This window comes from Hyaena hyaena, unplaced genomic scaffold (genome assembly GCF_003009895.1).
Source record: "Hyaena hyaena isolate Hyena2069 unplaced genomic scaffold, ASM300989v1 scaffold_90, whole genome shotgun sequence".
Lineage (NCBI taxonomy): Eukaryota > Metazoa > Chordata > Mammalia > Carnivora > Hyaenidae > Hyaena > Hyaena hyaena.
This window is the reverse complement of record NW_024080722.1, coordinates 2830593-2974771: the sequence shown is the minus strand read 5'-3', so window position 1 is coordinate 2974771 and position 144179 is coordinate 2830593. Positions and strand designations below refer to the sequence as shown.

At 39.4% G+C, this 144179-nt stretch overlaps 1 long non-coding RNA gene across 1 annotated transcript; it reads left to right on the top strand.

Annotated features, from left to right (window-relative positions):
* Window positions 1-32629: 32629 nt before the first annotated feature.
* On the top strand, window positions 32630-87885 carry LOC120233408. Its single transcript, XR_005528814.1, has 3 exons — window positions 32630-32693; window positions 35094-35195; window positions 87831-87885. It is a non-coding gene; the product is annotated as an uncharacterized LOC120233408 (long non-coding RNA).
* Window positions 87886-144179: the final 56294 nt, after the last annotated feature.

Here is a 144179-nt window from a genome sequence, read left to right as displayed (position 1 = left end):
CTGAAGGGAAAAGAGGAGGACACAACCACCATGATTACTGTAACAAATAAAACCACTGGGGCTAACCAGTAAGCTTTATCAAGTGCCCACTATGTGTCAGACACCAAAAAACGTATTTCAACAATGTTATCCCGATTCTCAAAACATCTTTATGATGTGGGTATTATCTACTGTATAGATGAGGACTTACACATCACTACGTGTGCAAGTACCATCTCAATGGCAATAACTACCACAACATTTGGAATTGCAAGTTGGGATTTTGGAGGCTACCATGGCAGCCTTGTTCCATTGACCTCTGAACTTTTTTTGAGAAAAAGATAACTCATTTAAACCACTGTATATTGGAATCTCTTCACTTCTGTATTAACCTAAATAATACAATGGATATTAGGGTCATGGTTCTCAGACCTGATTCCATAAGCACTTGAAAAGTCTTTACTTATCTTAACTAATCCTTCTTAATTTTACAATAAACTTGTCTTATTTTTTTAAATACATGCTACCTTTCACTTTTAAAAAAAAATGGAAGTGTTGTAAGCATACAAAGGTGAAATGTGTCCTGTTACAAAAGAGCAATGACAATAAGACCTCTTGAACTTTTTGAGCAATGGAACTAGAAAAGACTTTGAGGCCCAAACCTGTGATGTCATTGATATTCATGTTTCTAACTTTGCACAAATGGTGTAGAGGAGAGTATTGGTATCTTGATGTCAGATAAACTTAATGGCCTTTTACCATATCACCTATAACCTGTATGATTTGGTGTCTTTGTAATACTACTTTGAGACTTCTATATCTTAATTATTAAATTAGAATAAATCATAGCTGACCTGGTGTGTCATATATTTTCCTAAAGAACCAAATGAGACAGAACATAGAGAAAAGAGTTCTGTTGCTGGAAAACTTGTTGTGTTTCTGGAGCCTGGCTTTGTTCAGTGCCATGGAAGAATCCAAGAAAAAAAATTAAAAGTGATAAGGTACAGTCACTACCTTCAATTTATTATCAGCCAAGATTAATAATCATACCAATAAGTTAGAGTTTGTAATACCTTGTGAATTTTGAGACAGCAGAGAAGGCAATGATTAACTCCATTATCTATCTATCTATCTATCTATCTATATCAGAGGTGGCTTCAGATAAAATATATCATTTTGATGGGGCCAAGATTGAAGACTGAGGAAGAGCCCAGTATAGAACTGTGAGTCATCCGTGGTTAGAGGAAGAATAAAAGCAAGACATCAAGAGTGTGGACTCTCACAGAATTAGCAAAGACTCTCCTTTGCTTATGAAGATTTGATTATGATACTTGACATAATTATGGTATGACTAGAAATATGCATGATATTTTATAAATTTGAGCTTAGATTGTATTAATGAGTGACCACCTATTCATGCTAGAGTCATCATGGCCCTGGGACCTACTAATAAAGACATGGTGTTTAGAAGTTATCAAGTTGGGGTTCTCTCTCTACTCTTGCTACACTTTTTCATAGTTGGAGACAATAGTACCTTTTCTGATTGTGCTGTATCTGAGGCAGTAAGTGGCAGTGAATAGAGAAGCACTATTCTTCCTTCTAATTGTATATTCCTTTTTGTTAATGCTTCAAAGCAAATGACATGAAAAATCCTCCTTAATGGTGATGAGCGTATTTTTCCATTTGTAAATGACGACCACATGCATCGATAGAAAGACCATTCTTTATTTATGCTCAGCCGAGTTCTGCAAATAGATAAATTGGCTAATTATCTACAAATTTTCATTCTTTATCTCCATAGAATTTTAATGAACAGGAATTGCCATTTACTCATTCATATTTGTGAAGAGGGAACAACCTTTCTCTTTGGTGATTTCTCTCACACTGTAGTACTCAGACCTATAGTGTTTTGGAGAACAGAACTTCTGGCTGATCATCTTCCATCATTCACCAATCTTCTCTGTTGCCCTCCTGACCACAATCTTCTAAATCAGACTTCTTGTCCTGAATTATGAGGATGAAGTAGAGAGATTTTGAAAATTTACCTTGTTGTGTTGTCTGTGTAGACCCGCCTCTCCATGAAGACGTGGCTAGGTTTAATTGGTTTGCATTCCATGCAAAGTAATCAAATCAAATCAACAAATACCCATTGAGGACAACTATTACAAGGCAATAAGCTTGACAAAATGCCCCTTTACTAATTTCTGGCCTGAATTCTGTAGACCCTAGAAGCATTTGGCACAAGGGTACAGCTCCTCTGCTGCTAAATGATCATCATCATTAGCAATAACAAGAATTTATTATTGCCCCACATTGTCTCCTAGAGTCTGTCTACTTCTCCATTCCAACCACTGCTATTTTGAGTCAGGCCCTAGATTATCTGGCCTAGACAATACAATTACTTCTATCTGGTCTTCCTGCTCCTTTCAATCCATTCTCTCTGTCTTGGCTGCAATACTTATTTTAAAGCACAGATCTCATTTTGCCCTCTTCTCCATCACTGAAACATTGTTCAGTGGTTTATAGTTTATTAATTATAAATTAAGGTAATATGTGGTTCTCATTTAGAGAGTAAAGAATACTTTGGGGGACGACCAATAAAAGTTTCAATTATTTTCATTATAATGGCACTCAGACATAAGCCTAGACATACACTTCTTAAAATAATAGTGCTTTTGCATTTTTACCACCAAATCAAATTTATAAATGAAACAAAAACAACATATTCAAACCAAAAATACACAGGTCAATATGATCATTGTTTCTCTGAAATTGTGTTATCAATATGAGATTTACCAGTAGAAGGACACGTTTGTCTGATAATTTCTGCTTTATCATACAGATTTTGATAGAATAGATAGTTGTTTGAGTCTTTGTCATTATTGTTAGGTTTTTTTTTTCATTTTAATCCTAGTATTATTTTCTTTTTTTTTTTTTTTAATGTTTTATTTATTTCTAGGAGAGAGAGAGAGACAGCGTGAGCAGGGGAGGGTCAGAGAGAGAGGGAGACACAGACTCCGAAACAGGCTCCAGGCTCCGAGCTGGCAGTCAGCACAGAGCCCGACGCGGGGCTCGAACCCACGAACCGTGAGATGATGACCTGAGCGAAAGTCGGACGCTTAACCGACTAAGCCACCCGGGCGCCCCTATTATTTTCAATATCTATTCATACTGATTGGCCAAATCAATATAATAAAATTGCCATAAAATTTCAATACAATTAATCATCCTTAAGGAAAAAAATCTTATTTCACATTTATTTTATCACTTTTGATGAAATGCTGATACACGTAAAGAGAAGTTCTGATTATTTAGCCTTTGAAATGTAGCCATCATTCCAAGTACACCTTTCTAATTCAACATGACTACACTACCTTGCAAAATGGGATAACTCAATTTTACCTTGCCTTGTTTCTCTTTTTAAAATATCCAAAATTCCTGTTTTTCTACAGCATGCCATTTCAGCATTCACTCCTAACTTTGTAAATATTGGATGATAAAATACAAGCATTGAAATAGTGTGGTGGTCCTTCATTATAAGATGATTACATAAGTGATTCAGACTATATTTGTCATTGAATTGCACACAAGTATTTTTAAAAAGAATTCTCATATATAACTTCCATAACTTCATGAAAATAGTCACTTTCTGGTAAAGTCCCAAATCTTTAACCAACCCACATTTTTTGTCTCCTATCTAATGATTCCTAGATATGCCTTGGTATCTCTGTTTACTCTGGTTTCCCTGTCTAGAATGTCCTCCTTCACATCCCATATCCCTCTGAAGCCTCTCAAAAAGTTGGGTGGATATTCCAATCTCCATGAAAACCCTCCTATCAATATATTTCTCAGATTTTTTCATAACCACTCAATTATATATATATATATATACACATTATGTCAATTTTATCATGCCTTATTGACAATGTGGAGATGATAATGAGAAACCAGCAAGGTTGTTTTCAAGGATGAACTAAGATAATGCATGTGAACACAAGTTTAAAACTCTAAAAATGGCTACCAGTTCTTGTCACATATAGAGAAGTTTAGAATATGTCCATTACATAAACTCTCCTTAAAAAGCTGGACTAGAATCCTGGGCGTAACTTGTCTAAGCCAAATGTAATTGCTGTAATACGCAATAAAAGCATTAATGGCCTTTCCTGTGTACTCTGGCTCAATAAAACCAGCCAACTCCAGAAAGATCTCAAAACAAATCACCCCCAATTACCTAGTTATATTTGTTTCTGAAGCTCTTGTCTCCACTTTGCATGGACCTCTCCAGCCCCACTAGCTTCTGGGTGATGAATTCCACCTCTCACATCCTTATTTACAGGCTCCTGAGAGAAATCACACATGTGCCTGATGCTGTCAAGTTGGGAGCATAGTTAGAAATAGTTTTGAAACTGCTTATTCTGGAATCTCCAAATCCTGAGTGTGTGCAGGGGTTGGGAAGGTGCTGAGGTGGAGGAGAGAAAGGAAAGTGTAGAAAGACAGACTTTATTTTTAAAGACTTAACAGCTATTTTTAAAGTATCCTCCCTTTGTGCTACTTTTGTTTAATAAATGCTGCTATTAAATGAGAAGGATAGCCAGGGCTATAAAATTCCCAGGTCCTGTGTTAGACTTTAGTCCAAAATCTAGTATTGACACTTCCTGTGCATGTTCTTATACAAGTGACTTAACCCTCTAAGTAGTGGTTTCCTTAAAGCCAAAATACTCACCTCCCAGAGTTGTCATGAGGATTTAATCACACAATTTCTTACCTGCAATTATTAGAGGCTTGCATAGATTTTGAAAGCATTGTATTGCTATATGGCCAGCCTCCAGAAGTTCCTCATCTGTGCTTCTTTATTAAAATTCCATCCCTGAAGTTCCTGGCCATGAGTGTGTGTGTGTGTGTGTGTGTGTGTGTGTGTGTGTGTGTGCATCAACATGCCACTTTATTAGGAACTAAACAAATAGCTTACCATCTCCTTCCTTTGCTCCCATCAAAACAGGATAGTAAAATGATTAAGAGTTCAGACTCTGGATCTGGATAGTATGGGTTTTCAATCCTAGCTCTACTACTCACTGTATATATCATGTGGAGCAAGTTAAATAATCTCTCTGACCTCCTCTATTTATTCATGTGTAAAATGAGAACAATATTGATACCTCCACTGTAGGGTTTTTAGTAAGGATTCATTGACTTATTATCTGTAAGTGCCAGAGAAATCCCTAGCATATAGGACATCCCATGTGCATTAGTTATTACTATCAGTAATTTTATAATTTTATTGTTTAGTAACTTGTTGATTATAAAACACATCTACTATCAGTATTCCTGAATATGTCTTTAGTTCATTGATTACATATATCATGTCATTTAATCAGCAATCAAATGTGGGAGGTATTTTTCCTATTATAGAGTTGAGGGAACTAAGGCTGATAGATATAATTAACTATTACCTGGGTAATTAATAAGTGGAAGAAATGGGGATTAATCCATATCTCAGTAACCCCAAACTATACTCCAGTATCTCACTAAAGAGCATGGAAGATTGTCTATATTTACAGATCACTTGAGAAGGCTTTTTTTTTTTAATACTGTATTCCTGACTCTCCTCTAACCGTGATGGGAAAAAATTATCCATCCCTTGATGGTCCTACATATTTCCATACTTTGTTGCCTTTAACACAGTCCATGGCTCATAGTAGACTCTAAAGTGACAGATCTATAAAGGAAATACCACTCAGTAGAGCCACACTTTGTGGGGTACCTGTGACATCCTAGCCTCAGTACATAGAAGTTTACAGTCTTTCTCTCATCCATTCCACAGGATGATTCTGTAAAATGGTGCAATTATCGGATTTTAGTGGGTAAACATTCAGAGATTAGGTATTTTCCCCAGGCACTCCAGCTGATACATAGCAGAATTTGGATTTAAATAGGCCTAGTGACCTAATACTTGACTATATCTTACCCTGAAGCAATGGACAAACAATATGAAGCCTGATATTGAAACTTTAGTTCATTTTATCAGATTCAGGAGAACCTATAACACTCAACATATCAGCAGGTGGGTGATTAAACTGGGCAGCTCTCTCTGTCTCTCTCTGTCTCTGTCTCCTCTCTCTTTTCTCTCCCTTCACCCTTCTCTGTTTCCCTCTTCTCTCCTCTCATTCTCCCTCTGTTCCCACTCCCTCTTGTCTCTCCCTTCCTCCCCCCCTTTCTTTCACTGACTCCAGCTTGCCATGGACAAAATAGAAATAATTAAGTGTCAATAACTAAAGTTTATTCCTGGCAAACAGCTGATGAGTATTTTCAGAGGCTCCTGTTTTTTGACCTTTACTGCCCTAGACAATGACGGAATCTTGTTGAAAGCTCTTTAAGCTGAAATTAATTTATGCTCGACAGTGATTAAAAGAGAAAGTGAGAAGGGGATGGAAATTAACAAATCCATCTTTATTGCTGAGATCCCATTATGATTATAAGGAGAGGGAAAAATCGACGTGGCGGGTGCCAGCTGCAATCTGGTAAGGAGTTTAAACAGCCCATCCTGCATAGGAAATGTCCTTGGGTGGACAGATTTATCTGTCACTGAGGCTCTCACAGGGAGAGGTTTATTTATCAGGGATTGGAAGGCTGAGATCCTTGGACTTGCTTTTGGAATAAGTTTCAGAGTGATAGCTGCTGAAAGGACAAGCCAGGGAGCTTGACTGATGACACCTCTTGTAAAGTAGATTCTACAGGTGCTTCTAAGAACAGAGATGGCTAAATTGCCATGCTCTGGGTTCCTGTTGGGCCAGTTTCTTTGGAATGTGCCTTTAAGAGCTTATATACTTATACTTGCAATTCATCATGTATTCCCTTGTTTGGCCCTCACACCGAAGATCTTGCTTTAGACCTTTTTGGCTCCACACATAGCTCTTTGGACAGTGTTCCATAATGAGACTAAGCAAGCACTGAAGAAGACCTTACCACCACCTTCCCATTCAGTCTTCAAAAATAGTATGTGCTTAGCACCTTCTATGTACCATGCTTAGTACCAGGATTTTAAGCAACACAATACCTCTGTCCTCCTAGAGCTGACTAGAGAGAATGAGGCTCATTTTCCCTTAACATTAAAATCCAAAGTCTCCCAGGGACAATCCTAAACTCGTGCCACTTTGAGAGAATTAGTATGTGCCTAGAATTTGTTGTATGCCAAACATTTGACACGTGATGTCTCATTTAATACTGGAAACAATGAAAGTAAGTATTCTTTTCATGATTTTACAGATGAGTGAATAGAGACTCAGAGAGGTAAAGCGACTTCCCCTAGGGTGAGTCAGCAGTAAGGCTAGAGCCAGAGAACCTTGACCTAGACCTAGTATACACCAAAGTCTGGGCCCTTCTGCGCCTGCTGTCACTGCATCAAAGCCATGATGGTGAAGTAAGAGCATGAGCCTAAGAAGAAGCCTGACTGTTGGTTTTGCTCAAAATCTGACTGACTAAACATCTGACTGACCCTGGGAAAATCATTGTATCTGCCAATGGACTGATTTTCTCATCTGACGAAAAAGGGATGATCCCCTGCCCTTTCTGTTGTCCAGATTAACCTGCAGCTCAGAGGAGACAATGTATCCAAAAGTGGTTTGCAATTGTAAACTACTATCATTACATAGTCCAGCCTCTCCTAATACAAGGAACTTCTCCTTAATTGGGCATTAATCATTTATATTTGAAAAGAATGAAACTGACAATGCTATATCACCTCATGTAAAAGTGTAGCTAAAAGGACAGATGTGTAAGCTATGATTTCTCCAGTTTGCTTTAATTATCATTGGACATATACTCAGGAGGGGAAAAAAATGCTTTATTTCAAGTCAGACAAAAACATAGCAAGTTGAATATCTGGAAATGTTAACAATAAATAGAATAAAAATAAATCATATTTTCTTTGATTTTTACTGTAATCCCATGGAAATCAGTATTAATAAAAGGAGTAGAGGTGCCTCAGTCAGCTAAGCATCTGACTTCAGCTCAGGTCATGATCTCACAGTTCATGAGTTCTAGCCCCGCATTGGGCTCTCTGCTATCAGCACAGAGCCTGCTTCAGATCCTCTGTTCTCTCCTCTCTGCCCCTCCTCACTGACTCCAGCTTTCTCACTCTCCTTCAAACATAAACATTTAAATTTTTTTAAAGAAGTAAAAGGACAGCTTGCTCAGTTCCTGAGGGAGAAGTTGTGTCACTATGATCATGTACCAAGTTATAATGGTTGCCCTGGAGGAAACTGTAGGGGACCAGAGTTGGGATGATAGAGATCATCAACTCCCCTCATGCCTTTAGGGAAATCATTTTACCTCTCTGTGTCTCAACTGGGAAGTATTTTCTACTTCTATCCATTCCCCTTCCTTCAAAATGCGAATCTTGCAATTCTCTGAAATTCTTGGAATTCTTACCAGAGAGAGAGAGAGAGAGAGAGAGAGAACACTGTTGGTCTCTTGAACCAGAACTCTCTCCAGCTCTTCTAGAGTTCCTTATCATATTAGTGTAGGAAGAGACCATTTGTGTGGACTTGGAATACAAGTGAGCATCAAACAGGGCTTTGAATTCTGAATCAGACTAGCAATTCCTCTTTCCTTAGAGGGAAATTGGCAAGTTAAGAAAAGATGGTCACAGATTGAAGTTACATGCCTTAAGGAGAAGAAATATAACATTAGATTCTCTACAAGATTATGATTATTTACCATATCTGGGCAAACACTTTGAATGGGTCCACATTGGCCAGAGCAATATTCCTCATGCTGTGTTCCACAGAACTTGAATTTCATAAGATATCATAGCCATTACTTTTGAAAAAGGATTCTGTGGGGGAGGAAATGTGTTGACAAAGCACTGAGTTAAGCAGTTTACCAGATTTCTTTATTGCAGGACTTGCTATACTGGTATGCATTGAGTCCCTAAGAAGGGATGTAATATATAGAATATTCCAAATATTTAATCAAGAGAAGTCCTTTAGAGTGGGGCATTTCTGTGATGAATGTTATGGCTAATACATTTTGGAAAATGCCAGTCTAAAATACAAAGTCCCAAGCTAGGTATACTTCCTTCACCCCAACACACAAATCTCAATGGCTGACTTCTCTTTCATGAACATTCTTATTTGGTGGACTCTCCCAGGGAGGTTACCAATAGTCTGTGAGCTCAGGGAATTGAGTTCTGTTTACCCAGTGGCTCTGCCATCCCAAAGACGTTCACTTCTAACCATGTGGCTGGGAGAGAAAGTCCATAACTGGAAAAGCCCATAAGCCATCTCATGGACATATCTAGAAGGGGCACACAGGACTTCTTTCCATGTGTCATTGGCCGGAACTCAGTCATACTATTCTATGCAGACACAAAGAGGGCTGGGAAATGTGGTCTTTTTCCATCCCTGGGAGGAAAGTGGAATGTATATACCTCTGTCTCATTCATACTGGTTGCTTTGAAGCTCTCTGCTCTTTGTTCTCCAAATTACCTGACGTACTCCAAGTCAACACATTTGATGTTCTGTCAACCGCTTAATTCTTTCATTTCAGTATTGTTAATTTTGTACAATTTCACCTCTTCTGTAATTCATGTCGTTTCTATCCTTTCCTGTGTTTGAGAGGAAACCCCACCCATCCTAAAATGCTCCGTTGTAGTGTCACGTTTTCAATGATGCTCTGTCTGGTTACCCTATGGTGTCTGTTCTAGAAAGCAGTCTTCTCTCCTTTGTATATGACATCATTTATCTCTTTATTATATGGCAAATACTGATACTACAGACTCTGAACTCTACTCATATATAAGCTAGGGAGAATTGGCTTGTTATAGAAAGAAGAGTAGGGACTAGAGAGCAACAAAGATCTGAGTTCGAATCTGTGTTTTTAACTTACTAGATACATTACCTTGGACAGATAACATTGCCACTCTGTAGTACTTCCGCATCGGGAAATTACAGAGTCGGGGTGCCTGGGTGGCTCAGTGAGTTAAGCATCTGACTCTTTGATTTTGGTTTAGGCCATGATATCATGGTTGTGAGAACAAGCCCTGGTTCAGTCTCTGTGCTGGGCATGGAACCTGCTTAAGATTGTTTCTCCCTCTGCCCTTCTCTGCTTGCAGGTTCTCTCTCTCCCTCCCTTGCTCTCTCTCTCTCAAAGGAAAAGAAAACTACAGAGTTAAAATCTTTCTAAATAAGGCTGTCAGGAGATTAAAATGACATAACATGTAACACAATGTATCTGCCACATAGGAAGTTATTTATGAACGTTGATGGTTGTTGTCCTTTTTGTCGTTCCTGCTGTTGTTTGTGAAAGCCAGACAGACGTGGTTCTCAGTCCTGACCCTGTCACTTTTATTAGGGACTATTACCTCTACTTCTGAGTCTCAGCTCTTTGTTTGTAAAACAGGAAACAACTCTTCCTTTCTGAATGAATAGCAAGAAAATGCTTATCACAATGCATCACAACAAGTGTCACATAGTAGAGGCACAGGTAATGAATGAATTGAACAAAACACCACTACTCCCAATACCAGCCACAAGAACGTCATCTCACTTAATGATTCTATCTAGCTGGAAAGAAGACAGCCTCCTCCATGTAGCCTGCTTTTGTGTCTGAGGACTTGTAGCCAGGCAGTTCTTCATTAATTCCCCACTAAGTCTTCGAAGCTATAATCTAAGCCCACTTTTTCTTTTCTGATGTGAACTTGGTCACCTTCCTTCTTACACTCGCTTCTTAGGCACTTGAAAACTGTTAAGCCAGCCCCTCATCTTTCTCTTCTCCAGGCTGACTTTTTTTTTTTTTTTTATCTCTCATCCCAAGTTCCTTTTTCCACTTCTTTAATCATTTCCCATTGCACTGCCTTTCCATTTCTGAACAGTGAGGAGGCACAGGACTCAAAAAGTCCTACAGCAGTACGTGTGAATGAATAGCAAGAGCTTACACTGCAGACTGACTGGTAAAGGACAGTTAGAAACTGTCAAAACCAGGAAGTTTCACTCCACTGCCTACTTCCTGTGCAACCTCCACCATCACCTTCAGATCCAGCAGCAGCTGGTATGGTGGTTCGCACCGATCCCTTCCTCTCTGCATAAAGAAAACATTGAGCCATTTATGTCCAGGTGTTGCATTCACTCAATTCAACATTACCTGTGTACTCAGTGCCAGGAACTGTTTGATAGGCAGAGAGATTTTGGGCGCAGCCCTCTTTCCGTGAATACGAACTAAGCAAGCGAACAAGTAATGTATAATCGTTTAATGGCCATAGATCTAGATATTAGAGGAAACTGTCATGTATGGGGAAAAAAAACCATTTACTCTCAGACAGAACATGGATCTCCCATTTACTGGCTGTGGGTATTGCATGAATGAATCCCTTCTTCAACCTTTAGTTTTATTAGTTCATTTGTGGAATTAGATATTACCAACAACCCTCCAGGGTTTACTGAAAATTAAATAAACAGATACACAAAAAGCCTCTAGCTCTGTGTCTGACACTTGGCACTCAGAAAACCACTTAGTTGCTTGTCTGTGTTTTGCAAGTACAAAGAAAAAATGTCAGGTAAAGAGATTTTGGTGGCAGAAAGCCCTTTCCAACTAAAGGACTAAAGTTTGAGTTTGTTAATAAACATTTATCTATAATATTTTTCTTCTTTTTTTGAAAAACTTAAATTTTACTCTTCTAGGGGCACCCAGGTGTCTCAGGCTATTGAGCATCTGACTCTTGATTTTGGTTCACGCCATGGTCCCAGGTCATGAGATCGAGCCCTGCATTGAGCTCTGTGCTGCACGTGGAGCCTACTTGGGATTCTCTCTCTCTCTCCCTCTCTCTCTCTCCCTTCCTCCCTCCCTCCCTCCCTCCCTCCATCCCTCCCTCTGCTTTTCTACCCTGTTCATGTGTGTGCACTCTCTCTCTCTCTCTCAAATAAAATAAAAAAGTTTTAAAAAGAAATTAATTTTTAGGATCCTACCATTGGAATTGTGCAGGCCCCACACTTTAGTCGAAATATTTGTCTTCTATAGTCTCCTCTGCTGTTCTACCTTTGTTCCATGTGCTTTGTTCACAGTGCTTTGTCTCATTCACCCTCATTCATTGCTTCATTTTTTCTGAGCAGTCTATTTCCACCATGTTCCTCATTTCCTTTCTTGTCCCCTGAATTAGTTCTTCTCTCTCCAATACCAAGAGTGACCTCAAAAGAAGTAGGTAAGTGTGTTGTTAGACATGATCATGATGTAGCACTGTGGTCAGTGTCATGGGCTTTGGAGTCCAAGAGCTCTGGGTTTCAGTCAGACTCTCTCATTTTATAGCTGAATAGCTTTGTTAAAGTTACTTAACTTTCTAAGGCCCAGTTGTTGTTTTTTTTGTTTTGTTTTGTTTTTGTCATTGAGATCAGCATAATAGTAGTTCTTTCTTTACAAGGTTTTTAATTAATATTAAATAAAATTGTGTGTTTAAAGTATTCAACTATAATACACTCTCAGTAAATAGTATTTATTCCCTATACTGTATATTCAATGCAGAGGTAGTTCTGTTAAGTGCCATGCACTATGCTGGGCACTATACAGGACAGACAGATAATAAAGGCAGGATCTCTGTCTTCAAGGAGTTAAGAGCTCATCGGAGAAGCAAACATGCCTGTATAAAAACACAACAATAATGGAAAACAAAGAGCAAGATTTTCTGTCTAGTGAATGTGTTAGATGAAAAATCACAAGTAAGGTTTTGTTTCAAAAACTAACTCTAATATATCAGTTTTGGCTGCCAGGAAAGTCATACTAGGAAGAATTCAGAAGCCAATAACAGAATGAGTAGAAAATAAAATGTCATAACTGATTAACAGTGTCTGCCAATGATACAGAAGGAGAGATTGTCCATCTTGGGTACAAAGAGTGTTTTAGAAGGCATGTTGAAAGAAAGAATGAAGTTTATTTTTGAGTACTTTTATGAGAACTTTATTTTACTTGTACTGCTCAGCATGGACATTGTTAACGTTATTACAGTGGAAACTGAAACTCAGAGAAGTTTAGCATTTGGTTCAGGTCACACAGCTAGAAGTAGCTTGGCACAACTCTAAAATAAAGATCGATTTAAACACTTGTCCTTCAATTGAACAATGTTGGCAAGATGAAGAATGGATTACCTCTGCCAATGGTGGTGTAGATGAAAATGAGTATATTCTTACCAGTCCTTTTTATTTGTCTGAGCCTACAGGAAGCCTATATTTTCTATCTACCAGTGCAGTTATGTTGGGGCCATGTGTCTAATTACAGACAACAGCATATGGGGGAAATTTATATGTCACTATCTGTTATGGCCTCTGCATTTTTCCCATGAGGTTCTTGGTTCATGCATGATTTTCTTTCCTCTGTCCTGATGTCAAGGATTCAGTGGGGAACATCAAGGAGGCCCTAATGGATAGTGGAACTTTTGGAGGTAAGCTTGGAATCCTGTCATACATCCTGGTAGGGAGCTACTGCATAGAAAATTCTAGTCCATATCAGTCTGTGACATGAAAGAGAAGAAGGCTTTGTTGTGCTATGCAACAATACTGAGATTTTTGTATTACTTGCTAGAATAGACCACAGTACTTATCCTGACTAAATATTCAGTGAAGAAATGAGACTTCCACAGGGCCAGGATGGTATGCACCTGTACCTTCCAGATAGAGGATCCTTTTCTGGAGAAGCATAAGATATGCAAAGTATTCAGTGAAATTAGGTTGGAAATGCAGAAACTGGCTAAGACTAGAGCTCCAGTTTTCCATTTCTGTGGTTTTCCAGTTTGACAGGAGGAATTTAACTGGTGTTCAGGTTACTCACTGCTGTCTAAACAAACTACTCAAAGCATAATGGCTTAAAACACCCACCCTTTTATTATGTCATATATATTTGCAGGTGAGGAAATTGGTCAGGGCTCACTTGGTTGAGTTGTCTATTCTATATGGTACCAGCAGATTACTTGGTTACATTTGGTTGGCAGATGGGCTGTTATGGAAGATCCAAGATGGCTTTACTCCTATTTGAATTGTAAGTGTGAGCACAGCTAGGAACTTCAGTTAGAGTACACACACACACATACACACACACACACTCTCACACACACACACACATCAGAGACATCTGAGGTCAGGATTCTAGGAGGCAAGCTGGAAGCTACCAGTCCTCTTAAAGGCTTGTCTGGAATTAGTAGAGTATCACTTTCTCCATTCTCTGCCGGTCAAGCAAGTCATGAATACTATCAGATTCCACCTCTCAGTGAGATGAGAAGCAAAGAATTTGTACCCATCTTTAATGTTCTCAATCTGGATCTGTGGAGCCAGGACCTGGCTATATGCATCTCTGCTTCCCCGGCACTTTCTACTTATCATACTGCCTGTGGTTCAATCTTCATGCTGGTAGAATTACAATCACACCCTAAGCCCACATCAAAAGAAATGGAAAAGAGAACTAAATTTTACAGAATACCAACTCCTGCTTCAAATGTCTTACCTTAATGTATTCTCAAAATGACTCTATTTAGTGATGTAGGATTTATTTCTCCAGTATATTACTAAAGATACAACCAAGATTCAGTGAGGGGGAAAAAATTCTAAGGACAATTGCAACATTAGATTCTAACACACTGCTTCCTCCCACATGTATGCCTGAGTATCCCCTGTTCAAAATGAGACTCTGTGGTCAAGTGCTTGAACCTCACCTTGGCCCCTAGTCCACTGACAGACTGTATCAAAGCCTCTAATTTGTCTGGGCTCATTCATCTCCTCAGAACCAGAGGAGGCCTTCTTTTCAGCCTTCCCCACCATGAGATTATGAGGGATTGCTAATAAAGAAGAACCCTAAACTCCTTGCAAATATAAATGCTAAGTAATAATAAGATGAAAAATGAGGGCAATAATGTTGCTTCACATGATGTTTAAGAACCCGGGATGAAAGGCATGGTAAGAACAGCTATCATCTCTGCATTTCTAGTCTCTGTCCCTTCTCTTCTGTTTTATCCTCTGTCTGAAATGCTTGACTAAGGCTCTTTTATGCTTTATTTTACTTTCTCCTTCCCTCCCCCAGCCCACTTCGGGAAATACTTTATTATATGACTGGGGACAGTTTACCGTTTTGTTTTACTGGAAGAAAGCAGGCAATGCAGGGTTGCTTCAAAGAAGAACCAACCCAAATCCAGTGGGGATCTGGTAATGAAGAAGCCCCACTTTGTTTTCAAGCAGGGACACAAAATTACGCTGTAAATTATACAAAGCATGGGGGGTAAGGAATGAAAGATGAATGCAAGTCAAAAATATTGGTCCCGTGGCTGGTGTTAGAGGCTACAACTCAGAGATTCATGGAACGAGATGATTTTAGACTGGAAGGGACTTTACCGAACCTTTAATCCAAACCCCTACTCAACCCCCAGCATCTCTTCCATGATGGTTCTTAAATAATCCCCCATATTCACTGTCTTGGCATCAACAGGGACTGATGGTCAGCTCAGGGTGGGATGTTCATTCTTACCTTGACCTGAAGCCGTATTCTTTGCCTTTTTAATCTATGGTTATCAGTTCTTTCTTCATGGACCTCACAGAGCACTTTTGTTTCTTTTCTCAGGGATATTGAAGAATTAGATTGCTTTCCATGTTCTAACACCCATAACTCTTTCAATGGCTCCTCAAATGATTTTTGAGGAGATTAATTCAGCCTCCTGGGAACCTAAAAGAGGACAGAAGAAAGCAATTAGAGAAAAACAGAGGTGGAAAGAAATGTGATTTTCTGACCAAAGGTGATAAACATGTTAGTGGGTGGAGAATGGCTGAGTGGCTGGAGAATGGTTTCTTAGCAGCAGATCTGGCCTGGCGGTGAGCAGGAGGGAAGAGAGAGGTGGGCAGGCTTAGGGACAGTGTGGGAAGGGCCCCTAAGATTGTTATCCAGATCATGTAGGCTGAAGGTCGCTGTGCCAGAGTACAGAGGGGTGATTAACTCTGCTCCGCGGGAGGCAGGAGGGGGTGATTGCTTTAATTATGTGGGTGGAGACAGATTAGTGGAATAATAGAGAGGGAGGGAACAGGTTAGAATTACAGCTCTTTAAGAAGTTCAGGTAGAAAGATGAGGGAAAGGCAGGAGGAGAAGGTTAACGGAGAACCAAGGCAGGAAAGAGCTTTCTGTGAACCTTGGAAATTAACTTCATTATTCAAAAGCATGTGTGTGTGTTCTGTGACAGTTTCCAGGGAAATCTTCTTCCTTCCACTTTTTACTTTCTTTATTGGATGTAATTTAACTATATTTATATGAGTACCCCCCATATATATCTATATACTAATACTGCTTTTCTTTCACAACTACCTTTATTTAGCTGTGAATCCTCAAGTCTCAAAAAGGGCTATACAGCTCACAGGGGAAAAGGCTCATCTAGGGTTGTGATGGCAAATGTTTAACATTTGACTCTCCAGGAAAAAGCACTGACCATTTTCTGTGGTATAAAATACTCATTGCAATCTACCAAACACAAATGGAAGAAATGCACACCAGCATGCCTTACTGTAGTATCTGCACCATTACCACACAGATAAAATAGATATAAACAAGGTGGAGAACATAGATGACAGCAAACTGTAGAGAAAACAATTAGTTATGTGTTGAATTTTTAGGATGTATTAGCTTTTCTTTTAATATAATTTACTTAACTGCAACTTTATATAACTTTACTAATGGTTCCAGGTTTAAAAAAATTTTTTTTAACATTTATTTAATTTTGAGAGATAGAGAGATAAAGCATGAGCGGGGAAGGGCAGAGAGAGAGAGGGAGACATAGAATCTGAAGCAGGCTCCAGTCTCTGAGCTGTCAGCCTAGGGCCTGACGTGGGGCTCAAACTCACAAACCACGAGATCATGACCTGAGCAGAAGTCAGCTGCTTAACCAACTGAGCCACCCAGACACTTCCTAATGATTCCTTTTAACAACTGGCTTGCAAAATTCTGAAAAATTTGTTGATTCTATTGGTAAGCTGGTTCAAGTTGACTGTAGCACACCACTGGGTCCTTCTCCTTTGTGTGGCGGGGCTGTGTGTTAGCTGGCTAAATTGGAGGGGAAGGGGCAAAAAATAGGGACAAACTTGTAGGTAGGGGAGTCTACAAAAATAGAGAGAATCCAATTATTTTAACTCAGAGTGTTGCTGTACACACACCTATCTATGTTATGTGTATATACTAATTACAAATCATATACAGTCATAAAATAGGTACTCTAAGGCTTAGACCTTAGCAACACTTAGCTAAGTTAAAGCATCTCTTGGTATATTTCATCTGCGTGTCTGTTTACAAACCCTAGGAAAAGTATGTACATCTGTGCATGTATATAAGCTATGTAAAGCTTATACACAAATGTGTGTGTTTTCTTTATTTGGTACATAACTGTATTTTTAAAATATGTTACTATATATGAGATTTTATATAGATATAGATATATTAGCATGACACATATATACACACATTTCTTACATAAAATATACAATGTTTATTATGTTGAGGAAGTACATTACCTATAGGAAGTGGTTTGGACTATAGGCATTAGCAAAACCAAGAAATGTTTATCAACCACATCCTATGCCAGGAACCATGAAATGAGAGAAGACCCCAAATCAGAAGCAACTTGTTATTCCCTCCAAAAGCCTACAATTTAACAGAGGAAACAAAGTTTATATGAAAGAAAATCAACAAGTGTATGATAAAAGCTAATAATGGCTATCATATATTAGGGCTATCATCTGTGCCATGCATGGTCTCAGGTGACCCTCACAAGAAGCTTCCAGATAGGAACTCTTATTATTATTATTATTATTATTTAATGTTTTATTTATTTCTGAGAGAGAGAGAGAGACAGCATGAGCAGGGGAGAGTCAGAGAGAGAGGGAGACACAGAACCTGAAACAGGCTCCAGGCTCTGAGCTAGCTGTCAGCACAGAGCCCGACATGGGGCTCGAACCCACGAAGCATGAGATCATGACCTGAGCCCAAGTCGGACGCTTAACCTTCTGAGCCACCCAGGCAGCCCTATTATTTCCATCTTAAGATGGGGTCACAGGTTCTAAGAGAATTCCATTATCTTGTTTAAGATCAAATAGATAGTATATGACCAAAAGATTTCACCAAAGGTCAGACTCAAGGACTGGAATAGGATCTGTTATTTCTTTCTGTAAGTTGAGGTGTATGATTCAGACCATGAGTATTTCTGAGGCTCCAAAGAAGAAAAGCAGCTCATGATCTTCACAGAGAAATAGACATTTAGCAGTCTTGAAGTAGATTTGCAGAGATATATAAAAAGAGTAAGAGTCAACAGGAGAGACTTTGGTAACAATAAATACATATGTTGCCTCTGATAATATGTTGTACTTAGCGGAATGTTGAGGCTTACAGGAAAGTTTAAACCTGACTATAAGCTTGGCCTGTTTTAGGAAAAATTTGTGATCAATTTGGATAGAGAAGGTCTGATATAAAAAACTTGGGAAATTAAAATATTCTAATCAAATTAATTAGCCCTGTCAATAGGATTATATGAGTGTTTAGACTATCTAAGAGAACAGTAGTTTCAAGAACACTCAAGAAATTTAGATGGGCCCATTTTCATGCTAACAATTTCTAAGCTAATTGCAAATTATTCTTATCTAATCAGTGGAGCCTTAATGACCTCTCCCAGGCGACAGTTGGTTAGCCTATGTAGAGATTATATATAAATTTGATAATAATTAAGCGTTTAAAGAGAATCATTTTAAATGTTCAGTAATTTGGTAATCTTACTACAATTTTAAGGCCGTGTGTCTGAAAAAAGACAGTGAGATCAAACACATCTTATGCATATCTATAGATTGAGTTCTGAAGTGGAAATCAGTTTTTGTATTTGTAATTTAAATGAACATAATCTCATTTTTCCTTTTTAACACTTTCATATGGGTAGTGCTTAGACCAGCCCAGCACAACATAACAATAAACAACTACTTTGCACAAAGCCAAAGCTCTTGGCTTAGTCCAAATAGTGGGCAATTCCTTACATCTATAATGGTAGAACTAGCATTTATTGTTACTCTGTGCTGGGCTGTTCTAAGCACTTTACATAAATTAATATATTTGTTTGTCACTCTTACTCCATGAGAAGGCATAATTATTATCCCCATTTTACCTCTGTGAAAATTGAGGTTAAGTGACTTACCAAAAACCACACAGCTGTTAACTGGCAAAACCATATAGTGTTTCTCCAAAGTTCATGTTAGCTACTAGGGCAAAATTCCACCTTATTCAGCTGTGATATCATCATTACTGGTGGTAATAGTTGGTAACAAAAAATACTGTTCATTTGAATGCCAATCCCCGCTGACTGGTGGTAGTTAGAAAAGTAGGCTGAATGATTTGAATGTCTCTTTCTCCTAAACCCTCATGTCAATTCAGTGCCACCTTCTCTAAGAAAACTACTGTGGGTGTCTATCTTGACCTCTTATTATTATTCCCATACAGTTAAAGTCTCATCACAAATTCCTTCTCTCTTTTTTCTTCTATTCCCTTTGCCAATGGTCTCAGGATCCTCTATTCTCGATTAAGAATATCCTTATTTATGCATCCTATTTATTTTTATTTGCCTCTTTCAAATGTTAACACTACTGGGCTGTTGCAAATCTATTCCAGGCATTTTCCAAAATCTTCCATATCTTCCATTTTCCAAATCTTGCTGAAAACTCACCCCTCTTGATTTAGCTTTCCCTGTTTCATTTGGGAATCATGTATCATGTTGTATCATAAGCTTTTCATTCATGGTAAATATAGTTTAACAACATAAATTGAATTCCAACTGTATGCCAGACTCAATGTAGAACACCTAAGATACAAGGATTAAAAATACGAAACAGGACATCCTTAGCCTCAAGGAGGAGTCTCTAATTAGACTGCACATTAGAATCTTTGAGAGATTTTTAAAAATTCCTGATGCCCAGGTAGTATTCCATACAATTAAATCAGAAGCTCTGAAGGAGGGAGCCAGGCAGTAGCTTTTGGTTTTGGTTTCTAACTTTCCAGGTGATTCCAATGTGAAGCCAAGTTGGAGAATCACTATATTAAAAGATATGAGTATATAAATAAATGATTAGTAATAGAAATGTGCACAAGATGCAGAGGTAACAGAGAGAAAATAGTGATGAACTCTCCTCTGAAAGAGAGTCTCATGAGATTTCTTGGGAAAGGAGCTAAGCTTGCTTTAATGAGGAAGTGGGGAGAAAACTTCAACAACCTTAAGCATATCCATAATGCCTGAACATAAGGGAATGGAGGGTGTCAGGAGAGGAAATTGAAGAGATAGTCAAGGGACAGGTTGTGGATGCCTATCATTGCCATTTTAAAGAGCATAGGCTTGGGTTCTGGCTAATCAGTAAACTTTATGTGTTATCAAGCAAAGAGAAGAGCCAATCATGCTTAGATAGATTGGAGTTGAAGTAGCTAATGGCTGGGAAGAAGCTAGTGTAGAGGTGGGAGAACAATTAGGAAGTGTTGCAATATATCCATGGAAGTTGCAGGAGGTCTAGACAAAGATAGTAGCAACAATGGCAAAATAATAATAGTAGTAGTAGTAGTGGTAATAGTAGTCATGATAGTAGTAGTAGTAATGTAGTATATAGTAGTAATAATAATTAATAGATTCAGGATTTATTTGGAAGAGATTCCACAAAATGGGATGATAATGGATTGGATGTCAGTGGTAAGAGAGAAATAGAAAAATGAATAAAGAGACAGAGTAAGTGAGAAGGGAATAAAAATCATGGAGATTCTGTTTCTGGCTTGAGAATCCAGGTCTATATTGAACTCATTTGCCAAAAAGAGGATAGTTCAGGGAAAAAAAAAGTTTGGGGAGAAAACAGATTCCAGTTTGGAAACAGAGGAAGGAGAGTGTGTATACAGGAGAGAGTCCCTGACTATGTGAAAAGGTACTAAGGAGGATGAGGACAAAATGTATCTATTGGTTTTGCACATGGGGGTTATTGATGACTTTGACCATGTATATTCTAGCACAACAGAGATAGAAATCTAAATGGAGTGAGTTGAACAATGAATGGAAGTTGAAGAAGCTGAGCTAGCTAATGAATAATGTTGGAGGCTGGGAGAAACAAGATAGTAGCTAGAGGGGAATAGGAAATCATGAGACGATTTCTTTCATTTAATAGGTGATGCTGTAGTATGCGTACCGATGGGAGTGAGGCAGTCGATAAGGAGATACTGATGTTGCAGAAGAGAGAGAGGTGGGAGTATGTATAGGAAAAGGCCTTGAACAGATGAGGGGATAAGATCTGAACTCGTGAAGATGGGCTAGTGTTTGATAGGAGAAGATGGGTACAGAAGCAAATGAGCTGTGGACTTGATAATGAGAAATGGAGAGGTTCCTTGCCAATCTTCTATGCTGTTATTAAGCAGTAGTACTTGCCTCCTTACTGCTTCCAGAAAGAGGACTTAGGACAATTAGCAATAGACATTGGGAGACTAAAATATAGTGATATTTTACCAGTAGAACAACTACTGATGTTGCTTTTGCTATTGTCATCACCACTGGTATTTCAACTAGTGTTTATTAAATAGTGCTGTGTGCCAGCAGCTACCCCAACTTGTTGAGATTCATTTCATTTAATCCTCACATCATACCTATGAGGTACATAGTATTTCCTCACCTTTTATAAATGAGAAAAAATGAGGCATATACAGCCAAAAAGAGGATGGGATTTCTGAAGTCAAGAGGAGAGTTTCAAGCTGGGTCTGGTTAATTGTGCCAAATACTGCTGTAAGATTGAGAGAGATTTTATTTGGAACAAAATTTTCTCCAAAATCCTCAGCACAGGCTTCCGTTGAGTGAGCACCATTGTTGAACCAAAGAATGATTAGGTAAGTGTTACTCAAACCACATGTCACAATGCAGAGGGATCAATCTCTTTATCTTTGTTCTGTAAGTGATCCCAGCTGATGACCCAAGGTGCTTGGACTTGGGTGATGAATGAAGGACACAGTAAGGAAAGACAAGCTGGGTTTGCCCCTTCTTTCATCTGGTGGGAGAGTGGCAACTTGAAGTTGTTCACAGCTCCTGAAAGTTTTGCACTGAGACATGATGGTAGAAATCATTTTGAGGACTGGATACAATTCAAATAGAACAAATGCATTTATGCCCTCTTTTTACTTTTATGTGTGACCAATACAGAAGAAAGGAAGTGAGGTATGTAGGAAAAATCAAACCAAACCAAACCAAACCAAACCAAATAAATATCTGTTGAGTAAGTGCTCATTGTATTTAAGTCCTATGATAAAAACATTTTGATAGTTTTATTTTATTTGACACAGGCAAAATAGATATTATTTCTCCCATTTTTCTGGGAGAAAGAGTCCTGAAACTGGACAGTGACAGAATATCCATTGTGACATCCAGTACCTAAAGATTCTACTTTTCACTCTATCTCATTGCATTTGTAGAAAGCTAGTGCATACTTCCTCTCTTTCTGGTCACCTTTTGCATAATGATGACATGCCAGTAACTTAATCTTAATTCCAAGAGTCTTTTGGACCAAACTCTTGGCACTGAACATGAGGAATGGCTTTCCGGGAACACATTTCACTCTTTTCTCCCTTTCTGAGGAGTATTCTGTCTTCCTTCCTTCCCATCTGTGCTGAGTTCTTCCCATATTCCCCGTTCAAAATATTCCCATTCCCCATCCCTGTCTACCCCCTTCCTTGAATACAAAGCTGTCACCCTGCCAGGGCTTTTTGAGAATTCAGTGAATAAATCAATTATCATGAGGAGAAGCCATATATTTTTTCCCTTGATGTGGTTTTGACATTAAAATCACCTTTTATTTTACCTTATTGCCTTTAAAAGAAAACAAAACAAAATAAGTTCTTTATTGGATTTTTGCTCTGGGCAGGATCTTGGGCAGACATACAGAAAGAAAAGAAAAAGGAACCAGCCCATATTGAGTGGCTACAGTCTTTGGTATTATAGATATGTAACCTATTTTCTTCACAGCTCTATTGACTAGACATTACTATGCCCATTATAAAGAAGAGATTGGTGTTCAGAGTGATTCAGTAAAAAATGAGCTAGCATTTTAAGCAGGTCTGTGTAAGTCTGTGTAGGTGTTCTCTGGAGTATACTACCTTGCCTTCTTCAGAAGACTAAGAAAACATTTCTGTCTTCAGATATATTCAGAACTAGTAGTGAAGTTGACTGAAAACAACAGTCAAGGGTAATTGTGTTTTGTTTTTTAAGTTTATTTGAGAGAGGGGGAACCCGTGGGGGAGGGCTAGAGAGAGGGGAGTGAGGACAGAAGTTCCGAGGCAGACTTTGTGCTGATGACAGGGATCCCAATGTGGGGCTCGAATTCATGAATAATGAGATCATGACCTGAGCCGAACTCAGATGCTTAACCAACTGAGCCACCTAGGCATCCCAATGGTAAGTGTTAATTGTACAGGTGTTGAAGGCAAAAGGCTCAGAACGTGAATTCTGGCTCTGCCACCTTTTTGGCATATACTCAACCATTTTCTAAATGTCTCTGAGTCTCAGAGTCCTCATTTTTAGATGGAGATAAAATGTGTCTAATGTAATTATTAGGGGAATTAAATTAGAAAATTCATGTAAAATGTTTAGTTCCTTATGTTTAAGCCTTTAATTTGTTATTACTAATATTTATAGTGCAGAAAGGATGAATGTAAAGTGCTAGAGAAACAAAGAGCTCATGGCCACTGAGTTACCCTGGGGAATTGCAGGGAAATACTTTGTAAAGAAGATCATATGTGAATTAGATACGGATGAGTGAATGAAGGTTTCCAATGGAAAGGGCATACCAGGTAAAAAGGTAGAGGGCATGTGTAGTCACCATGGCCAGAAGGGCCTGGAGGGTGGCCCACACAGTAGGGCCTTAAACATCTCGCAGAAGTGTTTCGACTTTCTTGTATGGATCACCAAAGGCGACCCTCAGAAATCTTTGAGAGAGTGATGTGATGCTCTTTGTTTTAACATCACTACAGCTACCATGGTCTGGAAGCCCCATGAGTCTTCTCTTATTCTTCATTTCCTGTGCATAATCACACCCCTGGGTCCTGGACATCTCAATCTACGAAATCACATTTTGAGGGCATGGGGGTAGAGTGTGGAGAGAGAGAGAGAAAGCCAAACAACCAGAGAGGGGAAAAAAAAAAGAAAACCGGCCCCAGGAGACCCAACAGAGATGCCCTTACTGTTCTAACATGGAGAAAATGAGAAAAACAAGAAGCACATTACAAACAAGAACATGTGTCTGCATTTATTAACATTTCCAACATGGATTTAATTTTCGGTGTGCATCCCGCCTACACAGAGCCCGGTGCGTTTCATCTAACCTCTCGTTAAGTTTCGTGCAAGCCATATTTTTAACGTGTCCTCTGGGAGAATCTTCAAACAGATTCTATAATCTCGCTTATAAATGACTCTCTTTCAAATGCTGTTTATATTCATTCTTTTGCCAGCCCCACCCCCAAAGAAGCACATTATCATCTATCTGAACCCCTTGCTTTCTAGAGCAAGAAACGGATTTCCAGCACCTTGGTAGAGTTGAAGCTGAGTATGTGGGCTTTGGAATCAGGCACATCTGCTTTAGTTCCTGGCCGTACCCCTTGCTTGACAAGCTGTCTCCTTTCTGAGGCAAGAGGCTGCCATTTCTAAAACTTGGCTAATGATAGAAACTTCCTCATTTTGCTGTTGCAGGTTAAATGAGATAGTATCTGTAGAGCTCTTGGCATATCCTGGGGACATACCGAACACTCAGTGAATCATGTGGTTATTCTCAGGTCCTTCCTCATCATACTTATTATCACCAACCTCTAGAACTAAGTTTAATCACTGCTTCTACCATTTATTAACTACATTCCTTCGTGCAGCACCAATCCCAAGCAATTTACATGGTTTTTTTCCCTTTAATACTTTTAGCTACTAATGAAGTAAGCATTATTATTGTCCCCATTTTACAGATGGGAAGAATGAGGAAAAAAACAGGTGAAATAATGTGACGGGGCCACACCACTAACACCTGATTGGATTAATTTCAAACCCAGGCAGTGAGATTTCAGAGCCTATATTGACCATCCCACTTCACTTGTCCCAAGAAATAGCTTGACTGCAAGCAGATTGCATGGTTCACTGGGCTTAGCTGATTTGTCATACTAATTTCTTTCACTACTACCTTCTGATCCAGAAGACAAATAATGGTTCCTGCAGTTTGAGAAGACGAAGAGAAGGATAAAAGTCAAATTAATAAGATAATGGAAGGTGTGAATAAGATGAGTGTCATTACAATCATTACAGAACTAACAATCGGTCCCATTGTTGTTCATGGCTAGTGATAAGGAAATAAGAAGTAGGGGAAGTTAGCAGCAAGTTCTTTGCCCTCAAAGAACTTTAAATCCAGTAAAAGAAATGATGTACAATAATGATACAATTTATATTTACAGATGAAACTGAAGAGATACTCTCAACCTGTGAGAACTGATATTTATTTTCATCTGGCAACAAATGTATGATGATCACAGAACATTGTTAGAAGGGATGATTTAAACTCTACCAGAAAATATGAGTAGAATAATGTATTTCATAATATTCCTTATTCCTAACCCACTTGAAAATAAATACAAATGTTGAAAAGAGATAGTCTTAGGACAAATGTGTGCATTCACACTTTACACAGGTGGAAAAAAAATATTGTAGTTCACCCCAGGAGAGTATGCAAATAGTGCATCCATGTCAAGGTGGCCCACATCATGCTTTACGTAGATGATGAGAAACAAAATGGAAGTCAAGCCAATTGCTCATCCAACCTGAGAACTGCTCCTTGAGTCAGTTTTTTAATAAAAACATCCATCCAGAGGTTAATAGGCCACATGCAGAAGGTTAAGTATGATAGGACATGAAATTCGAGTGTTTTTATGAAGATCGGGTAAGATAAATGTTGGTGTGGTCACTTGGGAACCACATGTATTGAATTATTGGATTATTATTGCCTGTGCTACTGTCAGCCTCACTCATTCCTAACACCGGTACCTGAAGCAGTCAAGAGCTAAGACATAAGCTTGAAAAGTCCTGAAGATGTCATTGATACCACAGGCAGCTTGCTTTATTGGGTTCCAGGGGCCCATCCCTGGGCACAGAATTCTGTGAGGGCAAGCAGATGAAGCCATGGATTTGGAGCAAAGATGGCAATGCTGTCCTGGAACAGTCTCTCAGCCTCCCTGCAATCCCTGTTCCCCACAGGTACACATAAAAATCTCACCAAATGCATTAACGTCATTCGAAACTTTGAAGTAAGCACCGTACTTCTGCCATCAGAAAAGAATGATAACAACAAAATTTAACAAAGAGGCTATAAGGAAACTATTAAAATGGCAATTTAATATACTTTTTTTCAAACTGCACATACACAGACTCTCCCCCCGCTAAATACTTTCTCCCTCCCATTCTCTCTCTCTATCCCCCTCTCCCTCTCCCTTCTCCCTTTCTCCCTCTCTCCCCGTCTCCCTCACTTTTTCTCCCTTGTCTCTCACTTTCCCTCTCCATCGCTCTCCTTTTTTCTCCTTCTCCCTCTCACTCTATCTCCTTCTCTTCAGGTGGTAGGCATTTGATCCTTAAAAATCATGACCTTCTTGCTGTGTGTTAGACATGACTTGGCATAGCTTCACTGGCTATCTCTCAGCTTCTAGTGCTGCTTTTCTGAGTCATCTTTGTTTGATTTCCACTATATTTCTAGAACCTAGTACAGTTTCTGGCACACAGTAGGTACTCAGTAATGTTTGCTGAGTAAATGAAATATTGGGTGAGATATTAGGATACCCATTCAGAAGTCAGGAGAAGCAAAATGATTGAGGAGAGAAGGCTTACTTATGGCTAGTAAATAGAATAGGGCATTGTGCCAATCCTAATTCTTAACCACATGCTTTTCTCCCACTCAGCTCCGTTCTCCCTGTAATGTAATTGTCTCTGTGCATGAGGCCAGCATGGCTCTGCATAAAGCTGTATCAGTCTAACATGCCCAGTAAATGGATCTGAGTCCTGGTACTTAAGGGGAAATATGCAGCGTTGAAATAATGGCCTCCTATTTATCTTTTTGAGGGCTCCCTTTTTGGAAATGCTAACAGGAAGAAAATAAATTACTCCAACGCAACCACAGGAAGGATAAACCTTTCCTTTGTTCCAAAGAGTGGACTTTTTCCACTTCACATTTACAATTCATGTTGGGGTCTCGGCTCCAGCCCCCCTCTATGATCTTGAGTATGTTACAGCTTCTCCAGAACCCAGGCATGCACGTCTATAATATGTTTGGGCTGGACCAGATGATCTGTAAGCCCCATTTTGCTTTAACATTTTAAGTTCAGAGTGCACTTGGTACCCTCCCCCACCCTAAGATAGACATGTCTTTGGGGATGGAGAGGAAACCCACTGGATACCATTAGTGCCAGAGGAACATAAATCCAGGATCGCAGCATGGTTCTCAGATAAGTAGAAGAGAAAGCATGCAAAAATAAACCCTTTTGCGAAGTTAAAAAATAAAACATTTTAAAGAACAAAATCTGTTACCTCTTCCCTTGCAAAAGCCTGAAGATAATGTGAGCAAAAATAAATATGTGGAAAAGTTCTTGTGTTGCTGCTTCTAGCAGTTTTCTGATCTCTTTCTCTCACTTTGCACTGACTGTCAAATGGTCTATCAAGAGGTTAGTTTGTAATTAAACTCAGCTCTAATTGCTGGAACAAGTTACTAATTGTGTTCTTAAATCCTTTTATTCTATACCCTAGAAACCAGTGCATTCTAGCCTTTAAATGCTAGTGGTTTGAGAGAATCACATAAGTACAGCTTTTAGCAGAAATTTTGTTCATTTGAAGCTTTTACCCAGAGCATCAATCAAGAAAACTAAAAAACATGAAACCAATTGGTGAAGGGAATAATTCTCCCTCCACGACAATAACCAAAAATAAATTTGAGGAAATGCTCTGCCTCCTCTCCTTCTGAATTATAGATAGTGCCATGTTTAATGATTGGTTTATATACGAAGACCTATATTCAGGAATCTGTCCATTTTTAAATGGGGCTTCATATCTTTAAAGGGTCATTCGGGTGCTTTTGAGATGTCGAAAATCTTTTGAAACCGTCTGAATCCATTCTATTTGGAAAAAAGAGTGTGAGCAACCTGTCAGTTTTAATTTGTGTTTGAGTTATGCAGAGTAACCCAAGCAATGGATCTCAAAGAGTAGAACTTGGAAGAGTAACAAAGAAAAGACATTAATTGTGACATAGTAACTGCTTGGCCCATGTAATGCTGGTAGACGCTAGTGACTCAAGAATTCTTAAATTGCTGTCTTTGGACTGTGTGCTGGGTACTTTGGGTAATGTCTCAGCCTCCAAGTCCCCATTCCTTTCTCTAAGAACTCCTTGAGCTTTAGGTGGCCATGGCCCTACCTCCAGTCTACATGGCATCAGTTGACTAGACTAACCTTGTCTGCTCCTAGTCCCTGACGATAGGAATGTGATCATTGGGCCAAGGATGAGCCCTTAACCCACCCAGTTCAGGCCAATGAAGGCATTTGAAACACATTTCCATACATTCCTCTGTGTCAGCTTAGAAGTCCATGCTTTCTTCTGTTCTCCTTAAGTGTGGACACATGAAGCCCTATGGGACACAGCTATCATATTTGTCACCACCTGGAATAATTTGAAATCCTGTCTAATTTTAAGGGGATTTCTTTTAGTGTTAGCCACCTTTTTCCTAATAACTGAAAATCTTGACTGATGAAGTCTGGAATGACTGGGAACCATTTGGTTCCCATTTTGAGAAGCCAAGCATAGGATGAAGCTGATACCAAATCCATGTGGGGTTGTGGAGGAGGAGAAGGAGAGGGAAAATGTAGATTTTGGTGATTGAATAAAGTTACTTCATCAAACCTGCCTCAGATCCTATTTCCAGCCCTCTCTTAAGCTGTTTAAGTCAATAAACTCCCTGTATTGTTTTCAGAAATATTTGCCAAGTATTTATTATGTGGAAGTCAATGGTCTAGGACCAGGTATAGCATTGAAACAGAGGTCCTTACATTACAGAGTGAAGAGAAAGGGAGTAAAAGAAAGAAATAAGGAAACAAGAAGATAAGTAGATGAATAAACGTGAAGCAGAGTATATTAATTTCTTAGGGCTGCCATAATTTAATACCACCAACTAGGTATCTTAAACCACAAACATTATTGTTTCACAGTTCTGGGGGTTCAAAGACCTAGATCAGGATGTCAGTAGGGTTGATTCCTTTTGAGGCTGTGAGGGAGAATCTGTTCCAGGCCTTTCTCCTAGCTTCTGGTCATTTGCTGGGGAAATTGTTGGCATTTTTTGGCTTACAAATGTACCACCGCAATTTCTGCCTTCATCTTTACATGGCATCCTACGCTGTATCTTCACATTGTCTCTGTGTCCAAAAGTCCCCCTCTTATAAGGACACCAGTCATATTGGATAAGGGTCCATTCTAAAGACTTCATCTTAACTAATTATATTTGCAACAACTGTTTCTAAAGAAGATTGTATTCTGAGACTCTGGGGTTAGACTTCAACATATTGTCTTTTTTGGGAGGAAGAGAGTGGGGCTCGGTTCCATAACACAGAGTAATGGGACTCAGAGTTACTAGAGGTGTATCTTAGCATCTTTCTGAGGAGATACCATTTACTCTGGGAATTAAAAGGTAAATTGGAACTCAAAGACTACAGCTGATTATTTAGGGAGAAAATAAAAGTCATTTCAGACAGAGGGAAAAAGCTAGTACATAGTTCTTAGTACATGTCTTGGTAACAGACAAACAAAAAACAGACCAATAAGCAACAACAAAAAAGTCCTTTATTGCTTATAACCATTTGAGTTACATTTTCTATAATTTGAAAGTTAAAGACTTAAATAAGTAGGATCCGTTTTAGTAACTGTTTTATTTTTAACTTTTTTTAAACGTTTATTTGTTTTTGAGAGACAGAGAGACACACAGCATGAGCAGGGGAGGGGTAGAGAGAGAGGGAGATACAGAATCTGAAGCAGGCTTCAGGCTCTTCGCTCTTCGCAAGGCTCGAACCCATGAACCATGAGATCATGATCTGAGCTGAAGTTGGCCACTTAACTGGCTGAGCCACCCAGGCTTCCCCCATTTTAGTAATTCTTATTAGAATGTTACCTATTAGCTATAATTTGCTTATAAAACCCTCAGCTATTATTATTATTATTATTAATTATTATTATTATTATTTTGTTACACAACTATAGTAGCTTTTTGCTTCTTGCTTTGCTATTTGCTTGATGTTGTGATCATTGGTTTTCTTCCATGTTAAATTTCATTAGTCTGTACATTTCTAAAATGGGGATTATTTTAGCACTATTTTTTTTCCTCTGATGCAAACCATGTGCCTGACAAATATTAGGGCTACAATAAAAACTGAATTAATTAAGGGAACTCCATTCTAGTTTAGGAGCAGTGTTGTACCAGTAAGCATTTAACAAGGGGCTCTTTCCACATTAAAAAAAAAAAAAAAAAAAAAAAGCCCTGATTTTTAGCAGGTGCCAATTTCCAGGGTGTAAATACTCTCATCATTGCTGATTTCAGACTGCTGACATGACATCACTGAACTGAGGCGTACACACAGTCACATGTCATAGGCCAGTGCCAGCTGGCCCAGCACACCATGGTCCAGGGATTGCTTCAGAAATCTAGGTAAATGGTTCCTGCTTTGCTACCACACTGACTTCAACTGTTCCTCTGTTGCTAGCATTTAAAGCTGTGATATCTTCAGAAATTTATTTATCCCAAATGAGTGTCAATGCCCTCATCTATAAAATAAGAGTAATACTTGCCACAGAGGATTCTTATCAAAGTTAAAATGAATTATCACTGATAAAGCAACCAGCACGATAGGGAAGACAGGAACCAACTAATATGTGTTAGCTTTTGTTTTTAATTTGGTTATTGTTGAAATAAAATATTTCTTGTCCATTGAATTTTATCACAAAAGTGAAAATGGATGCAAACAATATAGGGCATGAAACATATCTGATGGGAAACCAACTCTTCCTACTGACTCTGAATCCGGAAGGCTTGCAAAAATGCAGTTTTGGATGGACACAGATAACTGGAAGTCGGTATTGAGCTCGCAATGCTTAATCTGTAACTGGTTTCTGGCCATGAAGACCCATGTGATATCTGCATTTGAAAAAAAATTAGGGGTTCTAAACCAAGAGGTGATTCACCTGGTCAAAAAATGAGACAAAAAGTAGGAAAATCTTTGAGGACTTGGAGTCCTATCACTCACTCTCTTAAAAACTGTTTATGTATATATTAATTTTAATCCAAGAGGAGAATCGATGGTAAGATTCCATCTGAGAAAGGCACTGCCAACACAGGGGCAAAATGTCAGGCAAATTAAAGAAAAAAGTGAAACAGACTCAGTGTGTGTGTGTGTGTGTGTGTGTGTGTGTGTGTGTGTGTGTGTGTCTATATGTGTCTGTGTCTCTGTGTATGAGAGCAAGAGAGACAGACAGACAGAAATAGAGACAGAGAGATATGAGGGAAAATGTGGCAAATTGAACTGGATGGAGGACATCTAAAGCAACTGAATTTTAAAACCTTTAATGATCACGCAAACCTAAATAAAACATACGTCCTGTGGTATGGATTCTACCCCTTGGTTCTCAGTCTGAGACCCTGATTTATGTTGAGAAGCAGGTGAAGCCTGGTGTTAGAATCCATATCAGGTCAGTTAATCAATTTAATTTGCTTTTGTCCCACTAGGTTTGCTTCCCCCCACCCCTGATTTTTATTTTTTCTAATTAAAAAAATATTAATGTTTGTTTATTTTTAAGAGAGAGTATATAAGCTGGAGAGAGAGAGAGAAAGGTAGACACAGAATCTGAAGCAGGTTTCAGGCTCTGAGCTGTCAGCACAGTGCCTGACACGGGGCCCTAAGTCATGAACCATGAGATCATGACCTGAGCCGAAGCCGGACACTCAACCTACTGAGCCACCCAGATGCCCCATTTCTGATATTTATTTTTAATAGTTCCCTTTTATCCACAATGAATATATACTCATTGCAAATAATCCAAACAAATACACCTACAAAATACCAACACAAAAGCATATGGCATAAATAGAGCGGCATCACAATCTCCCATCTCAAGGAGGACACCGGAGCGTTTTAGCGAATCCCCTCCCCTGCCTGTGCATGCACATGCACACACGTGTGCACACATAAGCTTTGTGTAATTTTGCAACTGCATTTATGCTATATATGCTGATTTTTAATGAATAATACACCAAGGATATCTATTCAATAATTTTTACCTTAGAATCCTGGTTCTATTATTTGGTAAGTTTGGGTTCAAAATAGGCATAAAGTAATTGAAATTCAGGTATCAAAGTTTCACATCTCGTCAGCTTCCACCTTGAAATAAAACATTCCTTTAGCCTCATTTCTAATAGTTAGGGGAGCAAGGGGCACCCTTGTTTTAGAAACCAGGAAGGACTATTATTAGGAATTTATCAACCTTTACTTATCTCTGGATTTTTCCCCCCTCTGTTCACACTGTGTTTTATCTTCTCTCCACTGATCTTTTTTTGCAGATGACCTTTCATCTTATTTCTCATCTGCTGGTCCCATCAACCCTAACTTTGTATCTGCTAAAACTCAGGTAATTGCTTTTAGATGGGTATAATTAAGAAGCCATTAGTGTAAAGTTTCATTTCAGTTTACGCCTTGGTCTGCATTTGAGCAGAGAAATATGAAATTAAGGTATTAGCTCCTTTCAGGAGTATGAGTCACGAGCTAATAAGTTTCAAGAGCAGTTTCTCAACTGTAATGATTGTGCTTTTCTCTTTGAATATATTCTTTGGAATTCTCATAGAGGGAATATTTTAAAAGAAAGGGGAGCAGATATACTGAGACAGATTGGGTATGTGATTCCTGAGGTCTGAGTGTCTGTGATACCCGATGAGGGTCACGTGAGGGTTTTTAAAGTAACTGACACAGGAAGGCCCAACCTGAAAGCCTGTATGTTCCCTTTCCCTATTCTGTAAGAATTTTACCTTTCTGAGGGCAACTGTGAGAGAGATTGATGACCTGGGTGGAGAAGGAGTCAAAGTCAAGATGACCTAATCGGGGGGTTAGCTGCCTAGAATGGTAGTTCTCAAATCTGGCTGTGTATTAGAATTAGTATATTAGTTTCCTGTGACTTCCATAACCAATTTCCACAAACTGGGTGTCTGAAGACAAGGAAACCCATTCCCTCACCCTTCTGAAGGCTAGAAGCTTAAGTTTGAAGGATCAGCACGGCCATACTCTTTCTAAAGATGCTAGGGTAGGACACTTCTTTGCCCCTTCCTAGCTTCTGGTGATGCTTGGCAATCCTGAGCTTTTTTGTCTTACACTGAAATGACCCTAATCTCTGCCTCTATTGTCACATAACCATCTTCCCTGCATATATATGTCTGTGTGTCCTCTCAACTTACAGAGACACCAGTCATTGGATTTAGAGCCCACCTTAATCCAATATGACCTCATCTTAACATTTACAAAGCAAACATCTTCATCTTGAATTTCCAAATGCAAAGACCTTATTTCCAAATAAGGTCACATTCTAGGATTCCAGGGGAATATTAATTTGGGGAGAACACTATTCAACTTTCTGTTCCTGGAAAGATTTTTTTAAATCCCTTTGCCCATGCTACATCCCAAATCAATTAAATTAGAATTCTGGAAAGGTACATTCTGGAATCACTTGGGAAGATTTAAAAGAAACAAATACTTGGGGATCACTCCCAGAAATTCTGAAATATATAGACATTCTAACAAGTATAATGTTGGATTATTAAGGAAAATAAATAAGATCATATGAAGTGCATAGCAGAAACCTGGCACATAATATGTGCTCAATTAATATTTTCTTATTGATTTGTTTGGCTTGATTGGTTTATAAAAATAAGGACACAGTTTCACTTATGTAAGGATACATTATTCAACAAGCACTGGTACCCTTTTTCTCCCACCTTTTTTGGGACAGAGCTGATTATCTGCTTTGTGTTTCTGGGGGCAAGGTTTTCCTTAGTATATGGTTTACTGTTACACTTACACATCCTGTTTTTCTGATAGACAAATTCTTATCATCTCTTCTGTGTTTTAGTCTAATTGCCATTGTCCTCCTATCCTTTAAATGGCCATGTTGTAAGCTCTAATCTCCTGCAGTCTGCTAAGGTGACTAATTATCCTACTTTGCTTGCGATTGAGGGATTTTTTTCCTCAGAATATAGGAATTTCAGTACTAATCTAAGACAGTCCCAGGGAAATCATTCTGGCTACTTACCCTAAGCCTGCCTCAATCAGTCATAGGTAACAGAACACGCAAGGGTCTTCAAAAGGGAATAACACATGTATAAAATATGACAGTTGCCTTCAGGTCTATGTAAGAGCTATCAGAGAGCGAAGTAATGAATAATAATGATTATAATGATGATGGTAATAATTATTGATCACTTATATTAATCAAGTGCCTTTACAAAGAGTTTTATGTGTATTATCCATTTAATACTCACAGAAACCCTATATATGAGTGGCACCATTATCATTTTCTAAATGAAGAAATTGGTGTTCAAGCAGCTTATGTGCCTTCTTCAAGTTATAACAGCTAATATGTGGTCCCAATTTTGGTCCCAATGTAATACCCAGGAGGTATGGTTTCTACACTGATAGAATGAATACCTATCCCATATTGAATGAATGTTCAAAGAATACAGAAATACAAGTCAGGGAAGGACAGAGGGATGATGTTTCGGCCTGGTGTGATTCACAAAGCCATTTCAAATAAAGGGGGAATTGAACTGGCACCAATAGCTCATAATGCACCATGACTTCCCTTAAGTGCTTCATTTAAGGAAAACATCAATTAAGTACCTAATATGTGTACAGCTCATAAAGAAATATTGAGGCAATGATAATTGCCAGAATTTTTCGAGGGAGTTACTGTGTCCCTGGCACTGTGCTAAGCCCTTGATATGATACTACCTAATGACATGGCTTTGTTATATCCAACCAACAGAATACACATCCCCATCACAGAAAAGAGAATTGAGGCTCTAAGACATGAGTCAACTTGACCCACAATCTCACAGCTACTTTGTGATAAGTTCAGAATCCAAATGTAAGTCTCTTTGTTTTTTGGTTTGTTTTATGATAGAATCCATTTTCATAACTGCCATGTTGTCCTGCTCTTCAAGATGAGAAGGACATCAGAATATTTTGGCAAGGCTTAAGTGAAAACATAGAACAGATTTATATGGTGGACACGTCATATAAAAGTTAGTTAATTCACTTGTTCAAGATTAAAATGGTGGCGTAAAACTTGCAGCAGAAGGTAGATACTGAAGGCCATGTGAGGCGAACTTGCCAGCAAGCAGAGCTGGTGGTGTGGATGCTCCTCATCTTTGGGGCACAACTAGCCCTCATCTCCGTGAAGAAAGGCAGCAGCCAAGGCTATGGGAAACACTCCTGTGACAAAATTGAGAGTACAGTTAATCAGAACTTAATTAAACAGTTTAATCTCTGACTAACGGGCAGGGAGGGTGATGGAAGATGAGGAGGGGAAAGAAAAAGCACATAAAATCCCTCCATTTAAGATGGTGAAATGTGTCTTCTCATCCATAATGCAGCACCATAATGTTCTTGTATGAATTGAAAATGCCAGGCAATCAAAGGCCATATGTGAGTGAATGCATACAGAGTGTCCATGTATTTTTAATCAAGGCTGCATCTCTGAAGTATGTTTATGCTTTCTTGGAATGAAAGATGCTCCCCTAGAATTAGCTCTGCACCCAGCTCCAGGCTGTTGTTACCTTTGGCCTTGCCAGGAGAAAGGGAGTTGGCACATCCCCCATAATGCATTACTGCGAGGTTGACACAAACTACTTAAAGGATAGTGAACATCGAGCAATCCATTATGGCTGAGGAAATGGGCTTAGGAGTCACTGAAGTCTTCACTCCCTGAAAGATCACTCTTCTCTCTCTTCACAGCCTACAGTTCATTATCCACATAGTACCCAGAGTGATCTGTTAAAAATGCAAATCCAACCTCTTCCTTTCTCCACTCAAAACCCTCTAGTAAAGAGTTTTAAAAATAAAAACCAGACTCTGCTATGGGCTACACAACACTGCATGAGTTTCTCCCCCCCCCCCCAAATACCTTCTTCATGTCATACTTCACTTTACTTTCATGATGCCCCAGTCAGTCATATTGTCCCTATTTCTATTGCTAACCACTTAGTATGCACTCTTTCATGCATTCACTGAAAAAGTGTTTGAGCTCCAGGTATGTGTCAGGAGCTCTCCCATGTGTTGAGGATGCACCAATGAACAAAACATAAGCCTTTCTGCCCTCTTGAAATTTATATTCCAGTCAGAGAAGATAGGTGACAATAAAGAAGATGAAATTATAAGTTGTAGATAGCATTGAGAAAGTGACAAATCCTTTACATAAAAGAGAGTAGAGTAGTACAAATAGGATCAAGATTAAGTGGCAAGGAATGCTAGGTTATGAAGTGGTCAGGGGAGATGTCTCTCTTCAAGACATTTTCTCTTACTGCTCCTTCTCCCAGATCCTGGGTACACACTTTACTCAGATCCTTGCCTGAGTATCTGAGAACTCAGGTCTCAACTCAAATGCCTCCTTTCAGAGAGACCTTTGTAGATCCCCCAATGTGAAGTGGTCAATTCTTGTCACTTTATCTCACTACCCTGTGATAGTGCCATCTGAGCTTACATTCTTCGTTTATTTACTTACTTTGTTTTTGTCTGCAATACTCATGGACTGTATGCTCTAAGAGGACAAGGTTTTTATCCCTTCACTGTTGGGTCTCCGGTGTCTAGATCTGTGCCTAGCATCCAATAGATACTCAACAAATGTATGTTGGAATAAAAGAATGAAGGAATGGATGAAGATAGATATCAACACATTAATTAGACAATTGAGACAAGAGACATAAGTGATATTTGACAGTGAGAAATCACTAAGAGACATGATCATCTTCTTTTTGAGTGGCATGGCATTTATTTAAGTAACATAGTCCAGGAAATACAGAATAGATCAGGAAAATACTATCAAGAGAATAATTAAAATGATTAAATAATATTCAAAATGCACTTCCTTTATATTCCTCATGTGTCCATTTATCTCCATTCTCACAGCCACCACTATGGGCCATGTGTCACTATCTCTTGTTTCACTGCTCTCATTCTTGCCGCTCTACAAAATATTTCTTCAAAGTCGAGGAAGAGCGATGCTTTAAAAATGTGTATTTGTTGTGTCTTCCATTGCTTAAACCCTTTGATTACTCCCTATTAACTATAGGATAGTATCCAAAACTCTTAAAGTGGCTCCGAGACTCCAAGTGCTGGCCATTGTCCACTTCTCCAGTTTCATCTCTTAGTACTCCTCACCAGTTATATAATTTACCTGAACTGATCTCCTGTATGTTTCCTGAATGCTCAAAGCTGCCATCTTTCCTTCAATTAGGAGATGGTTTCTCTGAGTGGAAGTGCCTCCTCTGCTCTCTATGCCTGGTTAAGTCATAGCCATCTTTTAAATCTTAGACTCCGTACCCTCTGGAAAGGACTATCTGTTCTATAAGTCTGAACTAGGTAACTCTTCTCTGTGGTCTCATACCATGTCAATTTGCCCACCACATTACTTCCTGCATAGTGAATTGCCCTTGTTTGATTTCTTTCCTGTCTCCACCACTAGACTTGAGTAATAAATGGACAAAAATAATTTCTGCCTCCTTCATTCCTATAGTTCAGGCATCTCATGTAAGACCTGGCTCATGGTAGTTCCTCAAAATATACTTGTTGAATGATTGGATAAAATGCAGTGTCAATTAAAATAGCAAGACTTTATTTCCAGATGGAACTTTGACTATTATTTCTCATTTCAAAGCTTTGCTCATGGGTCTTGCTCTTCTGTGACTAAAAACTGAGAGGAGATGGTATAAAGTTGAGGGCACACAGTTTATCTCTTGATATTGATGTCATAGAGTATAATTGGGTCCTTTAGTTCAACCACTGGTGATAGCCTCAGGGACCAAAGAATTGATCTTGCAAGACAGGCATTCTGAGTCATACTAAAAGTATTGAGCATAGTGGCTCCTGCAAAGTAGGGAATTCTGATGTCTTGCTTATAACAGTGGAAAGTACCTTAATATTAGTAGCTTTGCCTATGTCTGAAGACAAACTGCAGTGGCTGTAGAAATAAAGGATGCAAAAACTGAATGGAGTCATTGAAAGCATATTATCCAAGAAACTCAGTTCACTGATGAAGAAAGCAAGAATTCCAATGGTTGTTTAAATAACATCCTCTCTATTCTTGGAATGAATTTTTTTACTTTTCCTCCCACCCTATAGTTTCTTTCATTTGTTTTGTTCAGTTAAACTCAACATGTTTTGACAGGTTTTAATTTTTTCCTTAACCATGTGCCAGACATTAAGAATATGTCTCCCACATGAAGGCCACATGTCAGTTCTGTGACATAAGATGCAAGTGCTTTTTCATGGATCATCTTGCATCCTAGCTAAATTCAGAAGCCTATCCCTCTTTAAAATCCTTTGACTAATTCACTTGCACCAGAACTTTGGTGAGAAACACATATTTTATTTAAAAGAACATAGGAAAGAAGGGACAGGAGATTACATCACACATATCTAAGCAAGCAAATTAACATTCCTCCATGGGAATCCATTACTTTTCAAAAACCCCTTACCCCTCTTGTCACTGGGGATTCCTTTTTCCTTCTTTCAATGCATGAAAAAGACCATTCTCATTGACTTAGAGCTCTTCTCTCCAGTATTTTCCTCTAAGCATTTAAAATTCTTCTTTCCTTGATGAGCTCTTGCTTCCAGCAGTGCTCATCCAAAGTCCTAACAGTTGTTCCATGAAACAAAGGGAGAATCTTCCAATTAGCAGAACCACCAGCCTTAGAAAATGCTTCTTGGGCACACTTCATCTTTATGCTTGACCAGAAAATCCCAAGGAGCCAAATCATTGTTAACCTAAGTTCTGGGCATCTGAATCTTCATTTATAAGATGCCCCTAAAGATCCTGACCTCATGGAGTTGTTATGAGGATCACATGAACTAAGTATAAAAAAAATCAAAACAGAACTGGTACATAACCCAACACAGAATAACCTAGTAGTAGAATGGGGTATACTGGTTTCTTTATGCTCAAGCAACAGGACTTGAGGATTCATTAGTTTCACAACTTCCTATCATATTTGTGTTTAAGAGGTCTCTCAGTCTCTTAAAGCTCATCAGTATCCCTAAACTTAGCACAAAAGTGCAAAATAGTCCAGAAAAATGCAAATTAAAGAGCAAAGCTTATCATCATTTGTGCATGATGGAGACATGACTATTCTGACATCATTCCACCAAGTGTGTGTGTGTGTGTGTGTGTGTGAGTGTGAGTGTTCTAGAGAATTTACCTACTGAAACCCCTCTTTCAGAGACAATGCTATGTTCTAAAAGGCTATTGTAACATTGTTTTGTCCACAGCCCTATTTGACTCAGTATAGGCTAACCTTCCAGGTCTTAGTGGCAGATAGAGGCACCATGTGTCTTACTTTGATGTAAAACTTCATCCCTATCTAGAAATGTCATGGTTTGAAAGTCTTGAGGCAGAGAGACTTCTCTATTTATAATCTAATTCATATTCGTAGCAGATCCAGGGAATAATCAGGCTCATCACAGTGGAAATGCTCAACTGAGCATGGTTGAGCAATGCTATTGACTGGAGTCACTTTGCCATCAAACCATCAGGGATTAGTAACCTCTGAAACCCCCTGCTTCCAGCAGTTCAAGAGAGGTAGGGTCTCCTGGGCTCTGTCCATGGAACTGATAACAAAAGTACCCATGAAAGTGTAAAAAAAAAAGAGAATTTATTGAAAGAAATCACCAGAGTCCTGAACTTTGGCCTGGATTTATGATTATTGAATTATTTTTTCAATCCCTAAGATTCTAGTACCATACAAGTTACTCTGGAAAGAGCTGTGGAAATTACAGAGATGAGTAAAAATTAAGTAAATGTTTATATCATGAATATTGTATCAGCTAATCTTCATAGCAATTTCACCAGATAGACCTATTTATTTTTATTTTATAAAAGACAAAATCAAAGCTTAAGAAGATGAAGAGACTTGCCTAAGATTAACAAAATCATAGTTACACTTAAAAATCAGATATGTCTGGGGAGAAGGATCAAAACGCAGTCGTAAATGGCATCGGTAAGTGTCTTTACACATTTTCCCTTTTAACCTTCATAAGAACACTGCTTTGTCTCCATTTCATAGATGAGCAAAATGAGGTGCAGGGAAATTTGGTACTTGTTCAGAGAACTTGTACAAATATTCTACAAGAAGGACACCTGAAGTACTCTTGCATTACGGGTGTCATCAAGGGTATGGAGTTAGGTTTACTAAGATGCCCTAAATATTCCATAAGGTCTGAAAAAAAGGGAGACACTGAAGAAGAGAAAAGGGTATTGAAAAGAAAAATAGTTACATTAGCATGGAGACAAATTCTGCTTCTATTTTAGATGGCAAACCTACATTTTCTCCAAGTTATGTAAGAGAAAGCCTTCTGTTTGTGTTCAAAGGGCAAGCTTGAGGAAAAGCTCAAGACACTGCCTGCATCCTAAGTGGCCCGAGTGATGGAGGGAATGGGCCCTGTTCCAAATTGATTAGTTCTGCTACCTTCTCATTATTGTTCCGCCTGAAGTTTGGCATGCAAGCAAGGTCATTCCATGCATGGGTCTGCGTGACTTAACTGATTCCACTACAAACTCCCTCCCCTGTACACCCCCCACCCCCACCACGGCATGCCACCTGCACTAGAGAAAATTAAAAATCAGCGCATACATTTTACATGAGTTCCCGAGACCAGTGAGAAATTAATGTTATGTTGTCTTTTGATAAAGATACAGCTGTTTTTTTAAAGATGTTCATTCAATTCAGTAATAGGAAACCTTCCTCAGATTCCTCCATGGGGCCTATACCTCAGGATGAGAAGAAGAAATGCATATAGACTCAGAAGAATATGTTTGAGCACATTTTGTTTTTGCAGTACACCTTACAAAGAAATTTCAGGGTTACATATTAGGTTGCTGCCCTCCCCAAACTGACAGGTGCCTTGTTAATTTTCTATCTTCAATTTTCTATCCTCAATTTTCCTTCCTCTGAGTTTACTCCCTTGGCCTGGAATGATGCCTTCTCATATTCTCATGTTCAAATACTTGCAGTCCTTCAAGGTTGAACACAAATGACTCCATTTCCATGAAGCCATCTCATATCCTCAAATCAAGATATGATTACTCTTGTGTCACATCTTCAGTAATGCTTAGAAACATTCTCATCCCTTCTGCTCCCAAATGTGAGAATAATTACAGCGATATTTCAGCGTTGATTTAAAACTTACAGATACCATATAAGAAACAAATAATACACAGTAAATAGTATAGGTGTTGTTAGACTTACTACTGACAAAGAAATACAATGTCAAAGTTCTCTGGGCAGAATTCAAAAGTTTTACAGTCATTTTCCAGTCTTGGTTTTTAGTTTTATCCTGTCACTTTCTCTAGGGCACCTCTGTTTCCACCCCTCCAAACTCTTTATTCTATTAACTAAACTCCTCAGTGTTGTATGAATATTATGCGCTTCATCACTGAGGACCCCCATGGTTGGGGTTCTTTTTGCTTTGTTTCCTTCCACATACATAGACAGTAAGCAACAGAGGCAGAATTGAGATCCAATTTCCCATACTCATAAACAACAGTTCATCCAAGCTTCTAAAAGGCGCCAAGTAATCATTAAGAAGTGATTTGTTTGGTTATGAGCATAAGCTTTGAATTTAGACAGACTTGAGTTTGAACATTAACTGCTTGTCTGTACATTTGCAAAATAGTTCCTTCAAAACATAAGCAGTGATCTTTGTAAAAGGAAAATAACATATATGTGTGTGTGTGTCGATACATATATATGTATAAGCTTAAAGTTATTAAGGTTATTATTATACCTTATGTTCAAAATATTCATAAATTATATTCATAATTATAAGCTCATATTTAAGTAAATTTGTGATTAATCTCTATATATGTAACACACACATATATAAAATTTGATCCACATTGTGACTTTAAGATGTATGTGTGTATATTATATGATACACACAGAGAGTGTATATGTTATAGTATCTATCTATCTATCTATCTATCTATCTATAGGGCATAGTATGTATACATAGTAGTGTGTGTGTTTGTGTGTGTGTGTGTGTGTGTGTGTGTGTAAATGTTCCAAAAAGATCTACCTTTATTCTGATGCAGGAGTGAAATAGATCCAGAAGTCAGCGGGTTTAAAATAAAATATTACATTTATTACTTTTAAAGTTTTTGACCAATGTGGTTTAGATTAAGGTGAGGCTAAATGGACTTGTTAAAGTTCATTGCTAAAACCCACTCTCCTCAGGATCTGGAATCTCATCAAGAGGGCAAGTGAGGACCTTAGACAAGTAGAAAGAGATCCCCTACAGTATCACTGGGTGGAGAAGGAAGGAAGGGAACAAAATTTTGGTATTTACTAACCTGTGATAAATTGTCTCTAAATAATTGAAAACATAGACCAAGATTTGATACCCAACAGTTAATGACTCACTTATCCTTCACAAGAGTCTCAGAATAAAGGTTCTTGCAGGGAGCCAGGAGTTTTCCTGGAGTAGAGACTGCTCTACGCAGGAAGAAGTGGGAGTTCAGAAATACAGTCCCTTTCTTAAAATCTGGCAAGATTCTGATGCTCAGTAAGTGACTGATTTTATGTGGTACCTATTATTATCAGTTAATTTTTGGCTATTAAGTTTTGAATGATCAACACTGAAATGTTATTGATGATACTAAATATATCTGTGTGCTGTCTGCATATTTTTTGTACATAAAGGCAGAATGAATCTTTCAATGAAAACTGCAGTTACAGCTTCTGTTTAGCACTGCAGCTTCCCCATGCCTCTGGAAGCCCCAACACCACCAAATTTTGCTGACCTGGCTTCCTAAGTTTTAATTCAGCAATAAACCTGGTTGGACAGATGCATCCACAAGTCGGAGACTATGCAGCACTCAATCTGTCTAACTGAAATGTTGTTTCATATTTGTACTTTCTACTGGAACTGGATATGTGTCTTTCTGTCTCTGTGGAGCCCAAATGTAAGGGGATGTCCGGAAGGGACCCAGGTATGGAAGGGACAAGAAGTAAAATGGTGGCTGGGGTAACATAGAAGCTGGAGTATCGGTACTTGTTTCATCAAATAAAAAGGAGTACACGGCATCCCCTCTGTGAACCATCACAGCCGGTTTCCACTTAAAAGCAATATGAATTTAGCAGACAGTTTTGATGGCCCAGTGAGATTGTTAACTAGGGTATTGTCTATATAGGCATGTACTAACCCTGTGCATGTATACATTTTTATCGAAAGATAAATATTTGGGGGAGGGACTTCAATTAAGATAATGTATATTGGGTGACTTCAATGAGCTAGCCATTGTTCTAAAGACTTGAAATACATATTCTCTCTCTCTCTCTCTCTCTCTCTCTCTCCACCACCACCAAGCCTTCACACATAATGTTCTTTCTCAGTAAAATTCTATCCCTGTCTTCTTTACCTGATGCCTTCCTACTTAAAACCATTCTTCTTTGAACATACTTTATGAGAAGTTTCCCTGATCTCTAAACTGAGCACTGGTTCCTTGGTATATGCTCCCATCCACTCAGTGTATTTATTGCTTAATACCCAGTTTACAGGATTTAAAGCTAGATTCCTATACTCTAACTTTTCACTCCACCTCTTCTAGTATTATGACCTTGTCCAACTTAATCCAGCTGCCCTATCTGTAAGTCAGAAATAATACTAATACCTACCCTTGGATTAAGCATTAGGTATTTGAGGATTAAATGGGGAGATTTATTTAATAGGCTGAAACCAAGGTCTGTCATTGAATGTACATTAGCCATTTTTATTCTTTTCAACAAGTTTTGTCTTCAAGCTAAAATAGGGAGAGTAAGAGACTATGAAAAGCTAGCATTCCAAACCCAGAGGTTGGATTTTATCTGGTAAAAATGGAGATCTGTTGAAGGTTTTAAAGAGAGGAGAAACAGGGTCAGATATGAATTTTAGAAAGAATAAACAGAAATATAGGAGATGGACAAGTAGAGGAAGAACTCTTTAAAATATGGGTTGCCTGGGTGACTCAGTTGGTTAAGCAACTGACTTTAGCTCAGATCATGATCTCATGGTTTGTGGGTTTGAGCCTTGCATCGGGCTCTGTGCTGACTGCCAGCTCAGAGCCTGGAGCCTACTTCAGATTCTGTGTCTCCCTCTCTCTCTGACCCTCCCCTGCTCATGCTGTCACTATCTCCCTCTCAAAAATAAATAACATTAAAAAGTTTTTTTTTTTAATTAAATGTGCTTAGTATAGCCAAGTGATTCATATTTAAGCAATCACATTTAATCATCATTCCCCCAAACAAAAAGCACATTTAATTCAACAAACAAAAACAAAAGCAAAAAACAACATTTATGAAATGTTCACTGAGCGTGAGATGCTGTTCTAAAGCCTGAGAATCCAAAGCAGCAGTTTGCATACCGTAGAACAATCGAGTCTAATGTTTAAAAGCATCAGATTTACAACTACATAGACCTAGGTTCATCAAGAGCTATACTTTCCCATTTCAAGGAGATTCTTAAGTTACCTAAACCTCAGTTTCTTCAATATTAACAAGATTAATTAGAAACATTAAATGAGATATAGTATTTAAATCACCTAAAAATGCTTAGGATGTGGTATGTGTTCAATTAATGCTAGTTTTTACTATTACTATTATTATTGTTGATATTACTTTGTAGCAGTGCTCAATGGCACCTCTCTTCAACACCAAACTGTTCACAGTCTGAATAGAGAAAACAAATACGTAGGCATATAAATTATATTCTATTTGAGGTGCCGTGCTATTAAACATGGCAAATTGCTGTTGAGTGTGTATCATTTGTCAGGTATTGTTCTGAATGTTTTACATGTATAATCATATTTAATTCTTTTTTTAAAAAAAACCCTGTAAGGCAGATAATGTAATGCTAAATGGTATACAGATGAAGAAATGCAGAGTTCAAGTTAAAGAACATGTCTAAGGCTACACAGAGAGTGCCTAGCCGAGTGGTATGTGAGCCAAAGTTGTCTAACAGCTGCTATGCTTTAAACCACTAGTTTACTGTGCTTCTCTGATAAATAAGGATGTGATAATTTTGAAATTGGAGGATTTTAAGAGGACACAGCATCTGTGCTGGGCCCTGACAGCTGAGCTACTCACTTTGTCTCCAGGAAAGCTTCAACTATTCCTGATAGAAGTGTGTCCTCAAACTTTACTCAGAGTTAGAAAGCCTCTTTCCACAATCTTTCCATATTTAGCAACCAGCCACCTATGCTGGAAAATCCTTCTGTATGCTCCATATTTATATGGGAATTAGGTCCAGAATAAATGAATATCATCCCCTACCAGTAGTTTAAGGATAAATTCTAACTGTCTGTGCAAGTAAAGTTATCCCCAGAAGATTGCTGATTCTAGAAATAATTTTCTGCTGATTCATAGATGGAGAGAGTGGAATAATTTGAAGGCTGATATTAATCTCTCTTTCCATCTACTCTTTCTCTTCTCTTGTTGCTCTACAAGGTCAGTAAGTAGCAACAATGGCAATGTTACTTTGATTGAAAGCAATGATGAGTGTTAAGGTAAGTATAGCAGTTGACACAAGTAGTAGCTCATAAATATCTAAAGATATTTAAAGAGATAGAAACTCCACGAGGAATATGTAATTGATCATGCCGTCTTAAAGATGAGGACACTGAGGCATGAGATGATTTAATAGTTATTCAAAATCACACAACTACAAATGTCACAATCATGGTCATGGGCAGAAAAACCATTACTCAGATCAGTGATGTGGTTATAGATCTGTCTCAGCATCCTCATGTTAGACTGTGTTTTATGACAAGATGTGCAATTTAGAACAAGTCTCACTGCATTCTGAGCCCAAAGTTTGAGGTAGGAGTAGAGAAAAGATCTCTAGCTAGTGGCCAAATCTCACAGTCTCACCTGAACAGAGAGCCTGTACCTCTGAATAGAGTAGAAAATACATACAAAGTTTTTCAGTATTCACTGTGTCCTCAAAGATGCTGGGTCACCTTCCTACATTCTGTAGAAAAAAGCGCCTCCATCAGCAGGTCCCAGACTTTGCCCCTGTTCAGCCTGGCCAAAGTATTCCAGAGGTGAAGCAGCATTTCTTATTTTATGAAGCTAAAGTGTACCTGTGTTTCTTATCAGTTAGGACCAATTGTGCACAGCTGGCTCCCTCTCCATTCACCTGAGCAATCACAGTTAATATTTACCAACACATACATTAAAAGCATAGTTCTTTACATTTATAGGCATGAAGTCTTCTAATAATTTAGTGAACAGTCTAGTGACCCTTTAAATTGAGCATTCTTAACTGGTACATTTAGTAAAAGGGGGGATGGGGGAGAATGAATGTCCTTCATTAATATATGGTGTTGAGGCTATTGGGGGTGGTTATTAGATATGTCTTCTAATTCTTGTTCTGAAAGTCACATCCTAGTGTTGTGCTTCTTCAGTTCTATAAGGTTGGACATGGTCATGGAATGTGAAAAGAAGCATTCTCTTTTCCCCCTGGGTAGGACATTTTACAAGGTAGGCCCTCCTTTATTATGGCCACTTTCCATGTCTGCAGTAACAATAAAATTCTGTGTTCAGGTGACATCTGTAATCACCTGGGTCCCGAGAGACAGCAATGAGTAGAGAGCCCTTGCCAATCCACACTGGACTTGTGTTAAGGAATTCAGATTAAAGGGCTCTTGTCGTCATCATCATCATCACCATCCTCCTCCTCCTCCTCCTCCTCCTCCTCCTCTTGTTATATGGTACGTGATGTAGGTGCTTTTGGCAACACTTGGCAAGTTACTATAAAAAAAGAATGAGTTTGGAAAGTCACTGGCTAAATAAAAGAAAGTAGAGATGGTCAAGAAGTTTAGTGATTTGTAGGATTAAGAGAGGAAACTGTTGTTCAATACAGTCTTCACAGAAGTTATCATTGATAACATCATTGAATGTAACAAACACTGAACAAACCTTAGACTGGCAGCAAGGGTCAGATGAAAGGAATGGCCATCACAACCACTGTTAAAATGTCTTGAGTCTCTTAAGGTGTTTCAGAGGAAAGGTACAATTAAGTTTGGTATCCAGTAAGTGCATTCAATTGCAAAAAAAAAAGTGGTTCAGGGGGGAAAAAGAGAGAGAGAAATCTTGGCTTATCCATGAAATCCTTGTAAGTTGTTATAATTAAAGTGGCAGGGAGGGGAGGGAGGGGATGCAATCAAACAACAATATATCAAATCTAAGAAATACATCTGGAAAAGAAAAATGAGAGTAGTATTGGCATATATAAATGACTGGACTCAATGAGATATGAATCCTTCTAGCATTTTAAGTAAGGGGTACTGCAAGTAAACCACAGTCTATAACTCCCTGAGATTTAAAATAATACTAGGATTCTCAAACTCCTAAGCAGCAAAGAGACTGAAAGAGATGCTCAACCACGGAAAACTGTTTATTCTCTAATGTCCACTTTTCGGTGTGGCCAAGGAGGTTATTGGAAATGGAAGAATTCCATTTCTGTTCATAGAAAATGGACCATGATGACATCATGGGCCATAGAAAACAAAGGAATAGAGGCCCCACCCAGAGAACAGAATGAGACACTAATCTGAGAACCTTTGCCACTTCCAGGGGAAATCTTGTCACATGTTTCCAGTAGGATTTCAGAATTGCCATAGATCGTCAATTTTTTCTGCTCCATTTATGATTGGGAATGTTTATGGTAGTAATCCTATGCATGTTATTTTATATTATATTGGCTTATAAAATGCTTTTTCAGTTGAGTTTTTTTAGTTCAGATCTGTAACCAACAGGAACAGCCTCTAGACTTGATGGGAGGCATTCAGGGGTCTAGACTTGAAGCTGATTAGTGACTGAATGAGTTACCTTAGGTTCCTTTTTTTTTTTTTTTTAATTTTGTTTATTTTTTAGAGAGAGCAAGAGCACACAAACAGGGGAGGGTCAGAGAGGAAGAGAGAGGGAAACAGAATCAAAGTAGGCTCCAGGCTCTGAACTGTCAGCACTGAGCCTGATGCAGAGGTTGAACTCACCAACTGTGAGATCATGACCTGAGCCAAAGTTGGATGCTTAACCAACTGAGCCACTCAGTTGCCTTGAGTTTTTGAGCTGAGCTCTTGAGTTCTCTTTTCTGGTCATGTGGGAATAGAGATGTTTTATAAGCAGGAAGAAGTTATTTATTTCCTTAGAAAAACAGACTAGTATTATTAAGTCTGTTTAAAATATTCCAAATTTTCTCCCTTCTTGGCACATAGGAAAATTGTACTTCTCTACCTCTTTAGTAAGACATTGTCACATAACTGAATTTGAACCCCCAAAATGTAAACAAATATACCATGTGTCATTTTGAGGTGAAAGTATTTAATTATCAGGGCAATGTCAGACACTGCAGTGTTTGGTAATCCTGAAAGTATATGTAGGGATGTGTCCTCCACCAGCCAGGGTCCCTAATTGACTATAATGACAGAGCATTCTGCTGACCTGCATGGACATGTAGTGTGAGAAAGAAATAAACCTCTGTTATTTTCAGCCATTGAAACACAGGATGGGGGTGGTGGTGTATTGCTCACTATAACATGTCTATCCTGATTTGATCACAGGCTTGAATGTATGTTGTCTAACTTTACACATGCTTTTCCTACAACTGTAGAATGCCTTCTCCTTAAGGTACAAGGTAGGGCTCATCTGGCTGATCAGTATGATGTATCATCTGAACCTGAACTCTGGACTGGCAGCCATTCTTTGAGATGATGGCCATTCCCATCATGAAAATGAGGATTCTAATATTTATCTTATTCCTTGTCAATATGTGCAACTGACACTGCCCTTCCTTTTGAGTGATTTATATTTAATAAAGAAAAAGCCAGAGGCCAAAACTTTACCAGAATTTTATCCTATTTGGCTCCTCTATGCCCCATTTCTTTGATGAAGTGTGCACAAATTCACATCAGTACTTCTTTGTTTCCTCATTCATGAAGTGAATAATGAGCATGGACCCAACCATCCCATCATGGTGCTATTCCAAGTACCAGTCACAGATACAAACTTAGTCATAAAGCCTAAGTCCATTGGATGAAGGGACATATATCTTCATACTCATTGACGTGTATCTCAGATTTTATCTACTACTCTAAGATTGCGTGAAAGAAGTTAGCTCCTCCTCACAAAAGAAGATGTTATGAGAATATACCCAATAAGAAGTATAACTTCATCAAATAAGCTAAAATGTAAAGCCTCAATGTAAAGCTTCTTCAATGTCATGTCTTATATTTTGTGTCCCATTTAGTCAAATAAAGATAATGCACATTGCAGGCGGTCATTGTTTAATAATTCAGCTCATCGGTATGAAGGATCACTATGTAGTTGATATTGTGCTAGGGATACACAGGGAAGGCCTCTTTAGGAAAGTGACATTTAAGTGAGAGTTTATGAGTGAGGAACTTAACCAAGTGGGGAAAGAGCATTCCAAGAAAAGAGAATAGCCTGTGCAGAGCCTTGATGTGTGAAAGTTCAGTTCATTTGGGAGTTTGAAATGAAGCCAATGGGGACAATGTTGCAGGAACAAGTGTGAGAGTGGTTGGGACGAAGACACAGGCAGGGGTCTGTTTATCCTCCACATTGTAAATGTTGCCAAAAATTTTGGAGACAATGGAGAGACATTCAGGAGTTATTAACAATCTTATAGTGCTCGAGTTCCATTCTTTTAAAAATTACTGAATCTTAGAAATTAAAAGGCTGATGTCTGTGCCCCATCCTGTGTCTTATGCAATAATCTTTTCTTTAGCTGATTGGAAATCCAGAAATCTGTTTTCCAGCTTTACTGAGGGTCTTCTGCATGTCAGACACTCTGCAAAAGAGCTGAGGGTATAGATATGCCCCCTAAGTTGCAATGGTCACGTGATATACAATGAGAGCAAAAATGTTTAAAAAGGAAAAGAGAAAGAATAATCCCTGTATTTTTGTACACTCCTTAAACAATAATGTTGTTTTCATTAAGTGGGAGAAAGCAAAATTTGAATTCTAAAATTAACAAGTTAAAAACACATGTTTAATAAATAATCCATGGGAGTCAAAGGGATAAATACATTGAGCTCCTTAGAGAATGATAGAAATGGGATAGATGACAAAATAAAATAGACCTCATGATTCTACTGACAAAATTCCTTTAAAAAGCCGAAGGAGAGAGAAATAGAAGAACTGAAAGCTTGCTGCAGTTGCAGAATTTTAAGAGATTTATTTAACATTCTCCAGGCCTAGTTCTAAAATATTCATGTGTCTTGGACATAATTATGTCATTTTATTGTCCACTGTGTGTCAATGAAATGTCATTTTTTCACTGCAGCTTCTATCACTTCTCTGGCAATTGGGAAATGCAAATGATTATAAACAGAGAAGTCGTATGTGGTAGAGGATTTGTTTTATGAATCTTACACCAAAACTTTTAAATCTGAATGCTGTACTCAGGGAATGATTGAGAAGCAAATGGGCACGTTTCTCTATATAAAACACAGAGTGGTCCCTTTACAGTAGTCACATTTAAAGGAACATTGAACTAATGATTAAAGGGGTCAGGAAATATCCTAGTGTACTGACAAGCAACGAAATCGCTATTTCCAATCTAGAAATGGCTTTTGTTCTGTGTTGGTTTGGAAGATTCCATTAGTGTCAATGAGCAGAAGTTGCAAAGAAGTGGATTCTGTTCCAATTCAAGGAAACATCCTGTGGAATTCAGCTTTTTGTAGGACTTTGTTAGCCCTGGTCTAAAAGGCAGGTCAGCAGAGGGACCCTGAGAAAGACCTTTAGATCCTCTGTAGGAAGAGACACAAGAAAGCCTCCGAGGGATAGTTCGGCCTTGTGGAAATTGCCTGAGCTTTGACATCAACCAGATTGGGATTCAAATCTCAATATTCCCAACTTGCTGGCTGGCTGACTGTTAGGGTTCACTTCACTCTTTTGAGCTTCTTCTTTCTTCATCTGAAAATAGAAGATAATTGACTCAGACTTGTAGTTACAATTAAATGAGATGTTACATGTGAAATTCCTAGCAGATATCCATCAAATAACAAGTGCTTTATAAAAGTTATTGAGAAAATGGGACTCATAAGCAGGTGGGACAACACCTATTCACAGTATGTCTTCAACCAATGTTAGATGCCTCCATCTTTCCATATCCTTCCTGTTCAAGCCGCTCTAATTTCTGAAGGCTCCCACTGTCATGTTTATTTTTTGTATCTAGAACATGAATTCAGGAGAGAGTTGTTTCACTGAATTTCTGGTCTAATGTTCAAGCCCTGTCTGTTTACTCAACTGCATCTGTGCTTATTTCTATAGGTAGTGAGGCTCTCGCCAGGTCTTACATGTGCTTCTTTTTACCCACCTTTAAAACTGCAGGTTTTTCTCAAAACTTCAAAAAAAAGATGAAAATGCAACATTCTTCTTGACCCTTGTCTCAATTTAAATGAAGACCCAAACTAGTGGTATTAAATCCAAAAATAGCTTTGAATCAGTAAAACTAATTTCTTTTCATTTGGTGGTAGCAAGTGGGGCAGGTGCATTTTTATAACATTGGTTTAATTTCCCTTTGTTGCAAACAAATCCAACTTCACTAACTGTGCTACCAATGCCTGCCAAATATGACACATGGAACTAAAAACTACCTCATGCAGCAATCAGCCTTAAAATCCCCTACATTGATTTATTTTCTCCATCCTATCTTTCTTCCTTCTCTTTAGCTTGTCATTGTCTTTACTAAGAAGTGTAAGTAGGCTTTTGTACTGCAAATGGCAATGGACTAATTAACTCTGAGCATTAACTCAAAGCATTAACTCTGAGTCATGTTAGTCATCTCTATTAATCAAAGTTTTGGGGATTTAGGGAGTCTATAAGTGCCACTCCTTTCCTCTACTCTTGTCAAAGTGAACTCTCCTGCAGGGGAGGCTTAAGGTTGTGCAGCTTGACCTATAACTTGCTAGATCTTTTAGGTAGAATGGTCTAGGTCATTCTATGAAACAGATAACACCAATATTCTGATGAACTAAAGAAAAGGTTTAATTATTTCTTATATTGAGTGTCTAACAAGGGTTGGCAGAGGGGCTCTGCACACTACAGGCTCTCAGGACTCCCAACCTCATGTTGAAATTTGAAAACAAATTGATAGGTGAAAATAATAGATCTTAAATAGATAGAGGTCAATGCATCATTGTAATTACTGACAAGAGCTGAGTTGAGGTATGTAGGTTAAATGTAGATTAAATTCACATTTTATTTATTTTATTTTTTATGTTTATTGATAACATTTTTTGGAGAGAGAGAATGAGCTGGAGAGGGACAGAGAGAGAGGGAGACAGAAAATCCCAAGCAGCCTCTGCTGTCAGTGCAGAGGCTGATATAGAGCTAGAACTCACAAACCATGAGATCATGACCTGAGCCAAGATCAAGAATTGGAGACTTCACCAACTGAATCAGGTGCTCCAAAATGCACATTTTAAAAGACACTGTTCCTTTAAAAAATTTTTTTTAATGTTTTTTTATTTATTTCTAGGAGAGAGAGAGAGACAGCATGAGCAGGGGAGGGCCAGAGAGAGAGGGAGACACATGGAGACTTCACCAACTGAATCAGGTGCTCCAAAATGCACATTTTAAAAGACACTGTTCCTTTAAAAAATTTTTTTAAATGTTTTTTTATTTATTTCTAGGAGAGAGAGAGAGACAGCATGAGCAGGGGAGGGCCAGAGAGAGAGGGAGACACAGACTGAAACAGGCTCCAGGCTCTGAGCTGGCANAAGAGAGATTGAGGGACAGAGCATGAGCAGGGGAGGGTCAGAGAGAGAGGGAGACACAGAGAATCTGAAGCAGGATCCAGGTTCTGAGCTGTCAGCACAGAGCCCGACGCGGGGCTCAAACCCACGAACCGTGAGATCATGACCTAAGCAAAAGTCAGATGCTTAACCGACTGAGCCACTCAGGCGCCCCAAAAAGACACTGTTCTTTTTCACATTTAACCCTGACTTATCTCAGGTACTCAAATCATCTCCCAGCCAAGGATGAAAAAAATAGTATCCATGAGGTGCTGCATCAAAATAAAACACCGTACAGCCCTTATAAAGATGAGCATAACACTAATACATGTGCTTCCTACATTATGGGGGACAAAATTACAAACTCTGTGAAGCAATTTAAATGTAATCTCTTATTTTGTCCTTAACAGGTAGATACCATACTTCTCTCTATTCTTCAGAAAATAGAAACTTTTCTCAGAGGAAGAGTCATTATTTCAACATTAGAGATTTAGTAAGTTTTAGAGTATGGTAGTAAATAAATACATGCATTATTGATAAGAACACATATTAAAATAATACTAATGGCTTAGATACATGTGGGTATTTAAAATTTATGAAGTGATTTTACTTGCATCTTCCCATCTGAGTGAAATTCTGTATAACTGTGGGAGGTGAACAGGGCAGGGAATGTTGCATTCATTTCACAGAACAGAAAATCATAACTGATATTAATGTAGCACTTTGCAATTTACAGAGCATGTTCACATACATCACCTGACTTAATCTGCACAACCTTAGGAGGAGAAGAAAGGATAGGAGGGAGGGAGGTGGTGGTGGAGAGCTATAACACTTTTTATTGGGGAACTCAAATCCTCTTGGGGAGGTTAAGTGAATTGCCTCTTTATTCAAGAAGAACCTCCATTCCCATGGAATCATGAATCTATGATGTAATTTTTACTTGAATAAATTATGGCCTTTCTTTGTCCTCCTTACTATCCCGGGAGGGGCTTATTTAGTTGGTGAAATTTGGAGGAGACATTGAAAACACTTAACTTTCTATCCTTCCTAAAATTATGACTGGATCTGCCTGCATGTTGGCCTGCTCTGTTGGATGTGGTGATGGCAAATTCTTCTGTAGGCAGGGCTTGGAGCTTTCTAGCTTAGTCTGTGGCTAGTTAGATGTATCAGTCAGGATTGGCTAGGTTATGTTGGGTAACAAACACCACCAGTGTTTCAATAGATTAAAGAAAAGGTTTAACGGGCACCTGGGTGGCTCAGTCAGTTAAGTGTCCAACTTCAGCTTGGGTCTTGATCTCATGGTTTATGGATTCAAGCCCCTTTCGGGCTCTGTGCTGACAGCTCAGAGCCTGGAGCCTGCCTCAGATTCTATATCTCCCTCTCTTTCTGCCCATCCCCAGCTTGTGCTCGCTCGCTCACTCTCTCTCTCTCTCTCTCTCTCTCTCCCTCCCTCCCTCCGTCCCTCCCTCCCTCTCTCTCAAAAATAAATAAACATTTAAAAATTTAAATAAAGAATAATTTTAAAAAGGTTTAATTTCTTTAATTCACAGGGGTGAGCTGAAGCACAGTCTGATGGAGACTTACTCTCAACATTTTCCACTTTGATTGTGGAAAATGAAACGTGTCTAATCACATAGTAGCTCATAAAGCCTCCATCTTTAAGTGACTCATGGCACTCCTATTCATAGTTCATTGGCCAAAGTAAGTTATCTTGGCATGCTAATCCCAGGTGGGAAGAAAAAAAATCAATCCTCCCATGTGCCTAGATAGTAAAGGATGACACATATTTGGTGAATAGCACAATTAGTGCCACAGTGGATCAGTGTAAAGTGTAAAATTCAGTGCTTTGTAGAATGTTCAGAGTTATGTACACAATTTTTAAATAAAAACTGATCAGAAAAAAGAAAAAAGTAAAGCATTATATACAATTTGTAAAACACATTAGATTTTATAAACAATTGAGTATGTGTTAAGGAGGAAGCATCCAGTTTCTTTGTGCTAAAGAAGCAATTTCTAGGTCCTTAAACAAGAATAAGGCATGAGGTGTGTGTTTCCTTTTGTGTCTGATTTTTCTGTAGATTACAGGTCTTCTGGAATTGTGTCTTTTGGATCCTCTTGGTTATGCTCTGCTTCTATTTTCTCCTAAAGCAGTACTTTGTACTCATATTTTGCTTCTGATGTCCCATGTTCTTTCTTTTTCCACTTTTATCACATTGAAACATTAAATTATTAGCATGACAGCATAAATGCATTTACACAATACCAATAGTAAAATTAACATTAATACCATCCCCCTATATATGTGCAATTACCTATATTTATACAAAGTGCCACCAACAAAACTTGGCTCATTTTAACTTCACAGCAAGTCTGCAAGATACCTATAATTATCTGAATTTTGCAAATGAGAACATAACAGTCATAGAGGTAAGACCTAAAACCGGGCTTACTGATTCCATGTGCAAAGGTCTTTCTTATAGTGCTTTTAGTGTATTTTTCCTTGTAGAATTGCTGAAGAAATAAGTAAGGCTGATAATCAGCAGTATCCATATGCATCTCAATGTTAAGTTGACTGGAGTTATTCAATATTTGTCCAGATCCATTAGATCCAAAGTGATTGATTACTGGGGGATTATGGGTTCTTTTGCTCAGAAATGCCGAGGGAAACTCCGAGAGTAGAAAGTATGTGGTCAGACCAAAGCCAGAGATCATGAGAAACCTCACACCAAGGCCCATAAATGAGATAGGTGAGAACATTAAGTCAAGTGGGTCAGGCACTAAGAAAGCACAGGTCCAAACTGAAAATGGACTTAAGGAATGGTAATATGCCAGAAAGATGGTCAGAATTATAGAAATTTTCCTGAATCCAGAAAATGTAGCAAGACAGGGAGGTTGAGAGATTAGACAGTGATTCTGAGAAAACTCCAGAAGCACGTGTCAGTTGGGCAATAAGCATAGGTTTCTAGTTAGTAATATGTATATATATTTTTTAAAAATACAAGTTTGATGTTTATTAGCTACCTGACTTTGGGCAAGTTTCTCAAGCTCTCTGAGTCCCAGTTTCTATACTGTTAAGATGGGGATGATGATATTTATCTCAAAGCTGTATTATGTTCCATAACCACATCAGCTAGATGTTCTAACTATGAGAGGCCATCATTCTACACTTCTCATTAAGTGGCTTCACATCTACTCACCTCCATAATATAAGTTGGTAGTGACTGTGTCTTACTGATTATTGATGCATCTGTAACACTTACTGGCAAATAAAAACCATTAAAGAAACTTTTATGAAATGGTTTTGATTAAAATGACATGGATGAATGGGGTGGCTGAGTTGATAAAAGGATGGATGGATGAGCCTGGGTGGCTCAGTTAGTTGAGTGTCAGACTGGCTTGGGTCATTATCTCGTGGTTTGTGAGTTTGAGCCCCACATCAGATTCTGTGCTGACAGCTCAGAGCCTGGAGCCTGCTTCAGGTTCTGTGTCTCCCTTTCTCTGCCCCTCCCCTGCTCATTCTCTCTCTCTTTCTCTCCCTGCCTCACTTTCTCTCTCTCTCTCTCATAAATAAACATTAAAAAAAATTTTAAAAATAACATGGATGAAGTACATGGCATATAGCAGTCTGTTGACAAATGTTATACTTTTTTTCCTCTAGAGAAGATTTCAACAAACGTTTTTTCTATAAAAGGTCAGATAGTAAATAGTTTAGATTTTGTGGTCCATACAGTCTCTATCAAAACTCCTCAGCTCTGCTGCTGCAGTGTGAAATATGCAATGCATATTGTCTATGCAGCCATAGATAATATGTAAATGAGTGAGCATGACTGTTTTCCAATAAAACTTTATTTGCAAAAATAGTTGGAGGAGGGGCCAGATTTGGTCCTACATCTTAGTTACCCACCCCCTGCTGCAGAGAATACATTTATATATACCCTTTTGTAGCAAGAGCTACTTTTAAAACTCTGAGTAGAAGGCATTGCCAGGGAAATAAATTTAATATGGGTTAAAAAAAAAAGTGAGCAACAAATGGCCCCAACTACTAAAGTTAAGCATTGTTCTACCTGAGGGGGATGTTCACTCTCCATCCCCCTCTTCCACCACATTAATGTCCTTTACATTCTTAATTTCCATAGAAAACCTTTTTCTTCATAGGTAGCACCAGCGGAGACTTCAACTTGATTCAGGTGAGCAGTTCTGAATAAAGAAAGTATATATGGGCTTATAAATTTCCAATCTATCTTTGTAATCACTAGGAACACTTCTTATTATTTTTATTGAATATAAACTGGTGGGGGCACCTGGGTGGCTCAGGCAGGTAAGTGTCCGACTTCGGCTCAGGTCATGATCTCATGGTTCGCGGGTTTGAGCCCCGTGTCTGGCTCTGTGCTGACAGCTCAGGGCCTAGAGCCTGTTTCAGATTCTGTGTCTCCCTCTCTCTCTGACCCTCCCCTGCTCATGCTCTCTCTCTCTCTCAGAAATAAATAAAACATTAAAAATTTTTAAAAAAAGAAAATAAACTGGTATTGGAGTATACATTCTCAAAATACTCCCATTATCATCTTAGTCACAAATATTTTTTGCTTCAATTATAAGTAAAAAGTTTCCATTTCATGTTAATAATCTCTTTATTATTATTTTTTTTCTTTTTTGAGTCTCTGGATCCAATTGCAAACCATCTTGATACATTCAAGTTGGGCAAAATGACAGAGATACCAGTATCTATATCTTGTGCCTTTTGCAACAATGTAATAAAACAATGACAATGCACTGATTGCCTTTTATGTGCCAGAATCAACGACAGGCAATGTATGTATATCTTCTGATGTAATCCTTCTCAGCAGTCATTCCCATTCTCCGTGGCACACCGTGGCGACTCAAGCCATAGTTTACCCAAAAGCTACAGGATTGGAACCCAGATTTTCAAATACCAAATCTTTTTACTTAAAAAAAAAAAGCCATCACATCTTTTCAACTGTCTGGATGTTCTAGTTTAGTATGCATATATTAATATATATATCATCAGAAAATAACAATAATCCTCGGTCCTTTTAGAGCTTTTAAGTTTTATCTCACTTAATCATTAGGCAAACCTTATAAATTAAATACCATGACAGAAATGCAGGGTCTTGGCCACATCCCAGACACACTGAATTAGAATCTACATTTTAACAAAATCCCTAGGTAATCTGTGTTCACATTAAACTTCAAGAAGCACTGAGTTAGATAATACAGATCAAAATCTCGAAAAACAGAATTTCTGGATTCAGATTGTAAAGGTCTACTTAAATTTTTTTCAAGGAATTAAGATAATATGCATAGAAAATATAGAAGAGATGGTAATTCTCACCAGCTCCCTGCTTCAAAAATCTCACAGTAGCAGCAGGGGATACGAAGAGAGAGAATATCTGAAGTTCCTTAATAGAAGCCTCACCTACAACAAGGGGAACTCTAAGAAATTACATCTACTACCCCTGCCCAATGCGAGGAAAAGTAAGTCTATTCTAAAGGGAAGCTCTGGTCATAGGAAAATTCTGTTACACGTGAATGCCAGGGTCCATTTTTCAAAATAACTATTATTTCATATACCAAATATTAGTTTGATTAAGAAATAGAATTCTTTCACATGAATAACATTCTTATACATTTGGGAAGAATCGTCCTTTGGAGATCATAGTACAAGTGGAGTAAATCATCGAGAGGAGAAGATGAATACCAAGAATCTTCTTCTCTTGCCTTCTCTCTACTCTGGTATTCTGTTTTTTCATCCTATCTGGCTTTCTTCTCCTCTGTCCTGTCCCACTGCTCTTCCCTGTTCCCCCATCTGTCTGTATACATAATGTTATCTTATCCCTCCCTTGTCTGGTACCCACCCAAACAACAATGCCATTTCTTTACAATAATGCAGTCTGAAAAGAAAAAAAAGAGGAGAAATAATAAAAGATTTCTGAGCAGATAAAAACCAGTATCACAATATCTATGCAATGATGTCCACACAGTTTCTTTGTAAGAAAGAAGATCCTAGGTCCCATTTATTTTCACTTTCCTTTTAAGTTAAACAAACATATTCATGTCTCTGCTTTTTATTTTTATTTTAACAAAAGGCAAGTCATTTCAGCACATGTTTAAAGGCAGTCTTAGGCAAAGACACAATGAAATCAGTAAGAGGGACAGCTTAGGGCATGTAACTGATGGGAAAGAGTAAGAAATGACACAAAACAAATAGAACCAGGGGAAAATAACAGAATGTACAATGTGCTGAACTTTCTAGAGGGAGATTGAAATGATGCAGTATGCACATGAATGTTATAATGATGATTCTGTCTCATGAAGTAGTAGTTCAATTATGTGCAAATATGATACAATTAGTTTTTCAAAAAGGAAATTAGTGAAATAACTTACAGAAGCTACTATCTAAAATGTCAAATTAAAATTTAAAAATCATACTTTGGTCTTTAGATAGTTATATTGTAGCTATCTGGAGAATAACAGAGATATGATTTTTTGAGAAGAATAAATTTATAAGGAGCAGTAACTTCTAGTCCTCAGACATGCTGAATATGATTATCACCTCCTTTCTTGAGAACTGTAGCATTTTCAAAGTTTTTCTGAAATATATATTTTAATTTATCATCAGAGGAACCATTTGTGACTGATGAATAAATAACAATGTACCCATTTTACAGATGGTGAAATAGAAGTTAAGAAAGTAAGTTGTCAAATGTAGAAACCGTAAACATGTGAATGTTATTACCACCTAATACTTTACCCTAACTATTTCTTACCATATTAATGATCTAGTTTTATTTTTTCTATTTGTTTCCTTTAATAAATCTCTCAAACACAAGCACGTTGTTTTGAAATGTGGCTGGATGACAATAATTAAAAACATTAATAGTACCGATATTACTGTAGTACTTAATAATATATGCAGGTATTTATTTTTAGTGAAAGAAATTTATTTTATTCATTGTGTTTCTGTAGTCTGGCAAAGATTTGGGGTGGGGGAAAGAATGATTTCATTACGTAGTTATAGACAACCAACCATGGGTATTACATATGGAGAAAAATGAATGAGCAAGCTAAAACATCTGGCTTCTAGTGCCTCACCGCTTAGGTCAGTGTTTCTCAACAAGGTGTTATTCTATGCCCCAGTGAACATTTGGCAATATATAGAGGCATTTATGATTATTATAAGTGGGGGTGATGGTGTAACATTGGTGCTTTTGGCATAAAGTGGGTAAAAGCCAGAGAAACTGCTAACATTTTACAGCTCACGAGATAGCTCCCCAACAACAAAGGATAACCTATAGTTCCCAACCTGGGAAATTCTGTTTTATATTAAAAGGGCAAATATTTACAGAACAATGTAGATACATGTAGAACAGACCACTATCAACACCTAAAGGAATAACTATAACATTTCATGGAGACAGTGTCTGAGGACTGAAAAAATGACTTAAATTAGGTCAGCAGAGAAGAATGTATATGATAGAGCTAGGATCTATCCTGAGGACCAGTTTTGTCAAAAGTGTTTTGCAGGAAAGACTAGAGTATATGAAGCAATAAGGGTGTAAAGAGAGGCATTACTCACATGCACAATCACACACACACACACGCACACACACATATGCACACACACTTGTATATACACATGAATTTCTATGGCCAAGGATGGAACAAAACTAACTGAACCAAAATTAAACAAGATTCTTTTCTACAAGCCTCCTTAGGGCCTTTCTAAGATGGGGACGCACTATTGAGAATTGTAAAAATGTATTTAACCTGATAGATTAGATTAGATATTAGATTAGATTGAGTAGATGTACATTTAGACAGGTGTATTTTATTCCTTATTTATTTATTCATTTATTTCTTTTGAAATGCATCTCTTGCAATTAGTGTTGCAGAATCACAGAGGCCATTTAAGGAGTTTAAGTAAGGGAAGTGGTCTGAGGATATTTTTGGTTTTGGAGGATAAATGGTAACTGGGAAGCAGACCTGTGGACACAGGCTGGATGGAGAAAAAATGGGTGATGAGGATATAAGATTATCACAGTAGTTAATGGAAAATTAATAGAGTCCTATATTAAGACCGTGGCTCAGAAGAGGGTTTGGAAGGATAGAATTTGTAGCCTAGGTAGAAATGACAACTGTCATCCAGATGAGAATAATATTCTTTTTTTCAGGATTTAATTAATTATTATTATTATTTTATGTATTTTTCCTATCATGATAAGTATACTCTTTAATCCCCCATCTATTTCACCCATCCCCCCCACGTCCTCTTTAGTGATCATCACTTTGTTCTCTATAGTTGAGTCTGTTTCTTGATTTATCTTTCTCTCAATCTATATATATATATATATATCTGTCTCTTTTTTTTAAGTTTATTCATTTATTATTTCTGAGAGACAGAGAGCACCAGTGGGGTACAGCAGAGAGAGAGAGAGAGAGAGAGAGAGAGAGAGAGAGAGAGAGACAGAACCCAGACCAGGCTCCAGGCTCTGAACTATCAACACAGAGCCCAATGCAGGGCTCGAACTCACAAACCACAAGATTATGACTTGAGCCAATGTCAGATGCTTAACCAACTGAGCCACCCAGTGCCCCCCCTTTTTATTGTTAACTTTGCTCATTTGTTTTGTTTCTTATTCTACATATTAGTGAACTCATGGTACTTGTCTTCCTCTGACTTATTTCACTCAGCATTATACTCTCTAGTTCTATCCATGTTGTTGCAAATGGCAAGATTTCATTCTTTTTTATGGCTGAATAATATTCCATCATTGATGCTTAATAGATATATTTATCAATAGATAGGTAGAGATAGATAGATAGATAGATAGATAGATAGATAGATAGATAGAGATATGTCACATCTTCTTTATCCATTTATCTACTGATCTATTGATGGACACCTGGGCTGCTTCCATAGTTTAGCTATAGTAAATAATGCTGCAATATGCATAGGGGTGTATGTATATTTTTGCATTCTTTGGGTAAATACTCAGTATTGCAATTCCTGAATCTTGGAGTAGTTCTATTTGTAATTTTTTGAGGGTTCTTTATCCTATATTCCATAGTGGCTACACCAGTTTGCATTCCCAACCAACAATGCAAGAGAATTCCTTTTCTCTACTCCTCGCCAGCAGTTGCTTCTTGTGGTTTTGATTGTAACCATTTTGACAGGTGCGAAGTGATATCTCTTTGTAGTTTTGATTTGCATTTCCCTGATGGGAAGTGATGATGAACATCTTTTCATGTGTCTAATGGCCATCTGTATGTCTTCTCTGGAGGAATGTCTGTTCATGTCTTCTGCCCATGTTTTAATTGGATTATTTGTTTTTTGGGTGTTGAGTTGTATCAGTTATTTATACTTTTTGGATACCAGCCCTTTATCAGATATGTCATTTGCAAATATCTTCTCCCATTCAGGACATTGCTAAAAGTTTTGTGGATTGTTTCCTTCACTATGCAGAAACTTCTTATTTTGATGTAGTCCAATAGTTTACTTTAGCTTTTATTTCCCTTCCCTCAGGAGACATATCTAGAACAGTGTTGCTATGGTGATGTCAGAGAAATTACTGCCTGTGTTCTCTTCTAGGATATTTATGGTTTAAAGGCTCACATTTAGGTGTTTAATCCATTTTGAGTTTATTTTTGTGTATGGTGAAAGTAGTGGTATGGCTTTATTCTTTTACACGTGGCTGTCCAATTTTCCCAACACCGTTTGTTCAAGAGACTGTTTTTTCTTATTGTATATTCATTCCTCCTTTGTCAGTGATTAACTGACCATATGATTATGAGTTTACTTCTGGGTTTTCTATTCTATTCTGTTGATCTATATGTCTATTTTTATGCCTGTACCATACTGTTTTAAATACTACCACTTTGTGATGTAACTTGAAATCTGGAATTGTGATACCACCAGTTTTGTTTTTCTTTTTCTTTTTCTTTTTAATTTGTATTTATTTCTAGGAGAGAGAGAGAGAGAGACAGCATGAGCAGGGGAGGGTCAGAGAGAGAGGGAGTCACAGACTGAAACAGGCTCCAGGCTCTGAGCTGGCAGTCAGCACACAGCCCGACGCGGGGCTCAAACCCACGAACCGCGAGATCATGACCTAAGCGAAAGCCGGATGCTTAACCGACTAAGCCACCCAGGCGCTCCTGTTTTTCTTTTTCAAGATTGTTATGGCCATTCAAGGTCTTTTGTGGCTCCATACAAATTTTAGGATTGTTTGTTCTAGTTCTGTGAAAAATGTTGTTGGTATATCAATAGGGATTGCATTAAACCTGTAGATTGCTTTCAGTGGTACAGGCATTTTAACAATATTTGTTCTTCAACCCATGAACAGAGGATGTCTTTCCATTTCTTTGTGTCATCTTGAATTTTTTTCATCAGCATTTGCTAAAAGTTTTGTGGATTGTTTTCCAAAAAAGTCTTTCTTTTTTAAAAATTTTTTAATGTTTTGAAACCAAGAGTTGGTTTTTTGAAAAAGTAAACAAAATTGACAAACCTCTAGCCAGGCTTATCAAAAAGAAAAGAGAGAGCACCCAAATAGACAAAATTATGAATGAAAATGGACTTATTACAACCAACCCCTCAGAAATACAAGCAATTATCAGGGAATACTATGAAAAATTGTATGCCAACAAATTGGACAACTTAGAAGAAATGGACAAATTCCTAAACACACACTCACTACCAAAATTCACACGGGAAGAAATAGAAAACCTAAACAGACCCATAACGAGTGAAGAAATCGAATCAGTGATCAAAAATCTCCCAACAAATAAGAGCCCTGGACCTGATGGTTTCCCTGGGGAATTCTACCAGACATTTAAAACAGAATTAATCCCAATTCTTCTCAAGCTATTCCAAAAAATAGAAGTCGAAGGAAAACTCCCGGACTCATTTTATGAAGCCAGCATCACTCTGATTCCCAAGCCAGACAGAGATCCAACAAAAAAAGAGAACTATAGGCCAATATCCTTGATGAATACGGATGCAAAAATTCTCAACAAGATCCTTGCAAATCGAATCCAGCAGCATATCAAAAGAATCATCCACCAAGATCAAGTGGGATTCATTCCTGGGTTACAGGGCTGGTTCAACATTCGCAAATCAATCAATGTGATCCATCATATCAATAAAAGAAAAGATAAAAACCATATGATCCTGTCAATAGATGCAGAAAAAGCATTTGACAAAATACAGCATCCCTTCTTAATAAAGACTCTCGAGAAAGTTGGGATAGAAGGAACCTACTTAAACATCATCAAAGCCATCTATGAGAAGCCTTCAGCTAACATCATCCTCAACGGGGAAAAACTGAGAGCTTTCCCCCTGAGATCAGGAACACGACAGGGATGTCCACTCTCACCACTGTTGTTTAACATAGTGCTGGAAGTCCTAGCATCAGCCATCAGACAACAAAAGGAAATCAAAGGCATCAGAATTGGCAAAGAGGAAGTCAAACTTTCACTCTTCGCAGATGACATGATACTCTACATAGAAAACCCGACAGACTCCACCAGAAGCCTACTAGAACTGATCCAAGAATTCAGCCAAGTTGCAGGGTACAAAATCAACGTACAGAAATCGGTTGCATTTTTATACACCAATAATGAAGCAACAGAAAGAGAAATCAAGAAACTGATCCCATTCACAATTGCACAAAAAACCATAAAATACCTCGGAATAAACCTAACCAAGGATACAAGAGATCTGTATGATGAAAACTATAGAAAACTTATGAAGGAAATTGAAGAAGACACAAAGAAATGGAAAAACATTCCATGCTCATGGATAGGAAGAATAAATATAGTTAAGATGTCATTACTACCTAAAGCACTCTACACATTCAATGCAATTCCAATCAAAATTGCACCAGCATACTTCTCAAAACTAGAACAAACTATCCAAAAATTTGTATGGAACCACAAAAGACCCCGAATAGCCAAAGTAATACTGAAAAATAAAACCAAAACGGGAGGTATCACCATCCCAGACTTCAGCCTCTACTACAAAGCTGTCATCCTCAAGACAGTATGGTATTGGCACAAAAACAGACACATAGACCAATGGAACAGAATTGAGAACTCAGAAGTGGACCCAAAAGTATACAGCCAACTGATCTTTGACAAAGCAGGAAAGAATATCCAATGGAAAAAAGACAGCCTTTTTAACAGATGGTGTTGGGAGAACTGGACAGCAACATGCAGAAGAATGAAACTAGATCATTTTCTCACACCATGCACAAAAATCAACTCAAAATGGATAAAGGACCTGAACGTGAGACAGGAAACTATCAACACCCTAGAGGAGAAAGCAGGAAACAACCTCCTTGACCTCCACCGCAGCAACTTCTTACTTGACACATCCCCAAAAGCAAGGGAATCAAGAGCAAAAATAAACTGTTGGGACCTCATCAAGATTAAAAGCTTCTGCACAGCCAAGGAAACAACCCAGAAAATTAATAGGCAACCAACGGAATGGGAAAAGATAGTTGCAAATGACATATCAGATAAAGGGTTAATATCCAGAATCTATAAGGAACTCACCAAACTACACGCCCGAAAAACAAACAACCCAGTGAAGAAATGGGCAGAAGACATGAACAGACACTTCTCCAAAGAGGACATCCAGATGGCCAACAGACACATGAAACGATGCTCAGCATCCCTCCTCATCAGGGAAATACAAATCAAAACCACACTGAGATACCACCTCACGCCAGTCAGAGTGGCTAAAATGAGCAAATCAGAGAACTCTAGATGCTGGCGAGGATGTGGAGAAACGGGCACCCTCCTACACTGTTGGTGGGAATGTAAACTGGTACAGCCCCTCTGGAAAACAGTGTGGAGGTTCCTCAGGAAACTAACAATAGAACTCCCTTATGACCCAGCAATAGCACTGCTAGGAATTTACCCAAGGGATACAGAAATGCTGAGGCATAGGAGCACATGTACCCCAATGTTCATAGCAGCACTCTCCACAATAGCTAAAACATGGAAAGAGCCTAAGTGTCCATCAACAGATGAATGGATCAAGAAGATGTGGTTTATCTATACCATGGAATACTACATGGCAATGAGAAACAATGAAATCTGGCCATGTGTAGCAACATGGATGGACCTTGAGGGTGTTATGCTGAGCGAAATAAGTCAGGCAGAGAAGGACAAATACCATATGTTTGCACGTATAGGAGGATTAGGAGGAACTTGACGGAGGACCAAGGGGGAGAAGAAGGGCGGAAATGGTGGGGGAAAGGGAGAGAGGCAAACCATGAGAGACTCTTGAATGCTGACAAAAACTGAGGACTGATGGATGTGGGGGGGAGGGGGGGATGGGCATGAAGGAGGGCACTTTGGGGATGAGCACTGAGTGTTATGTAGAAACTAATTTGACAATAAACTATTTGTAAAAAAAAAAAAAATTTTTAATGTTTTATTTATTTCTGAGAGAGAGAGAGCAGGAAAGTATCAGAGAGAGAGGGAGACACAGAATCTGAAACAGGCTCCAGGCTCTGAGCTAGCTGTCAGCAGAGCTCTACATGGGGCTCAAACCCACGAACTGTGAGATCATGATCTGAGCCAAAGTTGGACGCTTAACTGACTGAGCCACCTAGGCACCACTCAGAGTACAAATCTTTCACCTCTTTGGTTAAGTTTCTTCCTAGATATTTTATTGTTTTTTGGTACAATTATAAATGGGATTGTTTTCTTAATTTTACTTTCTGCTGCTTCATTATTAGCATATAGGAATGAAACAAATTTCTACACATTGATTTTGTATACTATGACTTTACTGAATTCATTTAACAGCTCTAGTAATTGTTTTGATGGAATCTGTGGAGTTTTCTGTATATAGTAACGTGTCATCTGCAGATAGTGAACATTTTACTTCTTTAACAATATGAATTTTATTTCATTCTCTTGTCTGATTGCTGTGGCTAAGATTTCCAATGCTATGTAGAATAAAAGTGGTTAAAGTTCCTGTCTTGTTCCTGACCTTAGGGGAAAAGCTCTCAGTTTTTCACCATGAAGTATGATGAGTTTTTCATATAAGGTCTTTATTATGATGAGGGGTGTTCCCTCTAGACCTGTTTTGCAGAATTTTTTTTTAATGTTTTTTTTTTATTTATTTATTTCTAGGAGAGATAGAGAGAGACAGCGTGAGCAGGGGAGGGTCAGAGAGAGAGGGAGTCACAGACTGAAACAGGCTCCAGTCTCTGAGCTGGCAGTCAGCACAGAACCGACGAGGGCTCGAACCCACGAACCGCGAGATCATGACCTAAATGAAAGTCAGACGCTTAACCGACTAAGCCACTCAGGCGCCCCTTGCAGAATTTTTTTTTTTTAATATTTTTATTTATTTCTAGGAGAGAGAGAGAGACAGCGTGAGAAGGGGAGGGTCAGAGAGAGAGAGGGAGACACAGAATCTGAAATAGGCTCCAGGCTCTGAGCTGGTAGTCAGCACACAGCCCGACGCGGGGCTCGAACCCACGAACCGCGAGATCATCACCTAAGCGAAAGTCGGACGCTTAACCGACTAAGCCACCCAGGCGCCCCTGCAGAATTTTTTAAAAATCATGAATGGATGCTCTACTTTGTTGAATGCTTTTTCTGCATCTACTGAAATAAGGTTCTTATCCTTTCTCTTATTGATATGATGTATCATGTTGATTGTTTTTATAAATATTGGAACACCCTTGCATACCAAAAATAAATCCCACTTGCTTGTGGCGTATGATTTTTTAATGCATTGTTGGATTTAGTTGGCTACTATTTTGTTGAAGATTTTTGCATCTATATTCATGAGAGATACTGGCCTGTAGTTCTTTTGCATTTGTGTGTGGTGTCTTTATTGATTTTGGTATCAGGATGATACTGGCCTCATATAATGAATTTGAAAGTTTTCCTTCCTTTTCTATTTTTTTGAATAGAGAATAGATATAAGCTCTTCTTTACATGTTTGATAGAGAGGTTCCTGGATGTCTCAGTCAGTTAAGTGCTGACTCTTGATTTTGGCTTAGGTGATGATCTCACAGTTCATGGATTCGAGCCCCATGGCTGAGGTGACGATGTCATGATTTGTGGGTTTAAACCCTGTGTTGGGCTCTTTGCTGGCAGCCTAGAACCTTCTCTCTCCCTCTCTCTCTGCCCCGTCCCCACTCACTTGCTCGCTCACTCTCTCTCTCTCAAAAATAAATAACTAAACTTAAAAAAATCATTAGTAAAATTCACCTGTGAAGTCATCTGGTCCTGGACTTTTGTTTTTGCCTCATTACTGGCCTTACTTTCTTTATAAATTTATTTTGTCTATGACAGAATGTCCATCCATTAGCAGAATTATAGTATAAAAGATACACTCCTTAAGTATGCACTAGGCTTGATATTTCAACCTACATTGGACCCACCACAAAGACTCTAACATGCACAATTCTCATCCATTAAGCACCACAGTGAAGTCATTATCCACAGAATAAGGGAGGTTGCCTTTATAAACTGCAGCCTTGCATATCTGTGGAACACACGATCTTCGGCTTCTAGAGCCCCCTGAATGGTGGAAAGTTTGGCAGTTCATGGATCACTGAGCTCCTTGCTCTACAAAGAGCTCCAAAGTTACTGAATAGTCCACACTGAACCATAAATTACAGGGTAGTTATTTCTTAGTTATTTAGCAGTTACAGTGCAATTAGTTCCACTTAATGTCAACTTTTGCCAATATGTCTTCCATTAGCCTGAAAATTATAGCTTGGTTCTATAACAGTCATAATGTTCAAGCAGCTTCCAGACTCCAGCTTGCATTTGGGAGGGGAAGGCAGAGAGGAAATTGCTAGGAAGACAAAGTTGATTTGGATGTGGATGTATGATCTTCATCCCTAATTCAGAAACCATCAACTGACAACCTTACAGCCCCTTAATGTGCCCCTTTCTCTACCATGACTGAGAAAGCAGGTCAGAGAAATACAATGCCCACAGTCAGGAAATGTGGTATGAAAGAAAGATAGGAATACATACCACGGGAATAGGATAGGAATACACTAGTCAGTGCTGAAATTCCAGGGTCTGACAAGATGAAATCCAGGGTGTGCCACTCCCTAGGTATAGAGAAGCCTTGGATTAGTTCAGGTTTGTTACATGGTTCAGAGTTTACCAACATACCATTTCATAGGCTAGACCACTCTCTCACTGAAGGTACAAGGGAATTATACAAACCAAACTTTCTTTCCTTGCTTTCATGTCAAATTTAGATAACCCATATATTTTCCACTTTATAGCATAAAATTTTAAAGAAACATGCCCATTATTTAACATATATACCTGGATTCATCCATACAATGGAGTATAGGTTTTCCAAAGTAGTCTTTTTGGGCACTCTCTTGGCTTAATCCTTCAGAATGCTTTTGGGTCATTCTTTCAATAACCCAATCATAGCATCTATTCACCAGGCACTTACTGTGTGCCAGACATGATGCAAACCATTTTGTTTGAGTTTCTCATTTCATCCTTGAAACAACCTCATGAGGTTTGTACTTTACTATAGTTTCCCTTTTTATAGACAAGAACTTTACATATTAGAGAAGAAGAGTAACTTATCCATGGAATAGTATTTGAATCTATGGATTTGAAAATCCATACTATCTGTAACAAACTTTTTATTAATATCTATTGAATAGCCATGCAGTATGAGCCAAGAACTTTGAAAACATCATGATCCTAGTGTAGAAATGGAATGGTATGGAGTTTCCAAAACAATGTGCTTGCTTGTGCAAACATGGACATGCATACAGTGCAATTTATAAACTGACTCTAATATTGCTCACCAGCAGGCCATCTGTTTTGAATGAGGCCAGCTTTGTTAAAGCATGTGTGACTTCTGACATACAGGGTCAGCAAGAGCCTGAACATCTCTATTCTGTTTTCCTTTGTTTGGATGTCTCTTATGACTGTTCTACCATCATGCTTTGAATTACACCTCACTATTAATGTCTGCTGCCTTCCACTTACCTTCAAGGGCAGAGGCTGGATACCCTTCATCTCCATACCCACCTCAACATATGCACTCAGTAGGGCAAGACACACAGTGGCCCAGGACCCAGGCTCTGCTTCACCATAAGCACATTTCATAACTTTTATAAACTCTAGTTCCTTAATTGGAAAAGTAGAGATAATGACATTCACCTACTTCATAGGTTTTGTTAAATTGATCCATCCATAGAAAAGAGTTAGAACAGCATATGGCACAGAATGAGCTCTCAGTGAATGACTTAAGTTATCATTCATAATATTATCATGTTGATAGTGGCAATTTTTGCCCATCCAGATATAAGGAGAATGAATAACAGGAAAGTCTCTATGTTCTCCAGCTGACTAAAGAATTAGCATTAAATTAAACATGATTAAAAAATGAACTAGACTCTAGTGTATCCTGCATTCTCGTCTGCATCTTTTTCCCATTTAGTAAAATGTGTGTCTCAGTGAGTTGTTTAATACTAGAGCACATGACATCAATCAATGCATTTCACAGAGTATGTACCCCCAATGTTCATCACTTCAAGTATCCAGAGCAATGGTGATTGGTTTCCACAGATTCCATCAGCAGATTTGCAGCAGGGCATAGGGATTGCCCTCCTTGGGTTCTACATTGGATTTCATTGTTATTAATAACAGTGTTACAACTGAGGTGGCCATGTTACATCCATTATCTCCATGGCTCCAAAGACAGCCAATATGATAAATAAAATTTTTATTCTTTCACCTATTCATCTTCATGTTCCCAGGTATCCAACCTGATAGCTCACACTTTCTGACAGTCAATGAATATTTGTTGAATAAATGGAAGTTAAGTATAAAATAAGGTCTATGGTAAGTGACAGAAAACAATGAATCAAGTGATCAGTCAACCAATACTTATAATAGTCTTCCCCTAGATAGGAAAGGAATTTCAGGATAGGTACTGTGCTTTGGCAGTACTTTCAAATATTGCATTAAATTTATTAAATATAACTTTAAAATGGTATTAAAATTAAACATGGCCACGAGTAGTCTGATTCTACTTATATGTAGCATCTAAAGTTGTCTAATTCATAGAAACAGAAAATAAAAGTGGTTTCCAGGGCTGGGGATAGAAGAATAAGGACAGCTATTGTTTAAAAGGTATAGAGGTTTAGTTTCACAAGGTGAAAAAGTTCTAGAGATATGTTTAACAGCAGCATAATTATAACCTTACTGAACTGTACATGTAAGAATAGTTGAGGGGCATGTAGGTGGCTCAATCAGTTCAGCATCCAACTCTTGATTTAGTCCAGGTCATGATCTCACAGTTGGTGAGTTCAAGTCCTGCATTGGACTCTGTGCTGACAACAAGGAGCCTGCTTGGGATTCTCTCTCTCCCTCTCCCTCTGCTCCTCCCTTGCTCATGTGCATGCTCTGTCTCTCTTAAAATAAATAAACATTTAAATAAATAAATAAAAATAGTCTTGATGGTAAATTTTATGCAGTTTTTGCTATAATAAAAAAAATTATGACCTTTAATAGTTTAAAACACAAGGTTAAGTACAAAGGCACGAATGCATCTCCTCCTACCATTGCTTTTGTTTGTTTTTTGGGTTATTTTATGCTAACGGCAGAGTTTAACCAGAGAAGAAAAACCTTGTAGGATAAGCACACACATGCATGTGCACATATATATATACACATATATGTATGTGTAGGAATTATTACATGAAGTCTGCATATGCAATTGTTGAGGCTAGCTAACCAATTCAAAGTCTGTAGGACAGGCAGTCAGGGAAAGCACAAGCAGACTGAACTCCACAATCATGAGCTGAAACTCCCAGTGCATAGGGAGTGGTCAAGAAGGAGGTTTCAAGAACACACTGACTAAATCAGGCCTACCCTGGATAATCTCCCTCTTGATTAACCCAAAGTCAACTGATTAGGGTACTGAATCACATCTGTGAGCTCCCTTCACAGCAGCATCAATGCTAGTGTTTGAGTAACTGGGAGAGACTTGTATGTGCTACAAAATGCCCTCCAGCATCCCTGAGAGCAGACCCCTTAAGCTGTTTCTAACCAAAAACACAGGACTAGGGCATCCAGAGGACTATAGGTCAGGCTATCCAAGCTGACATGTCAAAAAGCATCACCATGGTACCATCCTCTGCATATTAATACTTGGTTTTATATCAGAAAGATTTACCATACTGGTACAGAAGAGCTCATTCTTTTTAGAAGCTGCAAGATATTTCAAGGCATGTGTGTAATATAATTACTTCTGCTGATTGACATTATTATTTCTGATCATTTTTCTTCCAACAATGTTTTAAGGTTCATGTTGTATACTCATACATCTTTTCTCATATGTGCCAATATATTTATGGAATACACTCCTATTGTTGGAAATGCTGGGTCAATCATACATGCATTTTTAAATTGTGCCAAGTGTTGCAAAATTGTCTCTGCAGAGAAGGTACAGCCACAGCTTAGCTATCCACCAAATATGAGACATTTTCTATAGATCCTGCTTCCCTCTTTGCCTGGACTCACCCAGCTCAGCAGTGCCCTCTGCTTTCCCAGGTAGAGATGATATCTCCAAAGTGTGGGGTTTCCCATGAATCTCCATTTTTACCTTGCATTTGACCCCTTCTCTGTGAGTGATTAGAGCAAATATTGAGTCCAGTATTATCCTTTACAAATCAGGCATGTTAGACAATATATGGTAAACATTTGAAGAGTCCTAGGCATTTGGGGTGAGGAGACACCAAACCCCAGAGCACACACCTCCTGTTCAGTAGTCTACAAATTATTCATATAAATGTACATATCCATATTTTATATCTATAAAGCCACCAGTGGCCTATTTGATAATTTGATACATTTATAATTCTTTAAGGCAGTTTTATTTAGGCAAATATCCCAATTAGAGAAGGATTGCACTGCTAATGGGTGAATGTAGCTAAGATGATAGATGTAAGTGTTCAAAAACGTTTTGACCTTAGAAAGTGAAGGATGCAACATACATGTGACAGGAAGAAGGAAGTAGTTTGGGTATTTTGCTTGTATCTTTCACTTTTATTTAAAGACCTGTACCTAGATCTGTTCTTAATTTAACAGTTTTAACTTTTCAAGATGAACTCAGGGTCCTACTAATGATGTGACCTCTGTTCAGTGAGGTACAGGACAGGTTGTTAAAGACTTAAAAAAATGCCTGTGCACTTTCAGAAGAGGGAGGATGAACTGGCTCAGATGTTCTGAGTTCACAGATCTGCAGCTGTTTGAAAACCCAGGGAATTGAATGGGAATAAAATTGTCCACATCAAACAAAAGCTGTCCGTGGCTTTTGTGCCCGGGCTGATCCTTTGGAGTATCAAAGAAATCCTTTCCCTCCATGGACAAAATAACCCCACACAAATCAATAAAGAAAGAGGCAGAGGGAAGAAAGTTTGCCAGATTCAAGCAAGTAGACCGAGCAAGGGCTGGGGAGGATCCCAGAGAAGGAGCACAGGGGAGACTGGAGGAGGAGGGAAGAAGGGGAGAGAAGGCTGATGCTGTTAAAGGGACATGTCAGGCAGTGAAAGTTGTGGGTGAAGACAGGAGTGAATGGAAGAGAGGGAGAGAAAAGGACAAGCTGACAGGATTGAGAAACTATAGGGGAAGGAGACACAGAAAGAATTAATCAACTAATCTCTTCAGTACAATTTTACTGGCTATCTATTACAGAGGCACAATTCTGAGCTCCCTGCATGTCATGATGTAGGTACTCACTGGCCTCAGTCTAGTCCTGGCCCTGGTACTTAATGCTTAGTCAGCACTGTTCCAGGCCCCAGAGACATAGAGATGAACAAGACAGGGCCCTTGATCTGAGTAGAAATGGACAAAAGGAAGGTCAAACAGGCGCCTTTAAGCCAGTGTGATACGAACCAGGACAGGAGCCATTCGGGGTGTTATGAGAACATGTAATAGGGACACAGCCTCCTCCAGGAGGAGCTGAGAGCTGAGAGAGACACTGGGGAAATGAAAGGAGGAAAGTAGGAGAAAGTCTAGCATTTCGTTGCTGTTGTTGATGCCAATGATGAAAATGATCGTGATTTTTAAAAAAATTTTTATAGTTTTTATGTATGTTTGAAACAGAGAGAGACAGAGCATGAGCGGGGGCGGGGCAGAGTGAGAGAGACACACAGAATCTGATATAGGCTCCAGGCTCTGAGCTGCCTGCACAGAACCTGAGGCGGGGCTCAAACCCACAAACTGCGAGATCAGGACCTGAGCCGAAGTCAGACGCTTAACTGACTGAGCCACCCAGGCGCCTCAGAATGATTGTGATTATTATAAGAGCCCTTTTATTTTTTAGGCACTGTGTTTATTGTTATCTCTTAAGACATAAATTCTTCACAGATGTCATCTGACATCAGCACAACTTTGCCCATACTTTTTTATCGACCCATTTTGAAGATGAATAAATCATGTATTTAAGGTTCAGGCAATTTCCCCAAGACCACAGAAGGTAAACCCACCCATCTCCACCTTACATCCAAGACCATGGTCTTTGCAGGGCATTGTGTTCCTGAAGCAAGGAGTGGAGGGCAGGGAAGAATGAAGAGGAGAGAGTGGGGTATGCAAGGAGAATTTGAGACAGGTTGTAAATGGAGAAAAGGGAAGAAGGAGATGGCAGAGGGAGTATCTACAGCAGGTGAGAGAATGGGGGCACATGCTCGAGAGGGAAGAGTAACCAGGAAGGGCCCCTGATGAAGACAGAGGGTAGTCTTTAGAAAAAGGAAGTCTCCTGGACAATGAACGGCCGCAGGGAAGGAGCAAGCAGAGTGAGTGTGCACGGCAAGGACAAAACATGAGAATTCTGCCTGTGGCCTGCAGGTCTGAAGTCTCTGATACAGAAGAAATTGGCAGAAAGGGACAGTGGGGGAGGGGCAGGAGTCAGGGAGAAGTGACACTGTTGAGACTCCTGGAGGCAAATGGCAGCTGTGAAAAGCCTACTGATGGACAAAACTGGCCCACTTGGGCACCAGCCTTGGATCCCCCTGGTTTGGCCTCCTCTGCAGAAGCCATGCTTTCTCTGCCCCTAAAAGTCCCACAACAGGGAGGAAGGTAGGCAGACTGACACGTGAGCCCCACCATTTCTCCTACAGTCTGTGCCACCAGTATGAGTGCCCTGGACACAAATGGCCCCCTTTCCTGCAGTCGTTAGGAGAGGAAGAACAGTGGAAAGGGATTATGAACACTTAGGAGGGAGGGAAGAATGAGAGTGTGGGCTATGGTGTGGGGTGGGAGGAGCAGGCAGGAATGCAACGGGGAGAGCCAGCAGGTCTAGCCTGTTAGAACTTAAGTGGATTCTCAAGATCTGCTCTCTGATTTTATAGATGGGGAAACTGAGCTCTGTGAGGGATAAAAACCCTGACTGGATCACCCAGCAAGTTGAGGGCAAAGCCCAGCTCTGCCCCAGTCTTCCACCCAGTGTCAGCTCCAACACCCCATCTATGCTGGGGAGGGAGAGAAGTGACGTGGAGGGAGCAGGCACCTGGTAATTAAAACAATGTTCAGGGCCAGCATCGCTCTTCTGCAGTTCCCCGTGGCAAGCACTTTCGCCTGCAGGCACATCTCTTTCTGGGAGCTCAGGTTGTGAGGCTGCAGATTGAAGCAGGTGCTGCTATTTCTGTCCCACTCTGTCTATTTTCAACCTCAGGATGCAGCCTCCCTCGGCTGCGGGAAGAACTTGGGAAAAGGTAGATCCATTGCTACTTCCTTTCTTCCTCAGTCTCCCCTTGTGCAAACATACCTCTAACTCTATACATAAAGGGTGCTTCACACCCCCCAAGCCCTGGCTATGACCATCTGCTTCTTGTCTAGAATGAGTCACTCTGGCTTCCACAGGAATAGTTAAGGAGGTGGCCTCATGTGACCTGTATGTGAAAGTACCCTGGAGATCCCTTAAACTGATACCAGTAAGCTTCTTAGCATAGAACAGCATCTCAGGATATGGGTGTAGGGTCAATGAATAGATGAGTGAATGAATGAATGAATGAATGAATGAATGAATGAATATTGAAGTGCTTCTCCTCGGTTTGTAAGTAAGTACACTTAGGACCAAGAAGGGAAAAGATTTTCCTAATATTTCCCAGCAAATGAGTGGCAGGACCAGAACTAGAAGAGGTTCCGGTTCAGTGGGCAGGGGTAGTGGTAAGGGACCATCTAAAACATCCATGTCATAATAAACCCTCAAGGCTGTGTTTCATCTAAATTCTTCAGGGTCCATCCCGGCTAGTGAGTTCAGAAGTAAATCAAGAGAATCCAGGCATGATAAGACCCCAGAGACAGGAAAGAGAGTGAGAGCATGAGTCCTTAAATCAACCAAAAGAGGTCAGTGCTTATAAGGTGAGGTAGGGCGGGGAATATAGTTGGAACTAACTATATTCTGAAGGGAACGGCCAACAAGACCAATACATACGCTTGGCAACAGTGAAAACTCATGTAGAAGGAAGACATTTGGAAGAGCAGCTGATGTCCGAGTGCTGCTTGAGAAAGGGTTTCATTCTATCAGGGTGTGGAAGGAAGCCTGGTCAGTAGGCAGTAGGATAGCCTGCTCAGTGACCTGGCCTGCTTCTCTGACCCATCGGGAACAGAGAGCAGACAGGTGATGCCTCTCAGGAATCTGGGCTCGAAGTAGATGTTCAGGATGGAGCCGGGAGGGACTGAAATGGTTTCTCTAGAGTGAGAAATCTTGCAAATCAACCTGAATGCAAAAGACTCAAAAGGTAATTCCAGAAGAGTTTGTATTAGTTTTCCTAAAGTGACTGTAGAAGAATAAAATTAATACTTGAGACGACAGCAGATCACTGTTTCATAGGAGGTAAGAGCTAATGTGTTACAATGAGCACTGGTTAAATATGCTCTCCTTTTACCTCCACCTGTGAGTTTGAAAGAAATCACTTCCTGACTTGAAGCTTTCACTTCACCATAAGTAAAACAATAATAGAACTATAGATGGCTATTGAGGCTCCTCCCTACCCTCTTTCTCCCTTCTTTCCTTCTTTCCTTCCTTCCTTTCTTTCTTCCTGCCTTCCTGCCTGCCTGCCTTCCCTCCTTCTTCCTTCCCTCCTTTCTCTCTTTCACCCTTCATTCATTGGTTTGTTCTTTGATTCATTTGTTTGTTCCTACCTTCCTTCTTTCCTTCCTTTCTCTGTCTCTCTGTCTCTGTCTGTCTCTCTTTTGTTTTGGTAAATATTTATGACACCCATTGTTTCTTCTTCTTGCAAGAAATATGTGGGGATAGAAAAATCACTTATCTTCATTTATTACTCTTATCTAGCTGAAAAAAAAGAGAGAGAGAGGCATTTCAGAGAACCGTGAGACTCTGAGAGGAACCTAGTTTAGAAATGTGTTGCTAACTGCTCAGAAATCAGTCAGATTCTGAAGTCCTTGATGAGTAAGCTAAATGTTGAGAAGGTTCTGGATGCTTTCATATTTCAGTTCCCTGCAAGCCCCCATCCTCATATGCATGATCAAAATTGCTTCTTTAACCAAGGTCAGGTTAAATTGCCTGGACAGGGGCACACTCTGCGTTTGGCTACAAGCCAGTGGGAGCTTAATAACCATCACATTTTGTCCCGTGAACTTTGTGGCTCGGGTCGGTTTCACATTTCTTTATATACTTTCTCTCTGCAAATGCCTTTCCTCACAACGAGCATTTCTAAAGGTTGAATACAGTGATTAGTGACATGTATGCATTTAATCTCCTCTGGTCTTTCCCTGTTGGTGGATCCCCTCCTCTCTTTTAGTCCTTAGACTTTTATGCCTGTATCAAGGAAATGTTTTCATCTGCTTCACTGCTATTTTCTTTTCTGTCTATAAATCCTTAAAGAAATGTAGTGGGGGTGAATTTAGTGAGGAGGCTGGATGGATGGCTCCAGAGAATGAATTCTCTTCATCTGAAAACAGTCTCGACACACAGAGAAGCAAACAGCATCTTCCAATTCTGTCAACGTGATTATTAAGCATTCATAGAGCTTTCCCTTCCTTCTCTATAACAGCTACAAGCAGTTTAATTAGTCGGTTTTCACCCCAGAGTTGTAAAGATAGACGATTCCATTTATCCAACCTTAGACTAAATGCACATTTGAACTGAGGCTCTCTGACAGAGTACCAAGAGTGCTTGGCTTGGAGCCAAACACCCCAGGTTAACCTTTCAGGGCTGAAGTTCTTAAGCTGTATGGCCTAGTGCAAATCACTTCATGGTTCCAGGGTCAACATGAAACAAGAATGCATATCATGACACCAACAGAGAATGCATGCTCAAGGATAACAATGTACTCCCCCAAAAGGGTTAAAATTGGGTATTATGGGACAAACAAGCACAGGTTTACATACTATACAGATATGGGTATATAACGTGTTTGTAGCATTAAAATGGGTTTTTTTGTGGGGGGGGAATGCAATTAGGAAAAAACATGTCTAAAATTTTCCAGTTAAAGGCGGAAATACAAAAAAAAACTGAGAAACCAGGTGATAGAGAATAAAAGATGAAACTTCCATTGAACACCCACTATATTCCAGTTCACATGCCTCCGTTAGTCTGCACAGCCTTATAACAAAAATGTAGGTATGTCTCTTTATTTAATAAGAAGGCTCAGGATAGGAGGCAAGTGAGATAACATGCACAAAATACCCTTCAAACAATAAAGTGCAAATATAATGTCCTATTATTGGTAATGTCTGAAAATATGTAAGTTAGCAAGTGGTAAAAAACAAACCACCCAAAAGCTAGTGGCTTAACACAATATTTAGCTCACAATTCTGTGGGTCAATAAATTAAAGTGGATTCAGCTGAGCAGTTCTGATATTGGCCCGGGTCCCTGCATCTGCCTGCAGTGAGCTGCAGATCACTTAGGGGACTCTGTTTCTGCCGTGTAGCTGGGTGTTGGCAGGTTGGCTTTGAGGATGCCTAAGACTGGTGTCTTTCATCATTCAGCAGTTAGACCTGGTTTGGTTTCTGCAGGGTATCAGTGGCGTTTCAAGAGACCCAGCCAAAGTTCTGAGCTCAGAACCAACATGGTCACTTCAGTCATATCATATTTGGCAGAGCAAGTCCCAAAGCAAGCCCAGTTTCAAGCAGTAGCGGGATGAGGTTACACTTCATCTCCTGATGGCAGGGGCTATGAGGTTACACTTCAGTGAGTGCGGATATAAGGAGGGGAACAATTGTAGTCTCTTCATCAATGATCTTTCTCAACATAAACATGACTTAGTAATGGTCAATGACTTATCTTCCTTATGAGCAAAGAAATACCCTTAAAATTGTAAACTGTGATATGAATATTACCACCATCCCCTGGCTTTTGATTCTTAAAACCATGCTTGGAATACGTGAGTAAAATGGTTACACAATGTCCTCTTTTATAAACATCACAGAAAGTGATGTTAATGTGTAATAAGTCAGTCCCAGTAGACAAGTCCTTCATGGTTCCACTTCTGTGAGCTATCTAAGATAATGAAACTCAAAGAAGCAGAGAAGAAAATGGTAGCTGCCAGGGGCTGGGATGAGGGAAATGGGGAATTGCCCAATAAGTATAAAGGTGCAGTTTATACAGGAAGAGTAAGTTCTAGAGATCTTCTGTACAACATAGTGCCTACAGTTAGCAATATAGTGTTGTGTAATTAAAAACTTAAGAATAAACAGTTCATGTTCAGTGTTCTTAACACACACACACATACACACATACACACACACACACACACATAAGGGGACACACAGAAACTTTTGGACTTAATGGATATGTTTTTGCCATGATTGCCACAATGGTATAAGGGATGTATATGTCCAAACTCATCAAAATGTATACATGCACAACTTTTAAAATATTAAGCATATCTCAATAAAACTGAAAAGTAGAAGAAAAAAAAAAGATTTGAAAGAGATACAGTTTTTTCCAAAGCTTGCTTAAAACATCTTCATGTATAGAAAAGAACATTTGTGGACATGCTAACTAACCATTTATCTCCAGGCTGCAAGTTCTATTCAAGAATTAAGTTAGGCCAACTGAATGCTTGGACGCTGTTATGTCAGCTTCGCACAAAATTGCCTGCCCTGAGTTAAGATTTAACGTCAAAACTTCTGCCTTTCTGAAAAGCCTGTCTGTGAATCTCCCAGGAGAACAGCATTTCTGTGTATTTTGTAAGACTCTGGTTGTAGATAAAGTGCATGGAATGATGTGGGTTTTTTTTTTTTCTTTAAATACTGGTATACATGTTAAGTTTCTTCTTGGGTTGAAGTCCAAGAAAGGATTTTGTCTACAGATGAATTTGTGGGTTTTCAATTATTGTACAATTCAAAATGCTTCTCTTTATAGCTTAGCTGCCAGAAAATAAACTAATTGTCCCTGTACTATAATCTTCTCAACTCAAGTGCCTGAAAGTGCCAATTCTATCTACGTTTTTAAAAATGCTTTCTCAAATAACCTTAAATGTTATTTCTCCTACTTGTTTTAGCTGTGAAGTCACCTTAAGCCATTTCAGAAAAAGTCAAAGGACATATTTAAACTACGTTTTTTAAGTGAACTAATGTCCTGAGGAAATGTTTGCATAATTATAAGTTTGGCTTTGAAAGATTAGCCCTTCAGATGCTATTTTTATCACCCTGCATCCAAAGACGGCTGCCTCCACATGGATGGGGGTGACTGTGTTTGCTTTGGTCCCATAATTTTACTTTCCTAAACTGTGTTTATCTGCACTAAAGAGACTTTCTCCTGAGCTATGCTTTTTTCCCCCCTCCCACAACAATAGATTTCTTTTTTAAGACATTAAGGTATTATGTTTACTAGGATTACTAATTATCTTTAATGATACACAATTTAGATAAAGATTTAAAGCACCATGAAATGTACCTAACTCTAAATTGGTTCCTGTGCTAGCCTTCAAGCTGATCACAACTTTAAAAATGATAGTTATTGTTCCGATTGTGGAAAGCTCAGTAACTCTTCTGGGACTGCTTTAGTTTTGAAGTCAGACAGGTAAGTTTCAAAAGGGTAGACACTGGTTCTCATGTCTGCTGTTGTTTCTCTAGGGCCTTGATCACAGTGCGCAATAAATATCTCCTGAGCAATTGAGTAACTATTTGTTCTGCATCTCTCCAGCTGCCAGGTAGATAGATTCCTGGGAGTTACTTCTTTCTGGTTGAACTATCTCAACCATGTGATGGGCATAAAAATAGATGCTTGATGAGTTGAAGGCAAAAACTGCATAAGATAATGGCCATGAAGAGGGACATCTGGGTAGCTCAGTCAGTTGGGTGTCCGACTTCAGCTCAGGTCATGATCTTTGTTCATGAGTTCAAGCCCTGCATCAGGCTCTGTGCTGACAGCTCAGAGCCTGGAACCAGCTTCAGATTCTGTGTCCCCCTCTCTCTCTGTCCTTCCCTTGCTTGTGCTCTGCCTCTCTCTCTCTCTCTCTTAAAAACAAATAAATATTAAATAAGATTATGGCCATGAGAGCTATAGTGAAATATGAAACACAATGAATGTCGACAGGTGTGAGAAAGAATCTTCTTCCTTTTTGGCTTTCTCTTCTTCCTCATCCCTAACATTATCCTTATCATGATTTGTGACATTTCCCTTTCTGGAACAGACTCAAGGTATCATCTTCTAGAATTGTTTTAGGATCAGCACTCATGAATGTTCCAAAACTTTACAGACTAGCACACTTTCCTAGGAGGTATTCTACATCTGGGTCATCTCCACCCTTGCTGGCTCAGTGCCCAAATTCTCACAGGTGTAATCCCTGCTATTCAGTTCTGTACATTACCTTCATCTCCACAGCTACATTTAGCCTGTTGTGCCCTTCGACTGAAAGAAGCATGAATTATTGGTCCCTCTTTGTCATATTCCATCAACCTCCTCCCATTTTGAGGACTATAGAATCAGGGAAATGGAGAAGAGGAAGAAATAGAGTCACTTGAAGACAGACAAAAGCACCTAAGCCTTACATTCTTACTTCTTAAAAAAAAAATTGTACACGGTAATTACTTTTAACACATATTTCACAATGACAAGCTAATGGCCACAACAGTGTGATATAGAAAGAGAATCCCTTAAACACACACACACATACACACACACACACACACACACACACACACACACACAAAGTTGTTTTACAGGAGAGTAGAATATAGATTATAAAGTCACAACATGGGGAATGATGGAGGATTTCAGGGAATATTTCCAGGGCTGTAGAAAGTGCACTTTTAGTCATAGGCAAGGGTCCTAACCATGGATAAGATTCTGTGGCTCTTTGAACCTGAGAATATTTTTCTTCTGCAAACTCCAAGTTCGATATAAAGTAGTCACTAGGCCCTTATATAAATCTAAAATGCCATAACTCTGTCCACGAATTTGTGAAAACAAAGTCCATACATTTTTTGGTGACAGGATTAGAGATAGAACAAATTTATTAAAATAGCAGTTATGTCAGTTGCTCTGGAGTTTACTCTTTCTTTGTTATTCTTAATATGACATTTCATGTATTTTTCTGGCTTCCAAAAGGACCTGTGTGGTCCCTTGTGCTTTTCTCACTGTTTGTTGAAGAGTATGGGAAAGAGGGGCAGGGGCTTGCTGTCCGGAGACTTTCTCAGAGACCTTGACCGGCCTACTTTGAAAATGCATTTTAATAAAATCACCATTAGTTTGGTGTTTAGTTGCTGCATTTAATTTATTTACATAAATTACAAATAATTGGTGGTGGATTGTGGAAGATGTTTAACTATCAAAGGGAAGCACAGACTTTAATTAAAAAGTAGAAACTAAGAGCATATCACATCCTACTGAAAACTGTGTGTTTCTCCAGCACCAGTACATGGACTGCTCTTCAGTGGTAGGAAATATGATTCGTTTTTAGCATTTTATCCTCAGCCTAACCAATGGTGGATTCTCAATATTTGTGGAAATGAACTGAATCTCTCTTATCTGTTTCCTAAATAAAAGCTTATTTGAAAAATAAGGCCAATGAGTTTATGTGAAACGGGATGAAGACAGCAAGTAGAATAGATCTTTAATCCTATGAACTTCTTTATCTTGGATTTTTTCTCTCTCAAATGCCTGTATGAGGAATGGATTTTTGTAGCTATAAAGTTTTCTTAAAAAGTAAGGTGAAATCTTTAACAAATAATAACTTTACACTGTACAGTTCATCAATAAAATCAGTTATGGAGAATTATGTAATAAATTAAATATAAAATGTACTTGGAAGTAAGTGCTCTGAGGTATCAGCTACACATCACATTAGAACCGAGGCAGACAGGTATTCTATTTATTGAATAAACAGCCACACTGGACAAGCTGAGAAGGAGACAGACATTCAAGAAAAGACATTTTAATTTTCAAAGAAATAAAAGATAATATTTTTTTTGTCTTTTGTTACCAGTACTTTAGAATTGAGGTTGTTTAAACCAAGCAAGCACTTGTTGAGACCAGATTAGGCTGAACCATAAGAAACTACTCTTTGTGTAGATGAAACAGAGTTGGATATTGGCATGTTTACAAGGCGACGAAGATTTTGTTCCTAACCAAACCAAAGTCAGTCTTCTCCTTGGACATGTCCTCCCAGAGGCTACTTTTAGCTAGAGTCTTGTCAAGTCAGGTGATTTAGCTAGAATCCCCCACCCTCAATATCTGAGCCTCCCTCCACTTCCTCCTTCAACATCCCCCAGTTAGATTTCATTACCCTGGCCTGCCTTCAGCAACAAACCCTCTTAGCAAGAATTATCCCACCTTCTTACTCATTTTCCACCCACAGATTCCCCACCCCCTCTCTACTCCTTAGCTATAAATTCCCTCTTTTCCTTGTATTCTGAATTGAGCCCAGTTCTATACTGAGAGGTTTCTGTTTCCCTCTATTGCAATATTTCCGGACTAATATCTGTTTTTACTGCTTTAATTACTGTCCTGCACTGTTTTTCTTTATTGGTGATTCCATCTAAATCTATGTATATAAAGCAGTGCTAGAAATTAGGGGATTCCAAAGATGAATACTGTATTTACTATAGTAACACATTTATTTTCTGTTTTATTTGATAGAGGATGTGAGAGGACTTACCCAAAGATAAAATAAAATAGAAAAAATAATTACTTAAGAATAAAATCAGGGAATCTAAAAAGCATATGGAAATTAAAGACCAGAGAAAATTTGTATTATGCAGATCCTATGCACTTATCGTTATTAAAGCTGATTCAAAACATGACTATGAGCTTCCTAGCAGCCAAGAAAAGGGAGAAACAGTCAAAATAACATTGATTTTGCATATAAGTTAAAAGCCTGCAAAAAACAAGGTTTATGTCACATACATCTGGGTCACAAATGGAAATGAGTGATCTGTTTAATTAATAAATATATTTGGTATCAGGAAGCTAATGTTTTTTTGTTATTATTTTTGTTCTTTTGTAGTGATAGTGGTGGTTTTTAAATTTTTTTTTTAATTTCCTAATAAGATACCAGAAAACAAGGATCCAAAGGGGAAATTTTGGAAACTTTTATGGAGAAAATGTCATTTGAGCTGCATTCAAAAGTGTATGGCATAATGATACTTAATACATATAGTATTTAATATGTACAAGATATCATCCTAAATATTTCACATTTATTAGCTCATTAATCTTTTTACTCACATTTTACAGATACAAAAACTGAGGCATCAAGCAATTAAGTAACTTGCTAGGATGACATAGTTGGTAAGTGCCAGGATAGATTTCAAAGCTGGCAGTTTAAAGCCTGTACTCTCACTAGTTACCATTCTGCCTCTCTTATCTCTTTACTGTCTTGCATGTTTATAGGCCTTTAGAAGGAACTTAGAAAGCTTGCACCCAGCACCACTCACCACGCACCCAAAGGCAGGTAGTGAATGGCATGTGACCCTCCTGAAGAGATGCTCATACCACACAGTGTTGCCAGGCAATGGGTACATGGAATAGATGTGGATGAAACTCAGCAGGTTGTGGAATGTGCTGGTTAGGAACTTGGGTTCTGAAGCCAATAAGACCAGGGTTTCAATTCCTTCAGTTTTCTAATCTGTCTTAGTCAATTGAATGTACTCAATCTTAAAAAGAGGACAGTGATTTCTTTCCCACCAACTTTGTGCATGCCTTACATGATATAACATGTGAAAAGTGTTATTTAGTGTATTGTCTGGGAGTTAGCCACAAAGGGTACGAGTGAGGGTGATGGTGATAATTAGGCTGCACAGCCAGAGGAGCAAGCCTTCAAACAAGAATGAATGAGCCCAGTGATCTGAAGCTCTATGAGTTGGGTGGAGAGCATCCATGTTGATCCATCCAGGTCTATACAGGTTGACTGAGAGAATACCAGGCCCCAATTATTTATCAATGGGCAAAGACAGAGCAGAAAAATGAGCCTTCATCATTATTTCAGAGAGTTCCTTTTATAAACTGAAAAGAAAAATTACAGGGGCGCCTGGGTGGCTCAGTTGATTAATTGTCTGACTCTTGATTTCAGCTCAGGTCATGATCTCACGGTTTGTGAATTTGAGCCCCATGTTGGGGCTCCACACTGACCATGTAGATTCCCCCTCTCTTCTCTCCTCCTCCCCTACTCGTGCCCTCTGTCTGTCTTTCAAAATAAATAAATAAACTTTAAAAAAACTTTTAAAAATTAAATCGCCCCCTCCAGGTTTAGCATATCCATTTTATGGGTATCATTAAATTACAGGGCATGATAGCTGAAAGAGTGCAAAGAGTTGAACCAACCAACTTCACCACAGAGTACATATAAAATTAGGCTCAGAGAAAAACAAGCTATTCGAACTTTTAGGGCCAGCTAATGGCAGACCTGGCCAGTACCTCTCTCTCCAAGGTTCTTTTTGCTGCCCCCTTGGCCTCACTGAAGCACCCGTTCACTGCAGATGATTTGGGAGGGGTGTCCTGGGCCAGGTGGTAGGGATACAGAGATGAGTGTGCTTTTTCCTTCATGCCTTAGGGAGACATGAATCCCTGAAGCCGACTTGGAAGAAAGAGAAAGGATTGATCTGCGGAAACTATAGCAGTATTCACTAACTTTATAGTAATCACAAAGAGCCACCCAACCTTGTGCGGCATGACGAATGGTCAGGAATGACTTACAGAAATAGTTGATGGTTGTGCAGAGAAAGAATGAGGTAGCTAGGAGAAAAGGAAAGTTTGCTTTTTCCAGAAAGGGGTCTGAAAAGCAATGAACTTAGTTATGCTCACTTAGAAAGCACGGGCCCCCCATAGAAGAAGTCAGACACAGTTCATCACAAAGCGTGGGCCAGATGCCTCTTGATAACAGTACCCATTACCTTGTTCCCAATTCTCTGCTGAAACAGGACTACTATTAATTGTTTTCTAGATGAGAAACCCTTAATACAAGGAAATCAAATAACCTTCCGGTGTTATACAATGACTATCACAACTTGGATTCAAAACCCAGGCACCCTGGCTCCAGATTCTGTATACAATCCTACCTGCTCTATCACACTATATCCTTCAATGAAGTCAACTTACAAGTAAATCTACCTCAATTAGAAACACAGTTCCAAAGAAGAACATTCAAGAAGTTCAGTTTGGCAAAGGAAACTAAAATGCGTGCATATAGGTTTATTTTAGCTTATATAGTCAGAATTTATTTGATAATTTTAACTACATGCTAATTCTAAAAATGATCAGAAAATGAGCCAGGTCTTGATTTTTTAACAGTAATTTTTCTGACAAAATTGTAGGATCAAATGAAATGAAATCCTTCACTTTGCATTTCGCTTTCATATCATGATTAGGAGGAAGGTAATTTTTGTAAAAATATTTGAGAGATTCATCATTTCCCCCTTAGGCTTCTCTTAATCTTTTGATATTCAAATATTTCTCTTTTGAAGCTTCTAATCATCTTCCTTGTTGATTTTCTCTTTTCCAATTGTTAATTGGTCTAACTCAGCCTAATCCTCCTTTGCCAATGGCTCAGAATGGGATTCCAGAGAAGCCCAGCATCACTTTCCTCAAATCCGTGGTACTCTGCAGCTTTCCCAGGATAGCAGTTTCATTTTGCATTGTGTTCTCATCATGATAGGGGTGCTCAACATAGTTTACAAAACCGGTGATGGTCTAAACAGCCGCAATTCTTTTGACACAATGGGAAGAAACAGGGTAAATACATTGGCAGAGACTAATTTTACAACAACTAGTGTTTTGAATACTTTTAGGTGGCAAAGACTTTTTTGGCACAACCATCACTATCTATATTCAAGTAATGAACACTCATATCCCAAGGATCCACATATATAAAGGTACCTGCAATTCCCCAGGGTTCCAGAGCTGCCAAAGGGGGAAACAAGAGACCCCATCTGCTCAGTTTGAGAAGTAGAACATCTTGGGAAAAGATTTATAAATAGAGTTGTATTTTCTATGTACATTCTGCATATGGAATACAGCTCCTATTAATGTATTTCACCAAGTTTATGGGAAGAAAGATTTTTTCCTGTACTTTGATGACTTAGTACATGCTGTGAGCTGCCCAGAGACAGAGTTTCTCGAGGGAGTTGAACTGCATGGAACCCCAGTGATTTTGTTGAAGTTCCCGTTGCCTTGAGTGGATAAAGGACTTCTGAAATTCAGCACCTCCCAGGCATCATCCTTCTCCCAGGGAAAAATAAATAATTAGTTCTGTCTCCTTAATCTGCAGCTTTCTTGTGGAGCTGAAGAGCCGACTCTTTCATGAAGAAACTTTGAACATCGGTGCTACCTACTGGTAAGTCTCAGTTTAGAGGTCATCCCAAGAGCGCAGTCAATTCCTTGCTGTCAATGAAGAGAAGTAACAGGAATCTATCCTTCAATTCAAGGAGAGTAACACTGGTGGAGATGTTCTTTCTCCCCTGCTATGCCCAAAGCTTTTCTTCAGAGCCGGTTTGTGTGCAAAGAGCTGGCCATCTGTTGTGTCTAGGGATACAGTGCATATGTCTGAGTGCAAGAGAAGAAATGCAGACTCTCAGCTTTACAGAACTGAGTTCCAGAATTTCTTGTGTCTCAGGAGCTTCCTGGAGCCAAGAAGTAAAGGAACAATTGTTGTCAGTGGACTGTTCTTTCGGTTTACATCTGAGCCTTGGAATCCATAAAACCCCTCTATTCCCAGCACATGACTCATTTCTGTTCAAGTCCACACATTTTTATTAAGCTTGACATTTTGTGCCAGTCACTGTGAGAATCACATAAACACACATGTGCACACACACATGCACACACTAGCTACCATTTTATGTGCGTGCTGTATATTCCACTCACTGTGGTAAAAGATTTATATCCCTTACCTCTTTCAATTCTTGCACCAATTCCTGCAGGAAGATCTTTTAATTTCTGTTCTGCCAAAAGGCAGAGGCTAAGTAGGGTTAGGAAACATACCTAAGCTCACAGAGCTAACCTGCTGTGAAGAACTAGAATTTGAAACCAGGTCACCTTGACTCCAACACCTATAATCTAAAGTTTTATCTCTTTTACATATGTATGTTTGTGTGTGTAGGTATGTAATATGATAAAATATTTGAAGGACATACCATGCTAATTACTGCAATGGAGGTGAAAACAACGGCCATTGGGAATGTATAGGTATAAACATTCACGTAAGTCTGAGCTTATAGATTCTCAGAATTAGAAGGGACATCAGATGCCTTTAAATTATCCTGTACTGAAATATTCTGTACTAATTAGTAATCAGGAAGGGTGATTCCAAAATCTGTTTCAACTCTGAGATATTACGAACTTAATTATTACATATCACGTGCTGCTTCTTAGTCTAGAGTATCTTGGCATGGGTGTGCCAAGGATCAATTTTACAGGATAATGAGTATTTCAAAGGCTATATAGAAACAAAAAGAGAAATATTGTTGAATTTAATGCAAAGTGTGTATGACATTTTACCATAAATCAGGAGACTTCAAAAGAATTTTGTGCTTCTAGTATCCATTTTGAGCTATATTTCCCCTAGATTCTTATGAGTACATTTGTGTTCTCTTTAGTCATAAGATTTTCTTTGGGGGAAAGAAATGAATCTGTGAGAGATCCTATGACTCAGATCATCCCACTGTCATTTCTAATTCACAGAAAGTATGTCCACAGTTTGAATTGAGAGGTCCCTTTCCTTGCAGTTCTGTGTTCTAAACTTCCCCTATGGAAGTGGCCAATCCTTTTACTAAGCATGATTTTCAGATGCGGCCCATCTTCTCTTTGTTGTACCAAAGTCTTAAAGCAGTTTTTATCTATGCAGTCAAATGGCTCATCAACCATATTCAGGTCATTTGACCAGTTAAACACATCCGGAGCCCACATCAGACAGCTTTCCTGGCATAAAGCCAGTATTCAGTCAATTCTGTGACCCCGGGAAGATCATTCCCTTCTGGGGCCCAATCTCTTTTTCTGGACAATATGGAAGATGCAGAATGCTCATGTCTAATGATGATGGCTCTGGATCATGAACAGAAGCTCAAAGGCAAGCTACTTCTAAGTGCTTGGCATTTTCCTTAAACGGAGTGTCCTCCTGCGCTTCTATGCTTACTTTAAAATAACTTAACATCTCCCAGCACCTCTAAAATGAACCAGGCCTTTGATTCCATAGTAAGCCCTACAGACTAATAATTTGGTTTTTAATTTCTCTGAATGAATATCAGAGGTGAATGCCATAAAAACATCTCAAGTAGGATGAGCATCGTTCACTTCACTTCAATAAAGAATCTGAACAAGTGACAACTGCCTATGACATAACTAGTCACCACTGATATTTTGGATGGTGTCAGAACACTGCACAACCCAGGGTTTCATATGCTCCACCATGGCTGAGTAACTTATCCATACCAATCTTCCCTGGCTAAAGAAACCACAAGGACAGACACCCCCTGGCCCCATTGCCCTGCCCAGTCCAGCCTTCTCCTGCTTCTAGATGCCTCCTCCCTGTTCCTTGAGCATGCCTTCATGCCACTGTGCATTTGCAGAGGCTGCTTCCTTTGCCTCAAATGCTCTTCCCCCAACTTGGCAAATTCCCTATTCATCCTTCATGATCTTGACAAATTAAGCCCGAGCTTTGGAGACACATAGAGCTGGGTTTGAATTCTTATATTCTAATAGGTGTGTGGCTTAGGTAAACCACCTCTGAGTTTGTAGATTGAGTGCAACAATAATTACTATGCTATCTAATTGCCATGATTAGCACATTAAATACAATTTTTAAAAAATTATTAGTAAAATGCTTATCACATAGTTTGTCGTGGGTTATTTTTGTTACTATTGGTAGCATTTTTACAGGATTGTAAATGTTATGTGTCTCACTTCTAATTCCTTGTTCTTAATTATTACTCAATAATAACGATTTTATTATTCGGAATTAGGGATCTGCAAACTTTCTACAAGGGGTAGAATGGTAACCATTCTAGGCTTTGTAGGCCATAAGGTCTTCATGAGCCCTGCTGGTACAGCATGAAACTGTACTGGGCAAGCATTCCATAGGATATGGAAATATTGGATCATTATGTCATACACCTGAAACTAATGTAAGGTTCTTTGTCAAGTATATCTCAATTTTAAAAAGCTTACATATGCTAAGGGGTGCCTGGGTGGCTCCTAGAAATAAATAAAATAAAAATAAAAAGCTTACATATGCTTTTTTTTTTTATTTCTAGGAGAGAGAGAGACAGCACGAGCAGGGGAGGGTCAGAGAGAGGGAGTCACAGACTGAAACAGGCCCCAGGCTCGGAGCTGGCAGTCAGCACAGAGCGCGACGCGGGGCTTGAACCCACGAACCGCGAGATCACGACCTAAGCGAAAGTCGGACGCTTAACCGACTAAGCCACCCAGGCGCCCCGCTTATGTATGCTTAAAAAGGAAAAGAAGTACAGTCTCATTGGCCTAATGCAAAAGAGAATGGGCTACAGAGCTTTGACCTCTGATATTAAATATCAGACTCTATTCACCTTGTGATGCCCAGCATCTAGCTTGGGTGTCTTCAGACGTTGAACCATAGGCCAAATCTGGCTCTCCCTCTGCTTTGAAAATAAAGGTTTATTGGAACACAGCTATTCCCATTGGTTTATATACTATCTATGGCTATTTTTTGGACTAAAGGCAGAGTTGAGTAATATGGTTGAAAACAGAGGCCCCATGACATTCAAAGCCTAGAACATCACTATCTGGCCTTTTTTCAGATAAAGTTTTCCAACCTAGCTTAATGTTTGGCATGAATTTGTTGAATGAATTGATAGTGACCAGAAATAACCAGATCAACAATCTGACCTCAGGACCTCGTAAGCTTCAGTGAAAATAGATGGAAGGAAGTAGGAGTCATAACCTCAGAAGATTCAAAGAGGTCAGAGAGCCAACAAAAGTGGTTATGCTACAGATGGTTGTGAGCATTGGTTCTAGGACTAAGACTAGTGTCCGGTAGAGCTGTTCTATGCTCTCTACTAGATATGGATGGGCCTGGCTATGTCCAAAAGGGAAAATTAAGACCCAGAGAAAGGAATAGCTTTCCCAAGGCCATCTACCTCGTGCAACACTGGGTGGGGCCAGTCTGGTTGCAGTCCAGAGGCTTAAAAGTAACATATGCTCCTAATGGAGCCCTACGCTGAAATGCTTGGATCACTCTCACAATTCAATGGTTACAGTAGAACTTCTAATGTCCTGCATTGTTTGTCTTTTATTTGTCCATCAGCATCTTCATGGCCTATAGTTCAAAATGATCAGCTTATGGTGTGCTTATTTTTGTAATGACTACCCATAAAAATTTAAAAACACATTAGAGCATTTCACAGATGAGCAAGTCTACGACTGATGAGGCATGAAATTCCATTTAACCATATTTGACCAATATTATTCTCTACCCTGACCCCCTTTTTCTAAAGCTCATCAGACTATAATAACGTACTTGTGATAATTCTTTTTGGAAGGTTTCCATTTTGTTTAGATATCCCCCTTTTTAGCCCACAATATCACCATGCTACTTTGGGGGTATCAAAAACAAAGTCTTATATGATCATACCCAGTTAGTTAGTTTTTATGGAACTACTTTTAATCAAGAATAAACTATTTTTCATTTTTGCACTGTCCAGCTGGTATCCTAACTATCCCCTACATCATTTATAAACAACTGTCTCTCCTAGTTAACCAGAGATTCCATTTCTTGAAGATGTCCAAAGTATGTGAAAATTTAGCAGTTGAATTGAAGCTGGAAAATAAATTTTCACACTTTAAGTGTATTTCTTTATTGGGGGGGGGGGGAGCAGAGAGAGAGAGGGAGAGAGAGAATCCCAGGCAGGCCCTGTGCTACCAGTGCAGAGCCCATTGCAGTACTCAGTTCCATGGAATATGAGATGATGACCTGAGCCAAAATCAAGAATCAGAAGCTTAACCAACTGAGCTACCCAAGATCCTCAAAAATTTCACATTTATATAGAAATTTTCACTGCAGGCATTTTGGTGTGTGCATAAATTTTAAAATTTGCTGTCTGGAGCAAATATAAGCTATCTATCCTCATAAAATGTCTCCTGTGATCTGAGAACTGACTACTCAAAGGTGTCTAGCTCACTGTTTCTGAGTACCTCTCCCTGCCAGTATATGCTTTTACATAATGCCTTAGGCTTTCTAAGCAACCCAGTATCCCCGCATGTTCCTTAACCTTACAAAGGGCATTTCCAGCAATGGAGAATTCAGCCTCTCTGAAGGTTTCAAACTCGCCTTTTAGGAAGTCTGATCTTTTAAAAGTTCTACCTGAAGTCCATATTCTTTAAGTTTCAGTGTCCTTTCTCCTGACTTCTAGGACCAAATCAAGCAAGTCTTCTCCCTTTAGGATGTAGACCATCTTTACAGGATTGGGAATGATTCTCATACCTCTTTCTTGTAATGTCTCTCCCTTCAAGTCTTATATTTCCAGTCCAATCACCCTTGACAGTTAGTTTGAAGTCCCAGGTCACCTCCCCTGGGCATAATCCCACCTACCAGTGCTCTCTAAAAGGGCCTAAATATTTTGCTTCATTTTTCAGTTGTCATATTTGGCAATGATTGGATTTGATGGTGTGGTTAAAAGGAACAATACACAATTGCATATCTAGCCTTTTCATGGAAACATTTGTTCTAGATTCTGGAGTCTAGAACTAGAGGAGCTTTAATAAGACCATACGTATCTTTTTTTTTTTATCTGCTTCTGTATTTCCTTTATTTTCTCCAACACTCTTCATTTTTATAAATGACAATAAAATTGCTATGCCTAAAAGAAATAGAATGACTTGCCTGAGTTCATTCTGTGAAATGACATATCCTTGCAAGTATTTAAAGCTAAGAAAATAATATTTAAGTAGAGTCACTGTGTGCCAAGTACTTTGAACATGTTTTCTCATTCAATCTTTGCAGAAAGCTCCATACTTTCATTCCTATTTAACAGATGGTGGGACTGAGGCTAGGAAAAAGGAAAGATTCACAAATGCTCAACTGAAGTAAGCCCAGATCTTAATCATTTTTCTGGAAGACCACTCTGCTCGTCAATTTAGAGTCCTATTTAAATCATGGTCCTCTCAACCTTAGGCCAATGATGCTGCTTGTTTCTGAGAGAAGGAATTATTCATCTTTTCCCTTAATTATAAAATCTTAGAGCAGGAAAAGACCATATGGAGGCTGTCGAGTCCAACTTGATTACTAAGAAGAAAAATATGCTCTAATGTTGGGTTTCTGAATAACTCGGTTTCCTTTCTACTTTCACATGTAGCATTCTATATTTTTTGTGAAGTTTAATATCTTAGATTAAAAAGAATTCATCATCACCCTCACCGGAACAGGTTGTGTCATTTTATGACATCATGGTCACCATAGCAACAGCTGGGAGTTAGCAGCATATTGCCCTCGGTTAAAGATCATGGCAATGAGTTAACAAAGTATGGCAGCATCAGATGCTGATGTGAATGGGAAAGGAAGATGTGGAAAAGGAGGAACAGGTGTGCCACTTTTCCTGCCAATGTTTCTTAGACCTGAGATGAAGTGGGAGTGAACATGTGAATAATCCCTAAGGAACAAAAATAAATCTCCTACTCACCTAGCCAATAAAAAGAAGAAGAAGGGGAGGGGATAGAAGAGAAAGTAAAGTATTCTGGTGTCCTATTTCCAAATGTCAGAGTGTCGAAAAAGCTTGGTTCTTTCTCTGCCTTTTGTCCTTGATCGTGCAGCCTATCAGAAAGATCATGGGATTCAATAGACCTGGGTGGAAATTTTTGACTCTACCATCTATAAGCTTTCCACACTTGAGAAAGTTACCTAATCTTTTGAATCTCAGTGATTTCATCTGTAAAAATGGTCTGACCTTTGCATCCTGAGAGTGTCAAGAAAATCAAAAGGTAATGCAGCTAAGGTAGCTGACATAGAAGACCCTCAGTTTACCTTTTTTCTTTTTAGGTGGTACAAACTTAGACTTACAAAATATGATAGTCAGTGGTAGGCACATGAATGGCCATTGTACCCAATTATACTTTTCTGCATGTTTGAACTATTCCATAATTGTTTAGCTTCTAAATTAAAATGTGTAATTTAAGTCTCATTTAATGTAATAGGTATCAGGTCTAGATACAGTTTACTACATGAGCTTGGTCAAACCCCTCCACTTCTCTAAGCCTTAAAATTGTATAAAGAGAAAAATAGATTTTATGGTTCTGTTATTCCTGGCTATTTATATCACACCTTGATGTCATTTAGTTGTTAAACATGCCTGTCTACACCCATGGATCTATCCATCACTGTAGTATTAAAATTGGATATTTACTTCTATTCTTCTTTGTTTAATGAATATATTTCTAATTAGACTTTAGCAAGTAGATTTTGCATGTGTTTTGCTTCTCATATCTCCAGGTTTCTAGCACTGTATCTTACACAGAGAAGGTGCTCAATATATATATTTGTTCAATAAGCAGATGTCAAGTAGATATCATTATTTGAGATAAGCCTTTAAAATGTTTGCAAAATATTATTGACTACCTCTGAGTCCACTTACTAAATTAACGAAAAGTGTCCTTATATATATGTGTGTAACTTTGTCTACATCTCTGCCTTTCAGTCATTTGTCCTTGAGCCTTGTTCTTAAGCTGAGTCTGCTTCTCTCTGTGTCTCTCTTTATTTCTCTAAATAAACATATGCCTGCCATTGTCTTCATTCTGTGCCTTTAAAAAAAATCTCCCTTCCTGTCTTCTACAGTAGGTCTCCCTTTTTCTGCTCTCAGGTCTTTAGAAGATTTTTCCTTGGGACTTCCCTGCCAACATAATTCTGTGTGAGTTACATTCGTTTGCAAAACCTTTCACTGCATGAAGATGTTCTATTAGTAAAAGTTCATTTTTTTTGTCCTCGACAGAGCATCATACATCACCAAGTCCATAGAGTCATTAGCTATGAAATTAATCAGGATGGAGGAAAGCAGAATAAAATCCTAGACCTCCGTGAAGCTCACCATGACTCAGGCTCAGCTGTGCCTACCCTACAGGATCCAGCCCTCTCAGGACCCCTTGGCCGTTCCTGATTCTGAAGGGGCACAGTGAGGGAGGCTGTTATTCGCCCCAGCAGATATTATGCTACTGCTGCTCAGGGACAGAACAGGGGACCAGAGGAATGGAGGGTTGAATAACTCGAGTATAAAATAGCCCACTTGGGAGCTCCCTTTACTGTTTTGAGAGAAAGTGTTTATCTGCCAGAACCTCTTTCAGTTTAGGTGGAAGGTTAACTGCTTCCACCCTTAGGGGATAAAAAAGAGATTGTTTTCACATCACTGCCCTGCCTCACGCACAACATTTCGGGAATGCTGCCTTCAGATTATATGATTAGGAATACAATAAGGAAGCAGAATGCATGTAAACGTCTAAGCTGCATTGGATCTCTGTATAAATTATGTTCATTGGTTCCTCTCTTGGTCTTAATGTTCTCTGGGCCTCACTATCCATGTCAGTAAAATGGAAATAATGATGCCCACTCTCCTATTTCCCTAGCAGAGTTGTGACAGTAAAAGAAAAGAATAATATTAACAGTGAGATGTTAAAATGACAGTGTTATTTCTTAAGATTCTCAAAAGTTAACTTCATCAAACAAAACCACAGGTTGGGATTAAGAACAAAACAAAACACATGACCATTAATCACACACATTCTGTCCACCATGTGGATATGAAGGCCTGGTGTCATGTAACAGAGAATACTGGTCCCAGTGCCTCTCTACACTGATGACTTGTGTGACCTCAAGTCTGTGAGCTTCAGTTACACATCTGTGAAATGAAGACAGTTGAGGTTGCTTATCAGGGTGTTGCTCTCAGAACAGAACAGGGTGTTGCTATAAGTCCATGAACATCCACCTGCCTTTATTTCATCTTAAAATAGCATTAACTAAACATTATGTTCTTGATTGCTTCAGTATAACTGTATAATCTTTACAGAATGGATATGATCTAGTATGCTATTCTCTCTTGTCACTTCTCTCTTCTAGATATTTGCCTCAGTTTTTCTCTAGAATCCATCATTCTGCAGCTTTTACGCAGTCTCATGTGCTGTGTGTAAAGTAGCCTACTCATTTACTCCTCTGCACAACTGTATCCAAATGAGGCATTATCTCCATTACACTGAGAGTTGGCAGAAAGTTTCCTATAGTTAGTAAGCTGGAGGCCCAGGGTCCAAGCTCATCATCATTTACCTCTGAAGTCAGAGTGCACTCCTCTTTATCCCATATCTTCTCATCAGGCTTTCTCTGGGGGCTGTAGAAGCTCCGAATCTCCCCTGGGATCTGAGATGGGTTTGATGCTCAGGAATGAGCAAGTCTAAGGTCAGGTTGGATTTCCAAGTAGCAGCTGATATCCTTGCTTTTCTTTCTTGTTCTTTCAAATGCATCATAACATACAGCCCAGAAGATAACCAGAGGCCTGCAACTGGTAAATTCTAATAGTAGTAATACCATCCATTGATATGGTGCCTTTCGTCTGGAGGCATCTGAGGGCGTCCAACATTAATTAAACTTCACAGCATTCTCCTTCTTTAAGGTCAGGACTGTACCAGTTTTAAAGAGAGGTAAACTGAGATGATGTTGACTCTCCTAAAGACAAAATGAAGGTTGATTATTTCTCAGAAGTCTCTTTAGCAGATGATAGAGGCCCCATCTCTAGGTTGACTGATAACAACCATTTCATAAGTGTGTCAGAGAAAACACCAGCTGTGAAGCCAGTAGCGTATGGTCTGACATTTTCATTTTTATCAGAGTGAGTAGAGTCAAGCCACTTCTCCTTTTCATTTTCCATGTACCCGTCAGTAAAATAAGGGAGCTGCTAACCACTGCCTTACTTAGCATCATTTATGCTTATGGCAGTATTGTCCTTGAAAGTAATCTGTCCAGTGTCCTAAATGGCGTTTCATGAACCTATGCCACCAAGATGTTTGAGAATTGACTCAGGGATGGAGTGGGGTTATTAGGGAGCTTATGAAATGAAAATTCTCAGGACCTACCCCAGTGATTCTAATTTAGTAGGTCTGAAATGGGTTTCAGAAATGGAAAATTTTTAAACACTCCACAAATGTTGTGATGCAGCCAGGTTGGGGCCCACTGAAGGCCAAACTTTGTTTTGACCTTTGCATTCTCACTCATTATAGTGAGACTTTCTGGTCCTGCCCCATCTGCTCCCTACCCCACATCATTCTCCCATCTCAATTACTGCCCCAGATTTCACCTTAAAATATGGATTATCTGCTCATTTTCAACAGAAACATATATTTAAGAAAAGTTTCTGTTGAGGTAAATTGTAGGCAGCCCACTTGTGTTGATATACCAAAAGGCAAAGGAAATTTTGATTCTATAACAGTAACAAATCATCACTTACTGTATGTCAGGAACTGTTAATTATTTTTACATTTACCAATTGATTTGATCTTTACAACAGTCTAATAGGTAGATAACTCATGTTCTTATCCTTATTCTATAGGTGAGGAAACTAAGGCACAGAGAGAGTTTAAGTAATTTGTCCAAGAGAATGCAGTAGGGCTCCAAACAGTATGGTTCCAGAGTCTTTCCTCTAAAGCTCTGTTTATAGCTCAAGCAATCCAGAGAAGGGAAATGATTCCAATAATCACATACTATAAAGTACTTAAAACACTGAGACCTTTGAGAATCTGATGAAAATTATGAAAACTTCTACCAGAAAACATTGACTGTCATTTGGAACAGCAACAGACTTATTACTTCTGTGGCTTTTGGGTGAAATTCTAAAGACAGCACATTATGGTTAAAGACAAAGAAACTGACATTTTTTCTCTTTTTTTTTCCAGCTTACTTATTTATTTTGAGGCAGGGAGGGGCAGAGAGGGGGAGAGAGAGAATCACAAGAAGGCTCTGCACTGAGCCCCACAAAGGGCTCAAACTCATAAACCATGAGATCATGACCTGAGCTGAGTCCATAAGTTGGATGCCTAACCAACGGAGCCACCTAGGTGCCCCAGGAACTGAGATTTTTAATAGTCATACCTGTTGGAGATTTTGTTAGAGCTGGACTTCTTAAGGAGGTAATAAACTAACTAATGATTGCAAGCGGTTCTCAAAAAAATGCTGAGTGGCAAATTCACAGAGATGCTGCTAATGGAATTTTTCTATAACAAATCAATTGCCTTTCTGGAAAAGAAACAATCCAACTTAACATTCTCTAAAGGAGGTTACCAAAATAGAACCTCAGTAGTATAGTATCTATGTTGTTCAGTATTTAATAATAGTAAAAATATTACTAGCTACATGAAAAAGCTGGAAAATGTGGCCCCAAACCTGGAAACTGGCCATGATATAACCCAGCTATTGAAATTAGCAAAAAAAAAAAAAAAAAAAAAGGAATTTAAGGCAACTATCATAAATATATAAGGATTTAAAGGAGTGAAGTTATAATGAGTGAATCTCTAGCAGCTAGAAACAAAAAATATAATATCTAAAATTAAAAATTCACTGATTTGGTGGAATAGCAAATTGGAAACAGTCACAAAAGAGATGAGTGAACTTGAAGATATAATAATAGAAATTAGCCACAATGAAGCACAGAAAAAATACAAAGACTGAAAAAAAATTGCAAACCTTTAGTGACTTGCAGGACAGTATCAAGCACTACGACATCCATATAATTTGAGTATAAATAAGAGATGATGGTACAGAAACATAATTGAAGAAATAATGGTAGAATTTCCTCCAAATTTGGTGGAAGGTATAGAGACACTAACCCAAGAACATCCAAAAGGGAAATGAGAAAAATTCCCCCAAAAGGATAAAAGCAAAGAAAATGACATCTGGGAACATTATAGTCAAACCATCAAACATTTAAAAAATGTATTGAATGAGTTCAAAGAAAATGCCACATCAAATATAGTAAAAAATACATGTAAATGATAGGTGATTTCTCATCAGAATCAATGGAGAATGAAAGATGACCACACGACATCTTTAAAGTGCTGGGAAAGGGAATAGGAAAGTCAACCTAAAATTTCATAGCAAGTGAAAATATCCATGAAAAATGAAGGCAAAATTAAGATATCTTGGATTTTTTAAAAAATTGAGATAATTTGTCTCCTGAAGCTGGAATTCCAAGAAATATGGAAGGAAGTTCCTCCTGCTAAAGGAAATTGACAGATTTATAGAAAGAGGTAGTGGTAAGCATAAGGGTAAACAGAAAAGACAAGTTTTAAAGTTTTCTTAATATATTTAAATGCATATGATTACTTAAAGCAAAAATTATAATGTTGCATACACATTGCACACATATAAGATATATGACACCATAAAAAAATAAGATGTTAAACAGTACTCTACTGTTGCAACGATCTTTTACTTTACTGGAAATAGTGACATTAACTAAGAAGAGTATAATAACTTAAGGGTACATATTGGAACCCTTAAGGCAATCACTACTGGGGGAAAAAAAGTGAAGAGATATAGCTGAAAAACCAATAGAGGAATTAAACTTAAATGCTAGAAAATATTTGATTAACCCAAATGAAGGCAGTAAAGGACAAATAGAAAAGTAATAAGAAAACGGAAGATGGAAATCCAACTGTATGAATAATAATATTAAATCTAGATGAACTCAACATGACAATTAAAAGGTTAAGATAAAAATGCAAGACACAATGCATCAGGGAATACCTTAAATATGAACTCACAGGTAGTGTGAAAGTTAAAAGCTGCAACAAAAATACCATGCACACATTAAGATGACATGACTGTATTAATACCAGACAAAACAAGTTCAAGATAAGGAGCACTTGGGGCACCTGGTTGGCTCAGTTGGTTGAGCAGCCAACTTCAGCTCAGGTCATGGGTTATGGGTTCGAGCCCTGAGTCGCGCTCCATGCTGACAGCTCAGAGCCTGGAGCCTGCTTCAGATTCTGTGTCTCCCTCTCTTTGCCCCTTCCCCACTCGTGCTCTGTGTCTCTCTCTCTCAAAAAATAAATAAATTTAAAAAATTTTAAAAAAAAGATAAGGAGCACTTTAATTTTAAAATTACTCCAGATGTGTAGAGAAATTGTGAAGTAAGTTTAAGAATCTTTATATACTTTGCACCCAGAATCTCCACACGTTAACCTCCACTTTTCTCACTATCACTCACCCTGCATCTCTTTTTCCTCTTGCTGCTCTTCCCTCTCCCTTTCCTTCCCTGCATGAAGATGTGTACGCACACACATCCAAGCCTGCAGGGTTTTCATTTTTTTCCTGTGTCCCTTGGGAATATGTTACATACATAAAATCTCATGTACGCTTTAATATTTCATGTGTGTTTCCCCCAAATCAGGACACTCCTTTACATAAACAGGAATACAATGATAAAAATCAGGAAATCAATATTGCTACCATATTATTATCTAATTTACAGATCCTGTTTCATATTTGTCAACCATCCTGCTGAGGTTCATTGTTTTTGTTTCCATTTTGTTTATTTGGTTTTTTAGCAAGTGTAAGTTTTCTTCCAGTTCAAAATTTAATCCGGGATTAAATGTTGAACCTAATTCTTACATACCTTTCCTTTCCTTTCACATAGGATGACTCCTCAGCCTCTGACCTTCATGACCTTCAGGTTTTAAAAAAATCTCAAGTCTTCTTTGGTAGAATGCTCCTCAGTTTGGGTCAGTCTGCTCTTTCCCCATGATCAGGCTCAGGTTATACATTTTTGGCAGAAGTAGCTTGCTTGGTAATGATACTGTGCCCTTTTCTCTGCAAACTATTAGGAAGAAACGGTGTCTGTTTGTCCTGTTTCTGGTGATTAGCTTTGATCATTCAGTCAAGGTGGTGTCCAATTTTCTCCCTTAATGTTATCATTTTTGCATTTGTCATTAACTATCTTATTGGAAAATTCTTTGAGAGCATGCACCATGTGAGTATCCTGTCTCTCAGTAAGCTCTTACCTTCTGATTTTAGTATCCATTGGTGATCCTTAACTGAAACAGTTATTACTCAGGTAGTTTCCATCTGATAGCAAGGAGTATAGCCAAAGATTAAGAGTAATAATTGATATGGCCAATTCATTATGAAGGCTTAGTGATCATAAAGGTATACATGCCTAATAACAGAGCTTCAGAATACATAAGGCAAAACTAGCAGAATTAAGGGGAAAATATATAAATCTACAATTATGACTGAAGATCTTAAAATCAGGAAGCAAACTGATTAAAGACAGATAAATCCTCAATCATAATTGAAGATTTCAACACTGTTCTTCAATAAATGATAGATAACAAAAAGTCAGTAAGGATACAGCTATGAGTGGGGCACCTGGGTGGCTCAGTTGGTTGAGCATCCAACTTCAGCTCAAATCATGATCATACGGTTCATGAGTTTGAGCCCCGAGTCGGGCTCTGTGCTGAAGACTAGCTCAGAGCCTGGAGCCAGCTTCAGATTCTGTATCTCCCTTTCTCTCTGACCCTCCCCTGCTCACTCACTCTCTCTCTCTCTCTCTCAGAAATTAAAAAAAAATTTTTTTTGAATTTTTTTATAGTTTATTGTCAAGCTGGTTTACATATAATACCCAGTGCTCATCCCAACAAGTGCCCTCCTCCATGCCCATCACCCCTCTTCCTCCCTCCCCCACCCCTCCTCAGCCCTCAGTGTGTTCTCAGCATTCAAGAGTCTCTAATGGTTTGTCTCTCTCCCTCTCCCCAACTATTTTTCCCATTCTCCTGCTTTGTCCTCCATTAACTTCCTCCTAATCCACCTATATGTGCAAACATATGGTATTCGTCCTTCTCTGCCTGACTTATCTCACTCAACATAACACCCTCAAGTTCCATCTACTTTGCTACAAATGGCCAGATTTCATTGTTTCTCATTGCCATGCAGTATTCCATTGTATAGATAAACCACATCTTCTTGATCCATTCGTCCGTTGATGGACACTTAGGTTCTTTCCATGTTTTGGCTATTGTTGAGAGTGCTACAATGAACATTGGGGTACGTGTGCCCCTATGCTTCAGCACTCCTGTATCCCTTGGGTAAATTCATAGCAGTGATATTGCTGGGTCATAGGGGAGTTCTATCGTTAATTTTTTGAGGAACCTCCATACTGTTTTCCAGAGGGGTTGCACCAGCTTACTTCCCCACCAGCAGTGTAGAAAGGTGCCCGTTTCTCCACATCCTTGCCAGCATCTAGAGTCTCCTGATTTGTTCATTTTAGCCACTCTGACTGGTGTGAGGTGGTATCTCAGTGTGGTTTTGATTTGTATTTCCCTGATGCTGAGGGATGCTGAGCATCGTTTCATGTGCCTGTTGGCCATCTGGATGTCCTCTTGGGAGAAGTGTCTGTTCATGTCTTCTGCCCATTTCTTCACTGGATTATTTGGTTTTTGGGTGTGGAGTTTGATGAGTTCCTTATAGATTTTGGATACTAGCCCTTTATCTGACATGTCATTTGCAACTATCTTTTCCCATTCTGTCAGTTATAGCCAGGGAAACAATCGATTAAAAAAACATTTTAAAAAAATTTTAAAAAAGGATATAGCTATGGGTAACACTATCAACCACACTGATAATAATGACAATTATCCCACACTATACCCAGAAACTATAGAGTGTACAAACTTCTAGTATATATAGAATGTTCACCAAGATAGACTATATGCTAGACTATTAAATGGGTCTCAAAATTAAAAAAAATAGATATCTTACAGAGTATGGCCTCTCATCAAATGGAATTATATTAGAAATAAATAACTTTTTTAACATTTATTTATTTTTGAGACAGAGCTTGACAAGTGGAGGAGGGGCAGAGAGAGAGGGAGACACAGAATCTGAGGCAGGTTCCAGGCTCCCAGCTGTCAGCACAGAGCCTGACACAGGGCTCGAACTCACGAACCGCAAGATCTGACCCGAGCCAAAGTTGGCTGCTTAACTGACTGAGCCACCTAGGCATCCCTGAAATCAATAACTTTAAGATATCTAGAAAAGCCCCAAATATTTATAAATTAAAATGTTATTGGAGTACACAATGCATTAGTTAAGGAAGTGAACTTATCAACAAGTTCTAAATATAGATCCCACTGTTAGATGCAATTAGAGGGTCTTGGGAGATAAATACTATCTTAATGTATTTTGTTATTGTTTGATATTTGCATATTTCAACAAACAGGTAAAGGACGACAATTATAATTAAATACAGATGCAGATGTTTAATCCCATGACTTGGCAAACACTTGTATTGGTGAGAGAAGTCAGGCATGGGCCAGAACGCATGCCACCCTACTGGCCAGACAGAATGATTTCCCCAGACATACACAGGAAGGAGACCTGCTACATTTCATAGGACCTGCATAGGACCCTACGGTTTCAGTGGCTATCTTCTCAATAATTCTAGAAGGAGGGGTACATAACAACACTGCTTTCCCCAGGTTCCAGCTTTTAGATAAGTTGACATTATTCTGGCTCAGGGAACTATAGAAATGAAGCAGCAGCAGTAGAATTACCTGGCAGCACGTCCCTGCATAAATGCCACAGGAACTTTATTAGAATGGGAACAGAATGCTTCAGAGCGGCTGACCTCAGGGGGTTATTTCTGCAAGTAGACTGTGGAATAAAATTGCATCTATATCCAGAACTACATGTATATATTTTATTTTCTTTTGTTTCACCTCCAGTAACTAATTTTTCTATTATGAACACTATCCTTTATATAAAATATATATGTGTGTGTGTGTGTGTGTGTGTGTGTGTGTGTGTGTCTTGTTTTTTATTTTAAAAGGAAAACTGAATTCAAAGCTTAAAGCAAGGGAAGTTTTTCTTTTTTCATTATCCTTTTAGAACATGGTACTGTCCCCATTATTTCGGGAGATAAATCAGTGCTTTAAAATGATTAGGAAACGAAAGGGGGAAAAGTCACACTTGATTTTTTATTTTTTTTTTTCAGGTGATAAACTTCACACTTGAGAGGGAGAAAGGGAACTGAGAATGTATCTGTGCAAGTTAGGAACCAGTGTGCTAGTCAAAATGGGTGTCAGGAAGAAAAAGCCAGAAGGGAGGTATTGCAAATTAAGAAAAAGCAATTCAGTGACGAAGTGACTCAAAAGGTCAGGCTGATAAGAGTCCCTACAGGGCGAGAACCAGAAATCATAAGATGCAGCCCACGCAGGCCCACATGAAGGACCAGAATAATTGATGATTATGGGAGCCAGGATCTGCGTAATTCACAGGATCTTAAACCACCCACAGACGTGCAGCCCAACTGTCTCTGCAAAAATCCCAGAGTCTGGGCAACTGTGGGAGGTTTGGGGACCACAAGGTGATAGAGGAATGAAAGAGAAGATTTATACAGACTGAGGCCAAAACTCACCCCTGTTTGCCCTCCTATGTTTTGAAGATAAACAGGGACAGTGTTCACTCAAGAATCAAACTCCCCACTCATTTTGAGTACATGTGCCAGTCTCTAGTAACACAGGGCAGAGCTCTCTGATCCAAAGCTGGGATGGAGGTGATGTGTGGCTTCAGAGCTCAAGGAGACATCCTCCTGCTACTCAAATCTAACTTGAGCTGCCACACTCAAGCCTGCTTGGAGGAGAAAGACATGGCCGGTTCCCAGTGGGACTCTGGTGTAACTTTGATTTCTGCCTCTTGAAGAGCTAAAGGGCATGCAAAAAGATGTTAATATCTAGCCCCAGCTTTCTAAGGCACAGTAAGCCTGTCTACTATTAATTGTGGCTCAATGAGTGACCCAGACTTAACCAATCAGATGAACAACTCTTTTTGCCCTGGAAGAAAGCCAGGCACTGGGTGGAGAGTGGCCAACCTGGTGTGGAGAGAGGGGCAGAACTGTCCCCATAGGCCATCCCAGGGAAGGAGCTGTCACCTTCCGGCAGGCACATTTCAGCACATGTGAGCCTGGGTGTTGTTTCCTAACCACTTATCCATTTGAAGGGACTCTGGCTTCTCGTGATAGCTATTCTCAGTGCTTCCTAAACCCGCAGTCTTGTTACCTTGAATCTGACTCTGATGACCATCTCTTTGTGACTTCTCCAAATCAAAAACAAGAAGGGTCAGCTTTTGGGCTGGTACAGAGGGAACTTGGGAAATCACTTAAACCCTCTGGGTCTGCCATTTTTATTAATGTTTAGATTCATTCACCTGGTGCAAAGCCTCGTGCTAGGGACCTTGGGCACAAAGGTGAACAGCTGCTGCCTTAGATGTTCTCACAATTCAGTAGGGGAGGGAGCAAAATCATACATACGCTGGCAGCCTCTAGTAGTCTGCTATGGCTGCTGTAACAAAACTCTCACAGACTGGATGGCTTAGACACATGGGTCTCAAAGCTTCTCACAGTTATGAAATCTGGAAACCCAAAATCAAGGTGTCAGCAGTGTTGGTGTTTTCTGAGGCCTCGCGCCTTGGGTTGCAGGTGACCACCTTCTCACTGTGTCCTAAATGATCTTTCCTCCAGGCACACGCTCCTCTGTGCCCTAATGTCTTCATCAGTTGTATCAGAGACATTCTATCAGAGACATCCATATATCTTGTTTTACCTTAATTGCCTCTTTAAACGCCCTCTCTCTAAATGCAATCACATTCTGAGATACTGGGGATTAAGACTCCCACATGACTTTTAGGGGGGGACGCAATTTGGCACATAAAAGAGGCACTGTGTTGGGCATAAAAAAACAAGAAAATACAGTCCCCCACCTTTGAGATATTTTCAGGCCAGTGGGAAAGGCGAGACTCCCATCTAAATATAAACCCGGAAGGGATTTAGCACTTTAGGAGCTTATGTTAAAATTGAAGAAATAAAACATATTTGCAAATAAATAGTATTACACATATATTTGGAAAGGTTTCATGGAAGAGATGGTAAGAATGTTAGGACTTGAATAGACGGAGCTATGCCTTCCCTCCCTGTCACTAATAACATTGATCCTTATTAGGGCATTTTTCTTCCTACCCAGCTGTAAACTCTCAACACAATAATGCCACTGGGATGGGAGGGAGGAAGCAGGAGAGGTGAGAATCTGGGCCCCGTAGTTCAAACTGGCGCATCTCCTTTGACAAAGTCAAACTCGCTTTTGTTCAGCATTCTTTCTATTATTGAAGACTGTTATTAAGTATCACCATTTAGTTGAGCAGTCCTAATTCATTCAAATATACCCATGCCACTTAAAAGCTAGAAGGAGCCTTGGAATTCAGGGAAATCGAGAAGGAACGTGGATGGAATCTAGGGAGAGCTGGGATCCTCCAAAACAATAACTGATTTTGTGATTGTGTACGTTGTATTATGGATAGGGTTCAGGTTTATCGTAGCATAAAGATCATGTCTCTCCTTTACAGAAGACCCCCGAAGGCTTCTTTCCATAGCACTTGGAATAAAGTCCATTCTTGTTACCAGGCCCTACATGACCTGACCCTGTTTACCCTCTAGCCTCATCTTTGAGGCTAGCCTCATCTCTGAGCCTAGCTCTCCCCCTCAACTCACTGAACCACAGCTACCCCAGCCTTCTTTCTGTTCTAAAATCACACTGAACTGATTGCTGCATCAGGAAATTTGCACCAGATGTTGCCTCCACTTGGAACGTCCTTCTACAGACCCATGTCTGCCTGTTTCCTTCTTGTCATTCAGATCTTAACTTAAATACCACCTTCTTTGCACCAAATTATTAACTTTCTCAAGCGTTGTTTATCACATGACCCTCATCATCCTGTTTTGTTTTTGTGATAACCCTATCACAATCTGAAATTATTTGCTCTGTAAGTGGGTTAACTTGCTTATGCGTCTCCTATGACCAGAATGTAAGCTCCATGAAACCAAGGCCTATGTGTATCCATGCCATCCAAGCGTCTGTAGTTGCACCGGGCACATGGCAGACAATCTGTACATATTTGATGCCTGGATCCTCAAAGTGACCCATCATCTGCTCTATAGAATGCTCATCAAACAAACAAATAGCAAAGAAGTAAAACTGAGAAAACACTAATTGCACTGAATCTGTTCATTTTCTAAAATGAGAGGGGCACCAGGGTCACTCAGTCAGTTAAGTGTCTGACTTCGGCTCAGGTCATGATCTCACAGTTCATGGGTTCGAGCCCCACGTTGGGCTCTGTGCTGACAGCTCAGAGCCTGAAGCCTGCTTCAGATTCTGTGTCTCCCTCTCTTTCTGCCCCTATCCCTCTCATGCTCTGTCTGTCTCAAAAATAAACACATATTTTAAAAAATTAAAAACAAAATTTATAATAAATAAATAATTAAATAAAATGAGAAAAATGAGGCCCAGAGTTCATTCATTTTAACAACCCCTGTATTGTAGCATTTCAGCCCTTTTTCTGTCCAGGAACTCTTGTTTGGTTCTAATCCTGTTGTCAATGTTCTTCCTGAAACATGGCCCTGGAAACACTTCATAATAGGGTGACTGGAAGAGAACAGAACAATGTTCTGTCTTACCCCACCCAACCCCCCATACCTTGGATTCTCTTTCAGTATCTTCCTTGTACCATCAGACGTCTCATCCCTTGCAACTCTTTTAGAAGCAGTTGCCATGTTTTCTGTTATTAGTTATTACCAATCCAAACAAACACTTCCATTTTCCCAAACTCTAGCAGGAGATATTTTTTTAAAGGCCATCTTAATTATGCATAAGCAATGGAGAATCACAGAGGATTCATTAACATAATAAACAGAAGTCAGTATCCAGAATCCCCAAAGCAAGGTGATATCCAAACAGCCAACATTTGCGGCTCAACAACTATGGGTTTCTTTTCCAGTCTCCTCCTGACTTCCTTAGTTTTGGGGGATTCTACTCTCTGCCTATACTTTCACCTGAGGGCAAGGGGAGGGCATTAAAAAGGAGGAAGCTCTTGATCTTTGCCTTGAGAGAGAGAGACGGACATAACATCAGGAATTCAGTAGAGAGTCTTAAAACAACAGAGGTGATAAAATATGAAGAGGAGTGGAAATAGGGCATAGTCCTAGCACCAGAGACAGGAGATCCAATCCCCGCTGCACCACTCACTAGCAGTATAACCTCTCTGAGTCTATTCTTTCCTCTAATGGCATTATCCCTGGTTCCATTGGGTTAAGAGATAATATGGATCTCCTAGCTGAATGCCTGGCATATCCTCAGAAACTCCAGCTCCCTTCACCCAAAGTCTTTAGTACAGTGCTACTCCCTTCTGCACCTCTTCCCCTTATCCTAACTTGGGAAGCTGACCTAACTTGATTCTTCCCGGGGCCTTAGGGCTGGATGGAGAAGCCTGCAGGCTCTGAGTGGTAACCGCCTGCCAGTTGGCAGGGAAGAATGGTGTTCTGGAGTGGAGATTGAACTGTTGCCATTGGAGATGGCAACAGATGCTTCCTGGTTGAGGCTGAGTTGGCTAAATCAGGGCTCTGTGGTTTGAGACAGAATCCCAATTATTTCCAATTAGGAGATCGCAACGACAGCTGCTCTTCACCCAGCCCCTCCCCTCTGCTGCCGACCTGGCCTCCTTCGCTGGAGAGCTGTAACCTGAACTGGAAGTTTGTACAGGAGAGCATCCTCAACACACATTGTATTTGAATTCTCTAAATCTCTCTCTCTCTCTCTTTCTCTCTCTCTCTCTCTCTCTCCCCCTCTCTCACTCTCTCTCTCTCTCCCCCTCTCTATCTCTCTCCCTCTGCATCTGGCATCCACACCCCTTAGCCTTAACAGTAGTCCTGGGAGAAGGCAAAGGGCAATAGAAGAATTGGGTTAAATTCCCAACTCTACCACTTACTGGGTATTTGAACTTGGACTTGACCTTGGGCACTTGTGATCCTCTGTTTTCTCATCTGATATGTGGATGATAACTTGAGTTCCATTTTGGTGCTGAGAGTAAGATGCCCAGTATGAAAAGGCTTTGGGAATGGCGAGGGACTCTGTGCAGTCCTCTATGTCATTGGCAGCCCCTTCACTCTTAACTCGGCCTGATTTAGCCAGTGACAGGTGAACTCGAACTCAGAGTAAAGTCAGATATGGATGATGCTAGTATGCTATAAGGCTTAAGCCAGTCATTTAACCTCTGAGAACACTTTTGTGCATTTAAAATTGAAGTAAAATTAATAGTGGGTTGCTTGCCTCACAGCGTTTACAGTTTTATGAGTGTAATATGGAGTCCTTTGTAAACTGTAAAGTGCTGTGTACACATGAGCAATTATTATTATGTTCTTAGGGCTTTTTTTGGTTTGGCACCAGTTGAGTCAGCTGAATGCTCTGAGCAAGAACAATCTGTTTTCTTTCCTCTTGGCAAAGAGCACAAAAGACAGAGCAGCTCAGAGAAACTGGGGCAGGAGAGAAAAGTTAACTCTGTTTTTCTCCTCCTCTCTCTTTCCCCCATAGACACACACACACACACACACACACACACACACCCTATGCATGACTCCCCCCATGGATTCCCACAAGTCCAGCATCCCAAATACCACAGAGGAACGTGGGAAGTGGCCTCATTTCTTAACCAGTTTCTGTATTCTTAGTCCCGATACTCCCTGCTCATGCCCAGATATAGTTAAGATCTAAATTAAGAACAAGTCCCTGGCAGCGGGCCTTGTCACATTGTGTGTAGCCCTAGACTTGGACCCCAGGTGACCAACTCTGCCATTTCTTTAGCTTCTCCTCAACCCCCTAGTCAATCAGTTTCCAAACCATGTTAATTTTATTTCAAAAATCTATCAAGCCCACTGGCTTCTTTTCCATCCTAGCTCAGGCCATTACCTCCTCCTCTCACCACTTCCTTGCCAGCCTTCCCTCTCCTCTCCCCTCAACGACTCCCCACTCCTGAAAGTGCCTCCTTCCTGGCCTCCCTTTGTCCACACCAGCTCTTGTTCAGTACCTCCTCCACTCTGCACCAGAGTGAACTTTTTAAAATGCAGAAGTTACTCCTCTGCCTCAAACTCGTCAGTCTCCCTGCTCCTCTACGGGGAACAAACCAAGGCCTTCACTCAGTTCTTAGGACCTTACACGAGGTGGCTCTCTCTGTTTTGCCTCTGCAGTAGTGTCCTCTGAACACCAGCAACACTGACCCTCCGTCTGTTCGGGGGCCCTGTTCTGTCTGCTTCAGTCCATCCGTGGAATGTCTCAAGCAAGCATCTCCTACTCTACATACTTTGGCCCACTTCCAACTAATTAACCCTGTACTCCTTCATGGTTACCAGTTCCCAGGTCTGTCCACCAGGAGCATCTGCCTCAGTTTCTCAGAGTGTGTTAATCCTCATACTGTACATGTGTGTGGCAGACCCCAGCTTGCCATTATTTTTGTATTTCTGTGGTGACATCATAAATGAATCATAAAATTCTGAGCTCTGAGAGTGCAGGAATCATACATTTGCTGACCACATGGTTCTACCTTCTTGCACAATCCATGGTACAAAATAGTTTTGAAGGAATGAATATGAGTCGGGGCAATTCATATATCCTTTCTCACTGTCTCCTTTCTCATCTACAAAATGGAGCTGATAATACTTTCCCTACCTATTTCAAATGATATCTAGAAGAGACAAAGGAGATAATTCCTTTGATAACATCATCTTTTGGGGGCACCTGGTGGCTTAGTCAGTTAAGCATCCTATCTTGATTTCGGCTTAGGTCATGCTCTCATAGTTCAATTCATGCGATCAAGCCCCTTGTCGGACTCTGAGCTGACAGCGCAGAGCCTGCTTGGGATTCTCTCTCTCTCTCTCTCTCTCAAAAATAAACATTAAAAAAAACCCAAACATCATCTTTTGAACCAGCACAATGTCAACTGAGTCAGCAGAGGCTATAGAAGTCAGAGGGAGGAAGCATTGCTTGGGTTTGCCCATCCCAGCAGTGATACTGTTAAATTCAGCATAGACATCTATAAAATTGGATTATAACACCAAAACTGCAGCATCATCATGACTCTCAGGGGTTATGTACATAATGCAGCTGGGAGAGAGTCTAGAGTATATAGGTGCTCAGTGAAATTTATTACCATTACTACTACTATTATTATTACTGTAGATATTCAGAAAAAAAAGTGGATTTTTACTTTGCTCCATTTCTTACCCCTCTCAAAAGAGTATTTCCTGCAAGATTTAGTTGGCATTGCTTTCCTTTTCTGACAGCTTATCTGCATTATGCATATCAAGTTCAGTATCATAAAATGTATGCATTTTGTTATCCATTAATTAATGCTTGTTTACAAATCCTGCCAGTCCTTAAGGGCAAGGACTATTGTATGGAGCCATTTTATCCCTAGCTGCCCCTACCCCTAGTACAATGGGTGCTGCAGGTGCTTGAAGAACTGATTCAGGAGATACAAGTAAAGTTAACTCACTAATTCACACTTCAGTAATTTGCACTTAGCAGTGAATGGGTCAGGAGCTCAAGTGTGTCTATGGGGAAGCTAAGCATATTCACAGACAAAGCCCCAGTGTTTAAACCTGGGTGGGGGGTGGGGGGTGTAAATGGAAGGCTTTAAGAAGAATTTTGGAATCAACTTATCCTTAGCCTCCACCAAGAGGAGAATAATTCACAAACTAGAGTGGAGTTGGATCCTCAACACAATCGACTTGGAGGGACGTCTAGCACAGGTGACGTGCGGCAGAAACAGGTGTAAACCTAAATGCACTAAATTTACTCAAATGTCAACCTTGTGAGAAAGCAAGACAGAGAGCGGCAGAGGGAGAAATCTAAATATTAATTTAATTTGGGAAAGCATGTCCAGCAGTCCACTCGATGTGTGCATACTCGAGGGGCATCAGCTGCTCTCACACTAGGGAGGGAAATTCAGTCTGCTGCTGCCCCATCGTAGTGTGAGTATCTTGGCAGCATGAGCATGCTTCTGGTGCTTAAAGAAGTGATTATATGCCACAACCCCTAAATCAAGTCAGCTACTGAAACCAGGAAGGATATTTTATGGATAAGGAGCAGTAGGGTGTAGTGGTTAAGGGCAGTTTCTGGAGCCACTTTGGTAAGTTAGTTCTAACTCCCAGAAGCATCACTTAATAACAAAAGGACACTGACAAATGATTCGATCTCTCGGCGACAATTTTCTCTTCTATACGATGGGAATGATAATTGGGCTTCCTCATAGGGTTCTGCTGAGGGCTGACGGTACTTATATACAAAGTGCTGGGCACATATTAAGTACTCTCTACTTAGTGTTATTATTTGAGGGATTTTCAAGGGCAATTTAGATCACACACAGTTTTTGCCTTAAGCATTGACTATGGAAGCTAACACCCAAGGAAGGTACAGCTTCACCAAGTCTATACGATAATTAGAAAATATTTTTAGGTCATTATTAAAGGAGATCTTTCATGGACCTGGCTAAGATAGCAACCTGTCAAGCCAATTCAAGTTATTGACTTTGTTTCTATATACTCTTTAAATGGTCATAGGATGTACCTGTATTTAGTACAAGTCTACTTTTTTTAATCCTATAAGCCTGACTTTTCATTAATTCCTACTTCCTATCTTCCTCCAGTGTCATTTGAAATAATAGGGAAGATTTGTTTCACATTACTCAGCATAAACTTTGGCTGGAAACTTTGTGACTCACTGGGTAGCTGCAAGTCTCTGTGCCAATCAGCTGCAGCAGCATATGGGGAAGAAGAGGCATTTGGAAGGAAATAAAGCATAGAAATTCAAAACAAGTCCTCTGGATTTGGATATGGTAATAAATCCCTGAAGATTAATTTACTTATCTGGAAAATGGGGGATGATGGTGGCATATGTGTCATGAGATTTATTGAGATAATAAATGGATATCAGCTGTACAGTATAGCTGATTCATATATACTGTTAATATGATCACCTATGCCTGTGAAAATCTCAATTCTCTGCAATTCATTTAAGTATTTGTTTGCTAAGCTAAATAAAACTCAGAGATGGGAGTCATTAACTAGACAGTTTGGGAGATGCTCATCTTTCAGAAGACCCTCCTCCCGGACTCATCCCTTTTTCTCACAGGGAACATTCAAAATGGGTTTTTAAAAATAATTTTTACACATCAGTACATTTCCTCTCCTCTAGAATTGTAGAAGACCTTGGGGCAAGAATAGGTTGATTGAGAAGCCCTGTGAAGAGCATATCTAAATATGGGTTTATGCCATTCTTTTAGGACAAAGTACTTACCAATTACCTGATAGGTTCCAAATGTGATGTCGGTATGTTCGTTGCCCAAGATAAATAAAACAGTATATGCAGATGATCTCAGAGGCTCTGAAATGTTCCTCCCTGACCCTCTCCATCTGTCAAAATAACACCTATTTCTTAAAACACAACTCACTAGCCACCTCCCTTTAAATTTATTGCTGATTGTTTCCAGCCTAACCTGAGCACTGCCTTCTCTGAAGTCTTCCTCAGCACATGTTGACCATCTTCCATGAATACCTCTTGTATGTGTCATTGGACAGAAGTTAGACTCACAAATTTCATCTCTCACTTGCAAAGAGGAAATAGACCAGAGTTGTTAAAAGTTCATGTATTCTTTTCAGACATCTGGATTAAAATCCCAACTTCTTTACCTGTTTGCTGAGTGATGTTGAAAAAGTTAGAGCTTAAGCTTCTGGAAGGCAGATGTCAGAACTTTGCCAGAGTTTTCCAGAATATGTCTGATGAAAATGAAATAAAAGGAGACTTCCATGAGTCCATAGAGTTTAGCTTCCATAGGAGTCAAATATTTGGTAGTTGTTGTACAGAAATCTTGGCAAATGCTCTTTGATGAATTTCTAGAAACTATATATAAAAAAGGTGTGGGCTCTGATTTTGTACTTTTTTTTCTTGGGCTCCCTTCAGTCTGAAGGATCTGCATGAACATCTTTACAGTTGGTAGACTTGGGTTCCTAACCCACCTGCCAGCTTTGTCATTGACTCCAAGACTTGGATTGTGTAAGTCTTTGCTTACTTATACGAAAAGGGGAATAATTTAATTTTAATTTTTTAACTAAATATTTAACCCATAAGATCCTTATGAAAATTTATTTGGACCAGCAGATCCTCAAGAACATTCTGTGCAATGTTATTGAGAGAGCACACAAACAGATATTTTAGGAAAAAATAAAAACCTGGCATGACCAAATGTATTTGCAGATTGCTAGATTAAACACAATTAAGCAGATTTATATAAGGTAAAACTTTATAAGACTTTTATTGTCAATATGCATTATAAATCTCCAGAAATGATATGTAGAATTCAATGTCTTTCAAAAATACTGGTCATGGAATCTGTAGTCACTGGAGCCCTTGTTACAAGTGATGGACACCAACTCAAAATAGAGGGAGAGACAAAGACAGAGACAGAGAGACAATGCATTTGCTCTTTAACTAAAAAGTCTCCAGAAAGACTATATTCAGAAGAGCCAATGTGGTCATCAAAACTGAGTCTCTGTTTGTTGTTAAGTTCTGATTATTGTTCAATGTTTTTATTCTGTAGACACAGAATTAGGTCCTTTATCCATCTCTGAACTAACCAGTAATTACTATAGTCAGATGGATATGATGCTCGAACCCTGGAGCCTCAGATAAACTACTTTCTATATTACCTACAGAGGTTCACAGTAAGAAAGGAGTGATTTGAGGTCCCATTATCAGAATGTGTACAAATAGGTTATAATAACATGATATATACTACCAAATCACGCCCCCTTCTTTTGTGTGGAAAATCAAATGACACAAATATACATTCTTTGGGAAATATGGGTTCGATAGGTATTAAAAGGGCCTGGCCATAGTAGGTCCCCACCATCTCTTTTTTTTTTTTTTTTTTCAGTTCCCATATGTTATGTCAGTGTCTAAATGGGCCAATCAAACCATCTGGAAAATTCGGTTGATACCTAACACTCAATCCAAGTATCAAGTCTTACAACATAAATCAAACTTCCAAGCACTTGAGAAATTCTTTAACCTTGGTCATGAGATCAGTCCTATAGGATGCCTGACTATATTCTACTGGGTATTCTTTAATTGAATACCAGGAAAATAGCCATGTTTCCATATACCACACACCATACAGCCCCTAAGAGTTATGCATATTTATTACTTTAAATGCCACAGGAAAGAATTTCACAACTTTTTTCCATTATTAAGGTTTTTTTTTTCCCCATTCTCTCTGAAGACGTTAATACTTCAAGGTGGCCTTGACCCGTTTCTCCTTTCTTCTCTTCCCTAACTGTTTTGAGCTTCCACTTTACCTTTCTCACCTCCTCTGACCCCTCTTGGTTTACATCTTGAACTCCCCCTGCCCAGTATCTCTCTGGCATCAGGGCAGCCTCTGCCCCTGCCTTCTTCTTGATCTTTATCTATTTTTGCCAATGTGTACGTCCTCTTGGACCCTTTGGACGCCTTTCCTCTTGAACTTCTTTCCTCACCTTAGGCCCTCATGGCATTGCATTCTTAAATATTGTTCCCCCAATTGAGAGCCATGTGACCTTTTATTTGCAGAAATCATATCCATATTCATAAGTAGCAAAGCATATTTTATAAATCATCGTGAAATATATTAACCCCCTCCTGCTGTTTCAGCTCGCCCAAAAGAAGAAGCTGCAGTCTCTTGCAATTTTGTTCCAGGGAATACAGGCAATGTTTGGCAAATGAGAGCTCTGTCTAGCTCCTGCTGTAGGGAAGATGCCAGTAAATCATACTCTGCTAACCTGCTGGGGCTTTTGACTCCCCAGCAGTTGCTCTGAGTGCAGGTAAATAATAGCAATAATGGAACTGCACATAGAAATACATTTTTTCATTGAGAGGTTTCCCTCCTTATCCCCAAATACCTTAGCCTCTGGAACAGTTGTCAAGCATCCAACTCTGTTGTCCAAGAACCAAGAAGGAACTAACAGCCAACAAAGAGCTAAAGCTAAATTACTGACGCTTACGGTAAAACAAAAGAGGAGATAAGAACTGGTGTTTATTGAATATCCCTTGTCAGCATTAGGTTAGGTGTTTGACCTTATTTGAGCCTTAAAATTATATCAATATGTATTATATCTATATCATCTATAGATATCTACGTGTAGATATGTAGAGATATACATAGAGATATAAATAGATCTTAGTCAACTTAGGCTGCTATAACAAAACACTATATGCTGGGTGGCTTAAATAACAGGAATTTAAACTGTTTTTTATTCACAACTGCACAGTTTTGGGGCGCCTGGGTGGCTCAGTTGGTTAAGCATCCGACTTCGGCTCGGGTCATGATCTCGCGGTTTGTGGGTTCAAGCCCCACGGCAGGCTCTGTGCTGACTGCCAGCTCAGAGCCTGGAGCCTGTTTTGGATTCTGTATCTCCCTCTCTCTCTGACCCTCCCCTGCTCATGCTGTCTCTCGCTGTCTCAGAAATAAATAAAACATTAAAAAAAAAACCTGCTGTTTTGAAGGCTGGAAGTCTGAGATCACAATGCCTGCATGGCCCTATTTTAGGAAAGGCCCTCTTCCTGGCTTGCAGATGGCTGTTTTCTTACTATGTCCTCACATGATGGAGAGATCAAGTCCCAGTCTCTTTCTCTTCTCATAAGAATCCCATCATGAGGCATGACCTCATCTAAACTTAATTACCTCTCAAATCTCACCTTCTAGTATCATCACACTGGGGTGTAAGGGCTTCAACATATGTATATGGTGGAGGACAGTGGGGAGGAGCACAAGCATTCAGTACTTAACCGGATAAGATCCCAGTTCTTATAGAAGAGGAAACTAAAGCTCTGACAGATCCCAAGATTCCACATTGATGGAATAGGGTGCGTTCTGAGCCCTAGTATCTCTGGCCTGATACATTTCAGGGCTGACTCATAGATAGATAGATAGATAGATAGATAGATAGATAGATAGATAGATAGACAGACAATATAATAAAATAAAATAATTCAAGTTCATTGTGAATATTACAGCATTGGGGAGCTCACTTCCTCTCAAGGCACCCTGGTGTTTATATAGCATGGGGATTGAGGCATAGATTGAGAATTGTGCTCACCTCATTTTTAGACTTGCTGCCTCCACCAGTTCTCTCTCTGGGGCTCCTCATTTCCTAAATAAAGGGTTAGGAGGTTCTGTATAAGGTCTTTGTTCTGAATGTTTAGAGCTCTTATTTGTAGAGTCACAGTGCACAGGACTTAGTAAGTGCTCATTTAAACCACCTACTAACAACAAACCATTTTCCAGATGAGGAAAACAAGAGCTCAAGATATTAAGTAACCAGGCCAAGTTTATCCAACTAGCAAATAGAGGGTATTGGAGCCCAGATGTGACATCCAGCTGGTGAACTCAACCATAATTCCAAACAACAACTTACATATTTTTTCCCAAGGAATAAAAATTCCTCTCAAAATGTAAAAGACAGAGCCAGTGTGGCCTTCCACATGGAGGTGGCCAGTGAACTATCACCCCATTGATCTGTCTGCTAGAAACACAGACCCTCAAAATGAAGGACATATGTAGTCTGCCTCCAAGGCCAAAGCCAATCCACCACTGAGGCCGATGATGGTTGTAGTCCCTTTCCCGGACCACAGCCAGAGGGTGAACACATTGGGGTTTCTCTGCTGGGATTGGAACCCGTGCCTCCCAGCCACCTCAGGTGTGTGCAGGTGTTGTGCTAATTAAGCCCCCCCACTGATTCGTCTGCCTCACTGGCTGTATGTCATATTTGTTAGTTCTCTGCACACCATGCCTAGACTACACCAATAGTGTGCACTCTGATAAAACCTTTCATCTTCATATCGCAGGCTGCTTTACAAACAGTAATTAATTAGGCCCCATAACCCCCTGATGAGATTATTATGTATAAACACAGTCCTGTGCTTGGCCCGGAGAATTTTGTCATCAGGAATTGTAAGTTCAATTCACACCTCCACCGGCAACCTCAGGCTACCTCCAGAAAGGCAAAAAGAAACATGAAAAAGAGTGACATTAGGATTCAGATCATGAAACCTCTACTACTGAGCAAAAACAGAAGTATTTCTGAGCGCACAAAATCTATCCGTAGCAGGATGGTCACTCGTGGAGCACTGGAGCGTGGGGCGTGTGGGGGGGGGGGGAATGGAAGAAGACCAAAGTCACAGCAGTGACATCATCAGTGTGGCCTCAGGAAAGCTCATTAAAGCCCCTGAGCTTGATTCTTCATATGGAAGTGGAGATAATGAGTTCCTGTTTTACAGACTTTGAAAAAGAATCGTTCAATCAAGTCAGAACATAAATAACAAAGTGTTTTGGGCCTGTGAAGTGCTACACAAACGTGAGTGTTTGCATATCGCTATGATCTGAGCTCAGGATGACCTGAAGGACAGAAAGATCAGTTTGGTTCTATTTGCCATGTGCCCACAGATCACCTAGGGAGCCCTCGCAGTGCTTTTGGACATGGAAGGTGTGGAGATAAATTCGGTTCATTTTCCGAGGGCTTACTGCCTCCTTGGGTCTATGCCAGGATACTATGGAGACAGATTTTGGAATTTTAGTCGGCACTGGTTGCAATTCTGTAATCATTCCCTATTTGCTTTTTGTTGTTGTTGTTACTGTTGTTTTTCTTCTTTTCATGGACACTGTGAACACAGCTACAAGGTGGGGTAGCTATAGTCTGAATATTTCTGTTCCCTCCCCCCAAAATTTAACTCCCAAAGGTGATGGTATTAAGTAGGTGAGGCCTTTGGGAGGTGATTAGGTCATAAGGGTAGAGCCTTCATGAATGATGTTAGTGCTTTTATAAAAGTGACTCCAAGGAGCTCCCTTGCACCCTCCACCCTGTGAGAATCCAAGAAGCCTGAGGCCTGGAGTGCCCTCACCTGACTAGTTCCTCTTGTTTATAAGCTATCTAGTCTGTGATTTTTTTTTGAGAGCAGCTCAAAGGAACACAGCTCACCCCTGATGGGGTTTTGGAGTGATGAGGTCTGGAGCCAATGACCAAGAAAGAACTCCTGAGACCTCTTAGGTGCAAAAAAAAAAAAAGATGATTTCATTAAAGCACCCGGATAGGACCTAGGGGCAGAAACAGCTGCACTGGGTTGTGAAGAGTGACTGGTTATTACTTTGCAGTTGGGGGAGGTAACCTCAAGAGGAAGTTTCCTAAAGGGATTTTCATATGCTAAAGAAGACTCACTGATCACTGGAGACCTGGCTATTGTCAGGCTAAAGTTGTTTTTCAGTCTAGCAAACATTATCATTAAGACCCTAGGGAGTTCCTGGAGATTACACTATTGATAAGATTTATAAACTGAGAGAGACTCTGTATCAGTTTAACCATTTGTTTTCTGCCCTTTCCTTTGTTCTTGGGCAGCCAGGAGTGCCTGAGGAGTGTCATATATGCCACCTGGGGGAGGGGAATGGTTTGTGGGGTGTCAGCTTGGTAAGGCTGTGCACTTTTCCATAATATAGGACAAGAACCTACTATCATATGACAGAAAAGGGAAGCAGTATATATCAAAACTCTGTTATTTGTGGTTGGAATATAAATAGCTTCTCTTGCTTAATAACATACTACCTGTATTGCTCACTTTGAATCTTTTTCATCAGATTTATGGTATTTTAAACTCTACGTATATAGCATTGTGCTGAAATTTATTTTCACAACAATCATAAATCTGAAGACTTCATATTTCTGAAAGCAGTTTGGTGATCAATTTAATGTGTACAATGACCCCTCTTGTTACTCTATTAAAAAAAAAAAGAAACAATTTCTCACAGAGAAACTTGTAGAATTATTTCATGGAAAGTTGAAGTACTCTGATTCCATTATTCATTACTAATAAAGTGATTAATTAAGAAATTATTTAACAAATATTTATTGAACATGTGAAAATTAGTAGCCTCACCAGAACAGAGTCGAGAATTTTCAGTAGGAGGTGCTCTCACCCTCTATCACTCCTGTCACTTGCAGACCCAGCAGGAAGAGATGGACTTGACCTTACAGAGACTTGATATTGTGGTTGGATACTACTTGTCCAGCCAGAGGAAGAGATGCTTTCCTTATCCCCACCACAGAGCAACAGCTCAGCCAATGAAAAGCCACCACACTTCAAACTTCCAGTTTACTCCAATGGGCTTTTAGTTTATAACAGCCTTCTGGACTGCCCTTTTCTCCTTTAAAAAGTGTGCCTTTCCTTTGTTCCCTGACGTGCCTATGGTTTTGCTACAGCTTCATTGTCCCTGACTGCAATTCTCTTTTATTCCTGAATAAACCCATCTTTTGGGGGTAAAATAACTGTCAGTTGTTATTTTTAAGGTAAACTAACAAACGTTATTGGTGGAAGTGCAAAATGGCACCATTTTTGACAAACAGCTGGGGAGTAGCTTATAAAAATAAAAATACCTACTTACCCTATGATCCCAAATTCCCCTGATAGAAATGAAAATATCTCTTTATCCACCCCCTGCCCATCCAAAAAGAGAAAATAATGGTTTAAAAAAAAAAGCGACTTATACAGGAATGTTTGTACAGCTTTATTTAAAATAAAGTTTATTTATTCCAGTTTATTCCAAAAGCTGTAATAATGTCCAACAACTGGTGACTGGATCAACAAATATGGTAGACCCATAGTATGTGACACTAATCAGCAATACAAACAAACTACCAATACATGCATAACATCTGTGTGATGGTTAATTTCTTGTGTCAGCTTGATTAGGGCCCAGCTATCTGGTTACCATTACATTTGGGTGTGTCTGTGAGGATGTCCCAGATGAGATTAGCATTTGAATTGGTAGACTGAGTAAAGCAGATTGCTCTTTTTTAAACAACTTTTTAAAATGTTTGTTTATTTTTGAAGAGAGTTTGTTTATTTTTGAAGAGAGACAGTAAGAGCAAGGGAGGGGCAGAGAGAGAGGGAGGGGAGACACAGAATCTAAAGCAAGCTTCAGGCTCTGAGCTGTCAGCTCACAGCCTGATGCAGGGCTCGAACTCATGAGCCATGGGTTCATGACCTGAGTTGAAGTTGGATGCTCAACTGACTCAGCCACCCACTCATGGGTTTGAACTCATGAGCTGTGAGACCATGACCTGAGCAGAAGTTGGATGCTTAACTGACTCAGCCACCCAGACACCCCAAGCAGACTGCTTGGATGTGCGATGGATGTGGATGAGCTTCATTCAATCTGCTGAGGACCTGAATATAACGAAAAGCAGAGATATGTTGGAGATATGTTGTGTTTGCTTTCTGCCTAACTACTGGAGCTGGGATATCCGTCTCTGACCCTCAGCCTTTGACTACATGACTAGCTTTCCTGGATTTCCAGCTTATAGATAGTAGTTTGGACTTAAAGCCTACAAAGTTCTGTGAGCCAATACCTTATTAAAAGTCTCTTTATGTAGATACTATATATGTATGCTACATATACTAATTACTGTACACTATTCTATATTATACTGTACTACACTATATAATACTAGGTGTGTGTGTGTATGTGTGTGTGTGTGGTAGAGACCCTCCTTAAGGACTGGTGAAAACCTCAAGACAGGGAAGGCAACCTGGCAATGTATGCATGCACGACATTGCTTACAACTCTGTAACATAGACCACCCATTCAGACTGTGCTACCATATATGGGAGACAAAGGAGTGAAAATTGTACAGAAAGCTTATAGCCCCCTGCGCTCAGGGCTCAGTTTTTCAGGTATGAACCCATTGAGCCTGTGCTGGCACAACAAATAAAGTTGCTTTCTGAACAGAAAAGCCTCAGTGTCCCTTTTCTCTGCATGAGAATCCTGCTACAATATGTAGACACGCACACACACACACACACACACACACACAATTTCTCTGGACAGCTCTGACTAATACAGTCACTGAATCTCAAAAACAATATGCTGAGCAAATGAAGCCTGACACAAGAGTATGTTCTGTGTGATTCCACTTACCTAAAGTTTAAAAATAGATAAAATAATCTATTGTAATAGAAGTCAGATTAACAGTTGCCTGGAGCAGTGGGTGGGGAATTGACTGAAAAGGAACAGAGTAGAACTTTTGGGGATGATGGAAATGATCTATCTTTTGATTGAGGTAGTGGTCATATTGTTGTGAATTATGCCTTGGTAAAGTTAGTTTAAAAGTCTATACAGGAGTGCCTGGGTGGCTCAGTCGGTTAAGTGTCCAACTTCGGCTCTGCTCATGATCTCATGGTTCGTGGGTTCAAGCCCCGCTTCAGACTCTGTGCTGACAGCTAGCACAGAACCTGGAGCCTGTCTTTGGATTCTGTATCTCCCTCTCTCTTTGATCCTCCCCTGCTCTCTCTCTCTCTCTCTCTCAAAAAATAAAAATAAACATTTAAAAGTCTATACAATGATTTTTATCACATTAAAAATTGTCAACAATATTGATTTCTTCCTCACATTCTAACACATGATTAACTAATTTATTAAAAGAGAGCTTTTAAAAAGCCCCCCAATAGTGTGAGTTTCTGTGTATCTAATAACCTATTTGAAATTCTAACAATGTGAAACTCCACATGGAAATACTTTTTTTTTTTTCATATACAAGGGGAAAGCTGATAGCACCTGCTCTGATTTGTTGAACCAAAGTTGTCTCTCCCATGTGATATTTCACAATTTTGAGAATTGAACCAAGACTTCACATGCATGCACAGTGCATGAGCACATTCAAAGCGTGTTTCTGAGGGAGGAAAACATATATATATATACATACACATACACACATAGGTTCTACCTGTAAGTACCTGCTGTTCAGGTGTGCTTAACTCATGGAAGATTAAAATATCTTGTTCTTAAACTTTCTCAGCAGAATCTCATCTTTTTAAAAAAAAAATTTATGTTGACTTATTTATTTTGAGAGAGAGAGACACAGAATACAAGCAGGGGAGGGGCAGAGAGAGAGAGGGGGCAAAGGAGAATCCCAAGGAGGCTCCACACTGTCAGTGCAGAGCCCAATGCAGAGCTCAAGTGCTTCAAACAGTGAGATCATGACTTGAGCTGAAATCAAAAGCTAGACACTTAGCCAGCTGAGCCTCTCACATGCCCCAAATGTCATCTTTAATTGTCCCCTCTCCTGTAAGGTATCTGAAGCATAAAGTTCTCATTTCAATGGTTAGGGTGCTATATAAGCCTCAGCTCTGGATAATAAGTAAAATTTGCCAAGTGCTTCCTCTGTGCCAGGTACTATGCTGATAATAATTTTATGGACATTACCCTATTTATTTCTCAGAACAACTTGAGAAAACATGATGTCCTTCCTTTTTTGAATAAGTAAAGTGACTAATGGAAGAGCACACAGGGGACATAATTATGACTTACCTGGATTCCAATCCAAGGGAAATGGTGACAAACATGTGTGTTAACCATAGAGTAGCCTGTCCTTCCTTGATGACACAGCATCTGCCAGAAGCTGACTTACGACTCCTGGTTTTTGGGAGAGCCAAGATAATATAACTTCTACCCCTGGATGAAGTCCTGTCATCTGAATAAAGCTGTACAGAACATAGGATCTCAGACCACTGGCAGAAACATTTCTGTGATTCTCCCCTCTGTTGTATCCTCTGATTTGTGGTAGGCCAAAGGTAGGAGACTCCATTTTTAACTGCATTTGTGTTTATCGGTTTTTTTTTTGTTGTTTTTTGTTTTTTGTTTTTTGTTTTTTGTTTTTTTTTTAAATAAAAGCATAGTAGAGCATAAGATAAGCAACATAATTTGCAGGGACAAGGGCAAAATACACTGTTGGGTATTGGTCAAGGGTGGGAAAGTCAGTCTCTACTTCCCACAGGTCCATTGCCCCAGTGCATGCCCTGGAGGCAGCACTCTAAGAGATTACCAATCTCTCACTGACAATGGAGGTCTGTTAAATACCTGGATCATGGGTCAGTTAGGAGTCACTGCTATGTTGCCTGGTGAATGCATCGTGGTGATGCCAGGCCGTGGCAAGATACCACTACCTTGCCCCATCCCAAGATTCCACTGGACACATGCCTGACTCCAGCCTGCCCTGTGACTTCATGCAGGCCCCCACTGGGGACAGGAGACAATGGTGAAACATGGTCTTTTTGGTCTGTCAGTGTGATCTGGTCACCAGCTTGATGACAGGTGGCAGCAGCCAAGAAGTCTGGGTGGAGAGGTGGAGTCTAGACAATGCCCAGGACACCATGGGTAGAAAGCTCATTCTAAGATCACATCTCAGGGAGGTGGGACTACGTGTAAGCTGTGGCTCTCCACCCTCTGAACGTGCTCCATCGTCCCATCCAACTTCACTTACAAAACAGAAATTCCAAGATAAGATCATGAAGACTTCCAAGACAGCACTACCAGAACATTAAACTCCACCCATGGAATCTTCCCGAGTCAGGGGAGGTCTCTGTGTAGTGTAAGTGCATTGGTCACACCCCAACAAAGCCACTGGCTGAAGGCAGTGTATGTGATGATTAGGAGCATGGATTTAGGGATAAGACTATGTAGATTCAAACCCCGTTCCACTATTTAGTAGCTTTGAGACTTCTGACCAGCTCCTTAACCACACTGTGCCTTACTTTTCTAATCTGTAAAATAGTATTATTGTGAAAAACTCAATGTATAAACTGTATTAAGCTCACGGGCAATAGTACCTGGCACATAAAAATTTATAAGTGTTAGCTATTTACTGATTATTTATAAATTTTCCCCACATAAATGTCCCAAAGCCCTTGTATGCATGTCTCTAAGCAATTCTTTTCTTTTTTTTATCACTAACTCACTGATGTGAGTTATAGCAAGTGTGCTTCTCTATTTAGTCATCTCCTGCTGCATGTTTTTATTATTCAATAGATGGTTTCAAAGCAATATTAAAAAACAATTTGTAAAAAGGAAAAACAAATCTTTAAGTGTACACCCGCACATAATTATTTCAATGTTTGCATATAAGATGCTAGTATTTGCCAATATGCATGCATATTTTTTCAAAGCTTCTATAGTACTGTACATATCATTTGGTATTTTTTTCACTTAACATTAAATTGGAAGCATTCGTTCATGGTGCTGCATTGTCATAATTATCATTGTAATGGTTGCATAATACCCTATTATGTTGATACATCATAATTTAATATAAATTATTCCCCTATTGATGGACATTTAAGTTGTTCCTTTTTTTGGCAATTACAGCTAATGCTATAGTGATCAGCTCTTAGCTTTATCCTTTTGTTGAATTATTTTATAGAGATCCATTTCTAAGAGGGGGATGCCTGGGACAAAGGGAATATTTACACGTAGGTTTCTTTCTACTGAGCCATTGTTTTCCAAAAGGGTAATTGTAGTAACTAACACTGATAAGTATGGCAACAAGGGGCACTTCATCTGCAGACACTGTCCTAAACTCTCTGCACATATTATATCATTACATTCTATCCATGGCCCTAGGTATTATAATCACCACTGTACATCTGAGGGAACTGAGGCACAGTTCAATAACTGGTCCAAGTCTGTATATTTACCAACTAAAAGAGCTGGGGAAGGAACTAGTTTACTGATAGTAAAGCCTGTCACTTACCAGGCACTGAAGTCCTGAAGCAACCAAAATACTCCCTGCACTTTGAGCTGTTAATATGGCCAGGATCTTATAACTTATCTAGTAATTTCCCTTCAGACTCCCCAGAGAGATTTCCCCGACCCCCAGCACCCACTCACACTGAATGCTTGCTCCTTTGAAATGCTTTCTCATCCTATATAATATCAGAAAATAATGGCAATTATTTGTTCTGCCTTCTTCCTTCCCCTCCATTGTCCATCATTCTTTTCCTTTCCTTCATTCATGACTTCTCTTCTTCCTTCCTCTCTGATTTTCTTCCCTCTCTCCTTACTGCGTATGTGAAGTATGCATCTTCTATGTGCTAAATTTTATGAGAAGCTGATATGACGTCTTTATTTTCTTTGTTTTATTCAGTTGCCATTGCATTTTTCTCCTTCCAAGTCTTTAAGCAATTGTGCCAAATGTTAATATAAATTTTCATCTACTTTACATTTACTTTTTGCACTTACTTGGAGTCCTATTAAAATTTAACTGGTAAGTTCATATTTTTATTTAACTACTATAAGCTTTTAAAGAAGCTTACAGAGGCCTTGACTAATTTGTATCCAGCTTGGGACTTTTTTTTCAAAAGAACATTTCATCATATATATGACATTTTCATCATATATATTTTCACAAGGTATGAGAGAATCAGTCTAGATGTAGGTGGACTTTCTTCACACTCTTTTAAGAACAATCATTTGGGATATTTTATTCCACAAAGTTCATACATTGTCTGAACATTTTCAGTGTGTAGTTGCTCTAGTCCTATTTTTTTATATCATTTCTTTTTTTTTTAATGTTTATTTTTTAGAGAGAGAAAGGCAGAGGAAGAGAGAAAATCCCAAGCAGGCTCTGTGGGGTCAGCACAGAGACAGATGCAGGGCTCAAACTCACGAACTGTGAGATCATGTCCTGAGTTGAAATCAAGAGTCAGGCGCTTAACCAATGGAGCCACCCAGGCACCCCTTGCTATCATTTCTGTTGCAGGAAGAGAATGTTCATATGGCTGTGAGCAAACATTTACTTAGCCTCTATTCTATAACTTATAAATAACTATGAGAAAAAAGAGATGGGGAATTAAGTTAAAAAAGGAAACAAAGAAACATAACACAAGAGGGACTTGAACAGGTTACAGAATGTCCTGAAGTAGAGGAATCATTGCTCGCCCAGCACATTCCATTACAGGTGTTCCAAGGGCATGAGGGACAGTCTCTTAACGCCCAACACATAATTCAGTAGTGAACTTTAGAACTAAGCCCAGCTGAGAAATTACTTTCTGGACCACAATGCCCATCTCTTGGGTCTCACACGTCCCTCTATCTCATTCCTTCCCCCCTCACCTCTTTCCCCCTTAATCCCCTTTCAATCTACACCAAAATGAAACATTCAAATACATTATTCAGCCTAGGAGAAAATGTCAGCTCTTTCTTTCCTCTCCCCATGTATTGTTTTCTCTGGCTTTCTTCTCAGTCCTGATGCAGACATGGGTCTCAGTGGTTTTTGCCTATGATATTTTGGAACAGAAAAGTTGCAAGGAAATATTTCCCTAAGCACAGGGGAGTTGAGTGCTGAGAAGCAGAAAATCTGAGATTTCTCCTAGCACCCTTTGGCTGTGGTTGCAATGAGTAGTGCCAAGGAGACAGGATGCAGATTAAAAAAAAAAAAAAAAAAAGATAAACCCATTAGCCTTTCCTAAGACCAAGGTCATCCTCAGGCCCCAGGGGATGCTGGGGCCAAATTATCTTTTTCAAAAAATGTCTTGAGAGTATCCCAAACCCGAGAGATATATAGAGAGCAGTAATAATAGCCAATTCCAATGGTTTTCTACCAAAACTGGGAGACAACTTAATTTTTTTTTTTTGCGATGCTCAATGCCTCAATGTCTCTATAATATCTGCATCTCATTTCTCCATCACACATGAGGTCTCCACATACAGAACTGTACTGGGTTATCTTTGAAGACACAGAGGGTACAGATGCACCTTTGTGGAATGAACAGCCATGAGAAGCTCAATCTCAAAACCATGAGATGATGACCTGAGCTGAAATCAAGAGTCAAATGTTTAACCAATCAAACCACCTGGGCGTCCCAAGGCCCACATAATATTTTAAAGGGAAAAATTTTTTCTGCATACAGTATGCAGAATTAACCAATTATTTGTACACATTTGGCCAAGAGCTAGAACAACCAAAGCTGGAAGAATGAGCTAGAGTAGCTAGGGAGTTGTCTGTGTGGGTCAGCCATTGGGCTGATGTACATCATCTCATTAGGTCCTCTTAAGCCATTCCAAGAGATAGGTCATGACATCCAGTCCTAATTTCTCTTGAAGAAAATGAGACCTAGAGAAGTAGCGTCACTTGCCCACAGTCACACAGGTCAGAAGTGGCAGAGTGGAGATACAAACCCAAGAAAAAGAAAGCCAGGGCAGTACCACTAGCTAACAGCTGCCTCCCAACCACACTGTATGTAAATGGTGGTGTCCCTGGGGGTGAGGTCATCGAGGAACATTTACTTTCTATTTCGTAGCTTTCCATTTCATTTCATTTCATTCATTTTGACTTTAAATCTTGTCTTTAACATAAAATAATTTGTATTTTGAAAAATTAAAAAGCAGATGCAAAATGCCATGGGGGTTATTATAAGCCATTATCCTGGTGCGGGGTGGGAGGGTGTGGTGTTTACAATGTCAGTGACCAGAGGAGTGAGAAAAAGTAGGGGAAAGTGAAGGAGGGGGGAAAAGGGAAGAGCATCAAGAGCAGAGGTTAGGGAGAGAAGAAGGAGCTGAATCAGCCTCCTTTGCTTTCTCTATGGCTATAGGGTTCCAGAGAAGTTTAAGACAGCCCTAAAAATAAAACAGAAACATCAACAGCACTAATATGCATTAGCAAACTACAACTATCATTTTTGTAATATTTATTTTTGAGTCCTACAAAACCTCTTCTCTTTTCTTCCCTCTTCCCACATGCCCTTTGTCACCCCGCATGACATGCCCCCCATGGCCCATTCTGTACCATCTGTGATGATGAATCGAATTCAAGGCTTTAAAAACTAGACTTTTAGTTATTTGTACAGTTCATTAACACAGGACTTTGTTGTACAATAACTGGTTCCTATTATTTTAATTGAATTAGGCAGCCCTGGGTATAATGTAGGACAGGAATTGGCCTTGCCCTACAGTGTTGCTCAAGGAAAAGAAGGAAAGGAAGCATTGTCAAGGTTGAGGCCAGGGAGAGAAAAGGGAACTCATACCCAGCATCCCTGTGACCTCGAGGCAACCATTCTTTGCTGGGATTTGCTTGGCTCAAGTGATTGTGCTATCAACCCCTAGCACAAAGATGCCAAGGTGAAAGCTTAAGTTAAAATGTAGGATAGGAACTCTGTCCTTGGACTGTGTGGCTGAGAATGAGCCTGGCATTCCAGGGGACATGGGTAAGTAAAGGCAATTTACTTATTCATCCATGAACACATGACATAACTAACCTGGGCTTCATGAACAAAATGAGTCTAATTGCCCACCTTTCCAGGGCTGTCACACATATCACACTGGATAATACATGTAGCTTTCCTATCAAATAGCAGGTATTAAACATTGTTCCTCCTCCCCTCCTCCTTTCTTTCTGACTCCTATGCCCACGTCTTGCCCATGCCTATTTCCCCCACTCACAGAACTTTCCACTTTTCTTTAGGGATAAAGAAAAAAAAAAAAAAAGAAAGTCAAAGGTCTCCTTTAATATCTGATTTAGAGCCCATATTTCTGAAGCTTTTCTTGTCTAACACCTAAGCCACACTGGTGTGCACAGAATTGTATAGCCACTTCAAGACTTGGTTTCCCCACATGCAAAGTAATATGGATTGAGGGGGTCATTTGAGTCTTTTCTGATATTAAAATCCCTTAAATCCACATATTTTTGTTTCTCTTTCCCCCTTCCTTCCTCCCTAGCTTCCTGCCACTCTCTCCTCCCTACATCCAGTCAGCTGGTGAGTAGAATATAAACCATAAATCAGCTTCAGGTGTCTACTTGCATCGGTCACAAATAGAAGATCCAATTGTACAAGGATAGGTTCCCCTTTTTCTGATGGAATTAGCCAGTTCTGTGTCTTTCTCCTCTCTCCCTCTGGATCTTCCTCTATTTTTAGATAGACAGTCTGAAAAGTCTTAATATATCAATGACATTTATAACACATGTTAATATCTAAAGCGTCAATGCTCTATTTGTAGAAGTGACGGCTGATATGATGAGATGCTTTTATTATATCAGTGACTTTTATGATAAATAGGATGAAACTGTGCACTCTTTTTTTGGAAAATTAAATAATAATAGTAAACTATTCTCTGTCCCAGTTTGTCCAGCCATTAGCTTCAAGTACTAGGTTTTACTTTTTTGGTGCACTTTTTTTTTTTTATAAATTGCTCTTTACAACTTCAGGGTGAATACCTGTCTCCGGGAATAGATGACAGCAGGTTCTTCTGGAAGAATGCATTAGGGAGGTAAGTGCAGACACCTGGGGATCCATTTTATAATCTTTGTAGCTTCTCAGGCTCCCTAATGGAGCCCAGCACCTCAGAACTCTGGGGGTGGCCAATGCTGCAGTCTTTATATAAAATGTACAACCCCATCTCTGCCTCACTATATTTTCCCTATCATTAAAGTGCATTTCACAATTATATGAGTTGGAAGTTAAGAGTGTCTGTTTTGGGAGCACACAGACATGGGCTAGAGTCGCTGCTGTGTCCCTTACCAACTGTGTGATTTGGATAAGCCCATTCAAAACCTGTCTGAGCTTCATTCTCTTCATCTATAAAAAGTGGAAAGTGTAGGTACTCCAAAGACATGGTGTGAGCATACAATGAAATATGTAGGCAAAGCATTTACCACACATTCAAGGTTCAGGAGTAGTAGCTATGGTTTATTTGGGTTGTAATTATATTTATCACTGCCTCAATCCACAAAGAATGTCTTTTCCACTCTGCTATTCCATGCAGACCTACTACTCATCTGAACTTCCACTGAATTTAGTTAAACATCATTTGTCACTTTCTGACTGTCCGAATTTATTGGACAGACCAGAGCACCAACATGCACATATATAATCCATATTCCAAGCATACAGAACTTTCATTCTTCAGACATGCCAGGACTTTGTAGACCTTCATGATTTGTCTTGCTATCCCTCTGCCTATGTCTTCCTGTCTCACCTTAGCTCACTCTTCAAGCTCAGCTTGGCTTTCAGCTCCTAGGAAGTTCTTGCTCTCCTGCTCAGAGGTTAGTCTAATTCTGTGATCCCACAATGTCCCCTGTGAGCTTTAACATGGCTTTTGCCAGAATTAGCCATGCAGTTGACTGTGTCATCTCCCAGACCATGAGTTCATAGAGGACAGATCTTCTGACTCCCTTGCCTTTCTATCCCCAAGTCCTAGCACATAGACCACAATAAATATGTATTGATCAACTGGTTTCTGTGCATTGATGATTCTTCCTGATGGATTGTGCAATTCTTTAGTTTGTGAATTATTACTCAGCTTCTGCTGGCCGCCATTGTCTCTAGCACAAGTCTTTATTTATTCAGCAAACACTCGTAAGCATCTTTACTCAGCTTGGACCCAAAAAAGATCTATGATGAGGTTGGTGATACATAATGTAGAAGAAGCAATGCTTCAGATCCTTCTGTCCATGCCAACTGTGTCTGGGGCACCCAGCAAGGCAGAAAGTTATCTGAGTGGCAGAAGCAGAGACCACATTTCCCTTGGAGGCAAGATTACCATGCCTTTAAGTGCTGGGTCCCATACTTCTTATGGACTTAGACAGAGACTAAGAGGGCCATGAAGGACAGTCTCTTCATTTGTGCTTGTCCTTCTATTCCCTGTGTGAAATCTGTAAACTGAGCCACGTGCTGCTTCTTATGTGTAGTAATGTCATTGCCCACCCCACCCCCCCGTTTAATTCCCTTTGAGTTTAATTCCCTTTGAAAAGCTACAGGAAATCATAAAATTTACATGTTTACATTGTCGGGAACAGTGTGCCATCGAAGAAGAAAAAGGCTCCTTGTAGACTTGAAACCATCGTCAGGGGCACCACCCAAATCATTACCTAGAGCAGTGCCCTGCAGCACCAGATGTGGGGACAGTTATTAATAATCTAGTCTTGTCCTGTTACCATGACTCGTTTATCTGGGAACTCCTTGGGACCCCGTAGAATCAGAGGTGATTAACTCTACAGAAGTCTTACATTCCTAGATTTCTGGTCCTAACCCCATATGATAGCACCAAAAGTTTAACCTGGATCTAAAAGAAATAAATCCAAGCTCTTGCTTAGTTCAGTTGCCAGTGGAGACAACCTTAACACAAATAATGCTATCAGTGAGCCAAGCATGCAGAATGATAAGAAGTATCAGTGTATATTCAAACAGCATTACTACACGAATGATTATAAGGATTGAGTCCTACTCTGCCACTTGTATAGGCTGCATGATTACGTACCATGTTTGGGGGTCCTACAGGAGATCAGCTATTTGTCCTACAGTCTTCATAGAAGTTCACATCCTTTCTAATGGAGAAGTTGCTCCAAACTGGCTCTCAGTCTCTGCTTTCCTCCTCCCTCCAGATTTCAACACGTTCATAAAAGCATATTGGATGTTACTTGTGCCTTCAAATGTCCCAACTCCAGAAACTGTGGCAAGTAAACGGATACAAAGAAAATGGGGAATGATTGTGGACTAGTCTAATAGAAGGCACATGTGGTAAAGATGAATCATAGTGTGCTAGTTAGCTATTGCCATAATAACGATGTAATAACAAACCACCCAGAATCTCAGTGGCTGATAATCGCAAGCATCCCTTTTCTCACCCAGGAGTCTGTGGGTTTGCTGGGACAGCTCTGACTTCCGTCCGCAGACCTAATGGGTATGCTCCGAGGATTCAGGTTGATTTTGGTCTGTTCCATGTGTCTCCACCGTCTCCTTGAGTCAGCATCTACTGAGATATATATTTACCATGGAAAATCATAGGAGTGCAAGTGAACAAGCTGATGTGTGCAAGCACACTTCTATTTCTATTCACATTATGCTGTTAGCATTCTGCTGACCAAACAAATCACATGACTGGGCCTGTTATCAATAATTAGGACTATGTGCACAGCATGAGGGCACTGCCAAATGGCATGACAAAGTATGACTAACTGGGAATGAAGAATGGGGGGCAAATACCTACCCCAGTACACGTGTATTCTGGAGTTCACTCCCCGTCCATGCAGGACATGTATCATTCCTGCATCAGAATAATCTTTCCTTTGTGTTTTCCATGTACCAAAGGATGGAAATTACCATTCCTGACGCTGTTTGCTGTTCTTGCCAATAGGAAACCTCTTTCTATCTGTGTCTCTTTAAACAAGTCATTTTCTTTCACTGGGTCTCACTTTTCTCATTTGTAAAAGAAAGTGGGTTTGATGATTTCTAGCATTTCTTCAGCATGGATATCCTGGGCTTTGGGGACTTGTATTCTCCAGATGGCTCTATGATACAATAATCCAGAATGGAGGCTCTTAAGTCAGACTATCTGGGTTTGTAACTAGGCATCAAAAGTTTGTGTAACTTCAGACAAGCCCTTTACTCTTTATGGTCCACAGTGTCTCCATCTGTAAAAGGGGAACAATAATGGCCCGTATTCATAAAATGGTGGTGGGTAGGAAATGAATTGATGCACATAAAGGGCCTAGATCACTACCTGGCATGTAGATAGATAGTACTTAACACAAGCTCCCCATTATTTGAAGGTTTAAATGATCCACTGCTGGTTGTTCATTTTTCATATTTCTCTTCCCTGTCTCTCTCAGTTTCTCTGTCTCTCTCCATTTGTGTTTTTCTCTTTCTTTCTTTCTCTCTCTTTTCTCTCTCTCTCTCTCTTTCTTTCTCTCTCTCTCTCTTTCTTTCTTTTTCTCTTTCTCTTTCTCTTTCTCTCTTTCCTTTCCTCCCTTCCTTCCTTTCTCCCTCCCTCCTTCCTTCCTTCCTATCATCTCTGTTCAAATCTCTGTGATCTTGTATGCTTTGTGGACCAGGGAGAACTCTTTAAGATAAAGAGTAAACAAATGTTCCAGAAATCTGGTCTGGATCACTCCGCGGAAGAACCAAGCGGCACTCGGAGATCTTGGAAGGCAGGAGATTTATTTTACACCAGTGGTCCCAGAGGAGATCGTTCTCCTGAAGTCTGATCCCAGAGCATTAGCAGAGGGAACAATTTATAGCCTGTTTCTTCCATATTCCTCATTAATCAGGGACAGGTGTGTTCTTATTAGTCGTCAGCCATCTTACAACAGATTTTCCCTATCATTCCCCCTTTGGTGCCCCTTTAAACAGATCTAGTCTGTATTAGAGGGCATCATCTTTATTACAGACTGGTTCTTTTCCTTAGTTCCCTGACTTTGCTTGTGACTATTCCTGACTGGTTTACAAAGTCTCCAAAGAAGATGAAGGTGCCCTTTCTCTCAGCAGAGAGATATCACTAAGATATACTCTGTGATATAGAAAAGTACCATCAACTCTGTGATAAGAAATAGACATCAGAACAAAAATAGAAAAGTTTAGTTGGTCATCCACCCATCCATTCATTAAAGTAAAAAATATTTATTAACTACCTACCTACTGAAATTATGATCCAAACCACAACCAAAAGATCCAAAAATACGATGGCCTCACCAAACTGAAAGTTTATTTTTCTAGAATCACGCTGTCTAAGACTTACAGGGAAGTTCTGCTATCCTCAAAAGATATCTTTCACTTCTAGGTCTGATGTAACTCTCCAGTTCTCATCCTCTTCCAGACTTTGGGGAAGGGGACAGGGACAGTCTTGTCTACAACCATTTCTTTTATATGGCATGCATTATTTCTCCTCACATAATGATGCTGCAATTTAATTCCTTGGCCATAACAGGCTACAAGGGAGGCTATGATATACAGCCTACAGTTCAGTGGTCACATTGCTGTAGGAAAATTTAGGATCTCTTGAATTAAATAAGGGAGAATAGATATTGGCAAACAATTAGTAATCTCTGCCTTAGGAACTGTACTAGGCAGACAACATTGTAAAAGATAGGCATGTCCCTACCCTCATGAGTTCTTGTGGTCCGCTTGGGCAACGTACAATTAATCTGACTGTGGGCAGGAGTTAACACAGAAGAAAGGTCAATAATAAGACCTGACAAATGGGTGAGGTGAACCAAGTAAAAGCTGCAGGGGAAGGGGAGTAAAAGGCAGCACCAATAAATGGGACTGCACACATGTCTGCAAGGAATAAATAATACATTTCAAGAACTGAAAGATGTTCAGAATGAAGGGGTGGGGGCAGAAGGGAAGGTGAGGCTAGAAGAGCAAAGACCACAGGAAAGAGGGTTTTATGCCATATTAAGATGTTTGGTTTTTATCTTGTGATTGGTGGTAATGCTCTGTTTTAAACAAGGAAGTAAGAGAAATCACAGAGGCCCTCCCAAAACCGAAAAGAATGGGATGACCCATAAAGTTGCATAATCAGAGAGCGCACGTTAAAAATATACGCTTTGTTTGGGAGAGAGGATGAAGAGGGACGAAGAATTGGAGCAGAGTAAGAGTAGGGAGACTACGAAAGAATCAAGGATGGTTTAAATTTAGCTACTTGAAGGCAATTAGCCAGAGGCCCGGAATTCAGTGTGCGGGAGCCCCAGGGAAGGTGGCCGCACCTCACCCCCTGTGTGCTGCTGCTTCCCCTACCTGATGTACTTGAAAGATTCAAGAAGAGTGACCAGGAGGACTCGGGGGAGGGGGAAGCTAGCTGAACTTTGCCGCTTCCCCGGGTCATTGAGAAGTGAAGTCATAGAGGCTGAGGGAGGAGTTGAGACAGGTGCCCAGACCCTTGCTTGAACACAGCTGGAAAGAGCAGGAACGGTGCAGAGGTGTTAATGTGTGCTGCCTCCTGTTGTCTTTAGACTAAACCCCCAAGGATTTGAGATGGAAGTGGAGCAGTCAGTGTGCGGGCCAGCCCCTCTCCCCTCAGGGGTTACAGCAACCTGGCCCCTAAAGACAGCAAGCAGAAAGCCTCTTAAAACCTCTAGGAGGGGTGCCTGGGTGGCTCCGTTGGCTACGCGTCCAGTTTCGGCTCAGGTCATGATCTCACAGTTCGTGGGTTCAAGCCCTGCATTGGGCTCTGTGCTGACAGACAGTTAGAGCCTGGAGCCTGTTTCTGATTCTGTGTCTTCCTCTCTCTGACCTTCCCCTGCTCACGCTCTGTCTCTCTCTCTCTGTCTCTGTCTCTGTCTCTTTCTCTCTCTCTCAGAAATAAATTTTAAAAAAATAAAACATTTAAAAAAAATATATAGGGGCGCCTGGGTGGCTTAGTCGGTTAAGCGTCCGACTTTCGCTCAGGTCATGATCTCGCGGTTCGTGGGTTCGAGCCCCGCGTCGGGCTCTGTGCTGACTGCCAGCTCAGAGCCTGGAGCCTGTTTCAGTCTGTGACTCCCTCTCTCTCTGACTCTCCCCTGCTCACGCTGTCTCTCTCTCTCTCCTAGAAATAAATAAAAAATATTAAAAAAAATAATAAAATAAAATAAATAAATAAAAAATATATATAAACAAAGCAAACCTCAAGGATTCTGGCTTATTTACATCTTCAACTAGGTTTGGGGGACACTTTGTTCACCCCTCCACAAATCCCCCAAGGAATGCACGCATCCTCCTTTTTCTTTTTTGTTACTGCTCAAGAAAGGAAAAAAATGGCTTAGAGATCACTCCTGTGTGCATGTGTTTGTGCGTGTGTGAGTGTGTATGAGTCTGTGTGTGTGTGTGTGTGTGTGTCTGTACCAGCCCTTCCTTAGCAAAAGCTAGTCTTCCCCCCGCCCCTTTTCCTCTTCCTGTGGCCCCACAGTTAGAGAGTCCCTTGCCTGTCCCTGAAAGGACATGTCATTCGGCAACATCTCCATTCCTGTAAATGGTTTAAAACCACTTTTTTGGTGGTTCCCTAGGGCCTGCTGACCGGAGTGGGGTTTGGGGACTTGGAAATATTGTGAAGAGAAGCTCAGAAAACAGCTCTGGATTGGAAACCTTGAGTCTTAAATGTGTAAGAGTCAGGAGGAGTGACCTTTAAAGGTCATGGCGCATTTAGAGGTCAGGGAATCTTCAGAGGTTATGGTATGGACTGAAGGGATATGCAGGTGTTAAAGCACAGACCCTCTCTTTGTTTATTTAAGTTTCCCTATTTTAATTTATTTTTAAAATTTTAATTCCAGTGTAGTTACCGTACAGTGCAGTACCTGTTTCTGGGGTACAGTGCATATAACATGTTCGTACACCACCCCGTGCTCTTCACAAGAAAGCACAGATCCTTTAAGCTCAGCAATTGGACTTCTGAGAATTTCTCCTGAAAGAATGATTGCAATCGTATACAAAGATTACTAGCAGGACAGTAGTAACCTCATATTTACAATTAAAAGAAAAGAAAGAAATGAAATGAAGGGGGCAAATTTTGCCATCTTGAGCCATGCCTCTTTGGCACTGGAATGATTTTAAGCTGGTTATTTTTAGGAAACAGCAGACTCAGGTGAAGCTCTAAAAATGGAAAGGAAGTTACCCTTTTGTAAGAGACATTTACATTAATGAGGGAAGTCTCTGCTTGTAAGGGTGTCTCCGTTCCCATTGCTGTACAGAAAATGGGAGATGACAATCTGTGGAAACTCTTATCAGTGAAGAAGCCAGGGACTTAAATCTGCATAATAACATTACCTTTGTTTACTGTGCTTTTCCTGGTGACCTCCCCTATCTGACTTCCCAACCCTCCTATCTTCTTTTGTCTTTAGCTAAAAATGGTATTTAAGGTAGTGGCCTCAGCCATTTCAGGGAGTTAAGTTTTCCGATCTTCCTTTTTGCTTTTTTCGGGGAATTAAAAAATATATCTTTTAAAAGAAATTTGGAATTTAAAAATGTTTGTAAATAAGTAACCTTGTTTTTGTACAATACTTTCATAATTACTATTTATTTGCTCGTCACAGCTACTGATGCAGAAGGAGCGATGGGTGGGCGGGGGAAGAGAGGAAGCAGGAGGGACATGTGCCTTTGGGCAGGAATCTGTGATGGGCCAGGTGTTTGACATACTTCACCTCATTTGGTCCTCTGAGAGCCATAGGTTAATTGTTAATCCTGTTTTCAGTTCAGGAAACTCTCAGATCAGGAGGTTGATGTGCAAGGTAATATTAGAACAGATACAAGTTTATCAGTTCACACTGAGGGGGAGCAGAATATAGCACTCCAAACTATGCCACTTGGCTTTATTGATTATTTTGAATGAAAGTTACTTAAGAAACAGCCTGTGCCAGAGGACACTGTGATCTCCTCTGTCCCTCTAAAAGCAGGAAGTCTCTCTCCCATGTGAAAGGTGCTCTCTTGTCCCAGGAGGGGAGAAGGCATCCTCCTTACCAGACACAGAGAGTTCAGGACTGAGAAGTCAGTGTAAAAAACCTTGTTTTTTTCTTCACTAATATATTTCTCCAAGCCCAAATCCTTTGGTCTTATCAATTCTTCACAAATTTTTGCTTTCCTTAGCTAAAAGGTATGAGAGCTGCCCACCTCACTCATTTCTTTGAGTCTCCTATTTTTATGGGTTACCATATATATGAAATTATTTTTTTTCTCCTGTTTATCTGTTTTATGTCAGTTTAGTTGTTAGGCCAGCTAAAGAACCTAGAAGGGAAGAAGGAAAAGTTTTCCTCCCCTTCAATACCTTCATCAGTCATTGAAATTGAGCAGGTGCAAGTGGACTAGGGAACTCCTAATGGATATCTAACACTCCTTGGAACTCAAACGCAAAACCAGCCTCTTGATCAGTTTCCCCCTCTAATCCTCTACCCCAGGCTGGTAGTTTTCCTTCCTCTGGTACAGTTTACACATCTGTAAAATGAGGACAGTAATAATTTTCTGAAAAGATTAGGGGTAAGAATTAAATTCGTTAATATGTTAAAGCTCTCAAAATAAGGCCAGATATATAGCAAGCTCTGAATAAATGTAATCTATCTATCTGTCCATCTATCTATCATCTATCTAGTTATGTGTAGCATCATCACTATTAGTATTAATTACAGCTTTTGGCCCCAGTCTCTCATAGACAAAACCACCCACAATCACCGTAGGCTCTTCCATTTTTCTCAGTGTCTTCCTTACCCTCTGATCAGGCACCCAGTCCTGTGGATTCTGGCCTTCATTGTATCTCTCATCTTGATAGCCTACTCTTTGATAACTAAGGGGGAAAAATTACAGTAGGGATTTTATCGATATGGCAGTTATCTCTCAGGGCTTAAGCTGAAGGATCAATGCTTATGAGGCTCAGGAGGACAAGATGGCCCTCAGAGGGGCAAGATAAAAAATGGAAGGCTGATTAACAGGCAAGATAAGTGTTCACTTCGGCACCTAGAGATGCCCCTCTTCCCCTGGTCTAACAGGTTAAGGGAGAAAAGAGGATTCTCTATCTACAAAAGTCTTTTCAGCATCTAAACCAACCTCTGTTCTGCTAGCTTATCCAGCTTAACAGAGAGCAATCAAGCTACTCAACCTAGACCTGTGGATGCAGGAGCCATGTAGAATGTATTTTAAAAGAGGCAGTGAAACAAGTGCAACATTAAAAGCAGAGAAAATTGTTTTAATTACTGGCTATGTGATTTTGGAATATGTAACTTCACCTCTCTGAGACTTGTCTCCCTCCTTGGTAGTTAAAGATTATAATATTTATTTCATGGGGCTTTTATGAAGATGAAATATATGTAATCGATCTGGCACATGGGAGGGAATCAATAAATGGTGGCTATTATCATTACCATCATGGTGATAAAATGAGTAAGACACAGCTCTTCTATTCTGGTAAGAACGTGAGAAGCAAGTGAACATTAATTGAATAATATTTAATGAATGGCAATTACATGTCATATGGTATGAGTGTGTGTATATATTCATACACACATATAACCAATGCTTATTGTTAATAATTAAGAGTTGTTAAGAGCTAGTGGTTGTTAACTGACAATGGTTGTTCATGGTGTCTTAGCTTTGATAATAGTATCCCATATTAGGATGATGAAAATTCTGGACTCGGAGCTCAGAGGGGCTTTCTTGTTGGCGCCCACATCGATGTTCTGGAAGGGTGATGTGCTCTGATTCCACAGCGAGAGGGCATGGACGCCCTGTGTTTCAGACTCTTCCAGACCTCACCCTCTCTGTCTCTACTTTGCGGTTCCTAAGCTGTATCCTCTATAATAAAGCCGTATTAAAAGGATAATAGCACTTTAAGTTCTGTGCATTGTTCTAGCAAAATATTAAACTTGAAGGGGTCATGAGAATCCTGGAATTTGTAGCCAGTAAGCCAGAAATGTGAGAAGCCTGGGGATGCCATGAACTTGTGGCTCACACCTAAAGTAAAGGCAGTCTATAGATTCTTGTGGGGGGTCTATGCTAAATCTAAAGGCTTAGTGCCAGAATTAAGTTGTAGTACATCAGCGAGTGTTGGAACAGTTAGGGCTGAAATGGAAGAGTTGATCTCAGAATTGTAATCCACCACTTACAAGTGAAAGAAAAATATTACATGATCATATCAATTAATTCATTTTTCTTGATAAAAAAAAACTCTTAGAAAATGAGAACAGAGAACTTTCTCAACATGATAAAAGTATTTATTTAAAAAAATAAGCTATAGCAAACATTACACTTAATAGTAAATGACTGAATCTTTTTGTCTGAAGATTGGTAGCATGGTAAACATATCTACTCTCACCACTTGTATTCAACATAGTATTGGAAATCCTAGTCTGTGCAATAAATCAAGAAAATAAAGTAAAAAGCATACACCTTAGAAAAGAATAAATAAAAATTTCCCTATTGAAGATGACATTGTCTACATAGAAAATCCCAAGGAATGTGAAAAGAAGAAGAGGAAGAAGACCCTAGAATTAATGAGTGAGCTCAGTAAGTTGTCACAGAACATAAGATAACTTTTAAAAAATAAATTATATTTCCTTATACTAACAATGAACATGTAGATACCAAAATTAATAATATGCTACCATTTCCAATTACTGAAAAAAGAGATATAAGCATAAAAACACATGTATAGGACTTGATTGCTGAATGCTACATAATATAGAAAGAAGAAATCAAAAAAGATCTAAACAAATGGAGAGACATGAGACATTCATGAATTGGGATGAACTCCATAAAGATGCTATTTCCCATAAATTAATAGAAAATTTTAACTCAATTTCTATAAAAATTGCCCCAAGGTTATTTTGTAGATGTAGACAAGATTATTCTTAAATTCTGAAGAAAAAAAAAGAAGAAGAAAATAGTAGGAATCCATCTACCTGCTCTTCAGACTGACTGTAATAAGCTACATCAATTAAGATAGTGTGGTATTGGCACAAGAATAGATACATAGATCAATAGAACAGACTAGAGCACCTAAAAAAGGACTGCACAAATGTGCCCTACTGACTTTTGGGAAAGTTGTTAATACAGGGTCCTCACTAATTATTAAGAATATGTAAATGGGTCCTGAAGCCAAAAATTTGAGGACTACTTACTCTTCTGTGATCTTGGGCAAATATTTTAAATTTACAAGCCTCATTCACCTTCTAACCCTGTGAAGTTAAGATAATGATTTTCCCAAAATAGTAGGACTTTCTGAGTATCAAATGAGATCATTCATTTAAAGTAGATAGCAAAATGCTTGGCATTCGGTTAGTGCTAATATGTGTTAGCTATTATTATTGATAGAACTATAGTTGTTAGATCAGAGTCACAGAGGAAAGAGGAAGGTAAAGAAAAGTACTAAAAATGAATAAACACAGTAAATAAAAGTCCTAAAAGTATCTTTTTCTTTAATGAACAAGATTTGACTGTAATAAAAATAAACTCTGTTGGGTGACCCTTCTCCTGAATCATCTTTTATTGTTGTGAAAATATTGATCTCTTGAAGCAAGTTCTCCTCAGAGTTTATAAAATACTATAATTCTTCAAAAAACGAAAACAGCAAAACTCACACCAACTCTTACTGATTTCAAATACAATGGCTGATCTTACATTTTTAATTTTATATCATTTCTGCATACCTTGGCAAATTTCTTGTGTAAGAAAGGACTGGCCTTTTCACAAATTATCTTGCTGCTTAAAAGCACATTTTTTCTGAGCCTATTCTAGCTGCATGCCTTAGGAAGGATAGACCCAAAAAATTCTCCTTTCTTAAAACCACTGAGTAGATCAACTGTCATCAGCTGATCTGCAGGGATAGAGATGAGCACAGTCTTGTATAGCAACCAGGCTGGACCTCACAACCCAAAAGGCAAACATACTAACAAGAAACAGAATTAACATCTTTAGCCTTCCGCTACACCTTTCAATCTCAAGACCAAGCTTCATGAAGGGTGCTGTTCTTTATTCATGTTTCCAACCACTAAATATCTATTGAGCAGGTACTGTGTATACACATTTCAAGTTCCTGGGAATGTGCTTCCTGCTTGTGTAAGTCTATAGGCCAATATTCACTACAGTCAAATTCTTATTCACACACCATGCACCAGTAATTCAATTAACTATTCCATATAGCACTTTGTACCACCTAGGTCCTAAGATGATATGTGCTGGTTATTATCATAAAAAGTAAAGATATGAATTCTTGTCATTCAGACTCTGTTCTGAGCTTCTCCTTTTATAACTGGATCTAACCCAGCTCTCCCCTCTCTCTGAGTTACTGTTTATCACATCAACCTATTTTTTCCCCCTTCTTCTCTATCCTCTTTTGGGCTGTCTGAAATTATTCTGTCCATTTGTTCTTCTACTTGCTTATTGCCTATTACCCCCAATTAATTACCAGTTCCAGGAGAACAGAGATGTCATATGACTTATCTCTGTAGCCAAGTGCCTAGATCCATATCTTCCATAGTTAGTGCTCACAACACATAAGTATATGGATAAGGGACTCATTAGCCAGTCTCACTTTTTGGTCTGGAACTTCACCATCCAATATGGTAGCCACACATGATTGGTAAATACTTGAAATGTGGCTAATTCAGCATGAGATATGTTATAAGTAGAAAATACACATTGGAGCCCAATGACTTGATCCAAAAAGTTTTGTAAAATGTTGCATTGATAATTTTTATGTTGATTCTATGTAAAAATGATAATATTTTGAATATATTAGATTAAATCAAATATATTATTAAGTATCTTAAAAGTTAATTTCACCGTTTTTAAGCCTTTTGGAATGTGGCTACTAGAAAATGTAAAATTATCATATGGAGTTCACCTTTGTGGCTTGTGTTATGTTTTCATTGGATGGCACTAGTCTACAATGATAACCATGAAACACAAATTCCAAGAAATACAGAGATGTGGATAGGTTACTTAATACCAGGGCCCAGGAGAAGAAGGAAACATTTGGAATAAATTCAGATCCTGGCTCCAGGCAGCTTAGAGAATGATCATTCCAAATTAAAAGAGGTGGTACCTTTACATCCAGTGAGGTGTTTAGTAGAAGCTAGATGCCACACCCACACTGAGGGTTTGGAAAGAAGTGGATGAGGAAGGATTAAGGCCGCCACAGCCACATTCCAGACCTCTTCAGAAACCGCAGCCCTCCCCTTGATGTGTGACCCAAATACTATCAGGATGTTGGGCAGCTATTAATGGTGACAGTTTTACGAGCACAGTGGTGCATAGGGATACAGACAAGGAGCTCCCCAGCTGCTCAGGAGGGACTTTTAAAGGCCATTAAATCAATGCTGTGATATTTTATGTTTCACTCCAATGGTTCTGGCTTCAGATGGGCCAATTCAGAGAGGGATCCGTGTATGCATGCATGGGGCTTCTCTAGAGTTACAGTGGAAAGCTTTGCTAACAGGCTGGTTCTGCTTTGCCTTAAACATGGGGCTTGGAGAGCTGCTCATGTAAGGAGCCTTGTCGTAGGTGGTTTTCCCAGTGGAGAGAGGCTGCTTTTTGTTCAGGGTTCCTGCTCTCTGTTTTTCTCTTTGGCCACTTCAAGAATGTGGATGTCAAGAGAGTCAGGGATGGCTTTGGTTGGTATGGCTCTGAGACTTTTCTCAACCACTGCTCTTATTTTTTTTTTATTTTT